The sequence below is a fragment of the Conger conger genome, chromosome 1 (assembly GCF_963514075.1).
Source record: "Conger conger chromosome 1, fConCon1.1, whole genome shotgun sequence".
Lineage (NCBI taxonomy): Eukaryota > Metazoa > Chordata > Actinopteri > Anguilliformes > Congridae > Conger > Conger conger.
Window position 1 is genome coordinate 67,425,378 of NC_083760.1, and position 125,745 is coordinate 67,551,122.

Consider the following 125,745-nt stretch of genomic DNA (forward strand, 5'->3'; position numbering starts at 1 on the left):
ACAGCTTGTCCACTTATTGCACTTAGCCCTGGTTCTGTTCTATTTGTCTGATAAAGTGGCCAATACTTCCAGTTAAACTAGCACATATTCAAATAACTAACATTATAACCACAAGCACTTAAGCCATCACATACCATTAGGCAGAAATGCATTTGCTTCAATGAAGTATCCAGATAAACTGAGAGGTGCTGAGAGAAACCATCCTCTAGCCCGCCCAGGCATGTCTACACAGCCTCTCACAATGCAAACTCATTGCAGCCAGGGTACAATAGAGCTTTAACCTGCCCGATTTCATACAAAAAACAGACAAAATATTACCAAAGATCTCTCCACTATACCAGGCTGCCTCTGACATGCCAGCTTGGACAGGAAAGGGGTGGGGGTTGTTTGAGCTGTTTCACATTGTTCTTACTCTACCTTCTTTCTATTAAACCACAGACCATCAATTGAAGAAGATCCTGAGGAGTGGCTATAGGCAACAGTGCTGCTGACAATTTAGCCCAGCCATCTTTCACTCCACCCCAAATGGTCACATTTTCCACACAGCTGGATGTATTTTCTGAAAGCAGCCAAAGGGGAAGAAGTTTGTGTACCGGGATGAAGTTAGAAGAGAAAGGAAGAGCACACGCTGCTTACCAGAGAGGCAGTCTGTTTGTGTCTCTTTATTTTGAACCCAGAAGGCTTTAACTGCCAAGTAAGCTTTCAAATGCAGGTGATAAACGAAGGGTATCAGGCCTCTGGGAAACGACAGTGAGTGCAAGCCAAATCCAGCTGGCCAGCCAATCAGACGCCTTGATTTTAGACAAATACAGTTAGTGCACAGAATGACCCATAAGAGACGGCAGCACATGAGAAGACTTTCATGAAGCAAAACGAATTCAGCAAAAACGCAGCGTGAATTTGAACACACATGAATCAAATTAGAGGATAAGGGTTTGGAAGAAATTAAAGTTGGGACCTTGAGAGTGTTTGTTTCATGAAAGTCAATAAAATAAATAACATCTGCTCTGCAAGCAGCACACTTCACTGCCTCCTACTTCTTATCATTTACACTTAAATGGAAAAATGGATCATAGAAGTGTTGAAGGTTGCACTGATCAATACAAACCATAAATTGTTTCAGTACACAAAATAATTTCATGGACTATTATCTTCATATAATTACTATCTCCAAGTGAATACAAGCAAGCTTTATATTCTTGCTAAGGTATATGAACTTATTGTATTGTATTGCAGGCCCAATAGTTCATATAATACTCCAGTTTCACTATCAAGAGTATGGAAAACATGAAAGACAAGATACTCTCGGCAGACAGTATCCGGTCTGAAATGTACACCAGATACAGTATATTCAGACTGCTCCAGACAGCTTTTCACACCAACAGCTTTTCAAACCTTTACGAACTAAAGAAAGAAGGTTCAGACATGGACTGATGCAAGTGTTACAACCAGTTGGCACCATTATTGCATCACTTGTAACTGTAATATTTGGAAGTTTAAACTGAAATACATAAAACACTTTTCTTCATCAGTCTATTCAAATGCGTATATTTTCCAGAAGGATTGCTCTATACCAGGGGTCTCCAATCTTATCCTAAAAGGGCCGGCGTGGGTGCAGGTTTTTGTTTTAACCCAGCAGTAACACACCTGATTATACTAATGAACTAATCGTGGTCTTTAATCAAGACCTAGATGAGTAGAATCAGCTGTCTTAGTCCTGTGCTAAAACAACAACCTGCACACACACCGGCCCTTTCTGGATAAGATTGGAGACCCCTGCTCTATACCCTTGTGAGACAAAAATTTTCAGGCAAAGAAACACGTTTTACACCCATAAGAGCACTTTTCACTTCCATTTCAAAGTGGATATACAAAAACAAATGAATACAAAACTAGTTAATTTTTAATCAGACAAATGAATATTGAAGAATTATTAATATGAGTACAACCTGTACTTCAGGAGCAACAGCAAAGCACAAAATCATTAATGTGTTCACACAGTAAATATCCTGAGAATCCAAATGTGAAATCATACCACAGCACACATCTACATTCAACCCAAATTCAGATAATCACATTGTGTACTGAGGTTCTAGCTCCACTGTGCCATAGAATCCCAATAGCATTTTCACTTAAAGAAGGGCGACATGAGCATCTGTGCCAGTCTTAAGATTAGGCCTGCTTTATGAGGGAGCTTCACGTCTCCTGGGACCACCCCCCACCGTATTTGTCCTACCTCAGGAAGCCCTCTGATTTTCAGCGGAGATGCTGGACCACCTCATAGGCTCACAGTTGTCTCCATGACAACAGGTAATTTCAGACGTGTTCCGTTGTCTACTGCAGCAGTACTGCAGACTGAGCGGGAACACACAGGAGGTGTACAGTATGTGTGCAAGATGCTGAATAAAGTTACTATTTACATTATGCAGTTGGATAGGAAATGAGTATTTCAGAAAGACAAGCACAAAAAGAATACTGCTGTATTTGGTGAGGGTTAAATTATGTTCAGAATTGCCTGAATAAAAATCGACCAGTCTCTGTCTGACTCATAAAAATAAAATTATGTCTTGGAGCATGTGGGCCATTAGTGTCTTCATGCCTGCTGGCCTGACAGCCTTTAACCCATTAAATCAAAGCACAGACAGCACTGAAATGCATTATATTATTTATGTCCTTTGAAGTCACCGGTATGAAGGGCAACTTGCAGAGCTCCTATATTTACCTGTAGGCCATTTAGACCCTTGGGATATTTGACATTGCATAATGGCAGTGCCCACCAGGAAGCTTAGTTCTGTCACACAGCTGTTGTTACTGGGATGGGCAGAAGGGCAAGGCTACATTGTCATTGGTTCACAATCACCTGTCTCACAGCTGCTAAATGGAACAGATTGCTCTGTAATGTGACAGTGCAAAGAAAGAAAAGGAAATATTCACAGTACAGTAGAGACAAGATGCAATGTGGTGCAGTGCATACAGGCTCTAAGACAGGCACACTGCAGTACAGAGAGGTTGCAGATGTGATGCAGCACAGACAAGATGCAATTACGCTTTTATGCAAAACAGGCAGGATGCAGTACAGATGATTCCCTGAGCTACAATGCAGGTTTCTCACGTTGGTCCCCTGTATCTGACACAAATAGACCTTAGCACCACAAAACAACTGGCAACAGCTCAAATGGTTCCAGGGAGAATGAGATCCATGTTACACCTGGCTGCATGCTGCAGTGGGCTCCAGAATTATTGGCACCCCTGACAACGCACAAAAAATACTTTTAAAAAAATACTCTAAATAATCATTAAGATGAATGCCAACATGCGAAAAATACTCAGGCAATGAAAGCTAGACAGGCAGTTCTATAATGGGCATCTCAGGCAGTGGACCTCAATCCAATGGAAAGCCTGTGGGCTGAACAGAAGAGGGCACTTTATAAGCGGATCAAGGATCAGCACAGAAGAATGGAAAATCCTTAACCTTGTCAATCTTTACAAGAAACTACATGCGGTTATCCTTGCCAGAGGTGGATGCACAAAGTACTAAACCAGGGGTGTCAATAATTGCGGGACCTAGACTTTTGTGAATTATTTTTATTAAAGGAAGTACAGTATTTCTCACTTGCTGGCATTTTGAGTTTATCTCAATAATTATTATGATATTATTGTTTTGTTTTTTTAAGTATTTGTTTTAGCATTGCCAGTCAAGGGTGCCATTCTGGAGACCACTGTATATCTATCAGGAGGGAGGAGGATTACAAATAAGCCTATAATTAAAATAATTGTATTATTATAAATTATGATTATAATTATAATTATAATACCTTTATTCATTTAATTTTAGTCATTGCTACACTCATCGAACTGTGGCCTGGACGACATTTGCCCATGTATTTACCTCACTGATAAATGCAAATGACAAATGATAATGGACAAATGTTGATTGCATCGTGGCCTGTGTGAGAAAAAAACCCATCACATTTAATGCGAATGAATGAAATACCAATCTGCACTTCTGACGGCTGCAGGCTGTTTGCGCTGTCAAAATATGTATATTCCCAACGAGTAAAAAACATCAAAATCAAGACTATGCCTCTTAAGTTGTTTATTTTCTGTAGAACACTTTCAGCCAAACTGATGGTCCATTTTATTCTGAGAGGAAAAGCTTTACTATACCTTCTGCCACATCTAAATGGCAGCACAGCCAATGCAGCCCTAAGGTAGTCCAGCCAACTGAAATCACATTCGTGAAAAAACCTAGGATTTGCACAGGTGTTGCCTGTGATGAGAAGTTTACTGTTCCCCCACAGTTAAATCATGATTAACAGAACTAACATTTTAAAAAATGTATTCATGTCTTCAAGACGTCTTAACCTTATCATCAACATATAATCAATATGAGGAATATGAATATTGATTATGAGATATCAAATCAAAAAGCATTTAAACTTAACAAAGACAGAATTCACAGTGTTAAGAGCTGAATACATACTGAAGTCAATATAATCTTTGGAGTCAAATGTTATTTTCTGTTTATTGCTTCTTGCGTTCACATCATTATACCTGAATCAGATACCACACTGAGGGGAAGGAAACAACTATATTAACCCATTTATAAAAATCTGTTAATTTCAACAAAAGTCATGTTCGATGAATCAACACATTATGAAGCTTCAGTAAGATACAGTATGGTTAACCAAAATCTCTACAAGATTTTTTTGCACAAGCTCTGGCTGAAACACAGCAATCTCTCTCCATCGCATTGTTATGAATTGACAATGTGTGTTATCCTTAAAAGCACTTAATCATTCAGAATCTCCACTATCTTCCACAGTGTGACCACACAACCACTCACACAAAGTGAGTCTGAGTCCTGTTCACTCATACGAGCCTATTCTCACATACACCACAGTCACATTCTTCCACAAGTGTCTCTGACACTGCCACAGCAAACAGCAGGAACCTCAATAATTCCTCATTTTAAGATAATATATTTATAGGACACAACAATATAATGCTTGTTAATTTGCCAACTGTAACATTTAAAATTCATACAATGTATTAATTACATCTTAATTATTAATCCTTCACATATAATACAATGGTTCACCATCCAAAGTTCCACATCATTATTGATAATGCATCACAAATTTCATTCAGACAATTAATAATGACTTTACCATGGAAAAGGTAATATTGAATGATTACAATTAAGTATTCTGTCTACACTTAGCTCTAGTCATTTGACTCCAAAGTGACCTACAAAATACTAATTCACAGAAAGAAAGCATTCTTTTTATGTTTACTGACTTTCACATTGACAAACAAGCCATCATTTGGGACATGTCACTTTACAAAGACACTGATTGCACAGCTCACAGACTCATCAATCAAGGGCTTCTAACTATGTGTGGACAATTCCTGTCAACTTGTCACTTTCACTTCTCATTGTCTCAAAACTGCCTTACATCTACAAACCAAACCAAGTATACACAGCTGCACATGTAGTGTGATGACCATAGTGATATTTAAAAATATTTATATCCCATGAAGTAAATTCCTTACATTATTCTCTTAATAATGGACACAAATCAGTAACTTAATATACCCATCCACCATATACAGCACAGTAATATTCCATTTAATAAAGTCGATCTATGCTAGTCAATATGCACAGGGCCAATATCTGTGAGCAAGCAGGGTGACTTTAAGAATGATGGTTTTAGAGGGTTGTTGGGTAACTAGTTTTGATTATTGGCATCGAGACCCAGGCAAATCATTAGTAAATTATTTTAGCAAACTTAAGTGAAGTAGCCTGTCCCGTTAATCATGTGGAATGCTGCCTGTTCCAGCTCTATCACTGCCCCCCTCCCAAAGATCATGCTGAGAGGTTATTACTTTATGGCTTGGGAAGAAGAACACGCACCATCCAGCCCCAGCCCCCCTCAACCCTGCCGCCCAACATTCCACATGCTGAAAGGAACAAAGACCTTTCGATCTGCAGTGAAGACATCTATCTGAAATCACTGAAAATCTCAAAGTTGATACACAGAAGTTTGTTGAAATTTGCCATTTTAGAAGCAATTCCAACTTTGAGCTGAAACCAACGCGGTACAATTTGGCTTTGTTACATGCAACATATGTCTCTTGACGGTGCAGGTTACAGCTGACTGTATTTAACAATTATTTGTCTACAAGTATCACCTCTATTGTTATAAGCAGAAGGAAATTTAGAGGTTTACAATAACTGAGTTTGAGTGCCTCTTAGAATATTCATGTTTGGTCTCCTTATAAAGACACTAAAATCATTCATCTTTTGATGACATTATCGTACTGCTCAGTTCTGCTTCTAACAACATAAGGGAACTTTAATAACTATATTAACAGTTCCACTAAGACAGTTCCACCTCCCCCATACCTTCCCGAGTCCAGCTGTGCCCCACTGAGGGCAAGGCCCCCCCTTTTTCAATCACATAAAATGTTGACTTGGATGGCTTATTCAGACAGACACATTCAGACTCGGGGTTGATATCTGCTGTTGGTGTGCACAGAGGATTCGGTCTTACAGCTACACTGGAAATTTCTACATTTTCATCAGTGATTTCAGGAGGATTCAGCTGCCCTCGAGTCTTTGGACTTTCAGTTTTGTGGGACTTTTGGGAGACATAAGCTGAGGTTTGGTACTTTCTTACATTATTTTCTATTGTGACTGTACTTGTCTATGTCTGTTATTCTATGTTTAAGGTAGTTGACCATGTCTTTAGATTTAGACATTTTATGTTGTAATTTAATAAAATCTTAATCTTAATCTTGTGAGTTGTGCATTTTTATACACGTTGATCCAGCCTATCAATGAATTCAGCAATTTATTTGATAATTGATATCTTTTGGTAATAATTAAGAAATTAAATTGATAAAATGTATTTTACATGTTGGATAAGTGCAGGGTTTTAACAGTTGCACTTGAGTTCAATATCCAGAGTGCCGAACGTTAAACGAGGCTGTTAAAATTGCTGGATTCGGAAATTGACCATATTTCACCTTAAACTTCATTTCCCCGACAGGGCAGTGCTTAAGTAATTATACAGTCAATCAGAAGCCCAGGATCTGAATAAAAAAACATTTTCTGCCAAATTCCATCAGCATCATATTACAAGACAGGAATTCAAGACACTGCCATTCCATATGAATTCTACATGCATATCTGAACATTGCTAAACAATGAAATTGCTACTGTATGTTAACAAGGAAGATAATCGATCCTTTAATGAAATAATATTCCATCACACCTTCACCACAAATGCAGCTGATGCAGCGAGTATATAGAGAGCCAAGCAAAAATTGATAGGCTCTCCTATTTCTCTACATAGGTCTATGCTTCTACACACAATACCAAAGACACAAACCCACAAACCCACACACACAAGCAGTATGCACCGTTCCACACACTAATACACAGCAAAGTGTTCAGCATGAAACAAACCTAATAGAGCATATTTGATCCATCTTGAACTCATATGAAACCGAGGTCCTGACTCACTGTGGTCATTAAAGATCCCATGACACTCTTCGTAAGGGGAGGGAGTTCCCCAGTGTTTTGGCTAAAATCCCAACCCTGGCTCTTTCAACCTGTCAGTTAATCATGCCCTGATTTCATTGGCAAAAACATTGTTCTCTCCCTCACCACCTCGGCTGGTGTGTGGTGAGCGTTGTGGTGCAAAATGGCAAATATGCATCACCTAGGTGGGTGCTACACATTGGTGGTGTTTGAGGATGAATGTTTTTTGTTTCCGGCTGTTGCGCGTAAAAATCACCAGAGATCAGCAGTTTCTGAGATACTCAAACCACCAACAATCATTCCATGGTAAAAGTCACTCAGATCACACTTCTTCCCCATTCTGACATTTGGTCTGAATAATAGCTGAACCTCTTGACCAGATCTGCATGCTTTTATGCATTTAGTTGCTGCCACATGATTGGCTGATGAAATATTTGCATTAACAAGATGGTGTACAGGTCTACCTAATCAATTGCTCACTAACGTTATGTAACTAACACTGTACAAACTCATATGAACACTGTGAAGGTTACATAAGTAACATTGTACATTTTACTGTGTACAAACTGTGGTAAAACTAAAATTGGTATTACCCAGTCTGAAAAGACTGGGGCCTGCTGTACAGATGGTCCCTGAGACCACTGAACACAATGTTCACAGTTACATCCAGTCACATCAATTACTGTTTGCTTAAATGTAATGGCCATCACCGTTTTCTTTTTAGGATTGACTGTTAAATAAAATGAAAAAAAGGAAGCAGAATTATCTACAAATCAGACAGGTGGTGTGAAATGCTGAAAAATCACCATTGTCTTCTCTGTCCCTACTATTCCTGAAACTAATGACATCAGTTTCGACAAATGCAACAGTAAGCATGCATTTCTCTTCATTGCATCATAACATTATTTATAATATATTTATCTATTCACACATTATTCATTCATGCGTGATATACGTAAGGTCTCATTTAACTAGGTTCTGCCTTGTGACATTAATTCATATTCCCTTATTTTGAAATAAAAAATGTATCAACCAGAAATGCTGGGTACTCATCACTAAATGCTACAGTGCCATGAAAAAATATTTTCTTCCTTCCTAATTTCCTCTATTATTGCATATTTGATGAAAACAACCTTAAAATTAAGTGGTAGCACCACCTTTAGCATAATACCAACCTAATTTGATATCACCCATTCACATCACTGTGGAGGAATTTCAGCCCAATCTTCTTTGCAGTACTGCTTTAATTCACACAAATTGTTAGGTTTTCAAGCATGAACTGTTAATTTCACTTACTGCCACAGCGTCCATTGGGATCAAGTCCAGACTTTTACAAGGTCACTCTAAAACTTTAATTCTTTTTCTTTTCAGCCATCCAGATGTGGAATTGTGACGAACAAAGTGACGAACAACCACAAACTGAGCAGCCGACAAGTGATGCTGTCAATTTTATTTTATTTTATTTCAGTGTCTTTTAACTGTGTTCTGTGGTCTGGGGGTGGGGTATGTTATAACAGGGAAAACAATTTGATAATTTAATCAAAATAAAATAATAATAAATAATGGGAAGTCATCCAAATCATGATGCAACAAAGCATCCCCACACCATCATGTCACAAACATAACATAAAACAAACATATAATTTACGACTACAACAGCATTACAATGATACTAATATAATGATAATTAAAGGAATAAAGGTATTTGTTCATTATATCAACTGTTCCGCCCTTATAGTGTATAAAAATAGCTAGTTACCAATCAATGCAAGCTGAAATACGGCTAGACAAAGGAGAAGGTATTATGAATAAAAATATATTATGTTTCTATTCATTGTGACAAATGAAGGAGAGAACCACTATCATGAAGCAGTCACATGGCCGTCACGTGACTGCAGTGATGAATAGGTAAACCCAAAACATTCTGTACCCTGTCATCCAGAGCCCACAGAAAAGCATGTGCTCTTCTGATAGCCAAGTCGAACTCCTGCTGACAGCTGGCATGCGGGTGCAATAAGCAGCAGTTAACCTCTCTATTCCCAAAATGCAATATATCCATTTGGGGAAAAAATGCAATCAGCGTAATTTAAATCTCCCTCTGGCAGTCTGGTTATAGAAAAAATACCCTGTAGCATTACCAGCATAGCAAGAAAGATAATAAGGAATACACAATAAAGGTAGGCAGGTTTCTATAAAATCCAGTCATTTAATCATTGTAGGGAATGATCATCAAATTAAATAACTAGCCTAAGAAATAAAAACATTGAATTTAAAATGAATAAAAACATCAATGGCATAGTGGCAGTATTTCATAGGAAAAGTTCCATCATGTTGGATCTAGAGACAGCTGGGAGTTATAATTGTAGAGTGGAGTTATAAAACACGAAGTCAAATAACAAATTGTCCACCTGGAGTGCAGTACACAGAAGAGTCACCATGAACTGAATGGGATCAAATATGAGTATGTGTCAGTTCAGTACATTTATGTGGGTAGCCGTGAGACAATTACATTTACATTATGTTGAACTCCATTCAGTTCAGTCCATTGGCAAGTACTTAATCCCTATTATGTCTCCACTTAAAGCATTCTATCCTACGAATGAAGACAGAGCGACTGTCAACACATTTTTGTAATCGTGCAAGCTTACTCTGCCTGCATCTAAATATGATAATTGACTTATGTCGCTAGCTAAGACATGTTTTTCATCCATTCTCTCTTCATTTCCAAGTAAAAACAACAGGAGGCAACTCATTCATATTTCAGTAAAGGCTCTGTTATCAGAACAACATATTTCAACGTTATTATGAACGTCAGAAGACGGCACTGTAACAGCTCTCCTTGATAGGGGATGCAGAGATTGGTAGTGGGCTATGGGCACCGGAGCATCTTCGCTTTTAAGCGCTCTGCATTCTTGTGGAACTAGTCCAATCATATTTTATTTGACTGGCAATTATGTCATAAAATATTTATATCGCTATCTCAAAAATATTTTATGAATTCGAAGGATAGCTAGTTACTGACAATTAAACTTACAATAGCATGATTTTATTTTTTCCGTAGCCGAACTGAATAACATACAACATAACTTAATTGTTGTATCGATTACGTGGAGCCACAAACTTCAAAAAGTTGGAGGAAATCACAACTGATTTTCTCTTAACTGGTGGCTACGGCAGTAGCCTAATTACAACGCGACGATATGCGCCTATAACATTTTAACAAACCATAGTCTACATGAACAAAAACATCAATTCTAAACAATTAGCCTAACAATTAAACAAAAATACACCGAAAAAAATCAATAAAGAAACCGGTTAGGCTCTATATTCGGTACGTGCCTAATGTAATTGCTTATTTGGCTATTTATCATAGCATTACGTCGTTTCAGATGATTGAATAAGCATTGTTATTTTCAAGAATCATTGCAAACCTAAATTACAAGACGAAGTTGGGAGCATTTGTTAGATCCTGGCTATTTTAAAGAACATAACCGACACTTACTTCGAATAGGGACTGGAATTCCCACCATGCGTTACTTAGTTCAAAAGACGGTAATTTCTTTCCATTCCTGGCCCCTATAGCAGGCTAATGTTTAAAACATTACGTTTCCTCCTTCAAGTTGAACAAGTGATCGGTGTCCAGCACAGTCCAAGACGTAGAAGCTTCCAATATTACAGTCCGCAGGGAACCTATTGCTTTCTGTTGCAAGAACAGCAGCGGAATAAAGCAATGTGGTAGCTATAATGAAACAGAAGCACTGTTTCAAACCCGTTGGCTACACGCTTTCCAAACTTCTCCTATCGTGCTGTTATCATATTCTAGATAATCTAGGAGACAGGCGCGCAGTTGAAATATAGTTTACCATAGCACGCCTTTAACATCCGATGGGTGCCTGCTGCAAATGGTCCTGAAGCGAGGCGATATGCTCCAAACTGCAGGGCAGAACTCACCCAGGTGCTGATTGGGCGGGGTGAGATCAGTGGGAGGTGCTAGAGGAAGGGCTGAAAATAAGTTATTTTATGTCGTTCCTTTTTCACCTAACACGGAGTAAGGTAGGGTAAAACGCAGATTTTGTTTAAAACTTTTTATTTTTTCATCATCTCAAATTCAAATAATTGAATTATGAAAATGAACTACTTTCCCCACAAATTCCCTCAAAAACATTTAAAAATTAACCTTTAATTTACAGCTAAACACGAATACAGTGTTTATTATTTTTTCAGTGACAATAATTAGATCTACTCACATCAAAAAGTTTCCAGTGGATTACATCTCATAAATACGGTGAGTCAGAAATGCCAAGAATCAAAAGCACAGAGACATTCTCTGCAGGTGTTCAGATGTCATTTGTTTCAATGTATTAGTCAGGAAGAAAAAATAGGGGGGGGCTTTCTTACCCCATGTCTCCCTATAGACTATCCTTCCAGTGGAGCTCATAAAATTGTTTAAGACAGACACATTCAACAATTATCAAAGGTCACAATCGCTTTGGCACACTAGTCAGGTGTATTTAAATCGATGAATGGTTAATAATAAAAAAAGGCAGTTGAATACCTTCAACCTCCTCACCCACAGTCTGATCTCCCATCTACAGTATCCCACTGTCAAGGCAGAGCTGGTGTTCTCTGTTAATGATGCATCATATTGTGTTTTTTCTGAAATGTGTGTGTGTGTGTGTGTGTGTGTGTGTGTATGAGTGCATGTGCGTGTGTGTGTGCACGTGCGTGTGTGTAAGACTGCATAAAATTGTAAGTATGTGTGTGCAGGTCTGCCAGATCTTTCTCAAGCCTGTCTGTCTGTTTATTGTTTAGTGTCCTCCAAAAGCACTGGCTGCCCTGTAGTTACCCTCGACAAGCACTTTCTCCTGACCATCTGGTGTGCCCCTGGCTCCTGTCCGTATCTCATCACAGCCCAGGCTCACAGGAGCACCTCCTGATAACAGCACACAGTCAGAGCTCCCACCCCCAACCCCCCTCGCCAAACCAATCCTTCTGCTCACCGAGTCTACCTCACCCCTGCACTTGCCTGTTTATATTCTCATGAGATAAAGATGCGCTTATTGTTTTCCAAAAGTAAATAAACACAATGTAGCCAATGCTAAATCATATAATGGCTTATGCTGTCTGTTTTCTTGGAATTGTGTCTGCTTTGCCTGGCACAGACAGATCTGTATGCCTCATGCCTTTTGTACGTTTTTTTTTTTTGTACATGAACAGCACTGCTGCAGTGTTGCTGCCTGATAAGCACTTTGCTGCGAGTAAGCTCAGGTAACTGTACAGTCAAGCCCAAATAGAGATATTTATCAGCTTGCACTGTAGTTTCTCCCAAAGAGGCTTCACCCATTGTTAAAGCCCTGGTTATAATAATAATGTATCTGTAATAAAGTTATGTTCACTTTGAAGACAGACAAATTATTGTAATGAACCTGGTGTCTATTAGCAGCAAAATTGCTGAAAAATACATGCAAGCAAGAATTTTAATATGGAATTGAATTCACAACGTGCATATACCTGTATGCGATTAATGAAGCAGAGGGTAAGCGCTAAGCTGGGGGAAATTGGCACCCAGTGTGTTTTAAGTTTACCCTGTGTGAATAATTATCTATCATTTTTCTGTCTCATTTTGTATTAATCACAAAAAACTATGTTTGAAGAAAGAATTTTGCATTTGCTGAAAGCCATAAAAGACAGGAAATTAAATCAGCCCTAAAGCTAACATCAGCCTTCTCTCCATCTCTGACAACTGCTATAGCCATTTATAATGCCGACTGTATGTGCTCACCATTGGGAAGATTGTTTAAGATTAAAATCTCTCAAATAATTCACAGTCTTAGTGCACTAGTGTATAGTGTATTGACACTTTTTCATATTAAAGAGGCAATGTACTTATTTAGCACTTTACTAAAGCATTCTTTATTGCCAACATGTCCAATGTGTCCTATTTGGTACCATTTATCTTGTATCAGTCTTTCAACATAGCTTACCTACAAACCGTGTCGGTACGTAGCATACAATTTTGAAACTAGTGTGATTAATTGATAGATCCTGCGTTAACCTGTATATAATGATGTATGTAATATAAACAGTCCCTCTTGTATCTGTTGAATTTATCAAAATAATAATATGCTGCCATGTTAATAGTATGCAAATAATTGGGTATAAAGGGGGAAATCTTGTTCCGCACAAACTGAATATAAACTACAGGGCGACTGTAGCATGTTGTCAAAGATCTGTGCTGATGGAGAGCAGATTGATTGATGTTAGCATTAGGGCTGATCAATTTAATTTGCTGTCTTTTGAGACTTTCAACAAATGCAAACATTTCACAACATGGTCATTTTCTGTGATCAATTTCCCTAGTTTTTACACCGGGAGGTTCAATGAATACTTGATAGGTCCTTGTAAATTTGCATTAATAATAAAATCCTTGGTTGAGAACTTACATTAAAGTTCAAATTGAATAAAATGTACAGTCATGAAGCATACATATTTCTTAATTACCCACAGAATGAGTGGCCTTGTGTCGGGATCCATTGGATTTAAATAGAGTTATTTTTGTGCAAAAAAAGCAATGTTTTATGCTAATGTTTTAAGGGTATCCATAACACCGTGCTCACTTTAATATTTTACAGTAAAACAACATATTTTGGAGAGACACCCTGATGTCCAATAATATGCGAAAAACGAAACAGGAAAGGGAGTGAGAGAGAGAGTGATAGAATGAGAGAGAAAAAAAGAGAGAGTGTGAGAGAGAGAGAGAGAGAGAGAGAGAGAGAGAGAGAGAGAGAGAGAGAGAGAGAGAGAGAGAGAGAGAGAGAGAGAGAGAGAGAGAGAGAGGGAAACTACCGAGGTCACACTGACTGGCAGTCCCCATTCATCAAACCCACACTTCCCAAACCATTTACCAGCTGGGGTGGCTCCTCAGTTTAAACACCTGATATGAAACCATCCGTCTTCTGATAACTGGCCTGTGTCTGCAGATGGGGCCCCTGCACTGCATGTGTGCTTTCTTGGACTGCGCAGCCCGGTTGCACCCGTGATGGACAGGCTGGAGCCAGGCAGGCAGATATTCCACTGACAGGATCTTCCGCCTCTGCCAGACTACAGAGTAGGTGTGGACAAGGACAGAAAGAGAGAGTGAACCATGCATTGTGGAAATTAGAAGTGCACTGAGCTCATCCCTTTGCTTAAATACCAATGATGAAGCATATTAGGGGACACTCAGTTTGCTGTGTTTTTTGCCTCTGGAGAGAAATATTGTTAGATTGCAATCACTTGTAGCTATATTTGGAAAAGGAAGCTATGCATTTAAAATAAAACAAGAAATTTAGGCCTGCAGGTTTTCCTGGTGAATCATTCACTCTTATTATCCTTGTCATTCCTATTATGTGTAACATTTGACATACATCAGAAAAATAATACACTGAATTTGCAGTGCCAATCAGCTCTGTCTGGATGAGGCAGATGAGAGGGTGCATTTGTACACATACACACTCTCTTTCTTCATCGCACACAGAAATACATGCACACACAAAAACACTCCCTCACTCTGCTGCCAGCTCAGTAGAAGCAGTTAGAGTTAGAGTGGGTGGGCAAATATCACAGCAGTAATGTGAGGGGGAAAATTAGGTGCTGCGATAGATGTAATGAACTCATCCAGGTCATTCTGCTAAAAGCGATGCTTCACCAAAGGTCACGATGGCAGTGTTCCAGTCATCAGTGCTGTTTCTTGCACTGTTTATTAGGCAAGGGAGCACTTACAAACACTTCATAAAACTTACATGAGCTTGCAGGGAGAGCCAGCAACTGAGGCGCAGGACAAACAGCTGTCACATCTCCACAAAGGCTGCATGTGCTGTGTCTCTATTACATCAGTGGCATCGTGCAAAAACAGCCTTTATGACTGAACCAAAGCAAAACTGACCCCTCATTTGATTAGATTCACCCTAATGCATAGCTATTAATGCAGTCATCATGTTTAGCGTTATGCTATCTGTATTGCAGACACCTTGATAGAGGGTGATTTATACTGTGGAGCATTCATATTTTCCATTTGTCCAGACGTATATTTGCAAACAAGATTCAGTTTGTGCCATATAAAGGCTACAGTGCCAGGATTCATAGCTGCAACCTTTCGTCCATAGCCATTGTGACAGCATCATCACTCCAGCAGCTGTAGCATTGTCAATGCCAAGGGTGAGTAAAAGTCTTCAGTAAGACACAGTCGCCGTGACAACTCAAATGTGAAAAGACACATGGGAGCAAAGACTTCCCCGTGGATTCGATTAAAATCAACTCATTATCTTGAAGTGCTATTCAAACCAGAAAAAAGACCTTCCCACATTAATTTGACACCATAAATACATTTTTCATCTTGTTTATTTGTTGGGGATTATATTTATCACACAGACTAAAATGTTGGTGCATTGGAGCTAATTAACTAAATCAATTTAGTTTAGAGCAAAAACCAGCATATGCATAGGACCCTTTCTTTCACATGTAGCTATATAGGGTATCTACTGTATAATACATGATACATACTTGATTCATGTACAGGAGAAGCAAGGTGACATAGCAGAGACTGAAGATCACTTGGCCACATGAAATAACATTTTACGTATTCTTATTGTACATTTCACTTACTTTTTTAATACAAAGGGCTCATAAGAGTGTGCTGCATTGGATTCAACAAATAAACCTAACTTCAGACACAGTGTATATGGTGCTATAGGTGGGTTATGTTGGGCCAATGGGATTAACAAGAACACAGGATGACTGATAGCTGATGGGTAGACTGTATTTTTCCCCTAAACAATCCACTAAAATATGTTTCTGAAAGTTCTCAATTATGAATTTTAGGCGAGAAATAAGCTCCTCAGGTCCTAGTTTGAAAGTTTGATCGGAGGTGAGCTGCGCTGACATGCACTGCAAGGCTCTTGTCTACATGACTCATACAACAGGTTGGGACCACTCATGAGTCTTGTTCCTGAAGAGGACACTGGTGAATGTGCCAAGTTCTCTTAAATCACTCGATTTAAGAATATGTCTGTTTGTGCGAGTGGTGCTTGCACAATGGCCATTGTTCCAAGCCCAAAACTTGGCTGGAACATTGGTGCTGCTGAGTGTGCTTGTGTACTGTGCTTAATCACTTTACTAAATATGCTGTTTTCTGTTAAATTTCATGTAAGGATATTTGCAACATTTATTCAGCTGTAGAATTACAGTACATTGCAAGCATTTGCACAAAACTCAAAGATGTTTGGTATAAGCACTGTTCAACGGGAATTAACTGCCACTCAACATCGCACCGCTGAGGGAGCTTCTCACCAACCGAGGCAGTGAGCTTTATTACCGTTCCCAGAGACATTCCAAAAACGGCTTTCCTAAGAAATGGAAGGCCTTTCTGGACAAGAGCTGGGTCTTCTGCTGACAGAGCGGGTTTGTGGATGCCACCATATGGGCGAGGGAGCATGGCTCCACGCGGGCCCTTATGGGCTGCCTGTGTGGGCTTGAGCTGGCCAACGCTGCCTGTGCCATCCTCGCACAAACAGGTGCAGACTCCTCTTCCAGCCCGGGCAGATGGCGCCGCGTCTGGTGCCAGGGAAGCGGAGAATTGAAGGTTGAGCCCGCCAGGTTTGAAGCACTGCCAGTCCCGGCTGGTGCTGAAGGTTCAGTCCACCTGCCTCCCGGGCCTGGGGAGATCCGACTCCATCCAGCAGAATGAGCAACGGAATTCCAGGAGGAAATGGCTGTCATCTGTTCCCCACTTTTTAAAAATCCTAGAAGAAAATGTGCCAATAATAATGATAAAGAAATTACGTACATGAAAAATATGATTTACTGACACTCAATAAAAGTTTTTTTACAAATAAAAGATTCAGTCTACTGTGGCTGTGAAGTCTGGTATTACTTTGAGGTATATAAAAATATGTGAACAAGGCTCGATAAATTTGAAGATGAAGATACAACTCAAATGATCTCATATGTGTGCTATATGTGTGTACTGTTGCACTTTCTCACAAAATATTACATACATCTCAATTTCCAAACGGAACAGGTCAGTCAATATATCAGGTATTAAATAAATTAAATATGGAAAAAAAAAGATTCAAAATGCAACTTCAAATGTTAGAAGATCTGAGTTAGAAAAATAGCAGTCCACAGAAATTTGATTATAATACCAGTTATGTCAGAAGTTTTCAGGAGTTTATTCCATTTATCCGTCTTAGTTCCTTTTTGTGCATGCTCATCTTTTGGCTTGGCGCTGCTGAATAGCCTTATGGTTATGTGTGATGCCACTGTGATAAACTATCTGAGGGGACTGACACACAGTGTGTCCTAGCAGATGTACATCCCATGCGGTTCCCCCCTCCACACATTTTCTGTCTCATACTCATGTTCTCTCTCTCTCTCTCTCTCTCTCTCTCTCTCTCTCTCTCTTTCTCTCTCTCTCTCACTCAAGTAAAAGTGATTGAGTACTGAGTTCATGGAACTTAAAGCATGTACTGTTTGATGTTCTGACATATGCCCGTTGGATCAATGGAGAGAAGGAGGAATGGGGAAATGTTGCTCTTAATTGTTCTTGATATACTTCATGTTCTGAAAATCAGTAAGTAAAATATTTCAAAGATATCAACAATTTTACCCTAAAGTATCACTCTAGCTACACCAAGGGTGATACTTTAATGATATAAGATATAGGTATAAAAGATAATGATATAAACATGGACAATGAGAGTTATGCCAGTACTATTAGGTATAATAAATAAACAAATTGTTCTCCATGCACTTCATTAGCTCAACTACTTCATTTACATACGGTACTGTACATGGAGACTAATACATTTATACATTTTGTTTTTTTCATTTATTCAGACAAAACAGTACACATTCTTCTCAGAAGCTGGCAGTCAAAGATAAGTTGAAAGTTAAGAAAAGGAAATGCAGCACTTATCCATATGAATGTATTATTTTATTTCTTTGCTTTCACCATGCAGCCAGCCTGGATGAAGATTGTTGGTAGGAATATGTCTAAATATATTATTATGTAAAGAAAAAGAAAAAATCTATCTATAGTCAATACAGAAGAAAACACATGGGCTGTATCCATAGACCGTATAATACAATGCCAAATCTACCAGTCATGCAGCCCATCTGCCGCGGATATTTGGTTGAAAAATCCACCTTTGAGTTTTTCATTCATTCTGCCAAGCTCAGAAATAAAATGTAAGCATTAATTTGACAGATGTCCCACCATTTCTCCATAGCAGCACTCTTAGAAAGGTCAACCAAAAGTTAAGAAGTGACCTTGACAAGAAAAGAAACATTATGTATCCCTTTCTTTGGATATTGGAAGATGGAAGTACATGTCACAGACTTGGACAAAACATTACTATCACACTATTGCCCTTTTTTGTATTTTATACCTTGAAAAGCAAATCTCAGATAAGCACAACTTTTACAGAGACACATTTTGTTGTATTTGTTTTTAAGGTGGACTATGAATATGCAAACAATATTCTGAGAACATTGTGTGCCCAGATTTATTGAGCATGGCTCACCATTGATCAAAATTTCAAAGTGCACAAGAAGTGTCTGTGCTAATCTCCAAACAATGTACGCTTATGGTATTTACGTCTGCTATGGGAGAACTCTGATTTCCTGAAGCAGGCAATAGTGTGGAGCAGCCTTTTATGGAGGCAGAATCCGTCGTCTGAGACAGGGCAGAGCTGCAAAGCACAGGCTGTGCATGTAAAATTCAGCGGAAAATATGCAGCCTGCACAGCACCTTGAGAAGTAAAAAGCAGAAAGTTGGAGGTGGATGAAACGGGTCTAAAGCCAACAGCATGACTCATGGCATGTGTTTCTTTGATGGATGCTGAGGGGATGTAAAAGAAATGATGAAATCTGCAGGGATTTTATGTGAGGTGCAAAGCAGTGCTATAAAAGGTGTATGGCAGAACAAAGTGATGGAACGGAGAAGTGTGTCGGGATAAGAAGCTGTTTGCTTAAATTGGAAACTTTTGAAAGTTTGGCGGCGGTGTTCCAGGGAGAGGGAACTTAATCAATCCCCTCAGGGCACACTGCAGCAGTATCCCTGCACGAGGTATAGGCCTAGTAGTATCCAACTCTTTCTTTCACAGAAACTGAATGAATTGTAAACTACAAAATATTGTGAGGTATGGAAGCCATCTTGAAAGAATTATATCTGTTACTGCTACCATTGCTACTACTATAACTTCTGGTACCAAGAATAATCCCACTCTCACAAAGAGGCTGCACCCATTGTTGGTCTCTGGACAGTTGGTCCCATTTCAGCCAATGAGCTCTGCGACTCTGCCTTTCTTGTCTGGTTACTCAGTTTGGACGCATAGCCTCATCTTGTCAGTGTCTGGACGGTTGTGCCATATATTCTCTATTTTGTTGCAATGGACTGAATAGTGCCCCAAGGAAGGTTGTGACTGTCCTGATCTGCAGGTTTCAACCATATGACCTCATCATTTTCCGCAACCATGCAATGGGATTGTTGGATTCAAAATTAACACATGATATTGTGAAAATATTTTATATGATCTCTCACGAAAATGGAACAGACCTGCCTCAATTAACTCATTTCTAGTTTTTTATTATTTTTTATATAATTCTGAATACATCTAAAAAAAATAATTATTTTGACATAATATAAAGCTGGAAAAGATCCCATTTTAAATGTTTTATTTGATTTCACAACACAATAAAATAATCAATGGGGCATGAGAACCTTCTGTGGGCGCTATATGTTAAGGCAGTCACCAGGGGAGAATCAGCAGATGTCAGTGGGAGAAATAGATAATCCAGACTGACCCAAGGTCAGTTATAAATGACGCCCTGGATTACACAGACATTTCCTCACTCCTGCTCAACTGTCCCTGGGCATGTGGAGACGCACACGGCTGCACATTCCTTACATGTGTTTGTTACCATGGGAGCTGCAGCATGGCTGGGCTTCATCACAGCACGATGACAGAGGACCCAGGAGCCAGACTCAGGCCTCATGTTCTGATCTCTAAGTAGTAACTGGTTTGTGTCTAGCACTGGTGTTTAACCTTTCAGACAGTGAAATAGAAGAGACATTATAAAACTGTGTGTAGAGATTATTTGGAGGGTAGTGTACTTTGAATAGTGTACTGTTAGTTCTAGTTGAAAGTTACAATATTTTGCACAGCAATGGTTCTGTAAACCGTTTATTTGTGTACATGTACCCAGACATATCAACTCTTACCAGCTCACATTAATAAAAAATAATTGACATTAGCATCCTGCTTAATTGCATACAAATGCATTAAGTGCCATGGCATATGCGTTGCTTTGTGCATGAAATGCAAGAAAGCAAAGAACTATGTCATAAGAAAAGCAAATAACTATGCAAACAAATAAATTATACGACAGAACTTTATTATGACCAAAATGTGTTTTTGGAACAAAATCTTTCATATCTTCTAGTGCCTCTAGTGTAGAAAGTGTTACATGCTTGGCCAACTATTTAAGATTTGGATCATAACAAACAAGTAATGCTATAATTTGTGACAGACAAAAGAAAAATGTGTACTGAGCTGGTCCAGAATTTTTTAGCAACCATGTTTCTGCAGTACATCTGGTTCAGTTTTAATCCATTTCGAGCCATAGATAAAATTATATTTTGCTGCCTTTTTATTAGTAATTCTTGATGTATGGCATTCAAGTAAAAAAATAAAAAAATGATACTGATAATGGACAACATTTGCCATTTGTTTTCTGCTGGAACATTAAAACCTGGGGAAAGTGATGAGGACTAAAGCTGCACTCAGGATTCATTCTCTCCAAGCCTCCATCTCCTTTGGTAGTAATGATCCACAGAGCCATTTGCTTGTGTACCCATCACTGATCAGGTCATGCTCATCACTACTGTGATGAAAAATATAATATACTATAGTTGGGCATGATCCACAACAAACAAAGCACCAAAGAAGAGCTCTGTGTTATAATATGAAATTGATATTAATGTATTTAGGTGATTTCATGGATCATGCTTTGTCATATACAGGCTTTAGCTACTATTGATGGCCATATTCATCCACATTAATAACATTAACCATTGTTACCCTTGTTATCTGAAGCGTAAAAATTTACACAACTATGTTTAACAGCAGAAGAAAACCCTAAATGATCTTTTTTCAACTAGAAATTTCATGACAAAGTTTGTGATTATTGGCAGGTTGTTTCTTCATGCAACATAGATTCAAAAAATAGAAATTCAATTAAAAAATCTTCGGACAAGGGGAGTATACATAATGTTAAAACTACACAAGGGTTAAGACGTATTGACAGCTCATCACAGTTCTCAGTCTGCTAGTAATTTGCAGTACAGTGCTCTACTAGCAGACAGTCAAGGTGAAGCAGTCAAGATGATCAGCTGTTAAGACAGCTGATCACCTTGACTGTTATGTGAACACTGCGGAGCCAATTTGCAAACCACTGGTGTGCCAACAGCTGTTACCCATGTCAACCTGATAGGTGTTTGCTTACTTGGAATGAATTTAGGGGGTGGGGTGAAATTTCTGCTGTTAAAGTTATCTTTGTTTGTTCAGTTTAATAGACTTTACAGAGACTATACAATAGGCATTGATGTTTTTCAATTGGTGTGTTGAATTGTCTTTATTCAGGTCTGAGAGGCTGGCAACAAAGACAGAGGGGAAACAAGTTGCAGGTTGTATATCAAATTACAGTCTGCCAGAGAAAGGGAGAGAAACTAATCTTTTTTATCATTACTTTGGAAGATGGCCTGAATTGGGCTTGTCACAGATGTTTCAACAGAAGGTGTTTACATGCTGTTCCTTAATACACCACCATAGGGGACACAGTGTGACCATCACAATCACCAATAAGTAACTCTCACAGTGTGCGCACAACCATGCCAAATATGGCATCTGTTTTTGGAGCTTATACCCTGTGGATTGAAATGTACTGTACCTTCATTCTGCTTTGCTGTCTGCCTTAAAAGTCCTTTAGAAAATGTGTTAGGGTGTGGTAGAAAAACACCAAGTGTACTTGTGTCCGGTCACATGGAGAAGTGCAACAAAATAATTTAATCACACTATCTTGGCAAACACTACATATGAACTTCTAAGCAACATCTGATGGGTTGTACTTTTTTGAAAATTCCATAAATACAGAGGCAGCTGTGAAATAATCTGTCTCTACAATTTTCCACCGGCAGCCCCTGAAGACATACTAGTCTGTAATAATGCTCTTCCATCACTGTCCACTTGTGTAGGTGCACGGCCAAAATATTTCAATGGGAAAAGGTTCAGTATTCTGTATGATCAATTGTATGATAATATGATATTGTGTTCTCCATAATGTTTAGCATAAAGACTATTTTGGCTCTGAATCAAATAATTCCCAAGTTAAAATGTAAAGTTTTATATTTTTGTTTCACCACGTATAAATGAAAGCAGTTTTAATACATAGCCCCTATATCTGCAGGTAATTTAGACTCCAGTTAGTCTAACCTGCATGCCTGCATGGGACTGTGGAAGGAAATCAGAGTTCCCGCAGGAAACCCAAATGAACAGTGGCGAGAATATACAAACTCCACACAGAACAGTCCAGCTCGGCATTGGATTGAGGGACCTTCCTGCTGTGAGGCGACAGCTGTCCTCTGCACCACTGGATCGCACCAGCGGAAAGCCCCAGTGCTCACCAGTTCTCCCCAGTATTTTGTTCCAGTCAACTTTATTTGCTAATTAGAACAATTCGTCAGCCAGGAGGTAGAACTAATTAGTAAGATCAGTGTTTCACAATTGAAACACATGACAGAACTTTTACTTTCTCAACCCTGGGGCCTGTATCATGAAGAAAGATTAGTGAGTTGGCTGGATAACTGAGTAAAACCCGAAACCCTCCCAAATCTGGAACATGGATGCTTATCCAGCTAACTCAGTCATCCTGCTTTGTAATACAGGTTGCAGGACTTTCCACCTCTGCTTACCATGTCACCAGGTGTGGCTCAAGTGCATGCTAACCTGGTCATAACGCTAGAGTTTAAAAGGGGAATAACTATGGCTAATAAAACATATAACATATAATACAAAAATCAATTAAAAACACAATTAAAATCCAAGTGAACGCAACCTAACATCTTTTTCAACCAATAGACTTGACTGAAACAACATTTCATTTGCGGGGAAGTAGGCCTAAATCTTTAAACAATTAAATAACTGAAATAATCATGAAAATTATTTAGACTGTCATATTTCTCAGAGAAGAGATTGTATCATACACGGATAGGCTTAGTGAAAGCAATTGCCTACTGTTTTCGCAAACCATGATTTCATATTTAGTGTCAGTGTGTATTTCCAGGCAAAGCATTTAGCTGGAGATACCAAATATTCTGTGTGAATCTGCATTTTAAGAGCCATTTTTTGAAGCGCTTTAGAATTATAGCCCCATAGCTACGACAGCTGAATTACATTTAGCTAAATCTAAGATTCTATTTCAAAAGACAGTCGGGGGTGCCCTTCAGTCTTGAAAGACATCGGACAGTGCATGAAAATATAATGAAAAAACAATAGATTGTTTTATATAGTTTAAATGCTAAACATTTTTACATTCAAAATTATTCATTTCTACATTTGTGAACAAAGCTTCTCTTTCCTTGTCCATAACAACTTATTTGTTTTGCCTTTTTCAATTCTGTGCTAATTCATACAGAAACAATCAGTCATGATAATTCAAGCAATGTATTCCTGTTTCAAATTCTATTTGAAAAATGTCATTAATTCCATATATCAAGTTCGGAGTCGCCATCTGTTTGCGCTGCGCCGTTGCGCCTTCCTCCATCTGCCCAGCTTTTCCTCCGGCGCCCCGCTCGCACCGACTCATATGACTGGGAAGTTCAGCACGCGCTTTTCATTTGTCACTCATAATCAAGCCAGCTGTACAGTCCCGGTCTCTCGCGACGCACGTTGCCGCTCATTTTCAATATCCGGACCTCTACATCGCTCTCTGCTGCCATCTTTGCCACCGAACTTTTCCACCCCCAGCTTCCCCCCCTCTTGTAACCGGAGGAAGCAGATTGCAAACTCCGTGCAGTGAGACGTGTCCCCGCCACTGTTAAATTAGCCGCAGCTGTGCCTTCATGAATATGAATACATTTACACGTCCACGATATTATTAGATACTGAGGTGTGGAGCAGGGAACGCTGTTCCACCTGGAAAAGAGAAAAAACAGGTAGATGATTGTGCCACAATGTGCCCCCAGCCTTCTGTCTCTTTGCATATATTATGCATATTGCATAGATTAAATGTAGAAAAACAGAAATCTGAACAGCACCTATACACACCAGCAATGTTTTGTTTTTATTTATAGTGAGATATGGAGTGCACTTATGTGATTTTTTGTGATTACATTACTGTGACAAAAGTCAGAGTGTGTACAGTGTAGGCCTATGTCAATATGTCTTTCAGACAGAAATGATTTATTTGCCGAGGCACTCTGCCATGTAGGCTTATGGAAGGAGCAGTATCCAACATGTTTAATGTAGTGTAGGTTAAACATATGCTGCTACATTACATTTTCACAGACAGTTGCCACACTGCTGCATTGTGTTATTCATAAAGGATTTAAAATGAGGCATTGCTGCAAATGTTTGACCTCATTTGGAGAAATATCATTTTTACCTTTGTCAGATGTTTGCTTGTTTTTACTCTGCACATCCTTAAATTACCATGGAATTTGAACTCTAATTTTCTGTGTGATCCATTAACATGTTGTTACTGTTCAGATATTTACCTGTATTTTATGGTGATACATAAATTAACTTAATGTGTGTATTTTAGTGGCACCTGTTATCGGTAGTGCTTGCAATTTGCAAACTAATACATTTGTTTGTTGGATATCTTTGTTTCTCTTTTACAATCTGTGGAAAGTTTATTGGTTAAAATCGCCACCATGACAATTAATTGAGGGCAATACTGCTCAATTGCTCACTGGCCTGGTAAAGACACAAATACTTGTGTGAGTAATATATTGTACTATGCACAGCCTTTTTCATAACTGATAGCTAAATGTTTTAGGAATGATTGTATACCTATCATAATACAGCTTTGAGGACCCTGTCAGTTTTCAAAAAATGTATTTAATTTCAGTCCAGGTCACTATTTAACAGTCCAGAAGTATAGATAATGTGATATTTACACCTAAGAGATCAGTTGTATTATTTGCCCTTATGAGTAATTAACCCTTTCCACTTTGCTCCCCTAGAGTGCAATTTCCACCTTTTTTGTACTAGTCCTATAAAAGTGTCACTATCTCAAAAGGGATTTACTGCACACACACGGTTGAAAACTTAAATGAAAGAAGAGGCTTGTTCCATTCAAAATTATGTTAACCAGAGCCTTGTTAACCCCTTTGGCCAGTACAATTACAGGCAAGTCCAAATCCTGTAATTGTCTATTATCGCCTCATACGACGTGGATGTGGGGTTGGATTTTAGGAGGCAAACAAACATAAAACTATTTTCAAAAGTTCAATATCAGAATACAGACTGAAAGCAATATGTTGTCTACTGTACCACTTTAACCCATGCACATGCAAAAAGAAACTGTCCTCTGATATTGATATATCCTACAGGCATATATGTGCAACAGCTGGATAAATACCCCAAGGATAAAAACATAGTACATTTAATTTAATTCAATAATACATTAAATTCTATCCTTTTGAAAGGCTTGAAGTGAGAGGCAACTGATGCGCTCTAAATCCATGGGTGTCAGCCTATAGATGCTTGGTATCCAGATCCGACAAAGCATAATTGTATAATTGCCCATGACATGACTTGGGGAAGGAGGTGTTGGGAATGTCCTTGTGTCACTGCACAAGAGGAGCTCTTCGGCTTGATTAGGCTCCTACAGGCTACCTGCCAGGTGTGCACACATTAAACTGATCAAGTGAGGGCAGAGCTGGTGGACTGCAGAGTGAAAAGAACCAGTGGCTGGCAGAACATTCTTCAAAAGAAAATGTGTGTACTCCTATATTTTCCTGAATCGATAAAGGTCATTGCAGCAAAGCAGTGGCCTAACAAATAGTGTTGTGAATTCCAATGTGCAATAAAAGCAGGTTAAAAAACTGGATGGATTTTATATTTGCGTGTATATTGTTTAAAGTTTGACATAATAATACATTAGTTTACACTGTTGTTTAATTCAAAGGGTGTATCCCTGTTGCCGTTTCCTGCACAAAAAATGTAATCTGACTTTACAGGACAGAAAGAATAATAATGCCAAACAAGTGATTCCATGGCAACTGGCTCATCAGCAGTTATCTGTGTATTTATGATGTTTAAAATACTAGCCCAGTCACAAAAAGCCATAAGAAATGTGGGAGGTTTAGCACTTTAGCGGCGATGTGGGAGTTGTATGGTAATAATGCCATTATGCTCCAGTGTCACTCCTGGGAAGGTAGAGTATGGAATATCTTGATGTAACTGGGATCCCAGAGGAGAAAGCTGATCCAGGGTCAGCTTTCATCTGAAAGTGCCATTAACTAAATTGGTACATTGGTGTAATGGAATGTGCCAGGAACAGCTGAGCAGTTTTGAGATGTAAGGGGTTGTGATTAAACTTCAGAGAAGAAATTAACATTTTTCAAAAATAGAGGGAGGAGGAGAGAGAGATGATGGCAATGGTGCTAATAGTGAACAAAGGATATGGAAAAAGTCCTTGTTTTCTGTTGGTTGCATTTGTTCTTATTCTCATTGCCAGTATTATCTCAGTGACTTGTTGCTTCCCTTAATGGCAGCCTATACAAAATACTGCAAAACCAAATTAATATGCTTAATGTGAGCTGAATTAGTATGAGAATACGAGGATCAGTCCCATCATTTCCCATCCCAGTGTTATTGCCCTTTCTGCACACATTAACGCTATGCTTTAACACACAATATTATTCTATTCATGTTTTTAAATACTAAACACAAATTCTCTTGATGTGGAATTATATTGCACTTCATTGATTTCTTTCTTATTCTATATCAAATGTCTAACCCACCTTTTTGTGCTATTTTAATGCACTGTAGAATCAAATGTCAAACCCACCTTTTTTGGATAGACAATAAAGAATATCTTTGAGACCACCAAATTATGCACCAAAAAAAGATTTGTCTCCTGGATTTTTACAGCAGATAATTTGGACATCCTATTTAGATACAAGTGGAGTCAGGGACCAAGAACAGACAGGTGCATGGTGATAAAAAAGAAATTGAACTCTCAATTTTAACATCTGTGTCACTTAATGTTGCTGTTTACCAAATAGCGGAAAATAGCTCACAATAGCTGTACGAGCTGGGACTGGGCCAAACAGTAGAACAGACGGGGTTTCTGGGGAGAGTCGCAATGCTGGTCCCCATGAGAATGAGCCACAGCTGAATCTGAGTGAATATTTTCTCTCTCCTGCCTGTATTACCAGTGCTGGCATGCTTCCTTTTTGTTGAAGTCCATATGTTGTACAGCTGGTGTGTGTGTGTGTGTGTGTGTGTTTGTGTGTGTGTGTGTGTGTTGTGTATCAGATGCAACGTACTACTGTGCAAAGATCCAGGTAATGCAAATGTGTGTTTGTGTCTACCTGACTCTATCTGTATACCTAACATCTGTAATTATTATACTGAATCAGTGATTATTGATTATAGTTTTTTAAATGGCGTTAGAGTACACACACATCCATTTTAGCATATAATTTGGCTATTTCAGTTTAATCTGTTTTGTAAATATCACAATAGGCCACTCCTATTTTGTGATGTCAAACCAAAGTAATGTTTGGTTTCTCCAGACATGTGTTTGGCATCTCTCCTTAAGTACCTGTGACTCACAAATGGGACACAGAAGTGTTTCTGAATGTAAAAATCAATACACAGTAATGCTATATTGTTAAAGTGTATTGCATTATGCGTAGCATTCATTTAATTACCAGTGAGTACTCAGTCTAATGCATTGGCCACACTGATTTTCCAGTCTCTGTTTGTGTCAATTATAATAGTATTAGTATGTGCCTTTAGGAGCACACACATTAATATTTGATAGCGTTTGCACCATTAGAAGCATTGAGGAAGAATATAGAGCTATTGAATTACATTTTAACGTGCTAGAGGAGTAATGGGTTATTGGTAACAAACAGGATATTTAAAATGAAAGTGGATTCCATGGATAATAAAAGCACAGAATAAGGCATAAGGAACAAAAATTCACGATAAAGAATATCTTAATGATTTTTTTTTAATAGGGTATAATATTCAGAAATATTGCCTGCTTGCATGAATAAGTGATCAATTTTCTTGGCTTCTTAGCACAAACATCTAGATGCATATATCTCTTTTTCCCATTTAAGCAGACAAAACAGCAGTAGCAACTGAACCTCTTACGAAATGGTTAAAGTAAATTGGGGCAGAGCCTAGATAGTGGAATGGAATCTTAGGAAAGGAACATTGTAGACTATCAGATTTCATTTTCACAGGAAATTGTAGGCAGTGCTGTTATGTTTACTTGACAGTGAAGAGGTGGGCAGTGTATTTCTTTCTAAGTCTTTTTAGTATGTGCAGGGGTGTGTGTACAGTATATGCATGTATGCACAGGAATGTGTAAAGAGTATGTCTTTACTCTGTCCTGTGTTCTGTTGTCAAACAGCGCCACAAATACAACTCTGATTTGGGCCTGAGCCAACCAGCCTCTGCCATAGTCTCATACACAGCCCACGACAGTTCTTATGATTCTGAAGAGTAGCAGGGTCGATTAATTATGCAGACAGATGAAACATGCCTGATGGTTAGTCTACTCGGCTTGCACAGAGCCATACACACACAGTGTCCCCATGAGATGCACTATGGCTGTTTATGCAGCATTTCCATCAGTAAAATGGTTGGGGTTAATTTCCCTGCGCTGGAAATGCAATTGGCTAATGAGGACTCGCTGTAATGGTATTAAAATGAGCACAATGGGGAAATTGTTTCTCAAATGTCAAAGTTAGTGGTTTATAGTCGGGCAGTCAAGAGGAGGGGGGTGAACACGCATACACTTACATGTTATGACCACGTCTGATCTTTGTTTTGTTTTATTTTCAATGTGTTGCAGACTTTTTATATCCATGCTAATGCACGTATTTATTATATATATATTCCCTCTTTCCGAAGCTATCACGATGCACACTGCACGGCAGCGTAAATGTGCACATTATTGTTGGTTCACTTTGTTTTTTTGTTTGCAAATCCATACACCGATTAATATTTCTCATCAGGAGATTGGACATATTGTTCAGATGTATTCACTGGAATCCCGTGTACTGGTCTGAGAACAATGGTGCAATACTTCCAGCAGAACATTATGATAAGCCAGGGTATGGTAGATAGAGCAAGTACAAAATCAAACCAGTTATCCAATATCCACAGGACATAGCGCAGGGAAACAGGTAGAGTAGAGAGGGAGACTAATTCACCAGCGCTGCAGAGAGGTCAAGGTGGGCAGCTGCACCCAAACTGGGAGCTCATTATCAAAGCCAGCCGCTGGCTAAGAGAGGCTCTGGTGGCACACGGGGCAGATGCAGGACGAGTCACACGGATCGGAGCGCCCCGAGTCCCAGCTGTCGCGCGCTGTGGCGTGGCGAGGAAAGAGGAGCGACACGGCTCAGTCAGACACCCGCACCCCACGCCGAGGAGAACACGCCAGAGCCTTTACTCAAAACCAGGAGGAACACAAGATCTCTTTCTCTTTTCTTATATTCTTTTCTAATATTTAAGCAACCATGTTGGACATTATTCATCAGAACTGTAAGGGAAATAATTACAGAAAAATAGAGCCCCATTGTGCAGACAGTCATATTGTTTAACAGAGGCTTATCATAACATGCAGAGAATAGTGGGGATCATGCTTTGCTTGAAGGTGAAAAAGAGTTTGTCCTGATGGTTTCCCTTGAAAGCTATTGATTAAACCATTGTTAGATCTTTTCTATGAAATGTTTTCTATGCATCATACATACTGTTTAAAATATACTTCATGTAATATAATGCCATATTTTTCAGCCCCATTCAAATCTGTCATGCCAGATTGGATTGAGATTTAATGATTTGCATTGTATAAGGTACAACTGATTGCAGATTGTAGGGTTTTGCCAGCCATGCTGTTTCAAGCACCTGAATTTAACAAATAGAATATTGTACTCATTGATTATATATCCATAGATACTACCTACTCGTCATTTGTATTGACTTTGAAAATTGGATTTGAACTGCTATACACCCACTAAGTGTCTAATATGTATCTTGGTAAGGGATTGGCCATTTGGCATAATCACCTACCCACCAGCCAAATGTTAATTCTAACATGCTCTAGATTGTTGTGTCAAGCGTTTTTTTATCAATATTTCTGGAATATGGAAATTAGATACAATTACAATTATACAGATACAGATACAATTGCTAATTATAAATCAACAGATATAAGCCCACATATGTGACATATACCTATTTCTCTATTTTATCATCAATTGCCGGGCTGCAAACATTTCATATGTGTTAAATTGAAAATATGAATAATTTTATTTTTTATTAATATATTTTTAATTTTAGAATCGAAAGGTATTCAACTGAACACTGGCATAAGTACAATTGTTGTATTAGATTCAAAGACATAATCCTACCTGCTCCAAACCAATCTAGTGTAAGACCCTTGGCAAATAATGCAGCGAAATTTGTAGGTCCAAATTACACTGAATAATCGCATACTATATATGCCCAGCAGAAAGTATACTAAAGTAATGAACAAGAAGCGAATAGGAGAGATACCATGAGACCATTTTTCAGACTGAATAGTTAAATAGTTAAGGTAGTTATCTCAAAAGTAAAGATCATGCAACATCACAGGGTATACGTCCCAAAAACTCAAATGAGGAAGAGAGGGATTTCTTTGTTTTCTATGCTGCATCCCAAATGATGGAACCACTTGCCTGTGTATATTTGGGACAAACAAAGCAGCTCAAAGTTCTATTTCAAGACACATTTTTAAAGAACTTGTAATTCTCCTCATTTTATTCTGCTATTCTGCCCCCCCCATCTATTCTTTCTTTGTATTTTGTGCAGTGATTGCCTTCAATTTGTGATATTGTATCTTTTCACTGAAAAGCACTTTGCCTATCGTTGTGTGAAAGCAGTGGAAGTAAAAAAAGGAGCAGTCCTAGGTCTGCGTGTAAAAGTATGAACTTAAGGTGCAGCAGGCACACTGACAACAGTGTGGACAGACATAGAATGTGACCACAAAAAAAGCTGAACTTCAAATTCACCACATTCAAGCACATTTATATTGTGGAGTACAGATGCAAATCCAGAAAAAAAATGTATGTCCCAAACGTCAAGGGGCTCACTATATATAGTGCAAGCAGAGCTTTATCCAGAAGGCGTTACAGAGACTGCAGAAGTTACACCCTACCCACAAGGGTAGCTCATAAAGATACACTCGCCCCTCGGTGCTGTGCAGCCTCACACTCATTTGGTTAATTTCATTGTTACAGCACAAGCGAACATGGAGGGCTAAATTATTCACACTTCCTCATCCCTGATGGGTATAATGTCTTACCGTCCTGGTCCGCTGAAATCCCCCTCCCGTAGTGCAGTCACCTGTATAGAGATAACCTTTACAGAACTAATTTCAATAACATTGAATATAGAAGAGGCGGGGTTCATATTTAATAAAATGGACAGAAGAGTAAAATAGCTTACTCCATTAGTGTGCAGCACATGTTCATTTACAGTACAGCTATGCATATCATTTGAATTATTTCTCCGAAGAGCCTCTAAATTGACATTTTCACAGGTTGAAAGCAGGTTCTGTTACTGTGACAAAATGTTGATTTAAAAACAACAACAACAGCAACAACATGATTACATTTTTGGCAGGGACGGTGCTGTTGACTGGGGCCTTGGCACAATTCCAGCACCACTGTACCAAATTTGCAAGTGTGTGTGTGTGTGTGTGAGAGAGAGAGAGAGAGAGAGAGAGAGAGAGAGAGAGAGAGAGAGAGAGAGAGAGAGAAAGAGAGAGACCAGCAGCTAGAGGTAGAACACACCCTGCCATTATGACAGGCATGCCTTCTTATTCCAAGGTCTCATTGTTCTCAGCTGTATGAACAGGTGAGAAACTGAATAGGTCACACCAGCTCAATGAGACAGCTCAGTGAGACATACAGTTCTTTCTATTCACCCTACTTTGGTAACAAATTAGAACAAATGAGGTGATCTTTAAGTCCACTTGCAAATTAAAGAGCAGAACAAAAAGCATTCAGCGTGTGTCTTATGTGCTGTGTGATCAGACAGATAGAAGTGAAGCTAGGTGTATATACTGGGCTCACAACAGGAACATCAAGTTCACTGTAGGCTACAAGAGAAACCATAAGATTTAAATATATTCTCACCATCCCTGCCACATATGTATCAGTCGTTTTTATGAAGTCTGGCTGAGTGAGTTATAAAGCTTACGAACAATCATTCAATATAAATCAATAGCCCATGCAATTGGAGAGTTTCACTGCTTCAAAATGCCACTGAGATACGATTTACTGTAATTACCTGCATGTGGTGCAGTACTGTTTTTAGTCAATACGCTGCTGTTGTTTTTAGCAATCACAGTTAGAAACCTCAAGAACATTGACTGTCAGACTGATGCACACATAGGTTCTTCCATTTGAAAAAAAAAGAACAAAGAACGTCTTTCAATGTAGATACGTCTGATTGCACCTCAAAAGAGCTATCTCTTCACCTGCAAATGGCCATCTATTTTTACTGATCCCTTTCATTTCCATTTAATTCTCTTTAAATGGCTTACTTACCTTTGAATAAGGGGACAAAGAGATGCATTTAATCTCCACTTCAGTGAATATGTTCAATAATTACTCTACCTCAGATAGAATGGCAGTGATAATGACTTTTGCCAAGATGTACACAATTGGAAAGGTGTTATTTCTGTAATCAGGTCCCAATTTAACTGGAAATAGAACTTTCCTTTGAAATAAAGGATGCTACACTGACACATCAGTGTACTGACAGTATAGTGTACTAGAAACAACACAACACATGTAGGCAGCAGCCATGCCAACATATTGTCCTGTTTCACTGTACAGTGTTATGAGGAAATACGCTGAGGTGAGGGAGATAGCCTTTTGAGGCTGTTAATAATTTCTAAAATTGCAGAGTGAGAAGTTTCTGGAAAGCAGTGGCCCCTATTTAAAATCAATGCTGGGTAATGTGGTCATGCTGACAGATAAATGCCAACACTCTCCAGGCCACTTGTCAAATTCTTAATACAGTACCAAGACTGAACACAGTGCTGACTGTTGCCATCTGTTACCAACTGAGGGGCCAGGGGAATTTCACAGGATGGGAGAATAATGTCAGTCTCATCTGTCACAGAATGCCAGGGAAAAATGTAAATTAAATCTACTCAAAATGAATGGAGCAAACCTGTGTGTCGGATGAGTGTGTCACATAATTTCACTGAATTATTGTGCCATTGCATAATAATCAATAAAATTGTCAAATGACGATTCTGACACACGCAGCAGAAAAGCAATAAGGCAATAAGCCAAAACATTGTTTTGAAGTCTGATTAAAACACACAGCAGAGCTTTGGGAACATATAAATTCTACAGTAATTTATTATTTATCGCTGGCCTAATAGGAAGCGAAAGGATAATGAACCTACTACTGTTCATATTACTATACCAAATGTAGTTTCTGTAACAGCATATCATTCTACAGGTGCCTCAGGCAATGCATGGACTATTGAGTGGCTCACCACTGGTTGCTCATTTTAAAATCTCACTGCGTTGCTGTATTTGCATCAAGACACAACAGTAACTAATTGATGTAATTTGTTTATAATATGCCCATTGAGGTATAATGGCTCACTTACTTTGCTGGGGATACAGATATTGAAAAATCTTTTGTTGATTTTGATTATGGAACTTTGTCATTCTGTCTGTGCCGAAATGTACATTATTTAGCAATGCATTTTTGTGTGAAAGAAGATTAAGTTTGATGCATTAACTGGATTAAAATATTTTTATTGTATGTCTAGAATAATACATCATAAATCTGTAGCATTGACCACAGAAAAGTATTTTAAGGAATGTAATGTGGATTGCTTGTTTAGAATAGTTCTTTTTTCAATAACACTTCACTTTGATTCTTCGCCATAAGGCTGACATAACTCAGTCCTACACATGACATAACAGCTGTCATAATATGACATCAATACGGCATCAGATTCTTTTGACAGTAACATCTGATAAGAAGTATGACAGTATTATATCATTTGACATCAACAGACATCATCTGTTATACCATCTTGTGACAGCTGTTATGTCTTGTATGAGAGTGTTATGTCAGTCTTATGGCAAGGGATTCAAGTAAAGTATTACCATTTTTCTATAAATAAAAAAAAGAATATACTGAAACTGACTATACTGAAACAAATATTTCACTGCCTGTAGGTTATGAATAGAACTAGTTAAATCCAAACTAAATTGAAAAACTTTTGAAAAGGTATTGTTTATAAGCAGTAAAGATTATATTAAATATTCTTAGCACTTAGGTGCCACAGCATAAGCACCCAATTTGAATAATATGACTCCAGAAAGATACATTATTGTTTGCATGCTGAATGTAGAACCATAATACACTTTCAATGACATTCTCCAATCTTTCTCTTCCATAGAAGGTAGTGAAACAGTGATTAATGGTGAGACCATTAGTATCTCTGTACTCAAGATAATATGCAAGTGTTGTACACACATTAAGGTTCCTAACAATTCACTGAAATGGTGGATCAAATATTTTATTTCCCAAGGGATAGTAATTGCTGTTTGAAGAATAGCTTTGTCAAGATTTTAATTCCCTTTGAACAGACAGATGTGAAGAATTACACAGAATATAAATGTATTTGTTTATAAGGACATGACGTCTGTGACCATTGTATCTTGCTTGCTTGGTTGTATTAACTGCTTTCAGTTTCTAGTTATATTTTCATTAATATGCAATAAAAAGTATACAGTACTTTTACTTTTTCTTGTCATTATTTGAAAATAAAAATAAAATCATTACTGCAATAATGAATTTCATAAAATGAAAAAGCATTAGCTGCCTAATAGAATACGATGTCTCATTTAAATATCCTTTCATCGATTACTGAAATATACTTGCACTCTTGACTGCTTTCTTCTTACCTCATCAATCAGACTTATGTAAATGAGGCTTTAATACAGTTAGGATGAGTCATGTGGGAGAGGGAAATTACATTCTTGTTTACTTTAATGGAAAAACGTTTTCAGTGCCGTTAGCAAGAGACGGATCATAATCAGGCTGAGCTTTCATGTGAAAATGGATTTGGTTGTTGTTCTGCAAAAGAAAAAAACGTTTTTAAGTCATTGAAAAGCCAGCAAATTCAGTGTTCAGGATGATCATGAAAATATAAAAATGGTGAAGCCAGAGTATATTTGGAAAAAATGGATGCTTTTGAGAAAACCTGTAATAGAGAGAAAATGTAATAAATTATCAGTTCATTCAATGTAATTTGATAATGGTAATGAGTCAAATATTTTTACTGTATCAATGTCCCCAGAAGACACTCTACAAAGATCTATGTGAAGAGAAATGAAAATGTGTCTGTTTGTGATGGCAGCAGAATGCTGAATACGAGTTCTGCTGGAGTATATGTGACCTTCCTGGTGCTGAACGCACACACATGCAGTGTGCGGCATGGATAGGATGACATTTTGGTTATTTTGAGCCTCTTTGTGAAAGGCTCTAAATGAGCCTTTTTTAGTGAGTCTGGCAGTGGTTGAGTGGAAGCTGTGACACCATGTAGGAGTAATATACTGCAGTGGGAGAGAAACGTATGTGTTTAGAAAGCCTTTTAGCATGTGAGTGGCTTCTAACAAGGTCACATTCAGCCTGTATGTCCGTAAGTATCGTCCATCTAAACATAATTCTGAAAACCCATTGGAATAAGGATAAGTGGTCAAGACGCTGACCATAAATGCAGGTTAGGCCATACAGTTGCAGAAGCAATACTCATGTCATCTACACTCAGTGATCACTTCATTGGGTATTTATTAACTTTTTTTTTTTTACTTATTGGTCTTTGGCTGCTGTAGCCTATCCACTTAAGAGGTTTGATGCATTGTGTCTGGCCCTTCTCAACTGACCTCTCTCATTAACAAGGCATTGTTTCCCGCAGAACTGCTGCTCACTGGATGTTTTTTGTTTTTCACACCATTCTCTGCAAACTCTAGAGACTGTTGTAAGTGAAAATCCCAGGAGATCAGCAGTTTCTGAATTATTCAAACCACTCCACTGGCTCCAACAATCATTCCACAGTCACAGTTCTTCCCCATTCTGACATTTGGTCTGAAAATAGCTGAACCTCTTGTTTTTAAGCATTTAGTTGCTGCCACATGATTGGCTGATTAAATACTTGCATTAACAAGCTGGTGTACAGGTCTACCTAATAAAGTTCTCAGTTAGTATATATCATTAGCATATGGCATGGGATTTGACTGTGGTGTTCTCCTTGTGTGGGTGCAGGTGGTATTGGTGAGAGTCCAGTTAATAATTCCAAATTTGGGAACAGGAGAAAAGGGGAAATTGTGAGGAAAAAGGAATTTGCAGCATTAATGTTAACTGTGATCTCAGCCCCTCTGTTCTATCCTGCAAACACCCATGGAATAACCAAGCCAAGCTGAGATTTTAATCACAGGCTTAACATGTTAATGCAGATTTTTTATTTAACAAATGCACACACACACACACTCACATGCATACATGTACTATTTAAGCACCGACACAATGATGAAATCTTATCCATATGTATTTCGTATCTTTATGAACCAATCCATACTATGTTACAAAAAGGCCTTATGTGTGCAGGTAGACTTCATTTCAGGCAATTCAAAGGGCTGATATTGACTATCCATCAGACTGCCTGGTTTGATTTACATGGCTATTAGAGTGACCATTGACCTCATCACTCAATAAACCCTTCACGTTATGAATGAGAGCCAGGATTAAAGTCATTCTGCAGTGATTTATGTGTCTATGACAGCATACATAGCTGCTGCATCTTTCTCCTTTCCCTCTCTCTCTCATTAAAGACTATTGTTCTGCTACGGTACATGTTCAGCCATCTCTTTGATCATATGCTTGCACCCCTGGCCTCAAGACAAATACCCAGTACATTCCTTCCTTGTCTACAGAGGCTGGCAGTTTCAGGACATGGTGGAAAGGGAACATGACTTTCAGCTTGAAGGTCTGTAACCACAATCACAAGTGCAGTACTCCTGTCATACTCTTGTGGATGATACAAAACTCTATTTACTTCAGTGAAATATTCATTGATGTGAGAAATCTGTAAGTCACCATGAATAAGGGCTTTTGTGAATAATAATGTGGGTGTTTTCTGCTCCAGTGTTACATAAGACCTGTGAAATCCATACGTCTGCCTGGCTTTACGTCGGATCCACTATTTAAATGCAATACCTCATGGACATGTGAGGCAGAGCTTGGCATGTTCATGACTACTAAAAACAATGATGTCACTCCCTTGGGCCCCAATAATATCTTGATTATTCTCCCATGTGTAGGTCTCTGGTGAAGTGAGGTAATTGCATCTCGTGTTAGGGAATAGTTGCTATGATATTTACGAGGGAGCAGATTCACTCAGACCAAGCTGGTTTTAAGGGTCACAATACAGCTATGTGGAAGTGGAGCAGAATGGAGGTTGACAACCTTATTTATTTTAATCAATGCATAGTTATTATAATCTATATTAATTTACCTTCATCAGGATAGTCCATACAGCTCTTTGACATACTCCCAGGGAAAATTACACCTCTAATATAGCAGGTATGAAAGCAGAAAGGAATCTGTGTCTGCCGTGTGGGAGATACTGTATCATTATTGCTGATTTGGATTCATCTGCATTTCAGCTATGCTGAATCTAGGAGAATAAAAGCCTCATCTTTGTGCAGAGGACATCTCTAGAGCTCTGTCATAGGTTCTACATGGGGAGGCAGGCTCATTTGATGGAAGTTGCAACATGGTGACATGATTTTATATTTTTCTGTGGCCCACCCACACCCCGCCTCTAGCCACCTCACATAATTGAGAAATCTTCCAATGAAAGTCCTTCAGAGAGAAGGCCAGGACACACTGACCTGCTCTTTGGAGCGCCGTCGACTCATCAGAGTGAAGATGGGGCAGGGGCAGGACCCCATCACACTCTTAAAGAGTTCTGAGACCCTTATTGATTCATGCTACTTCAAGCTGAAGTTGAAGTTCAAAGCAATCTCTTTTCTTTTCACCTTGACCCTATGCTGTCTATTACTGTGCCTCAGTGGCCATAGAAATATCAATGTGCAACTCCCTATAAGCTTTTTTGCTTGCCATGTCTAGCGGAGAAACACAAAGAAGTGACCTTGATAATGTTCCATTTAACATGTTATTTATTTCAAGTTCTTAGACTGCATTTCAATGATCCCTCATGCCCTCTGTTCAAGACTAGAGCTGCGGCCCTCTTAGCATGTTGGCCTTTTTGTGGGTTCTATTTCTCGTTATACAAAGTACTCATTCCTCAGGATATGGCAAAAGAATTAGAGCAACAGTTAAAAGAGCTCTTAAAGTGAATTATACTGCACATTGGAGGGCAATACAGCTCTGTCAGTGATTATTAAATCTTTTTGTCTTCAAATAACTCTGCATAGTGCAGTCTTTATATTTCAGATAAATGTTCTGCATTAACTTTTGCATTAGTTTTTGCAGATGAGGGATCTTTTCATCTTGGATGAATCAGAATAATTGGCGATCAAGCATCCAGCCAACTAATAATTGGTGAACACACAAATAGATGAAAAACCTGGTATTACTGGTCTATATGATGAGCACAGACTCTTTTCCAGGGAGACAGACTGAGCTTTCAGTTGACACATTATCTATTAATGCAACTGGACATTTACTGAATAAATTATGGTTGAGTACATTGCTCAAGAGTATAATGCCCCATCTGGGAATCAAACCATAAACTTAAAGTTAAAAGCTCAGTTCTTTAGAAATTACAACACAGTTACAGCTTTGTTTGTTTGTTTTTTCCAGCGTACATGTCAAATGCTTCTGATGCTGTTCGGGAAAATAGATGTTATAGGGAAGAAAAGGAGTTCTACAGTATTCACACAAAGGCAGTCATCACATTTGTTAATTTAGAAGAAATCCTAGTTCCTTATAATATTTTAGTGTAGAACTAAAATATTAACATACACTCACCAAGCACTTTATTAGGAACATTTTTACTTTATTACACCTACTTATTCATGCAATTATCTGGTCAGCCAATCATGTGGCAGCAGTGCAATGTATACAATCATGTATTAACAAGTCAGGAGCTTCAGTTAATGTTCATATCAACCATTAGAATGGGGAATGAATGTGATCTAAGTGACTTTGACTGTGGAATGATTGTTGGTGGCAGACAGGGTGGTTTGAGTATCTCAGAAATCTTTCCTGGGATTTTCATGCACATTAGTCTCTAGAGTTTGCAAAGAATGGTGCAAAAAACAAAAAGAAAATAAAGTGAGCAGCAGTTCTGCAGACAGAAATGTCATCTCAATGAGAAAGGTCAGAAGAGAATGGCCGGACTGGTCAAAGCTGACAGGAAGGTGACAGTAACGCAAATAACCATACGTTACAACAGTGGTATGCAGGAGAGCATCTCTGAACACACAACGCATCATAACTCTAAGTGGCTAGTGGATAGGCTACAGCAGTAAAAGTCTAAAAATTAAGTCTAATAAATACCTAATAAAGTGCTCAGTAAGTGTATATTAACAAATAGAATATTCTGTTGGTCTAAATGTTTAACAGTATACAATCATTTTGAAATGCTAACATTCCAAGAAAATGCTAAATTGATTTCAATCTCCATTAGATATAACAAAAAGTAGCCTGCTGAATGATAATACCAAACTGATAAGTTCTGTTTTGTAGATGCAAGGTAGCTAGAATGTTTGCAAAGGAAGAAAAATGTAATTTTCACTTTGATTGTTTTGCCTACTAATGCTGCTAGGCACTTTCCATTATCAGCTATAACTGCTAATTGAGATGTGCATATAATGGTTTTGTGGCAGTTTTTTTGTTGGACAATGAATAAGCCTGGCTTTAATATTGTATAAATCCCACACCACCTGAAGGCTATTTCTTCAACTACAGCATGCTCAGTGCATTTGTAATGTACACATTCCTAAATAAATACATGCTAAATAAATACTGGGTCTGTGTCAAAAGTCAGACAGATGTTTGTTTGTTTTTTGTTTTTGAAAATGTGTTATAAAACTGCAATACATTTCTAAATACACATCAGTATTGCTTTGTAGTTGCAGATTACAGGAGAAACAAATTGTATTGAAATGTAAATGATAATGCAATGAAGTCATAGGTACACACACAGACACTGACTGAAGATATTCATTCTAATCTGGAACCACCACCTCAAATTGGTCTATTTGAATGACATGTTTTCGACATAAAAAACTGAAAATGGACAGAAAGAAAATCAGTGCTTGCTCAGTATCAAGCAGAGTCATTTGTCACCAAAGTGCATGCTTCAACTGTGAAAACATGCAGTACAAGAAATGGTCTTGCAGGGCACGTTGCAGTTAAGAAGCTAGATATCTAGAGAGGTGAAAATCTAGGTTGAGAGACATTTTCACATAAACAGACCAGGATAACCCCAATATAGTATACTGTATGTCCTAGTCAGCTAGAGATCTTTCACTTTTCAAGCAAATGTAACCTGGTTTTCATCTGAACATTCACTGGAGGGAAAGGCAACAAGCAGAAGAGGTTGCAAAATGAGAAAGATCATATAGCATAGAATGACAATCAGTGGCAGAGAATCAATCTTATGGATAGATTTGAAAATCCATTTTTGGTTTACAAGGACTCCAATATATCAGAAGAAGAGTTGGCAAGAAATACATGATGCTTGTCTGCAGCCATCTGTGAAACACAGGGGCAGGTCTCAAATGGCCTGTGGGTGCCTTTAAGCCAATGGTGTTAGGAATCTAGTCCAATTCAGCAGAATTTTGAATGCTGAGAAATATAAGCAGATGTTGATTCATCATGCTGTACCTTTGGGAAAGTGACTGATTGAGAAAAAAATTTTTTTTAGCACGATAACAACCCCAACATTCTGCCAACACAATTAAGACGTACTTGTAGCAGAAGCCTGGATGGAAAACTCACAGATTTCCCATCTCAGAGCCCCAACCGCATAATAGAAACTATATGGCGGCCTGTAGCGTAGTGGTTAAGGTACATGACTGGGACACGCAAGCTTGAGCAAGGCCCTTAACCCTGCATTGCTCCAGGGGAGGATTGTCTCCTGTTTAGTCTAATCAACTGTATGTCACTCTGGATAAGAGCGTCTGCCATGTGCCATTAATGTAATGTAATGTAAATGTATGGGATTACTTGAGCATAGAAAATTACAAAGAGTTAAATGAAGATGCCACAAGCATCAAGAGTTATGGCAAGTCCTGTGAGTTGAAAAAATTACACAACGGTCTACCAAAGTGATTTGTTTTCAATACAAATGAATAGTGCTTCTCACAAAGGGCATTGCCTCAAAGCAGCTTTACAGAGGTCTGGGCCTAAACCCCCCAAGAGAATGCTAAGGATGACACTGGCAAACCTCCAGGCTGGTGATAGGAAGAAACCTTGAGCAGAACCTAAGTCAAAGGCGGGGCTGCTGGCTGGAATTGATAAGTTTCTGTTCCAGCTCATGGTGTTAATGGTGTATATAGGGCAATGTGTGCCCTACAGTTCTTATACAATAGCTAAACTTACTGAATAAAAATGTTTACATTACATACGATTTAGCTGATACTTTTATGCAAAGTGACATACAGTTCATTAGACAAAACAGGAGACAACCCTCCCTGAAGCAATGTGGGGTTAAGGGCTTATTGTGGCTACAGCATGGATCAAACCATCAAGAATATTCACTTCATTAGGAACACCTACTTATTCATGCAATTATCTAATTAGCCGATCATGTGGTAGCACTGCAATGAATGAAATGATGCAGATATGGGTTAGAAGCTTCAGTTAATGTTCATATCAACCATCAGAATGGGGAAAACATGGGATCTAAGTGACTTAGACAGTGAACTAATTGTTGGTGCCAGAGAGGGTGGTTTGAGTATCTCAAAAACTTCTAATCTCTTGGGATTCTCACGCACAACAGTCTCTCGACAAAAAAACATCCACTGAGCAGTAGCTCTGTGGGCAGAAATGGGTTGTTAATGAGAGAGGTCAGAGTAGAAGGGCCAGACTGGTCACAGCTGACAGGAAGGTGACAGTAATGCAAATAACCACACATTACAACAGTGGTATGCAGAAGAGCATGTCTGAACACACAACGCGTCAAAGTTCTAAGTGGATCGGCTAAAGCAGCAGAAGACATAAGTCTAAAAAATAAGTCTAATAAAAACCTAATAAAGTGCTCACTGAGTGTATATTGCAGCTTACTGTACATTGTACCTGTATTGCTTTCAAAAATGTGTTCCCTTTAAAAAAAAAACCTATTCATCAAAGTCTTGCAGTTCAAGTAAGCATTTCAAAGAAGATATTGATCCGAAATGTCTGAAATGTCTCTGCATCACTTTGAAGTGAGATATGGCTCCAGGTGCTTTACTTTCAGAAGAGCAGTGCTAAGCAAACCAATAAGAAAGAAATGTGTTACACAGACATATCTCAGCATGAAGCTCTGTTCAGATCTGGGCCCAATATTTAAAAGCTTTTAATCAAGGTTTTGTCCTGATTTTTCAAAGATTTTTCAGATAGGATCATTCTGATTCAGATACCACAAGGTCAGGATTACAGAATCTAGATTTACAGTCTTTGCATATGTCTCTATATCTTGGTCAAAGTAATGCAACATTTCATTAAGACAAACATGCGATTGAACATATTGGAAAATGCGATTCAGTTTACAAATTCGTCATATTCATCTGCATTAGTACAAAATACATTGGTCAAAGTCATCCTAAAAATACATAGACCAAAGTCTTCAAAATTGGTCTTAAAAACTAATAAAAAATAACTTCCAAACACAACTGTTTTGAGAGCATAATGTTTTTACTGATCAATCAACCTAGTTAAAAAAATAGTTTACTTCAGTGCTTCTCATTGACTGTCCAATTGGTCCAACTGGTCCATCTGGATTCTGGCACAGATTATTTTTCAGCAAACCATTAGGCAATTATTTTGGAATAGATAAAAATATTTTTTTTTCTCATAACATCCCAAAGCATTGCAGTTTTCTTTAAACAACTTTTAGCTTTGTGGGGTTTTTTACATTTTTATTGTCCATTTAGAATGGATATTGTTTTGGAAGGATTTGCTTGAATGAATGTGCAGTCACTGGATAACAATTTATTAAAGATCTTTACATCACAGCTCTACATCAACCTTGAATCCATTCTGAATCCACCCTTTCAGTGGGATCAGGATTACCCAGATTTTCACAATCAAACCTCTCCTTAAAATTTTCAAATACCAAACCAACATTTGATCTAGATATTAGGTAGGATTGTATTACAAAATCATTATCCCAATTTTTACAATCAATTTTGAGATTTAGTCTTACATCCAATTATTGAAATCCTATATAAAAAAAGTTATTAAATATAGTCAGGTTTTCAATGGAACAGGAGGGAAACATGGGACATCAAATAACACCTGATGCAGAGCAATTCAAATAATTCCTGCACTCTTTTACTGTCATACCAGCACTTAATTAACATGACTCTGCCTGATAAAAATGGGAGTTTTAAAAATCCAGGTTTAACTGGACATTACCAAAAGAAAGCAACAAGAAGAAGAGGACCACTCATCTGGTCAACCCAGAGCTTATTTTTCCTTTCAGCTCTCAGGCCTACTCCAGGTTTTACATTCATTTTTGTGATTCATTGGAATTTAAATTACTCACACAGTGTGTAAGTAATGTGAAAACAAAGCATTTGAATATATCTTATACTCAAGGTTAAGGGCAAAGCACAATAGCTGTTAGATGTAATTGGCTCTGTTCACTCAGTCCTTTTTCCAGCATCATACCAATTTGCTCTTGTTCTAGTGCATCACATCAAAGGCCAAGGACATCAAATTGTCATAGAAGCCTTCGGAGCCACTAGCATTACTGGAGACAGGGAATAAATCAATTAAAATGCCTTCAGCAAAATGGCAGGGGGTTTTACCCCACTCAAAAGCCTGAGAAGAGATATGGGTGCTACCTGCTGTCAGATGAGTCTCTGGAGGGCCAATTAAGTTATGGTGAGGTATTGAAGTGATACTTCATGTTAGGAAGCAGTCTTGTTCTGTGTATTGTAACCTTTTCAGAAGGTTTCAGTATATTAGCAGTGAAACCTGCAACAGCTGTTAATTTCTCTCCACTTGCAACCAGCGGTGGCGGGTGGCCATTTACCATGGTGAGGCACCGTACATACATGTGCATGTGCACACATGCAGGCACACACAGCTCTATCATTACAAAGGAAAGACAAAGAAATCCAAATGTTAAAATAAACGTTTTTGTATGGCTAGCCTGAGCGAGATGACGGACAGCCCTGACTTTGCCGAGAGGACAAGCTTTTCGATTTTGACGAAGAACTACAACCTTGTTTTGAACTACAACCAAGTTTTTAACTGGAATTTACAAAGGAAGAATTGCATGAAGGAGAGAGAGACAGCGGAGGAACACAGACAACCGAACACAACCAACTTGCAGCAATAGGAGGATTAATTGGAAGAAGTATCCACAACCAAGATACAAGCTAACAAGCTGTATCAAAATCTTGGTTGTGGATACTTCTTCCAATTAATTATTGTATTGCTGCAGAAGAAGTTGGTAAGTACTGCAGGATGTAGCAAGGGTTCAAAGTTATTATTGGCAAACTCTGTTTATAAATTTCTCATTAATATGCAAATGCTTGGAAGTAAAACCTTTAATTATTTCAGACCTCATTGGGGGTCTTATTAGGATTATAATAATGACAGAATCACCAAATTAATGTGCTTTTTATGTCAGGATAATGTATTTAGCCATAGGGTAAACACTGAAAACAGACAAACATGTAACCATTAACAAGCAATTGTTGTGAAACTGTTGTCAACTGTTGTGAAAGACCTTTTAAAACATGCAAGTGATAAATGAATTAGCAAAATAAATGTGTGCAAAAGAAAACATTCAGGTCAAATACAGAATAGTCTTTCAAAGTTACGATGATCACTGGACTGCTGTGATAAAGTGATGTGTATATCAGCTCTTCACATATAATGCATCTTCAAAACATTTGGGATAGCTTTTGTTTTATCAGCTAGACCCAGCCTTTGCTTCTTACTCTCAAGCCTCCATTGGATAATCTTTTTGCAGCCCCTTGAGATGGTACATTTAAGTGCTACTCTTGTGTTCCCCCTGGTGGAATCTGAACACCTGCAGTTTCAGTTTAAAATGTTGTAGCTACTGCAAATGCTACATTGAATATACTGTGCAATTACTGAGCTTCAAACAAATAAAAACAAACCCCTTTAAATATATTAAAATATGCATCTCAGCTCACATGCTTATTTAACAAGGATGTCCCCTGAGGTGAAATCTCTTTTAGAGGGCTGACTAGCCTAGATAACAAAAGCAATAACAAAATAGAACACATAAAAATTCATGAGTGGGATTTAGTCCAGCCATCAATCATTGCACATAACAGTGGACAGAGGAAACTGCACAAATGTAGAGTGAGGCTTCCTATACATATATTTATAATATGCTGTGATGGTGAGATAAGAATATCCAGATTTTATTTCTCCAATGTTAAAGGCCAGATAAATTGATATTGATATAAATTGATAGAATATGATATTCACATGGTTAAACTGATAATAACTATCAAAACTCATATTATAAATAATAAAATTAGTATTATATACATTTTCATACATGTATCTGTATAAAGTTCGGCATTGTGGGCATTCCACAAAGAAAAGAAATTGAATGTCATAGAGGCAATCTATGTTCTTTACTATATTCTAATGTGAAAATAGTTTTTGCAACTAAAAAGTACATAAATCCATGCGCAAGTATTTGGACATTCAAGGTGTAAAAGGAATCTCTACATGCCTCAGCAGTGTCTCTAGCACACTCAACCTGCTCCAGTTTGCTTATCGTTCCAACAAATCCCCAAAGGATGTCACCAATGCAAACTGTTCTTCTTCCCCATCGGTATAAAAATAACACATTACAATGCTGTTCCCTGGCTTTAGCTTGCCATTCAATGCAGTCATCCTCTGCAATTTCTTTCACAAAACTTACTACACTACTGTGGCAGCTGGGCCCAGTTTGCGGGAAGTAAGCAGGGCAAAATGAAGACTTAACCAGTAGGCACGCACCTGGATTATCTGTCCGTGAATGGGATTTTGGTTGATTTTGGATGATTTTGTTCTAGTTTTTTTCCCTCTCACACATGTAAAAAACCCTGGTGGTGTAACCGGACTTTCCGCATCTCCGTGTGTCCTGCTCTTCTGTCCTTCCAGGGGTGTCACATGGCATGTGACAACAACATTTCAGGAAGCATCCCTATGTGGCCTTTAAAGGGAAGCAAATGCAAATGCAGCTTGCTGATTCTGCTTGTTCAGGGGCTCCTCTTGATGTTACTATGGGGAATGTGCTTCCCCTGAAGGTGCACAGTAACGGCCCTCACAAGGCTGCATAGACTGCGGGAGAAAATGCTAAATAAGACCTTGTTCTTACTATTTTATAAGCGTTAACATCATTATGAAACCATATGTTTGGCAATCATGAAGGTTGTGGGTGTGTTACTTATGTGAGCTGAGAATGAAAGATGAAAAACATTGGCAAGACCCAATTATGAAATGGCAGCATGCCCAGTAAAAGACCCCCCACACCCACCTTCCCACATACCTCAAAAATGGAAAGTTGAAATGATGTTGCCTTTCCTGTGTATGTAATATAATTCACAATCATTTCATTGAGAGTGCATAATTACCCAATTTAAAGAGAATTAATACAAAGCTAATTAGCTCATCTCTGTGACAAGAGATTCCCAGTTCTAGAAAATATTGTCAACAATTCATGTTAATTGCCCATACAGTAGACATTTCATTGCAAATCAGTAATCAGACCATTTTAAAAGCTTGGTTCAAAATGTTTTTGGAGTGCACTTGCAGCGCACCCCTGCATGTAATCACATTCATATCATGTTGTGTTGAGCTGTGACATTGCATTAGTGCAAATGATTTACCTGGCTGACAAGTGCAAGAGCCCTGCCACCACTGAAAGGAGAAGGTTTGTCTTATGGACATGCTATGATATATTATACTTTGGAAATAGGAGCAATGTTTTGGGGGTGGTCATAGTGAAGGACCTAAGAAACATCAGTGTTTTAAGGTTGATGATTGTATTACACTTGGTGAATAGCAGAAAGTTGCAGATAGCCTTTCTGTTCCTTCCTGAATTACAGAGAAGAGTTCATGTCAACTTTACTCTACACTGGATATATCCTGGTATACATTTGCATGCCTTTGCTGCCACAATAACAAAACATGTGTAGTTGCGGACAACATGAAAAAATATTTTAACAGCGTATCTAGTTAAGCAATTGTTATTTTGGACATTTGGCAGCAGAGGAGGTACAGGACTATACAGTCACCTGAACAAAACTGAATGAAATTTGACACCAATGCCATCCACATGAGGTCAGAGTTAATTTACAGGAAGCAAATCCCCACCAGACCTTAATACTGATTACTTTTTTTTTTTTTATCAGTTGTGCTATCACATCCCACAAAATGAGACAAATGTGTTTAGAATGCATACAACAGAAAATTTGCTATTTCATTTTATGGCACTAAATTCACTGATAAAGTTGAAAAAATGGCAGAGCAGAATGAATATACCTAAGTAGGTAGATGGATAGAGAGGGAGAGAAGGAGAGATGGAGAGAGAACAAGACGGAGAGATGGAGAGAGGGAGAGAAGGAGAGAGAGTGAGAGGGAGATAAGTAAAGAGCGAGGCTATACAGAAATGAAAGCAGAGACCCATCTGCCATTCTGTAATGACTGTGCTATTTGGAGACAGAAAGGTTCATCTACAGCAGCTGGTAACTCTCCCAGTGACCTTTTAGTATTTCTCCTCTCACACATCTGACAGATGCGCCACCTAAATAATTTTCCAAAAGGTGCAGAATAAATAACCAATCATGAACCAGAATCCAAATCTCTCACCCTCCCCCCCACCACCCCCTGACCTCTCTCTCACAGACATACACACGTACACTTCAGCAAATGGTGAACGGTGAACAAGGAAAAGAGAACGCTAAGGATAAAATTTGTTTTATTATCATTTTTCTGTATTTTACTGTGTTGAATTCCCACCGCAGATGTGTTATTGCACAGGGACGGGGTGAAGGGAGTGTCACTGTAATGTGTCTGCCCTCGTAGCACTGCTATTAGGCAGCTGGGGGTCTCAGGTGTTGTGCCACGATGCCCAATCAATTCGCTCTCACTCGCGGCACACAGGTGGGGATGCTGAAGGCTGAGTGAGAGCTAATTGGCTCACTGAGCTACAGGGGGCATTGAGAAGGTGACTGCATCTCAGACCTGAGCTGATGCAGTTTAATGCCTTTCTAAATAGTTTTCACATAGGGAAGCAGGTGCTGCTTTCATGGTAGTAAATCGAGGTCGCAGTGTGTTTCACTCTAAGACAATGGCAAGGGAAGGGGGGGTGGGGGGTCAGAGTAGAAGTACCTGTTCAGCCTAGGTGTAAGTCATGGTTGCACTAGTCCGGAGATCACCGAGAGGCTTGTGTTATAGTAATAGTGTATCATTCATTGTGATACTGGATGTCATTATTGAAAATACTCCTGTAAAGTGCTGCCTTTCAAAATACAGGACAGGACAGTTGTTTCAGGAGACGACTGATGTCTTCATACAATCTGAAAAAAAGTATGAGGGGGGATTTCTCGGTCAGTCTGAAAAATAGACTGATACCCATTTCAATTCTTTCATTTTGAGTGTGCAAAAAATATAATGCATTTACTTTCCTCGTGGGGCAGAGGATTTTGAGTTAAAATTGAGAGAAAAACCTTGCCCAAATGGCTATTCTCCAGTCTGCATTCGTCTGTGCTAGGCTGTCATTAGTCAGTTATGTAGACACCTAATACTTTTTTTTGCATTTTACAATGATGCTATATATACAGTGGCTTCAGAAAGGATTCAGACCCCTTCTCTTTTTTTGCAGTGTTGTACATTTAATTTAAATTTAAATTGCCATTTTTGGCCATCTTTCTAGACTCAATAACCCATAATGACAAAGTGAATACATGTTTGTAGAAATGTTTGCAAATGTATTACTGCTTTTATTTATACAGTATATTGGTTCTTTTTTTTTTTTTTTAATTACAAAGAATTTAACCACAAAATTCTTCCAAGACCGCGTCCCGTTGAAAGATGGTTGTGCTGGGTTGTGATGTGATTCTGACCACTTTCAGAAATTGTCAGAGCATACTAAATGTGCAATTCACCAGACAGCATATCCATGAACTACATGTGTATCTCCAGCACGGCTTCAAGTGATGATGAATGTCTCCAAGGTGGTAGTCTCTGAAGATTGCAGCATTTGAGCTAGTAACACAACCATTCAAATACAGGTCATATAATTTACATAATTTACTGTTGTGCATTACCTTCCCTGTGGTTCAAATTATGGACATATAATGTAAAAGAGACAAGCAACTGGGCGGGATTGATGGGACAGGAGAGTAAAAGATGAGCAGGCAGCCATGCTAAAAACTGGTATGACCCCTAGCATTTTGAGGCCCAAAGCAATGCACATCTGATAACCCTGTATCACCACTGCAGGGATTCTGTGCCTGTCTCCTGAAAGCTCTCCCACTTTGTCCTACAGGATCCGTTCCTCAGGAACCCGTGTGGCCTTTCCCCAGCAGAATGCTTTCCACACATCAGCTACAATAGGGGAGCAAGGATTTCATTTTTTATTTCATGAGAGGGTAATGAGATGTGCAGATTACCAGGATTACCATAATAAAACACAGGGTTCATCACAACTCACAAGCACCAAGAGATTGTTAATAAGAACTGAGCCAGGCCATCAATGTAACTTTTAATCCAAAAAGATGAAGGAACTAGTGCCACCTAATGGTAAGAAACAATGTATAAGTAATTTCTCTATACATTGCAATCTCCCAACTCAATCACAACTTTAACACCCAAGGAAAGCTAAAAGATTGGTTCTTTATTAGCTCTAACATGGCAGAAATGTATGATTAACTAGTGCAATACTAACAGGATGAAAATTGTGACATGGCTGCTCAAAGTGGCTAGCATGTATACAAATTTTTATTAGATTCTGACTGCTTCTAGTGTGCACAGTTTAACCTACCTACTTTAGCTGTGGATGAGCAATATGTCTAGCAAGCCAGTGACATTACTGTAGGAAAGTGGCCAATACCCAGGAGCAAGACAGCTGACCAATAGTAACTATTCTTGCTAAACCATATTTAGGTCTAAGGAAGCTGTACAATACTCGACCATACTGCCTGCTTTTGTAGAAAACAGTATTATTCTGAAGTAGTGACTTACTGAAGGCCTCCTGTTGTTGGCCCATATTAATTAAAGGTTTCTATGCAACCATGTCTAATACCTAATGTATTCTCAGGCTTGTACATAATAATGACAATCCTCCATAACAAAAATGCTTTCCCATATTTCCTGAAGACCTAAGCATCAAATATGTATGCACATTAGAATATACAGTGGCTTCAGAAAGTATTCAGACCCCTTCGCTTTTTGCACACATTGTCTTGCAGATATAATTTCCGATGCCCATCAATCTACACTCAATAACCCAAAACGGCAAAGTGAAAACATGTTTCTATACATTCATGCAAATGTATTAAATCAAAAATTTAAATATCTTAATTTACATAAGTATTAAGACCCTTTGCTGAGGCACTCCCTAAATTGGGGTCAGGTGCATCCTGTTTGCCTTAATTATCCCCGAGATGTGTCTAGAACATGATTGGCAAATTGAATAGATTGGAGATGGTTTAGAAAGGCACACACCTACTGTATATATAAGGTCCCACTACTCACACTGCATTTCAGGACAAAAACCAAGCCAAGAAGTCCAAAGAACTCTCTGTAGACTTGTGGCGAGGCATAGATCAGGGCAAGGGTATAAAACCATTTCTGAAGCTTTGAGCACAAATATTGAACACAGTGGCCTCAATAATTGTGAAATGGAAGAAGATTGTACCCACCAGGATTCTTCCTAGAGTTGGCTGTCTGGTCTAACTGATTAACTAGGCTAAGAAGGGCCTGAAAAGAACCCAACGGTCACTCTAAGAGATCTGTAAGTCCTCTACAGAGTTAGGGCAACCGGTTGGAAGGACGACCATCGCAGCAGCACGCCATCAATCAGGAGTTTATGGTCGAGTGACTAGACGGAAGGCACTTGAGTAAAAGGCCGACTAGGCGTTTGCCAAACAGCATTTAAAGGACACTGGGGGCATGATGAAAAAGATTATCTGAGGAGACAAAAATATTTCTTATTGGGCAAAACTCCAAGCACTATGTCTGGCAAACAGCAGGCACTCACCTGGCTAATATAGAGAGACTCTTGGAAGAAAACCTGTTCCAGAACGCATACACCAGACCGTGGTGACGGTTCACCATTCAGCACACCAACGGCCAGAAGAATACAGCCAAGGCAATGCTGGAGTGGCTTCAGGACAAACCCCATAGGAGAGACCTGAAGGTGGCAGTTCACTGATGCTTTCCCAAATCCCAAGTTTGAGAGGATCTGCCAGGAAGAATGGGACACACTGCCGTGTACAAAGCTTGTAGAGACTTACCAGAGACTTGAAGCTGTAGTTGCTGCTAAAGGGGCTAAATACTTTACATTTTTAATTAATTTACCAAACTTTCTTAAAACATGTCTTCACTTTATCATTATGGGTTATTGAGTATAGATTGATGGGCAAAATTGGCAGTTTTATGCATTTAAAATTTGACCTACAACACAAAGTGTACAAAAAGGTTTCTGAATATATTCTGAAGCCACTGTACATATGAAGGATATTGATGTGTTTACATCTGTTGCATATTAATATTCATGCTTTACTCATGATCAAATTAATTTAATTAGGTTGTGGGGTTGTGGATGATTCAGGAGAACTGCAGATTTCCTTTGCAGATCAGATTCCCTGTGCATTCCCTGATCAAATGCATACTTTGGAAATGGGCACATTACTGTGTTTAGTCAAAGTATTGTGATGCACAGTGGTATCGTTATAGAGTAAAGCCAGCACGGTACATCAGTGCGAGAAGAAGGTGGCTGTTGGTAAATATGTTGGTGGGCTAACAGATGGAACTCTTACCACTGTATGAAATCAAAGGTCATTAGACAGGCTGTGCTTCTCCCATGATAAATGAGGCTTGGGTGAATGTGGGTACATAAATCAAATCATCACTAGTCTTTCTGCCCTTGTCTTAAAAAAAATGTGTCCTTCAAATAATTTTAAGAGAATACATATAATTTGAGAGTGCATCAAATTAAGGCAGGAAGCCAGTGATATTTTTTTAAATGGCATTTTAAATCAATGGTTTTCAATATTTTCTGATCTGCCCAGATCCAGTTTCAAAGGCATCCAGGGGACCGCCAATGTCTAATCAACTAAGTCACTTCAGGAAAAAAAAGCGTAAGCTAAATAACAATTATTACTAATTATCGTCACCAGCCATTCTGGCACTTTTTCATTTTTAGGTTACCAGACAAGACGGACAACATCCTTTGACTACAAAGCATCCTTCATATTTTCACCATCCATTAGTTCCTCGATTCCGGATATAGTGAATGCAATCAGGTTCTTCACAGCTCACAGGTCTTGAAATGGTGAACGGGTGTACGTTGCCATTGAATTTTGTCAGTGAGTTATTTAGAATAGCACCACCTGCTGGCAAATAATGGAGGTTTTCCGATTTCTCTGCTTCAAAAAGAACACCAAATGCTATGCTCAAACGGAGACCATAGACGGAGACCTGAAGTGCAGATTTAAATCTAAATTTACATTTAAATCCCACATATTGACATGGCAAATATATGGCATAATTTATCCATTTCCTATTGTGAAAAAAACAAAAAAATAAAAAAAACATGAAAATGGCCCATTTCTCATATTATAGTGCCAATTCTTCGTATCTTTCAGTTGAACAGGACAGGGGGAGAGCCTGCACTATAAAGGAAGCATAACATACCGAGGGTTTCTTTGCATTAGCTGTCTTGACAAAACATTAGAGGATATCACAAAGATGGTTATCAACTTGCCAACTGAACATGGGCATTGTTATTCAAGCTCTGGGCATGTTCCCATAAAAGTGATGGCAGCAGCAACAATGAGCCACATGGAAGATCCATCTTGCTAACCCCATAATTTCGCATTGTAGCACATCGCGCCCAGGTTATAACACAGCTAATCAATAAACCATGAGCACAAGTGCCTCTTTAGACAATGCAGATTTAGATTCCAAAATGAAAGTGGTCATTTTTTAAAACGCCTGCTTTTTGGCCTCACAAATTTATGACCGACATGACATCCATTCCAATACATTCAGACCATTATGTATCTTCTAAATGCACTGAATCCAATAAATATTTTCCAATAGATGAAATATGCCAAAAATATATTTCCTTATAATGCAAAGCAGACCATCACCTTTTCCTGTGCAGATTGCTGCAGATAGCTCTCGCCTCCCTGCAACAGCCTGGGCATCACCCCACACAGACAGGACCCTTCTCCTTAATGGCCCCCCAATGGTGGAACAACCCCCCTTCCAGCATAACATGAAGACCCATCTGTTCAGGAATGCCTCCCAAAATTTTGAAATGTATGTCGCATTCTTTGTGTGTAAACTAAGTCGCTCTGGATAACACGAGTCAAATAAAAACTGAAATGCCAATGTATACGTGCATGAAAGTTCATTACACAGAAAAGCAGCTTCATGTGTGGTGTCAGCCTGTTGCCTAGTGGCTAAGATGCATGACTGGCACCTGGAAGGTTAGTGCTTGAAGTGGTGTAGCCACGATAAGATCCATGCAGTTGTTGGGCTCTTGAGCAAGGCCCTTAAAGCCACATTGCTCCAGTGGGGATTGTCCCCTGCTTAGACTAATCAACTGTAAGTTGCTTTGGATAAAAGCGTTAGAAATAACTCATGTAATGTGTCCCATTCAGATACTTGCGGTTACTCGCAACATTCTATCGTTTACATTAGTTGTATAATGCATTGTATTTTTCAAAAATCCTACATTTTCAAACAAGGAAAATGCAGCCCAGCAAGCTCAATGTAAACCTTTCCCAGACTTCTCCAAGGCTCAAAAATCTACACACTAGATCACTAAAACTATTAAAAGTTGTTTTCAGAAGACTCATCTTGGGCCCAAAATTAAAAATATATTATCAAAAAGAGGCTATTTTTAAAAATGGAACGTTATTAAAGAACATGTCTGGAGATACTAAGCCAGCCAACACTCTTGCAGAAATACTCAAGATGCATGCATCTTATCTGGAGCCAAAGACCATTTCAGAGTTCAGTGGGTAAGCAGTTTAAAGTGGTGCTTTTTTTTTTTTCCATGCAGTCCTGAATCAGCATTAGAATACTTTCACAAATGCACATGGGCTTAACAGAACCTTTCAAAAATAATTTTGTCAAATAAGATGAATGGCTCTGCTGCAACAAATACCTTTCACACATGCATGTTCTGACCTTGTGGTTCAAGTAACAACTCTTGCCATTCTCATTATTCTATACTTAGAAAGTCATTTTGGTACACTGGACACACCATTTCTCCTTGGGAAGTAGTGGAAACTATTGGACTGCACAAAAGGTATTAGTAGAATAGTGCTGTTAAATCTGTGTTGTTTATTATGGAGAGCACACTCCTTGCCCAGACATTAACATTTGGAGCTCTGCAACTATTTATTTTCAGTAGCTACATATTTTAGTTAGAAAGGTCATGTTCAGGCAAACCCTGGCACTTCTAGCATATCGGCACAGTCCATTCAAATATGTGAAGCAATCAAATATAAATCTGAGCTTGAAAATTCAAATAATAGACTCTAGCCTAAAGAATGCCTTGGTTTATAGAATTAAAGTAAAATAATCAAATTCTCACACACGCATCAGGGTAACCCAGAAGGATTTTGTTCCGCAAGCAAATACATCTTTATACATTTATATAAAATGCAGATGAAATTAAACTAAAACTGCACTGATGAAATTCAAATAAAAATGTTAATAAATGAGCTTATGAAACCCAATTCATATTCAATCTTTCAAAAGATAATTACCGAAATTGAAGGCATTTCTGACAGTAAGCCCATGAATTTAACAATATGATTAGCTAAGAATTATTCTTGTACATATTGCAAACAAAAAAATAATAATTGTAACCGTCTTTGTGTTTAGCTTAACAGCATATGCCAGAAGTAGTTTTTATACCTTATGGACAGCTTCTGCTCCTTCCTGCTCTTCGGACATGTTCAGAACCACGTGAAGAAGGAGAAAACAAACAAGTAACCACACACAATCTTTTTCTCAAAAACTTGGGTTACGAGCAAAAAAAGTAATTATACAGCATACTTCACTAGCCAGATGCATTTCAATTTAAAGAAAAAGCAATTTAATTCTTTTGGTCCCGATTGGTCTTCCGCTCAGGTCCTGAATGGCCGTCTGTGCCTCCTGGCGCGACTCAAAGACCACAGACGCGCATCCTTTAGGAGCCCCGTTCCTGTCGTACTGCAGCGAGACGGAGCCTGGAATCACACTGTACCCATAGCAGAAGTCATAGATCTCCTCAATGGTGATATTCAACGGAAGATTCATCAGCTTCAGACAAGCAGGACCGTCAAATTGGTTACCAAGTCCTCTTTGCGCAGATCCACTCTCTCTATCAACAAATGCATCGCGGGCATCCTTGCGTGAATCAAACCTGCTGCTAGATCCATGAGAGCGGACAGGCAGGTTGATTAGGGGCACATGGACATCACTGGGGATTTCAATGTCTGGATATTCTCCATCAAGTGGAAAGTTGGACACCCGGCGTCTGGCAGAATAGCCTTCTGGGCCCCTCATCCTCAGTGGAAGATCCGGACTCTTCCTAGGATGTTCCTTGACACCAAACTCCTGCATTTGCATCCTTGAGATGCATTTCAACATCACCTCAGACCCAAGGAACCTCTGCCCATGCAGAGACTCCGCCCTCAGTGCCTCCTCCTCGGAATTAAAAGTCACCAAAGCCTCACCAAGCCCAGCCCCCTTCTCGTCACAAAGTAGATGAACCATCTCTTCCGGTATCCCAAAACCCTGGAAGAAGTCCATGATCTCAATCTTCCGTACATCAAAAGGCAGGTTACGGACATAGACGCAGATCCTTTCCGACTCATACTTTGGCCTCTGTGAGCGTTGAGACCTGTCCTGTGATGTGCTGGGCTTTTCCGCCTTCTGTTCTGGGGCCTCCAGCATCGCCACCATTTTTTCCTTGGAAATTGGAGACACGTAGATTGTTCGGTTGGAAAGGGTTGCTTTGTGGCGGGTCAAGCCAGCACAATAGTCTTTCAGACTCCTGAACAGCACAAAAGCGGCCCTTGTCCTTCTACCATTTTTGTCATGCAGATGAAGAATTTGATCTTCCTTCAGTTCCACTGGACGGAAGAAACCTTTTAGGTCTCGCTTCTCTACCGAGTAGGAGAGGTTTTCCATCAAAATACAGTATTCATCAGAAGGAGAAGACGACCGTGACCTATACCCCACTGGTGAAATTGACCTTGTGCGCTGTCGATGGTACCTCTTTTCCACATTAGGTGGCGGCGACTCCCGGAGAAACTCATGAGTGTTGTCCACATAAGGTCCAACGCTGCCCCCAGCTTCAATCCACTGCTTCTCCGAGCACGAGTTGATTTCTATAAACCGATTTCCAATGTACTGCCGGTCCCGCTTCAGGCCCTCGTAAGCATCACGCGTCGTGCCAAATTTCACGATACCCATCCCGTTCTGCTGGCCATGCCGATTCTTCATGAGAATGATGCCCTTGACAAGCAAACCTTGGAAAAAAGCTCTCACATCTTCCCTGGTTATGGAAAATGGCAATCCTTGCAAGTGCAGGTAGAAACCATCATTTCCAACTGCCAGAACTTTTCTTGTTTGATGAACAGGCATATCCTCCCTAAAAGCTGGGCCCGAGATGCCATCCATTTCCAAACGGTCAATTCTTCGTACTTCAACCGATAGGTTCTCCGCAAAAAGTGAGGGGATGTTTGATTCTGCTCTTCTGAACCCATCATTGTACACCCTACTTTTGCTCATTTCTGTTCTCTTCGTATTTTCCTCAAGGACATTTTGCATCTCAGCTTTGCTACTCAGCAAAAGGTTAACTGGGGAGCCTTTGATGCATCCTCCAGAACGTGTCATTGCCCGCCTTGCATGGTCATCTGAGGCAAAGATGATGAAAGCCTCCTCAAGTGGACCACCGATAATGTGCACCCCACCATCTGGGATTTTTAGGCCAGTGAAGAAATTGCGAATATCCTCAGAACCTGCGTTCGTTTTGAGTCCCTGTAAACGGATCACCACCGCCATGCTGAAGCACAAATAACAGCACCTGCAGATGAGAGGGCACACAGAAGAGTGTTATTGCAGAAGCAGCCTGGGCCCATCAATCCAGAAATTCCTTTCACTGATAGCTGCTGAACCAGACTACAGCCGAATGATAACAAAAGGGCACAAAAGGCATCAAGCTGTTGAAGTCCACTGAAGTCCACCAACAGTCCTGAGTGCACCAAACAAGGAGAGTGGGAATAAGACCATGGAAGGTTTGGGTCAAATGACTTGTCTGATGTTCAGAAGTGAACATTCTCAAAGTTTTTCAAAAAGAAACTAATCGCCACCCTCTCTCTCTCTCAACCAGAGCAGATTTCCATACAAGCAGAACCTTGCTTCAAGCCTGCTTTAAAATAGACCTCTCCACACACACCAACTCATTTGAAATCATGGTTCAATTAATCTAAGTTAAAAGATAGTAACATGCTTGCATTCAACTTGACATACAAGCATAAATGATGCCGAGTTCACATTTAAATTCTCTTAGATCTGCTTCCCCCAAAAATGCAATCTGTACTGTATTATATGCTGTATGTTAATAAATCCACAATATGCATGCTTTTATCAATGTCCTTTCACAAGTACAGTTTAATATAAGGCAGTACTGTTTATAAGGACATTGTCCAGACATGTGCAAAAAAAACATACCCCATTGTATGTCCACATGCACTGTCCAGTGAAAGCAGTAGCTATTGTTAAATACATATTGTAGAAATCCTTGAAAATCCACAATTTCACATTTAAAACCACAACAGAAGTTCTCCAGGCTCACAAATTATCCATGGAAAGGCTGAAACATTTCCAGTTCTAGTCAAATACAAGGCATAAACAACCATTACCAAATGACCTGTATGACAAGTAGAAACCGGGAGGCGCCATATTAACCACTCCAGACAGAACGGTATATTCTTGCGTTTCCCATAGCATGTTTAAAGACCTCAATGGCTTTACTTTCAAACCAGAACGGCCTAACCTTACGTTACATTCAGTCTCAAGTGGCAAATTGTGAGTACATGCAGTTCATATAACGCGAGTCAATGCGTCCCATTCCATTCCATTCCAGCAAGTCCGGCCTCACCCCTTTCCAAAAAGAAAAAAGAAAAAGAAGAATCCGGTCCACATTTCCAACGCAAAAGCACAGAAACAATTTAGTTGAATATGTAGTTTCAATGATCGCTTATCAATCCGACGGTTGGGAAGAGTTTCGGATGATTAATGGTTTAACCCAGCTCCAGAGGTTTACCACACTTCCAGTCCTTTGACGTTAATACCGTATAACCCAGAACAGACCATGTACGATGAACCACCATAACATTACCCAGGGAGTTTCTCTTTCATATGCTGTCAATTATTTGATCAGCAATATTCGTCGAACGAAGTACAGTCAAAACATTTTGACTATTTGATCCCGACTGCAGCTTGCTCTTTTTTCCACAAGGAAGAGATTAAGGAAACACGGAATTCACCACAAGCATACATCTTCCCCAGTTCAAGAATAGCAGGCAGCATCCATTAAACAAAGCTATCTTGAGACCCTTTCGGTTGCATTATCTGTAACGTCGCGCAGCTCAAATTACAAGAAATACTCAAACACGTAGCTAACGAACAAAGTAAAGCCAACTAACAGCTAACGTTATCGCATAACGTTGCTTCATATCACAAACACTGCTTAAACAGTGGTTTGTGAAGTAGCTTGTTATAAATCAGATAGCTAACTAATAGCTAGCGAGCAAGGTAATGTTAGCCTGTTGTGGCTAGCACTACATGCAGGCCAACCTAAGTTAGTCAAATGTTGAAGAAAATTAAGTTAGCAACGCTTGCAAACCACTGGCACTCATTTCCGAGAAACCGTACACGCGTAGCTTATTCAGTTTTACAAAACAGAGCTTCCACATCAAACTAACGCCATCGCGTGAACCTCGTTAAAATCGCTCAATCGGCATTCAAATTGCAAAGAAGAATCGCTCTGTCCATTTTAGACCGGATATCTAGCTAATGACATTTCTTGTCGGTTAGTTTGCTAACGTCAGCATTCTGTTCGACATTTGCGACTCAATAGGCCTACCGCAGAACTTACGCAGGTCACGCAGGGTCCTGTGTAAATCAAAACGTACAAAAAATCGGCCTTTTATGCTGAAACCTAGATAATGAAATCGGTAGAGAAAAGTGCGACGACGTTATCTAACATCCACTTTCTCCTAGACCAAGTATTCGCTTCTGCGCATGACTGGATGGCTACGTCGACGTGTGACGAGAACGGAAACAGAAAACAGAAATGGCTATATGTCGGCGTTGCCAGATGTACAATAATGATCGTATTGATTACGATTTCACCCTTTGTACCATCAATAATTGTAAATCTACGATAATTTTGACAACTCATAGTTTTTTTTTCTTCCATAATAGTGAAATGGGACGGAGCTGATTTGGATCAAGACTGATTATTTATGTTACGTCATCTATGTCAATAATGTATTTGGGGAAACTGACCCTGGATCTGCCATAAATGATCGAATCACATCCCGTGAGACTCCCTGGAACTTGTAAAATGTCAACATTATCTCTGTCTAACATAAAACAAGAGGAATCCTGGACTATGCATACTTTTCCAGGTTATTTTAAAACAGTATTAACCATATAAACGTAGTATTTATTTGTATATAAATAATAGATAGTAATAATCACCATAATAATTTCACTATCAAACACTAACTCATTGATTAATGTACATCATATTCTGGGATTGTTTTAAATAATTTATTTGTCATAAAAAAAGCACATCCCATTATCACAATGAACTGTAAACTGTAATGCAGTTACACCATAAGTGTAGCCACAACCACATCTCCAATGCACAGCACTGATCTGTGAGCCAGCTGGACTAGCTGTGATTTACATTAACCAATCCTGCCTCAGTCCATCTGACTCTTGTACTCTTGCACGACTGTTCTAAGAGAATCCAAAGCCTGATGAAAGTCTTGGGTCTCCAGACCGTGGCGCTGGTACCAGTGCAGATAGGCCCGGGCTTGGATCATGTCCCCTGCGCGCCGTGAGACATGACACAGAAGGTCAGATGCACTGCTGTGATTGGAGCACACAGTGAGGCATTGAGAGGATGGGAAGCCGCCTAGCTGGACACAGGTGTCTGAAATGAAAAGGACACACACACGGACAGTACATCTGTAAAAGCCATGCAATATATGGAAATGTGAAAGTGGTTTTATTTTTTATATTAATAAGTTTCAACATTTTTAATTGTTCAGTGTTAGACATGGAGCGTGGGGCATGTTATATTTCTGAAACCCAAAGTACTACCATTTTGTGGCTCATCTTAGTTTTTGGATCTCAGGATTAATCATCTCATTAACTTCATACAGCAAAAGTATCATGAGCAAATATTTTTCTATAGTTGCAGATTATAGGTTTTGGCAAAATATAGACCTGTTACTGAAATATTTGGTTCAAAACACTGTAGCAAAGATACGCAAGATACGTCTAGCAACAAAACCCTTTTTCCCCTTAGTATTTTATCTCGTCATCTGTGTTTGTAGGGCACCTTTGGAGAAGAGATTGATCTCAATGGGCCTCATAAAATAATGGAAAAAAAATGAAACAAATGAAAATAAAAATGAGGGGCTATGTTCACCCGTCCAGTGGTCAATGGGGAAAGGGTTCCAGGAGACACAGCGGTGGCCTCGTCTCAGCCGCTGCAGGGCAGTGGGTGTGAGGAAGGAGTCCTGGATGCCACGGGCCACTGCCAACACTGCCCGGCTACTGTGCTGAAGGAAATAATGTCAAAGATCAAAAAATCAATGGATGTCTGTGAGATAATTGTTACATTCCCTTATGTTAGAGTCTCTGCATGCCATATGACTGATTGACAATTATCTGCAGCTGGTTTCACCTGGCTAAATGAATAAAGCTGGAAGCCTCTGCCATGTTTGAGAGACACTTATAGAAAATGCTTTATTTTAGAGATGCCTTTTCCAAGACCTTATAGGTTATAGGTTTTATGGCATGTTTAGTTTTTTTCCCATGATTAGCTTGTTTCTTTGTAAGGTAGCTGATGGCCAGATGGTTCTCTTTTTGCTTGAGCACCTTTATAGAGAGTTTAGGTCAGAGTAGGGAAGTGTACTTGCGGAAGATTCACTCTTTTTTCTTTTCTCGCAAGCTGGGGATAGATTGTTTTTGTGCGTTAGGTTAGGAATAGTTTAGCTGGCCTTTGTTTTATGCCTGGCAAACTTTATCATTTCCTTTTTAAAAATTCTTTTCAAATGTTCCTTTATATCGTGACCGTTTAGGTGAGTTTCCCCATGTGGGATAGGTTGGGCGTAACATAATAAAATGGGGAGTGGAATGCAGAGAGTGAGGGTGGCAATAATTATCTTTTTTTTTTTTGCCATATCAAAATATTAAAATATTATAAAAGTTTACTCGCATTTCTGTTTTGCCCAATGCAAGTGTTTTATGGCAACCTTGATGTGAAGGTTTCTGTTGACATTTTTATAGACTGAATTGTATTGCAGTTGAAGATGCATGAAATGGAACATGGTGGTAATAACAATTTTTTGTGGTTAAGGCTGGTTGAAGGATACAGGTTTCCCTTCTGGAGAGAGATGAGGCAGGCCCTTAAGGCTGGAGCTGGCCAGCCTCTCCCAGTGCATCCTCTCCCTAGAGATGGAGAAGGAGATCATCAGACAGCCTTATCTGATCAGAATAATGGTCAGAGAGATTATTCTGGGAACATCTTTCAGCATACTTGCTCTCATTTTACTCTAGTTGTGTAAAAGCAGCCCAATATTGTTTTATGATAAAATTCAAGAATTTCTGAAACTGCATGAAGTTATCAGTTATCAGTAATTCAGTATTGTACCTTGAACACGCCTGAGTGGTGTGCAGCAGTTTGGCTGCAGGCAGAGGGCAGACCTCACCAGCTCCCAAGGTTCCATTCCCAAACTTCGACCACTGCAGTAACATATATCATGTATTTCCACTGCTCAGTCATTACAGGACACGCCTAACCTCAATCACGCCAACTGCCCCATACCTAACTTTCCCCTATTGATCCATAGCATTTTCTTTTCAAGCTAGTTCTGAAACAATCTGTACATATATACATATTGTATGTATACTGTGAGGTACTTACTAAAATGTTTTATGTTAATATGTATCAAACAGCAGCACCACCTCCATGATAAACAGTGGTATTGTAACTAATTGCTTATTTGCTGAAGAGGAAGAGTTTTTTTTGTGCACACGATTGCATAATCCATTTTGTAACCCAATAAAGATCCACACATTTTCCACTACCACCTTAAACAATTTTAGGAGTTTATCTTGCCATTTCTCCACGCTGAGGAATGAGTTTCAGCTTTAGCAGACCACAGGTACCCAATTGACCAGCAGGGGTCACTAGAGAGCAGAAAGAGTATCCCGGGGCAACAACGCCACCAATTATGTGTAAAGCCTGATTTGTACCGTGTCAAATCTACGCTGTAGGCTATGCAGAGGCTACGATGCGTAGTTACATTTCTGGGGAAGTGTGCATCAGGCTACGCTGTAGGCTATGGCATAGGGAACACCGTAGCCTCTGCGTAGATTTGACGCAGAAGTATAAATCAGGCTTAACCCTGCAATGGGTACCACAGTCAGCAATGGCATGGTTGGAGTTTTGGGCCATGGGGCCCATCCATGCACTAAAACAGTGCCAGTCCAGTTTTTCCAAATTAACTTAAAGATATAGTTACCAAACTTTACTTGATGTTTCTTAACCAAAATAGCTGGGGAATTACAGAGGGTTTTTTTTAAAATATATTGTGTCTATTTCATAGGGTATTAAAATAAAAATAACTAATCTTTTTAAAATGATTCATCAATCAAACAAAAATTTGAAAACCCCTCTGCAATTCCCCAGTTAGTGAGCCATTAATCATATTGAAATAGAAAAATTTACTGACTTATTCCACTCAGATAAAGTCTAATGAACTAATATATGAGTATATGTGTGGTTTAATTATTCATGAGATAATTTGCATATGTTCTCAAAAAATAAAGAAAATACATAATACAAACATTTTTTGCATTTATGTCAGCATTCAAAATATAAAATGTCATTTTGATTGGGGGAAAGGATTTTTTCCTCCTATTCACCTGTGGTACCTCCCCTTAATAGCATAACCCATCCAATGGCCCTGGGGAAGGAATTCAAGCATGGATTTACGCTTTGCTTGTAGTCCCCTTTCAGGCAGATATAAAACAGTGGAAAAGCAAAACGCACAGTCCTGAAAAGCAGTAACAGGTTCTGAAAAAAAAGTCACTGAAAAAAAATGTCCATCCCATATTTGCAAGCTCGCACCATTACCATCTACTAACCAATGCAAGCCATACTACTCAATTGCAACTTTCAAAACTATGTAACAGTACCTGGAAGTGGTGAGGCTATGTACAGGAAGCAGAAGGCCAGCAAGACAGTTGGCTATATGTGCGTTTATATCTGAGAAGGAGTTTCCAGGATAAGAGGGGACAGATGGGCCCTTGGGAGCCCCTCGCTGGGCCTCTACCACAGCAAGAGCCTGGTCGTTGTAAAATAGGAGCAAACCATCAACAGACCTGTAGGGGCATGCAGGGAGCAAAGAGCTGGATTGACTCATAATACTCAGTCATATGTAGATGTACAATTCATGTAGATAAAGTCCATGAAGGCAAGGAAGCATCACATATATGCAAGGGCATAAATTAATTAATTTCTTTGTCAATTAGTATCACATAGCAAGGAATTCTGGGAATGAGTACAGTATAAATACAGCTAAAGAATGCTTCAATTCATAGCATGATTTTCTGTCTTCCCAAATGAGCAAAATATATATATATTTTAAATAAATATTGACTTTGAAAAATTCATCTCAGTTATCCCATATGACATCTATGACTGATGCCATCATATGATTCTAAATTGAAATATTTTAATGACATTTGCTGAAAATAACATTTTAGAAATAAAATATAATTTTAATAAAAACATTTTTTTAAACTGGAATCCCTTAAGCACTCTACACATACAATATATTGGAGCAGGACTTGAGGAATGTCTGTACTTAGCATGCAATTTTAGTTGGAGTACGCAAATATGCATTTTGAATATAGCAAATGCTTCTAAATGGCAAGTACATTCAACTTAGAACTTTCCCTGGGTTTTATTTCCTCATAGACCACTCACAGGCACTTTTTAAAGAATGGCAAACAAATCTAGAAATATGGGCTATTATGTCTAAATGGAGAGACATGTGAAGAGAAAACCTTTGCAGGGAGGCCAGACTCAGTAGGGTGTTGTAGTGCTGTAGGGGACTCTCTCCACTCTGGTATGGTGCCACAGACACAGACAGGATGTGACCCGCAGGAAACTCTTCCCGGATCTCCTCGCACAGTCTAGCACCCAGCCCTGCCATAACGATGAGAAACTTCATCAACACTCGCTGGCCTATAAAGTCTTGGTCATCAATGACAGCATCTCTCCTCCAACCCAGTATATTACTGAATCTGGAATACATCTGCACACTATTGATAATAAAACAGCAACAAGCAATTCCACAGTTCTATTCATCCACATGACAAAAGATAATTATCCCATTCTATGTGATCCTGCTCACCTGACCCAGTACCCCCACTCAGGCTATGGAGCAGTATTGTCCCACAATAACAGTCTCTTCTTTCCGCCTCCCTCCGCACTGCATTCATTGTCTGTTGGAGAATCCCATTCTCCCCCTCACCCTGCTGTCCATGGTATCCTGCCAGAAGGACTTTGCCAGCTCAGATATCACAGTATCCCAAATAAGTAGTAGTCACAGGTATGCAAACAACAAAGTTTTCTGTTCCTTAGACACAGGTATTAGACATAGTGCCCTCCATAATGTTTGGGACAAAGAATCATCATTTATTTATTTGCGTCTGTACGCCACAATTTGAGATTTGGAATAGAAAACATTCACATGAGGTTTAAGTGCACATTGTCAGATTTTAATATGCATTATGGTTTCACCACATAGAAATTACAGCAGTGTTTATACATAGTCCCCACAATTCACGGCACCATAACGTTTGGGACAGCAATGTTACGTCAATGAAAATAGTCATGTTTAGTATTTTGTTGCATATCCTTTGCAGGCACATGCATTTGACATCACCAGTTGCTGGGTGTCTTCTCTCATGGTTAGCTGGCAGGTCTATAATTGCAGCCATCTTCAGCTCTGCTTGTTTTGGGGGCTAGTCCCCTTAAGTTCTCTTCAGCATATGAAATGCAGACTCAATAGGGTTCAAGTCAATTGACCATTTTTTTAGCTTTAGCAGTATATTTGGGATCATTGACTTGTTGTCGAATGAACTGCCAGTGAATGAGTTTTGAGGCATTTGCTCGAATTTGAGCAGATGATTTTAACTACATGTTAATTGTGTGATCAAAAATTGTGGCAAACCAAGACATAATGGGTCTTTGTCCCGAACATTATGGAGGGCTCTGTACATTTGCGCGGAAGGTTGTTCAGTCCTGATCCATGTATGACCAGAAGGGGAACCTGGTATTCTGCTCTACCTTTCAAAATACATCAAGACATTAAGCCCAGCACCAGTATATTAAAGGAGCTTAAGAAATGGTTGATGGTTCTTTCTCACTGTACAAAATGGCAAGATTTACCCAATTGATCAGATGGGTCAGTCTATCATACATAGAAGACTACACCAGCAGAACTACAGAGGGCACACTAAAGGTGCAAACCACTGATAAGCCTGAAGAACAGAAAAGCAAGATTTTCTAAAAAGCACCTAAAGGAGTTCTAGAAGTATTGTGGACCGATGAAACAAACAGTAAAATACACATGAAGGGCTGTTCTAAACAAAGAGACAACAGTCATCGTAAGTGGCTTTTATCCAAAGGGACTTTTGGATAGTTGGACAGTTGATAAGACTAAGCAGGAGACAATCCTCCCCTGGAGCAATGCAGGGTTAAGGGCCTTGCTCAAGGGCCCAACGGCTGTGCAGAATTAATTATGGCTACACTGGGGATCAAACCACCAACCTTGCAGGTCCCAGTCATATACCTTAACCACTATGTTACAGGCAGCCCTGATGTGTTAAACTCCTTGGAACATAGCACCTTTGGTATCAGACCACCCAATATTTAAGTGAGCAGAAGTAACACTTAATTTTTGGTAGCATATGCCTTGCTTGAAATAACTGCATTAAGCCTGCGACCCATTGACATCACCAAACTGTTGCATTATTCTTTTGAGATGTCCTCTTCAGGATATGAAATGCATGCACAATTGGGTTAAGGTCTGGTGATTGACTTGGCTAGTCTAAAACCTTCCACTTTTTTCACAGTCCTTTGTTGTGTTGACAGTGTGTTTTGGGTCATTGTCTTGATGCATGAAGAAGGCTAATTGGACTAAGTTGGCAGACCAAATGTTTTGTAGACTTCTGAAATCATCCTGTTGCTACCATCATGAGTTACATCATCAATAAAGATTAGTGAGCCCACTGCAGAAGCAGCCATGAAAGCCCAATCCATGACACTTCCTCCACCTTGCTTCACAGATGAGGTCATATATTTCGGATCATGAGCAGATACCTTCTTTCTCCACACTTTGGTAGAGGTTAATCTTGGTCTTATCAGTCCATATAACTTTTGTGGATCATCTCTTTGCCTTCTGATTCTTACTACTGATGAGTGGTTTGCATCTTGTGGTATAGCCTCTATATTGCTGCTCCCTAAGTCTACTTCGAACGACTAAGATAACTTCACCCCTGACCTCTAGAGATTGTTGGTGATGTCACTGACTGATGTTTTGGGTTTTTTCTTCACAGCTCTTACAACTGCTGTTGTTTTCCTAGGTCGACCTGTTCTCCTGGCCTGTATCAACATGATTCTATGCACTGCACTGCTGCCACACAATTGGCTGATTAGATAATCGCATCAAGAAGTAGGTCCAATTGAGATTTGGGGAATTTGGAGGCCTCCGCGAAATACCACATCAAGGGGTGTTCCTGGTCCGCAATAAGATTTAGGTAGGTGGCACGTGACAAATTGAAGTCAAAACGAATGCCCAGACCCAGGGTTTCCCAGCAGAGCATCCCATAGTGCATCTTGATGCCATCTCATTATTAGCTAGAGGCTAGAGAGGCCTGCAGGTCTTTGAATATCCTTTGGGGATCATTTGTGACTTCTGGATGTTTTGTCATTGCACCCTTGGAAACATTTTTGACAGTCCGGCCACTCCTGATAAGATTTACCACTCTTCCAAGTGTTCTCCATTTGGAGATAATGGCTCTCACTCTGGTTTGATGGAGTTTCAGAGCCTTAGAAATGGCTTTTTAACCCTTTTTAAATAAATCCGAATTATATTTCAATAATTTTATTTTTTTCATTTCTTATGGAATTTACTTTGATCATGGTATACCAAAACTAGGAATTTGTCTGAACTAAAGCAGTTTTGTGAAGTGGGCTAAAATTCCTCCCCAGTGATATGAAAGATTGAAATTATAGGAAGTGTTCAATTGTAGTTATTGCTGCTAAAGTTTGTTCAGCCGGTTATTACGATTAATTACTTTTTCACAGGGATGATATGGGTGTTTGATAACTTTTTTCATTAAATTAATTAAATAGTAATCTTAAAAAATGTGTTTCGTGTTCAGCCGGGCTCGCTTTGTCTCATATTACATTTTGTCTAAAGATCTGAAATCATTCAGTGTGACAAATATGCAAAAATTGAGGAAATCGTGAAGGGGAAAATACTTTTTCAAGGCACGTTATATTCGTATATATATATATATATATATATATATATATATATATATATGCTAAAATATTTCAGTTAAATTGTCATCAGAAGAAAAAAATATATATCCTTGACTGGTCATTGTAATCTTAAGGCTTTGATACAACAAAGCATGAGGTCCAAATCCAAGAGAGCTATAATTTATCCTTAAGTCTATTAAAGTGTCAAAGAAGGATATGAAAAGTGTTGATTGTAGGTGTGAATAAAATTATTATTATGGACTTTTAAAACATGCCAATAGCTGTATAATAATAATAATAATAATTCATTCATTCATTATCCTAACCCGCTTATCCTGAACAGGGTCGCAGGGGGGCTGGAGCCTATCCCAGCATACATTGGGCGAAAGGCAGGAATACACCCTGGACAGGTCGCCAGTCCATCGCAGGGCACACACACCATTCACACACTCATACCTGCAATTTAGACTCTCCAATTAGCCTAACCTGCATGTCTTTGGACTGTGGGAGGAAACCGGAGTATAATAATAATAATAATAATAATAATAATAATAATAATAATAATCCCTTTCTGAGGACTATTATAAAAATGCCATCCCTGTTCTTACCATATGCCCAGTTGCATCCCCTTCCTCCTTTGCCTGCAATGATACTGGACTCATGCAGTTTCCTAAAATCACAAAGTGACACTATGCAATAACAATAACAATAACGTGCTAGTTGAATCACATTTATAAGCCGTTAACCATAATGAGAGCTCTCACTTGTTTCTCACCAGAGACCGAGCACCCCCCAAAACCTTAGGCTCGCTGTCCACAAACACTGCTCCCAGCTTCCCGTCTCTGGCGTAGAACGGGTTCCTTGAAAACAAATTTAATTTGAAAACAAAGACTTGATTTAACTGTGCATTAGTCTGTACACATTTCAAGCTTGCATACAGTTCTCTCACCCATCATTTTCTCTGCCCTGGCCTGATGTCTGCATAAGCAACCTCCACCACTCCAAACCCAGTTGGTTCCCACACTGCCCAACCTGCAGCAGCACGGCAGACATTGTGTATATATGGCTACAGCAACAACATCGACCTGTTGAGCAGATTAATGTAATGATCAACCGCTGAAAGATGGAAGGATTAAAATGAATTGCGATGTCAGCATTTCTTAATGAATGTAAACACTGGTACTGCTGGTCTGTAGTGTAACAAATATCAAGCTATGTCTATCGTTCATTAGCTAACTTTTAAAGTACTAATACTTTGAACATTAGTTGGGTAGCTGTATCCCGCTTCTCGTCTGAAATTTTGCGATTAGTTTGTTGTAGCTACTTCGCTACTTTCAATATTTTGGCTAAGCACCACTTCAGTTGAAATTGCACAAGGGCAACAAGTGCCCATTTGTTTTTCCTGGTAACCAACAACGCTTTCCTAACAAGCAGCTAACGGTTGACGTTATATGGTAACTGTTACCCCAAAAGCAAACCACACATTGTGATTTTCCTCTAATCTCAAATTACGAGCAGTTAGCTAGCATTATCAACTCACGGAGTAGAATCGACACATTTAGCATGCTAACCTGGTAATGTTAGCCTAACTAGACTAGCTGAGTTAGCTAGCTAACGTAACTTAGCTTAATACTTGCGCTGCTAGTGTAATGTTAGAATAAATGACAACCGCATAGTCGTGTTTTTCTATTGTATTCGATTTGTAATGGCAAATAATAATTTCAAAAAATACAACAAAATTATACATAAGTAAAACTACCAGTTTATCTATCTTATACGACGAGGCCCGATCATGATGATGATGTAATAACTCGACCAGGAAAGACTACCTGGCTAGCTGGCTAACGTTAGCTAATAGCTAGCTCCCGACTCGTCATGGCATGAGGTCGAGACGAGAGGAGGAGTCGCCGCGGGTAAATTGTATTCGACTGGATCATTTGTAGCTAACGTAGCTACCTATCTGATGTTAAAGAAAAAAGGTCAGTAAAATCATTAGTAGAAATATAATTTTTTTGGTTTATTATTCAGTTACTTATATTTAATTTCGCATGATTGCATTAGTTCAACTGATCTAAGACTAGTTTTAAAAATTAAAAATAAAAAAAACCTGGTTGTCCGGCTAGCCTTGCTAGCTGACTAGCTACATTTTTCGAGAACACCCGGTTTGGATTTGGACGTCGGCATTGGCCATTGCTGGATGTTTTTGAGACAAGCAAAGGGGCTGTTTGTAGTCGGCGGAGAAGATGGGGGACTTTTATGACCCAGAACACCCGACTGAGTGAGTATTTGACATGGTATTCATGTTAAAGTATACCTATAGATATCGATGTAAAGTATAACAATCGTCATCCTTAATGTTATGATTTGTCTTTCTAACGTAAAATCACACAGTCTCTTGATATTAGTGTGCTGCAACTGTGCATGAGTTTACCGCATGTCTTCAAGTAATGGAGCCCGTAACATTTGTTATTTAAATGCATGAGCTAACGTTAACATTAATAGTCTAGATCGCAGGTACCATTTAAACAAAAGTGACAGTAGTACCTAAGGGTCATGGTGAGTATTTAAAGCGCTTCGAAATGTGTTCACACAACAAGGTGTCATCACTCTTTCAAGAAGCCCGAATAGGAAACTCAAATGAAACCTACAAAACCGTAGTATTTCACACTGCAGTTTTTGCTGCCTTGTAAATGGGATTAAAATCAACATGAGTTAGTGCTGTATTAGTTTTGGCGGGCTGTAAGATTTGGAAAGTAGATTAGAGAAGGTAGTAGTTACGCACCAACAACAGGCCTCTTTTGTAGGCCTAGCATCCACGATGTAAATTAGCTTCGATAACCCAATACCCTCAAATGACGTGTTAGGGGAGCAGAGACAAGCTCGTGTTTCAGCGCAGCACAGCATCTCCATATTGCTGTACAAGTTAGCTTGACGTTTTCGTAGTTAAACCGTCATCAAATCTTTATTAGTGAACCAAGAAACGGTACAACACGACTTGTTACCAAGCTTGCTGCAATAATGAATAAAGCTAGCTTACGTTATAACTGCCTGGCTCACTAATCAGGCAGGTAATGTTAACGTTCGTTTATTGCTTACAAAACACATCACGAACGTCTTCTAAACTACCGAAGTGCATAGTTGGGTAACTTGTTTGTTAGTTTCTGATACCACTGGTGTTTTTCACCACAGTAAAGTTGAGGCTTAACGCTGAAATGTTCGCTGGCTGGTAGATACTTTGATATTATAGCTAGCCAGGTAGCTGGCTATCTCTTGGCTAGTAGTAGCTAGCTAGCTAGCTATGCCTGTCCAGAGCAATGGCTGGCTGCTTGCAGCCACATTGAAACAATAGAGGTAACTGAACAAGTAATTTTTGATGTGACTGCTATAGAATGCAGCAACCACTTTTAATGTATACTTTGTTCCAGCCAAAGTAATTGTCATTAAGTTAAATGGTGGATTAACATAATTTTCAAAAACATGGTTTTGTTGAATATCCAGTTAGGCAGCTATGTTTTCTTCATCATCGGTGGGGTACACAAACAGCCATTAAACGGCCTGTGTTACACATGACACTGCTCACCATGGCAGAAAAGAACAACACTGGACACGACATTGGCAATCGTGAACCACCCATATTAAATACTATTTTAAAACTCTAATTTTAAATTGTATTCACTTTATAACCTCTCGTAAAACATTTTTTTAAGTCATGTGACCTATTAAACTCGTTTGGCATTTCATTAGATGGCATTTCATTAGACTAAAACGATTTCATTCATGAATAACCAAAAAAGTTATGTTTGTGTCTCTCACTTTCCGACAACATTCAAAGTATTGCCCCATTTCCCGCTACATGCAGGGTTTTTGTCTGTGTAGTCGGGGTGCGGGGGTTTGGTTCCACCTTGTTTAGTTGGTCTTCGACATTTTATTCTGATAAAAACCGCGCGGATTAAATTAAATGTAGTTTTTCAGAATATTTCTGGAGACTCAAATAAACTAGCTAAACTAAAACTGATAAACTGTCCAACTAGTAACATCAAGCTGTCGCTTTACATTGGCGTACACAACTCACTAGGACAACAAGCACAACTCGTGTTATAGTTTATGCTGATATAGTGGTTGTTTTCGTATGTTTAACCTCTCATTTAAGTATCGCCCCTTTTCTTGACAGAAGCTTAAAAATGACATACCGAAAATAAAATGGTTACTATTCTTGAATGCTTTTGACGACAGGAATCCTTGTCTCTTCTGAAGGTAACCCTTTGGGGTTTGTTTCCAAGAGTCAGAATTACTCAAAATATTACTGAAACAAAGTTTCAGAAGCTCAAACACAGTGAAAGTTGAACTTTTTTTTTCCTCACTGAAAAGATTTTCAGTTTTTTTACTGGATACAGATTATTGTCGCTGTGGCTGGTGCACTTAGAAACACAATGGCGCAAAGTCACAACACTGGACAAATCCCTTTTCGAATTTGAGGACAATATCACCGAAATTAATTCTACATTGTTTTTTCAACTCCATGTCTCGGCAGTTTTCCAAAAAGGACATTTGGAGACTCCAAAAGGACACATGGAAACTAAATTATATTATTTATCCTGAAAAGAAAAGTGTTTGCACTTCCCATCCGCCTGTCACCCTACCTCTCTGTCCCAAACTCTCTTTTCTTGCAGCTATCCTCAGACAGCAACAGGTTGAGAAGATCATAAAATAAGTACAATAATACCGTCTTGTATTCTCATGTATTCATTGAGGTCCATTGATTTAAGTTTTTGTCAAATACCTTACCTCCATCAACAAGTTGAACACATTCCATAATTTCACCTGATTTTATTCAAAAGCAGGCTGGCTCCTTATTTATAAGCATACTGAATCATAATATAATATTTTGAGAATGTATTTAGATGCTCACCAATATAACATGTGGTCACTTCACTGAAAATGCCCTCTTGTGTTGTCATCGGTGTTTTCCCTGTCATTGGAACTTATCCAAGGGAAGTTCTCCATTGAGATGTGGGCATTGCAAAATACTATATTATAAAATAAATGTCCAGAACAGTTTTTGCTGAAGCACAACAGACTCCGCGTGTGTATTGAAAATGCTACAGTTTCGTTACTCGGGTAAAAAATGCTGTGTTTTATGCAAGCCTAACTAACTAATTATACACAGTTTGAAACGTAATGTCATTAGCTAAAATGCTTCAATAATATGCCCGTAGTCAGGTCTTTGATGAGCTGAAGTGATACCTAATTTGCTTACACAGAGATGGTTGTATTTTGGCTCATAGTGTTCGAGAGAGCCTATATATAATATAGATAATAAGAATTTCTATGTACAAATAGAAGTATTCTAACGGTGAAATGGACAATAATGATAATTCCTCCTGAGAAATTCCAAGTAATCAATGCACACCCCCCCCCCCCCCCCCCCCCACAACAGAAATGTCAGATACACAACAGAATGTCTAATGTATGTAGGCTAACAGACTGCACATTTCCAGTTGCATGTGGTTTATTGCAGCTTATTGATAGTATGGGGCAACAGTGCTGCCTGAATGGTAAACAAGACATTTTCAGGTTTGACTTTCAGGTGTGGCATGCATCCTTAAGCAAGGTATTTAACCCGAATAGCTGTAAAATCTAGCGGCATCAAGTGTAGAAAAGTAACCTATGCTCTCTCATATGCGCAAGTATGCATGTCATGCAGTTAGGGTCTGAATAATTATATATTTTTGTGACCAACTATCTGATTAACAGACATTTGTTTTGACAGACAAGTTTTTAATGATTCCAAGCGCTTTGGATTAAATTGCCTACATGAATGCATATTTCAGGCTCTGGAATTAGGTGCTTCATAGAAAGTCTGCACTCTTTGTAGCACAAGGCTGTGTTAAACCTTTGGTAATAAAAAAAACTATTATTACCAAAGCTATTGGTAATGTTAAATCAATTGGCTGATTGTTTTGTGTACTTTGAGAAGTAGGTAGGGTACTGTGTAGCCTAAATAATCAATATAGTGTATTCATGAAAATGTTTGATGCATTTCCCATTTAACACAAGTGAGAAAAGTAGCCTATTTTTTCTTTTTTTATGTGCTATTGTTGGTGGGTATTACAAGGTTTGAGTTTGCTATTTTAGTATTATAACTGTACACTTGATCAGTTTCTTGAGTGACACTTTCCTACACTTGCAGCATTAGCATACACCATTACTCTTACTCAAAGAACCAGGCTGGTTAAGCCCATGATCAGTGTTAGTTGTACTTCAGGGTTGCCACATTGTGTTTGCCAGGTAAAACATCTGTTAGTGTTTTTACTGAGTAAAACCTGTCTCCTCAAGCAATTACTGAAAATAAAATTGTTGTCTTACAGAACTTTAAATGGCAGTGTCTTCTTCTGAACTGAATTAGATTGTTTAAATCACCACCATTGATTTAAAACAAAAATCATAGTAACCAGTATCCAGAGTCACTACTTCTGTTATTATTCTAGAACTTGCACCTAAAGATTTTCCAATACATTTTCGTGCAGTTAGTACTGCAGGTTTCTCCGTCCAAAAAGCTTCAAGAGGCTCTGAAGAAATCACCAAGGAGGCCAAGCCGAGCTAATGGCAATACATATCAATACCAACTGCGGTCAAAAACGTACTTAATAATTTTTGCTATACATGTTTATCACTCAGCAGTGTGTATGGTTGCTCCTTGCCAGTGGTAAAAGTATATCTTGTTCCCAGAATAAGTAAACGTTGTGATTTCTTGGGGGAGGGGGCGGAGTGCATTGCTGTTAACCACAGCAGTTTTTCTTTAATCCTGTCAGGTGTGTCATCACCTTGGGGAGCACACTGCTCTGAGCTGGTTTGTTCCAGGCCAGCAGCACCACCCGGCTGCTTACAACAGCCCTTCCCCTAAATGGATGCGCTTGTGGAGACAGAGATCAGGTACTATGCTTCTCACATACCCACTTTGTCTCGCACTAACACACATCAAAGTTCGCCCTTACCAACACCAACGAACACCGTGGAACGTACGCACACCCGCATCCATACTCTTGACTGTTATAGTCTAGGGGATAGTGTTGCAGTTTCCCATAGGGTCTATACATATTTGCAAACTATGTATGAGATTAGCTCATTGGTACATTCTATTCAGACTGGTGATGGCAAGGTGGGGGATTTATTTCTACCTACCTAAACTGAGTGTTATACCCTGCCTTACCAATGGGGTGCTTTTGGTCAGTAGCACGCCTCAGACTGCATGCTTGATCTGCTGGAGAAGGGGTGACCACAGGGTATTGTTTTCCACTCCCAGAGGGCAGTAATGAGTGGTGTTATGCCACTCTGTGTTGGACACTGGAATGTTGAGCCAGTCTGCAGTGGAATTCTAATCCCAGTGCTCCAGTTCCGGAAAAGTAGTAGTAATGCTACTTAGAGGGGCTCCAGTTTTGCTGTACTCTCCAATGCTATCAATAGTTTAGGGCTTGCAGTTGTGCTGTTTTGCGGTGGTTGTTCAGACCCCATTCTGTCAATGGGTTGCAATCCGCTGTTTTAGCTATAAGGATTTTCTTATTCTGTTGCATTGTGCTACCTAAGAGATTCTCATAGAGATGCAACTCATGATTTTCTACGATTATTTGAATTTATGAATGGCTTGTTGTACTTTTAAGCATCTCTGATAAAATGTATGCTCTACCAGGCTACTATGAATAGAGATTACTACTATTTTTGAAAGTTTCAAACTGCATTTGTTATTGCAGCTTATAATCACCTCGTGCACCAGACCATGTAGCACTATCCAAGTATACTAGGTCTCTGGACGCTTGTTTTTCATTTCTCTCATTGAACTCTGTTTTCAGTGGAAATATTTGATCAGGATTTGAGCAGAAGTGGATTTTTTATGGGGTTGAGCCTTTCTCGTTAGCTTCTTTCATCCACAAAAACGTCTTGACATTTCTGCCAACACTTATAGCTTTTACTCACACAAGGGAATATCCGTTTACTTGATAGCATCCACACATGACAGTGCCAGTTCTCTAAGAACAGGTGCTGTCAAACCCTTGAAAAGAGCTAATGATGAGTCGAGCATAGATTTATGCCGTCTGGATTAGGTATGATTTTGTCCAATTTGGTTTACTAGCCATCTCATGGAAGCTAGCAAAAGGTTGCCATCCTACATAATGTGTACATATACCTGCAGGAACTTCAAAATGTGCACCGTGTGTGTAGCTAGTTTGTAAGTTGTCATTAATTTGGTGTATGTGCTCCATTTGCAGTCTTATTTTGGCAAAACTAAACTAAAGTTGGTTCTTTAAAAAATTAACATTTCGTGCAGTTGGTCTGACTGTTAGATGGTCTTAAGCTTCTGACTGAATGGACATGGACAAGGAATTGAGTTTCTGTTGCGATGTTGATTATATATTGGGCTCTGCTTTGAATGATTGCTTATCTGGGCCTCTGAAAGGAAAGTTTTGGAACTTTCACCCTTGAAGCAACTGCTACTCCCCTGGAACATTGTCATTATTTGTATGCATCCCTGCAGCATTTTCACATCTGAAGCTCTGCAACATGCTGTGAAATGTGCAAGGAATGTTTAGACAACCACAGGGGGAATTTCTTAAACATATTTTCAATAAGAATTGTACATATTTAAAAACAATTGCCCTAATCGGCAAGTCTTAATTGCTGTCTTTAAGCGGTGACTAATTTAAAGATGCTGAGCATTTGTCCACAAGTGTCTTCCTGTTACTGTATCACATTGCAGTGGTGCAATGTTTCAGGGTTCACAATTTAATGAATATATTGGTGAATTTTGAGGTTCTATTTTAAGCAATACTTTCAAACTGTGCAGTGGTTTCATTTAGTCAATTAATTATGAAATGGAATGGCAGGAATAAATTGTGCAGGTGTAGTGGTTAGTGGTTAATTTGGAATGTAACAAATGTATATAAGCATGAGTTTATATTGTCTACTAACATAAAGTAGTAGGTGCTATTTATTTTAAATTTCTTTCCTTGATGGCCACATTTTGGTTTGACGAATGCTAAGATTTAAAGACGTGACTGTTTAGCCTATGGACACAAATTGTGTGACCTTGACTGATCTGCTATGCTGAAGGACAACCAGTCCATACAACTGCATGTGTTTTTCCGCCAAAAAATATTGTTTTTCAAACTCAGGATGAAGTCCTGAACCCTCGTAAAATATCTGCGCTGCATTTATGAAGGACTATAAACTCTATAAATATATACTATAAATGCCAACCTTGAGCATCCTAATCGCTGTTGCCCCCTGTTCGTTTCCACCCGTTTCTTTGTGCAGTCAGCCTGTTCCTGTGGGCTGTGAGATACTCCAGAGAGACTGCCAGCTACTTCTGCTTCTGTGTTGTCTGCATGGATTGTATGGTTTCTCTCCTGAATTTTGAGTTTGGGGAATGCGCAGGACAAATGAGAAATCTTGTCCACTGTGATTGCCTCCTGGCAAAACCTGCAGATACTGTGGTGGAGGGAGGCCGGGTGACTTTCTTCTGAACCCTGCAAGAAACTCGGTTTTCTCCGTGTCAGTTCTTCCCCTGCTCCATTGCTTTCTGCATGCAGTAAAGGAGTTTAACTCCTCCCTCTTCCCCTTTGCTGTCATTGTGGAAGAGTACAGAAATGAAGGTCATAGGAGGGAAGAAAAAAAAAACCCGTCAATCCCCAGGGTGCAAGCATTGTTGCCTAGCAGCCTCACTGAGCTACCACAGCCTCAGTATTGTTTCTTCAGTGTGGCCAGTCCCTAGAAGCCAGCTGGTGCCATTAGCCATTGCCTAGAAAGGCCATTTGGGGGGCGAGAGATTCTTAACAAAACACTGGGAATGGCGTATATTCACTCGTATTATTAAATATTAATAAAAGCTACATTTTAAGTGAAAGTTAGCATTTGCCGAAAGCCTCAAAAGACAGGAAATTAAATTTATCTGCTCTAATGGTAACATCAGCCTGCTCTCCATCAAGGTGTGTCATCAGAGATCTTTGACAACTGCTACAGCCCTGCATATGTCTGCTGTACTTCAAACGGGTACTGGACTAAGGAGTTTTGTATGCAGAATCTTCAATTTAATTTGGTCTAATTTGGACTTTTTGACATTTTCTGTCCAAATTCTGAGCATTCAACCCGAAAAGCCATTTATTTCCATTTTGCATCGGAGTCATTAGATGCAACATTGACACAGTATTTTTTAATTTTTTATTTTTTATTTATTTTTACCAAATTTACTTAAACTAAACAAAATGTACATTTAGCTTGGGACTATTTTCCAGTATTTTGGTTCCTTGCATTGATATGCATTCGTTGCGGTTGTGAATAGGCAAGCCAAGGGAAGCCTGTAGCCAGGAATCACAGGCCGTTTGGGGCAGTAGCCACGACCTGTGTTTCTGTTGGTTGTGTAACAACAATTTTTACCTTTCTTTTCTGTGAACTCTCTGAGGAAAAATGAAGTGCTCTGTACCCGGTTGTGGAAACGTACCACAGGATTAACTAACTAGCCAAAATTCCACTTTTCCCACACTGATCAAGTACTATCCAGTCATAGTACTTGACCAGAGTCAAGCTAATATTAGACAAAATTATCTTAAGCCCAGTTTGGACAGGTTTACTTTCACTAACGATGTCTGCGCTGTAATTTGCCTACTACGTAGGGATGTCTGCCGTTTCATGTACCGGTTTGGATGGGATTAGAATCCCTGTAGTTTCTCCCCAATATTACAGAGGTGGGAAGGAGTGAGTCTCTGGATGTATGCATCACGCAGTCGTGCTAACTCTTGTGTAAAGATGACTGTTCGTACAGTGGCCAATCAGAGTAGTTTGCATGCTTGTGCTTTCTTGATAGATTTCATTTTCAAATGACGATAGGATCCTATCAGGCATTATAACTGGTAGCGTTTAATGCTATCCATGCCAGTGAAGCTGGTAAAAGATAGTTTGAGAACTTCCATAAGGTGATGCATGAAAAAGTGTTGTCATAACCATCTTGTTTGAACTGGTCCACACTGGTCTGTAGCAAAACCCTTTTTAAAGTGTGGACTTGGGTTATAGATTTAATTTTTCACATGTTTTTGAGGCTGCTCACTGAAAAAAGGCAACTGTATTGGGGCATCTTTAATTCGGTGATTATTCAGAGCAGCGCGGCGTTAAAGGTCCCACACTGTGCGCACTTCCACTGTTTTATTTTAGGTCTTGATGTCTATAAGAAGACATTTGTGTGGTTTTAATTACCAAAAAAGATCTATCCAGTTTCACATGCCCATTCTCCAGTGCCTCTAATGAATTTGACCAAGAACTGGCTGTTTTAGTGACTGTGTCTTTAAGGCTCATTAATATCAATTAACCTCAGTTCTGATCGGCTGGCTAGCTTTGCAATGAACTGAATGCCATCTGTGCCAAGCACTAGGATTTCTTCTGGCTACAAGGTGGGCTGTGCTGAAGTTGGACATATGCAAATGAGTGTACAGTTGTGACAGGAAGCATGCAATGGAAGTCCAAACGGCTTGTTTAAATTCAGTTTCTTAATGAAGATTGTGTGTCTTTTTTTGGGGGATTGTGCATTTTGATACATTCAGTGTTTCTACTGCACCTACAACTCCTTTCTAATCCACATAGCACACAGTATGGGACCTTTAATAAATCACTAGCCGTTGTGGTCACTTACACATTAATGCACTGCATTTTCAGAGACATCGGTACAGAATTGGGTGCTGTTTAGACCGACAGACTTTTGTGAATGGTTTAAAATAATTTTGTTTGTACACTGCACTCATACAGGTGTTTGAAAGATTATTTTTTGCAAGCTTGATCAGGAAAAAAAACATTGTCAGTACAGCATGCTAATGGAAGTTTTATGTGTGGGAAATGGGTCAACAGTTTGGGAAATTAATTCATTGTGTTAACATTATTGTTCCACTTTTTTGGGGTTCATAAAGCCATATGTCCCCCACAACTAAATTGTTTCTCTCAATTGTCCATGAAGTGTGCATAAGAGCTCATAGCTGCTGTGTACACTGCAGTACCAGTTTCTTATGTGTATGTTATTTTCTTTTTTCATGGATCTGCTTGGGTCACCACAGAGAAGAGGGAGCTGATGCGGTGGTAAGTTCTGCTTATTCTCACTTTAGGTTCATACAGACCTCTCCATTGAATGGAACCCCTCAATGTGTGGCAAATGTGATGTGAAAGTATAATTACAGTAATTATGTAATGGTTATGGGATTTATGTAATCTGTCATACTCAAAACATTTACATGAGTTGAAAAAGGGTTGATAAACAACAGTATATTAGAGTAAAACATGTCACATCTAATTGTAAAATGCTTTTATTGTTGCTTTCTCTTGCATTGAACGTGGCACTTGCCAAGTAAAGGAGGACTTGCTGTTTGGTATACTTTATTTATTTTATTATTTATTTATTTATTTTTTGCTGCCCTCTGCAGGCTAAGAATGACAGCCTTTCCAAGTCCACCCTACTGAAAGGCCTCTCACCCAAAAATGTTGGGTCTAGCCGCCTCCTGCCAAGAGGCACCAGGTCTAAGGTGAATCTAGAAGAGCAAGGCAGGCAGAAGGTTTCTTTCAGTTTCAGCCAGATAAAGAAACCTTTACAAAACTTGTTTCTGGCCCCCCCCAGCCCTGAAAAATCACTAGGTGATCTCCAGCTCCCTGCCACTCATCCTGCCGCGTCACCCCCCCAAGATAGAGTAGGGTTGCAAGCTATCTGTAAGAATGAACAAACCGAGCCGCTGCCTCCTCCTATTGTCATAGAACCCCTGGCACCCCCGCCTACAGTCCCCTCTCCCCCAAAAGCCAAGCTTGATCCTGGGATAATGCACTTCAAGAAGCAGATCCTCAGTGTCTCTGCCAGTCTGGAGCAGGTGACTCAGAAGGAGCCCTTAGGTTGTGACTTAATAAAGGAGCCTCCTTCCTCAGAGCAGGAGGCTGTGTTCAAGCCTGCAGCCAAACCTGAAGCAGAGAACCCACCACCCCAAGCTCACTACAACACTGTTATTGACCATGCCCCTGAGGAACCATCCATGGGGGAAATGGCTATGGAGAATCTAGAACCCTGTAAAGGCCCTGTTGATACTTCCCATATTGGGAAAGAGGACAAGGACCGAAGTGGAGCAACAGAGTATGCAGAAAATGTAGAGCACAGGAAGATCCAGTCCCAGTCAGACAGCACACTTCCTGGCTCAGAGTCCGACGCTGACTCTGTGCGGACGTCTTCCAGCCAGAAGTCGGGTGACCTCAAGAGCACAGCGAAGGTTGATGTTTCAGGCAAGGAGGTTAAGAGCAACTCCTCTGGTTCGAGAGGGGAGGATATAGAAAAGACTTTGTCTAATGCAAGGACAGAAAAGGATGAAAAGTTAGCTGGCCATTCAAAGTCTGATCGTGAGTCAAGACAAGCATCCTCACGGTCCTCCCGTTCAGACAAAGATAGAAGAAAAACAAAGAGCCGCTCAAGGTCCCGTTCCCGTTCTAGAGGCACTAGAACAAGTTCCTCCTACTCCAGAGCTGAGAGGTCCTCAAGGAGCGAGAAACTATCAAGATCAGACCGGTCCCACTACCGGGACTCTGAGCGTAGGTCACACAGGAATTCTCCACATCGTGAACAGAGATCATCTCGCTCTCGAACTGAACATCGATCTCGTGATAGCTCAGACTCTGAGGATGACCACCGTAGGACTCGTAACAGAGTCAGTGACTCCAACCGGTCGTCTACCCGTTCTAGTTCTTACAGAGACTCTAAATCATCATCTTCTTGCACAAAATCTGACAAGGACTCCAAATCTTTGGAGTCCTCTCGTTCCTCTGAGTCTGAGAAAAGGACACAGTCACACTCAAGGTCTGAGAGATATTCTAGGCGGACCATGGACTCTGAGCAAGCTAAAAAGAGCTCTCCAGAAGCAGAACCAGATTACAAGAAGTCCAGCATGACCTCCTCCAAACATGAGAGTTGCCACAAATCTTCTTCCAAACCTAATACCAGTCCCCAGAGTTCAGAAAAAATGGCTCAGAAAAGCACCTCCTGTAGTTCTGACTCTGAGGAGGAGGGGAAGTGTCACTTGAAGGACATGGCTCAGTTTTCCTCTTCCTCTTTGTCAGAAGTGCAAGGAGCCACAACATCTGAAAAAACAGACCTCTCAAGTTCACTGCAAATGTCACCTAAGCCCTTGTTTAAGCTCAAAGGAGTTGACAGACAATCACAGGACATGTTGACCAGTCCAGAAAAAAAGTTGAATTCTGACAGCCATCACAAAAATGAGGAAACCGTGGATTCTCAGCAAGCTGATTGTTGCCCATTTGAAGAAAGAGACCATAAAGAAGGTGGCCAAGCTGATACTATATCCAGCATTTTAGGAATTCAACCCCTTACTGTGCCTCAGCTTTGCTCTTCCGATGGCTTGGTGCCTCAGGGCACTGAACAAACGGACTCTTGCAACACGCTTGCTTGCTGTAGGGCCAAGCAGGCATCCACCTATAGTCTGCGCTCCAAGTCCAAATCTCAAAATCTGGAATCTTTACCCCCGCAAGCACACACCTTGCCCGATTCAAGTCCAACACCAGTGTGCCAGCCTAGTCCAAGCCAAGGTAGTGATCTCCTTGATGAATGCATCAATTTGCCTGATAAACACTCTGAGACAGTCAGGGACCTGCAAAAGACAGGAGAGGGTTACCCATTGAGCAAAACTCTCTCCAATGATGGAGAGACACAAGTCACCCATTGTCAGCCTAATATTATGTCCAGTTTATTAGGGTTCAATCATCAAATTCATCCTAATGACCACAGTTTTTGTGGCCCTTTAAATGACAATGTTACATGTGTGGCTACATCAGAAGGCTCAGATGGAACAGAACTTCAGTTAGTCCACAGTAGAGCAGAAACCAAATCAATGAGCTGTAAGATGAGTGATGGCCTTGAAGTTGCAAATTGTTTCTCTGCAAACAAGCAGTTGGTCCCCATATTGAGTAACATCTTGCATGATGGTACCTTCATGAAAACAAGTGTCCCAGAGATTTCAGAAGGTGCTCATCATGCTCAGCCTGAAATCGCTAAAGACTCCACAGAGAACAAGAGAAACGTGGAAAAGGCCTCCTCTAATTGCTCTGGTAAAGATTCTCTGTTCTGCACTGACAAAATTGTGATATTAGAACAGAATCTCCCTCAAGTAGGACAGAGTCTAACAGAATCAAAGCCAGCGGCAGTGGTTTCTGTTGAAGAACTCCCCGGTGGCGATCTCTTGCAGAAGAACACTAAAACTGTAGAACTTTTGCTTGCTAGTCAGTGTGAAACTAGCCTAGAGGTCGCAGAGCAGTTGAACAAACCTGAACATCAGAAGTCTGAGCTATTAAAAAACAAAAAAATGAATGTGAAAAAATCACGCTGGGACATAGTTGGTGAGGACAACTCTGACCATGAGAACTCTCCGAAAATACCTTTCAATGAGACTAAGTCTCCTGTGAAAAAAATCATTTCTGTTAAGAGTATAGACTTATCAAAAGAATCTGGTTTGGAGGACACAATCTTAAAGAAAGAATCCAGTTTTAGGCATGAGGAGAGTTCCCTGTCAGCACAAATTCATTTAAACATGGTGCCAAAATTGTCTAAAAGGCTTGTTGTCGTTGTAAAAAAGGAAGACCTGGGAATGCAAGTGGATGGCTCTCTGAGTTTTCAGGAGAAAATCAAACTGCAAGAGCAGGTGGGTCCATCAAAAACATTACCTCAGCCTCAGTTATGTGACACTAGCCTTGAGGCAGAGGATGTTAAACCCTGTGTTGGTCAGAACCTTAATGCCCCTCCAAAATCTAGCCACTCCTCATTTGTAGACAATAAGAATCAAGAGAGGATGAGGGAAGACTGTGGCCAGCAACAGCAGGATGGCCTTTTGAGGAACAAGTTTGGTAGGAGTAGCAACGTGTCCTTTGAGCGGGATGTGGAAGGCAACAGTGAAGAGAGTGACACAGAAGACTCAGAGTCTGACTCTGATGACTGCAGCATTCCCAAGAACCGTTTGCACTCTATTGTTGTTGTGCCAAAGAATTCCTCCCTTACTCTGGAGAGCAGAGCTGGGCCTACTTCATCCCCTGTCCACAGTGACAGCCCTGGGCAAGCACCCGTGGAGTGGCAGGATCGCAGCTGGATGGAACCCAGCAGCCAAGGGTCTGACCGGGACGAAGGCGTCAGCAGAGGGGTCTCTGGGAAAGCATGTTCCACTCTGCTATCTGTGGGCAGTCAGCATAGCCTTGAGGCTTCTGCAAATGTAAAACCTCCCATCTTTGCCTCCCAAAGTGTGGCTTATTTGTCCCAAAGCAATATGGTTGACAGCACCAGCCAAGTGGAGGCTGCCCGCAGTGCTCAGCAGCGCATGGAACAAATCCCCAGCACCAATATGAAACCAAAGACCCTGGGAGCGATGAGCCATGCTGGTAACTTTCTCCACCTTGAGGATTCCTGGAGGGAGCCTGACACTGGATACCCTCAGCATTATGATGGTCCAGACAGCTGGCATGGGCGTAAGAGGATGTACCATTACCAACAGGCGGACTTCTCTGGCTCTGATGACTTTGACAGCAAAGATGGATATAACCTGGGATGGGACTTTACACAACCAGAACAGCCAAGCAGTACCTACCAGCAACCAGACAGCAGCTATGGCATCCAGCCCCAAAAGCCTTCCCAGTTCACCAACTCTGCCGTCGGACAGGTGTGTGGTCAGGGTAGCAGTTTCTGGAGCACACACAACGTGTCTGAAAGCTGCAGACCGGTCTACCTCCCTGTGCCTTCACACTATTGTGAGCCCGTTAGCCAGGTCCAGCCTGACTCTCTGACTAACGATTATGATGATGAGAGCCGGAGGAGGATGATGCCTCACAACGCAACAACCACATTGTCCTGTGACCTCCCTCCAGCCTCCTCATCTTCCTCTTTTTTGCAAGCCCATGAGATTAGCAGCAATTGTAGGGGTCTTGTGAGTGCCACCCCTGAGAGTACGGCCATTCCTGACACCCCCAAATGTGAGGATGGTCAAAGGCCTCACCGGGGTAGGGGCCCACCGAAAAAGCGACGACAAGAGCTGGAGTCTGACTCTGAGAATGAGGCTGACGCGGGGCTTCCCATTAAGAGAGAGCGGATTTCTGAAGATACTACAGAGACCCCAACCCAAGCTGCTGTGGCTGCGCGGCCCTTGCTTAGTCTGCGGAATTTCCAGGACTCTATTGCCTGGAAGGAGCTGGCTAAGGCCAAAAAGATGCCTCCTTACTTTGACCTGATAGAAGAGAACTTGTATCTGACAGAACGGTAAGTGAGCAGTATATACATTTTTTCCAGTATTGCCAGCTTTGGCCATTTCTTTGTGACATTTGTGTTCAGATAATATCCATCCTTAGGCAATTGAAATGCATTTATATAATGGCTAAGAATCGAGGTTTAAACTTTTCTGTAACTTTTCCCAGGGAATTGTGTACAAGTGTGAATTTTTGAGATGAGCATTTCTATTTTGTTTCCTCATGTCCGAGCAGGAAAAAGAGCAAGTCCCATCGAGACATCAAACGAATGCAGTGCGAGTGCTCAGTGTTGTCACGGGAGGAACGATCCCGTGGAGCCACAGCTTGTGGGGAAGACTGCCTCAACCGCCTGCTGATGATTGAGTGGTGAGTCCCATACCTACAAATGTAACCATGCTTCTGATGCTTGCAGGGTATTTTAATCACTTTTGTTCACATCATTTTTGTTGGAAGAAAAACTTTAGCTGGAATGTGACTGGCTGATCAGTGAATTAATTTCAACCTTGTCTTATTTTGCCTGATTTTCTTGTCATCCATGATTTCCAATATTCAAATTTCTGCTTCCCTCTCTAATTCCCATCTCTGTTGGCAGCTCGTCGCGTTGCCTGAATAGTGTTTACTGTTCCAACCGACGCTTTCAGATGAAGCAGCATGCAGACTTTGAGGTCATCTTGACAGAAAGCAAGGGCTGGGGCCTGAGGGCCGCTAAGGACCTGGTATCGTGAGTATCACTGCTGCTGTACTGAAAGGAAGATGTGGAGTGGGGTTTGGGGCTGAGCGGAAGCGATGTGGTTTAGAATCTGGAGATGCTACTTTTGATAAAGAACATCAAAAGTAAAACCACATCACTCACAATCAAGAGGCTTTGTTATCGTTTTACGCTATATTGCATATCTATTGTAATTCTCTCATTAAGGTTTGTGGATAAAATATATTCTTGTATTTATGTTCTAAAGTCTTTGCCAGTCTTTATCTGGGGTATGAATAATGTTGGAAAACACTGAAAATATAAATGCTCATAGTTTCTTGCATACAATTTTCAGACATTGTGTGAGAGCATACGTAATACTGCGTGAACATAATGTTCATGGGCGAATGTAAATCATCACAGAGGAGTGAGACCTGTTGCTCCAGCTGCTGCTGCAGTCTGACGAGCCTTCCTATGTTTGCCTGATGTTTAGGAACACCTTTGTGTTGGAGTATTGTGGGGAGGTTTTGGATCACAAGGAGTTCAAGGCCCGTGTGAAAGAGTACGCCCGCAGCAAGAACATCCACTACTACTTCATGGCTCTTAAGAACAATGAGGTGAGCAGAGAAATGGTTCTGCCATCGTTCAACTGAGTGGCGCGTTCAAATGTAGTACTGGTCGTAGTGTATTCAATGCAGTCGTTAATTATTTGGACAGTGGTACAACTTCTGCTCTTTTGGCTCTGCAGCTCTGGCGCATTGGATTTGACACTAATCAATGCATACAAGGTCAAAGAGCAGACGGTCACCTTTAATTTGAGTGTATTTACATCCTTATCTGGTGATTTGTGTAGGAATTAGGAATTTCATCCCTTTTTATGCATCGTCCCCCCATTTTTATGGACGAAAAGTAATTGGACAGTTGGCTTCTCAGATGTTTCTGAGCCACGTGTATTCAATCTCTTCCTTAATGCAGGTATATGAAAGCTTTCAGTATCTAGTCTTGATTCTAGGCTTTTGTTTGCCTTTGGAGTTATTGGTGTTTGTCATCATGAGGACCAAAGTTGTGCTATATATTTGTGTCTGTCTCCTTAGATCATTGATGCCACGCTGAAGGGGAACTGTTCTCGTTTCATGAACCACAGCTGTGAACCCAACTGTGAGACCCAGAAGGTGTGTATGGGGCAGGAAGCCTCCCGCACCCACGGAACGGTCATAACACAACAGAAATCATGACAAGGCATAAAATGCCGGGATCATCAGAATAGCTCATTTTTTAAACTGGATTTAAATAATGCTTGCATCACCAGTGGCAGATATGGTGGCCTACATTTTGAACACTTGGCCTTGCTTTTTCTTTGTCTAGTGGACCGTAAACGGTCAGCTTCGAGTTGGCTTCTTCACCACCAAGCCTGTGACGGCTGGCACTGAACTCACATTCGACTACCAGTTCCAGAGATATGGGTACGTTGTGCATGTACACTGTTCAGTCTAATGCCTGTATTTTACATTACTGTATATTTGCCTTGAAAATGAAGCATGAATTGGGGGAAAAAAATAGAAGCTTGAATATTTTTGCCGCCAATTTCTGTAGCATTTCCACAGTGGGTTTTTTTAATTCTTTTTTTTAATGGTGGTGTAGGGATATGAAAAGGGTGATAGGGGGTTCGCATCATTATCCACATTTGGTCACCTCTCTGCCCTTACAGGAAAGAGGCTCAGAAGTGCCTCTGCGGAGCACCGAGCTGCCGGGGCTTCTTGGGTGGGGAGAACCGGGTCAGTGTCCGGGCTGCAGGCGGAAAGATGAAGAAAGAGCGCACGCGGAAGAAGGACACCGTGAGCGCGCTCACTACGGTGAGGATGGGTTCCATGGGAGGGTTCTGTGCATCTTGTGTCGTTGTGTGCTTTTGGCTGCGTGTGATCTGTTGCTCCGTCCGGTGCACAACTATCTACACATTTATATATAGATTCGTTTCTCTGCTCAAAATACAAACTTAACGTTTTCTAAAATTGGTATTAAGTGTCTTGTTACCTCCTTGTACATAGTCACAAATTGTCACCTTTCTAAGGGTTCTGTACCAACCGAACAGCATCAATCTCAGGCATATATAGTCCATGTTTTTTCTCTGGACATTTTGTGGAAAAGTAATTTCACAGCAGTTTCATGCCCTGTGACCCTGCACAAACCACGTCTACTACACTTTCATCCCCTGCTGCATTTTCCTCAGCTTGCCGATCTCGTCTTCTCTCCAGCAAGCCAACGTCCTGTTTCGTCATTGGCTACACACCAGTATATCTTCCATATTACCTTTATAACATGCCTAACATGCCTAATTTTTATATTTGCATTTCATAACTTTAAGAGATTGTCATTGTCACACTCTGATGAATGCTATTTGAACTTGGCCAGTCCAGTTATGTAATGATTGATTGATCCATTTTACTTGCTCAGAATGAATATCAGGCTTGTTTAGGGTAAGACGGTCTGTATTATCCAGAGTGATGGGGAGGAAGTGTCTCCTGGTTGAATTGGGTCAGCTCTTGGTAAGCTTCAGGCTAATTGCGCTGAGACTGCCAGCAGTCCCAGTGTAATTCCACAAATAACTCTGAAAATTCACATGTAATTGTTCTGAGAAAATGTTTTCAACTTGCCTATGCACAGTGTGTTTGGTTCCACCTTGATTAACTGAGAAGATTCATTTCATACAATGAATGTAGGGGTGGTTCATGAAAATGAGTTGGGGCCAGTTGTGTGCCCCATGCCACACACTCACTACTCACTATCTCCCCCTGCAGGTGGATGAGGAGCTGGAGGCATTGCTAGAGAATGGCGAGGGTCTGTCCGATGAGAAGCAAGTGGTCTCGCTCTGTCGGCTTATGGTTCGAGTAGAAACCATGGAACAGAAACTTACCTGCCTGAAGCTCATCCAGGTGAGTTTCGCTGTGCTCAGGGTGATCGGATCTGTTCTGAAAGGTTATGCATGTGCATTGGAAAAGAGGTATAATGGGTTAGTGTTAACAGCAGCACATGCACTGAGGCAGTCATCTAACTATTTTTCGCTCTGCACTACTAGAAAGATGGCACTTCAAAGGATATGCTGTATAGGATGTATATATCTTTCTGGTGACTGGCAACTTGTGGGTGCTTTGAGTGTTTCAATGCAGTAGTATTTATTAAGAGGGATGGATGAGGTGGAATGAATCCCACTACTACAGACCTGCCCAATTATCAGGAACTCAGAGATCTCCCTCTGGGGCTTTAGCACCCAGACATACCTTTACCATCTGAGCCACGGGGGTGGTAGGGCACATGACTGGAGTGTAATTATTTTCTCCAAATGTAGCACCTTTTTTTAATCATGGAAAACGACACAACCATGCACTTGAAAGGGTTGTGAAATTGTAATAGAGGCGCACATAAAATGAATGAAGCTAATTAGAGCGGATCGCTCAGATTCTCAGCAGATCACAGAGACAAAATGAGAACACGCTCTTACCCTAATTAACATAGCATGAATGATTGGCCCCTTGTTGTTTTGGTACTCCGATCAGTAAAGTGTGATGCAACACGTCCTTACATGCACATGAAATGTTCAATATTAATACTGGGCACTGAAAATGAATTCCTTGGAAAACGGCTGTCACTCAGACTGTTGTGGTGGCAACAGCTGCCTGTGCAGCTGCGACTCCATTATGACTGCTACGCACAGCTGACGGTGGAGGACAGCCGCCCCTCACTGTTCTTTCCTTTGGACACGAGGCGTGCCGCACACGTTCTTGCATGTGTGACTTTGCGGTGTCCCTGAACAGAATACCCAGAACCCCGCGTGCCTAAAGCAGTTCCTGGATCACCACGGACTCTCGCTGCTGTGGATCTTCATGGTGGAGCTGTCGGAGGCCAAAGGCAACAACATCAAGCTGCAGCTGGAGGTGAGGAGGCGGGACCAGAAAACAAACGAGTGTTGCACCCCCTTTCCCCTCAGACACAAACCAGCCCTTATCATGGAGCTTACAGTGCACCGATTATGCTCCTACACTGCCCTGTTGCCCGTACAATGCATGCTACTGTATGACCACACTGGCATATTTATAGCATTCAATTATTTTCATATCCAGTGATGACTCGGTGAGCTTGGCAATGAGTTTTTTTTAAATCAATTATTAATCAAGCAGTTGGAAAAATGTTATTACTCCTTCAGTCAAAATACCATCACAAGAAGTTGGAATCTGAGACCTGTGTCTTTATGACACAGAAATATTTGCCTTTATTTATATTGGCTGTATAATTATTAACACTACCTTTCAATAGTCCAGTATGGGCTCAATTAAGGGTGGTGTGTTACTGCCTTCTTCCTGGACTCATTTGCAACTGATGCACACATGCGCATTATATGACTTGGAATTGGTCAATAGTGATGTTGTGGACATGGCTAATGAATTTTCAAAAGAAATATTCCACATATCAGTCATCTCATTAAAGCTCCTTCAAAGTGAAGAAGGTGTGTAATGTAAAGCGAAGTCATGCGCAGTGCTCATTCACTTTGGGGAAATGATTAGGATCTTTTATTGTAGCAATACATCACCTTGTTAAAATTCTAGTTTTTTGATTGAGTTGATTGTAGTGGTAGTTAAATGTTTTACATCGACCGAAAGTGTGTTGTGGCACTTGCTGAGTGATTTCTGTGGAGATATGCCCGGTCACATGCAGGCCTGTTTGTGTGTGCACAGATTATGAGGAGCCTGGCGGTTCTCCCCATCTCCACCAAGAACATGCTGGAGGAGAGCCGGGTGCTGCAGTTCATCCAGCGCTGGGCCCAAAACCAGGCCCTGCCCCCGGCCGCCGAGCAGGACGGGTACTCCAGCGAGAACACCTCCCGGGCCCAGACCCCGCTCAACACCCCGGACGGGCCGCCTGTGAAGCCCCAGGAGCTGGACGGAGACACGCCCAAACGCGCCGTGTACCGCCGCCTGAAGATCATCAGCGAGAACAGCCTGGACAGCGCCCTCTCGGACGCCAGCAAGGCCTCCGACGGCAAGGAGGACGAGGAGGAAGAGGAGGAGGAGGAGGAGGAGGATGACTCCTCGCAGGCCGAGCCCGCTGAGAGCAGCCGGGTGGGGCAGGACGCTGCGAGGGAGGAGCCTTCGGCCGCGGTGCTGGAGACGCAGGAACCGTCAGAGCCCACAGAGGGCGCCGCTGAGACCGCCGCTGAGACCAAGCCCGAGGGTGAGGAGCCTGCGGAGATGGAAACAGAGGGGGAGCAGGAGAGGACTGCGGGCCAGGAGGTTGAGGTACAACAGAGCCAGCCTGTGAATGAGGTAGATCAGGAGGTGGAGATAGAGGGGGTGCAGAAGGAGAGCCTGGAGGAGGCGAGTGAGCCCCTGGCTGTGACCTCGGAGACCGAAAGGGATTCGGAAGGGCAGGCGTCTCAAACAGAAGAGCCCAGCCAGGCCGCCCCTGCAGAGGAACTTCCTGTGTTGGAGGAGACCAAGGTGGAAGAGGTCCCAGCGGTAGAGGAAGCAGTGGACTGTTCTGCGGCTGTGGAGCTGGGCGTGGTGGAGACGGGGACTGCAGGGGAGGGTGTGGCTGCAGAGGAGGCAGTATCTGCAGCACCTCCAGAGGAGGGTTTAGCTCCAGCAGAGTGTTTAGCTCCAGCAGAGGGTTTAGCTCCAGCAGAAGGTTTAGCTCCAGCAGAGGGTTTAGCTCCAGCAGAGGGTTTAGTTCCAGCAGAGGGTGGGCCTCCAGCAGAGGGTGGGCCTCCAGCAGAGGGTTTAGCTCCAGCAGAGGGTGGGCCTCCAGCAGAGGGTGGGCCTCCAGCAGAGGGTGGGCCTCCAGCAGAGGGTGGGCCTCCAGCAGAGGGTGGGCCTCCAGCGGAGGCCACGTGCGTGCAGGATCCACCTGCACCAGGGGAGACCGCAGCGTGCGAGTCTGCCGCAGAGACCACCGATTTGGGGACCACTGTTGCCACTGCTGATGCCGTTGCCGTGGAGACGCCATCGCAGGACGAGGAGGAGGGCGTGTCGGACGTGGAAAGCGAGCGGAGCCAGGAGCCGCCGCTCAGGCCTGTGGATGTGTCCGACATGGCTGCACGACTGCTGGACAACTGGAAGGACCTGAAGGTAGGGCTGCTCCCAGCGTACTTGGAGAAGAGTGCGGGTCTAGTACTGGGGAGAGTCTTGTGAGAATCATGAGTGTGGAGGTTAACATTTCTTTTACGTTGCAGGAGGTGTACAGGATCCCCAAGAAGAGCCAGGTGGAGAAGGAGCCCAGCGGTAGGACTCTCCCATTGCTGTTTCCCTGTGACGCCAGCTCCAAAAAGTTGCACCATAGCACCTCTTGGATTTTCTTCTTTTTCTTTGTGTTGGCAGATACTGATGAGATGTAGAACACCTGAAAATTTGAGCTTTGTACTAAATTTTGTTTTGCCGGTAGAGCCATTCAAAGTTGCGCTGAAGAATGCGTTGCGGCACAAAATCTTATCACGACACCCAGCAAACTTTAAATGGTTCTACCAGCAAAACAAAATTAGTATGAAGCTCATATTCTCTGAAATTTTGTGTCATCATTGTCTACCGAAACACAGATGGGGGGGGGGGGAAGGTGAAGAAATCCAGGAGGTGCTATAGTGCAACCTCCTGGAGTTGGCTTGGAATGGCCCAGCTGCAGCATGTGTATGCTCAGGCGGTCTCCTTATCCAGTGTGATGTCTTCTGAAATGTCCTGTTATTATGTACTTTGCAGAAATACCTTAGTGGTTGAGTCCTGTAGGCACCTCTCCTCAATAGCACCCTGTCTGTGTCCATGCAGAACGCAGCCGTGACAGAGACTCTTACCTCTCCTCTCGCACGCCCTCGGGCAGTCGAGAGCGGGAGAGGGAGAGGGAGAGGGAGAGGGAGCGGGAGAGAGACAGGGACCGGGATCGGGACCGGGACCGTGACCGTGACAGGGATCGAGACCGCGACAAAGACCGGGACCGGGACCGGGACCGTGAGAGGGAGAGAGACCGGGACCGGGACCGTGACTCGGAGAGGACGCCCCGCAGCACGGAGCGCCGCCGTCGCAGAGCGTCCCTCTCGCCCCCGCTGTCGGCCTACGACCGGAGCAGCCGCCGCGGCGATGACCGGTGAGACAGAGCCTGCTCAGCGCTGTTCGGTTCCACTGCTGCTCAGCGCTGTTCGGTTCCACTGCTGCTCAGCGCTGTTCGGTTCCACTGCTGCTCAGCGCTGTTCGGTTCCACTGCTGCTCGGCGCTGTTCGGTTCCACTGCTGCTCGGCGCTGTTCGGTTTCACTGAGGTCATCACATGAAATCCCTTCATTCAGTTCCTTTTCTTTAACTTTGAGTACGATACAAACAGCAATAAATTGGCAATAAAGCATCCATAAAATAAAACTAACATGCAGAGGCGGAAAGTTTAGGTTCAAAAAGTAAAAGTCCTCCCCAGTATGTTCTTCCAATCCCCTGGATTTGCTAATTAGCAACATTCTTCTGCCAGGAGGTAGAATTAATTGGCAGTTCATGGGTGACGAAATGCATGGCAGGACCCCTACTGTCTGACCCTTGGACTTTCCACCTCTGCTAACGAGTGCAGTTTTGGTGAGAGATCTCACCTCTACCCCCCGCCAGGCTGACACCCCCCTTCCCCTCTTAGGTACGACCACCCCAACAGCAGCAAGAAGAAGGGCCGCACGAAGGAGCGCAACAAGCTGACGACGGAGGAGCGCAGGAAGCTGTTTGAGCAGGAGGTGGCTCAGCGGGAGGCGCAGAAGCAGCAGCAGCTGCAGACGCTGGCCTTCGACGCACTGGCCTACTCCTCCAGCCCCCACGGCTTCCTGGCCTACCCGCAGGGCTACCCCATGCAGGCCTACGTGGACCCCACCAACCCCAACGCCGGCAAGGTCCTGCTGCCCACCCCGGCCGTGGAGCCCCTGTGCGCCGGGGCCCCCGCCCTGCCCTACGAGCAGACCCCCCCGCCCCAGCCCCTGCTCCCCGAGCTCGGCCTGGCCTCCCCCTCGCCCACCTCGCAGGCCCCGCCCGTCTCCGCCCTCCAGCACATGGCCACGGCCCTGGAGCTCCCCCAGGGGGGCACGCCCCAGTACGCGCCGCCCGGCGTGCCGCCCCAGGACCCCTCTGTGGCCGTCCTCTCCATGCCAGCTCAGGCGGCCAGCGCGCAGGTGCAGGGGCAGCAGAGCTACGCCCCCCTGTGGGACCCCGCGATACAGCAGGCCCTCACGGTGCAGGCCGCCCCCGCCCAGCAGTACCCTCCTGCCCCCGCAGGCCAGCCGCAGGCCGCCATCTACTACCAGGGCCAGCCCTGCCAGGCAGTGTACAGCATCCCCGCCGCCTACCCGCAGGCTAACGCCCCCGTCATACAGGTCAGCCCCTGCTCTGCCATGCCACTGATCTCTGCTGGCCGAATGCTTCATCTTCTCTATGTTCATCATCCATTCGGATCAGTACATCATCCATTCGGATCAGTTAACAAACATTTTGGAGTAGTCTTTATCACTATTTGTAAATGTCTGAATTTCTGTCTTCAAATAAGTAGTGCTTTATATATTGCTTGCTTGATGGATAAAGCTGGCTGCAGTTATTTAAATACTTTATCTTGTTAAGCCATAGAGGTATTTGAATGTCAAATTATTCAAATGGTATATCCATAGCTACGGGCAGTTTCTGATTGCGGCATTGCAGTTCAGCAGACTTAAGACATTTGACAATAATAATGGCCAGTGTATTGTTTAGACTGCCAGTGCACATTGTTCGTTTAAGGGTCAGTACACGTGTGATTTGTGATATAGTTGTGTGTGGATGGGTACAGTGTATGATTGACAGCATCTGCTTTAGTAGGAAGTCCAGAAGCTCCTATTAATGTTAAAAAAGAATTGGCATTTAAATGCTCTCGTATTAGTTATCGTTAATTTAATTGTGTGGTAAAAATAACCCATGCCTTGATAATGCATTGATGCTTGTTTTTAATGAGGACTAGTGATCTCAGTGCTGTGAAAAGAGGGTGTGCATGGAGTGTGTGATCAAGGTCGTGTTTAAAAGCGGAGTCTCACTGGCGCCCTCTGCTGTTCCGCTGCAGGCCTACACGGAGCCTGCAGCGGGGTACCTGCAGGGGCAGCAGGTTTACTCCGGCCACCAGCAGGGGGTGGTGTTGCAGCAAGCAGGCACAGTCACCACTATTGTCACAGCTCAAGCTGTTCCGCAGGTACAGTGCTTTCACGCTACCATCGACTGCCACACGGGGGCGCTCGAGTGCTCTAACCCCCGGGAGCTTGTCGCCTCTCAGACCCTGTCAGTGTTTCAGCGGACTTGAGCTCTTCATCTGGTTCTGTATTAAGCTGCTTGACTCTTTGTTGCTTTTCTTGGGTCATTACTTTGATCAGATTTACTGCCTACCAATAGCTGCTCCCAATAGCTTCCAACAGTCTGTTCTGCCTCACAGATCCGTTAATCAAGGGTCTGTGCATTTATGGTAGTCCTCATTCCTCCCTTCTCCCCCCTTATGGTCAGGATCGGCTGACGTATTATCTTGTCAGTGTCCTGTGTGCTCGTTCCCTGAGGGTACAGTGATTTACAAGAAACCCATTCCAAGCTCCGCCTTTCCTTACTTTCATTCACGCCCCATTCGGTATTTTAATTGCCAATATGTTTCTTCTGGCAGTTAGTTTCCCATGTCAACAATTTCAAATATAAACGCATTTACCACTGCATTCCTCTCTCTGTTTATCCACAGGAGATGATGGTCCCCAACAACCTGATGGACCTGCCCCCTCCCTCACCCCCCAAAGCAAAGACCATTGTCTTGCCGCCCAGCTGGAAAGTAGCGCGGGACCCGGAGGGCAAGATCTACTACTACCATGTGATCACCAGGTAGTCCTTTGTGCACAGATACACAGGGCAGTGTGGGGATCTCGTGCACATATACACAGGGCAGAGTGGGGGTCTCGTGCACAGATACACAGGGCAGTGTGGGGGTCTCATGTGCACAGATGCACAGGGCAGTGTGGGGGTCTCATGTGCACAGATATACAGGGCAGAGTGGGGGTCTCGTGTGCACAGATACACAGGGAAGTGTGGGGGTCTCATGAGCACAGATACACAGGGCAGTGTGGGGGTCTCATGAGCACAGATACACAGGGCAGTGTGGGGGTCTCATGTGCACAGATACACAGGGCAGTGTGGGGGTCTCGTGCACAGATACACAGGGCAGTGTGGGGGTCTCGTGCACAGATACACAGGGCAGTGTGGGGGTCTCGTGCACAGATACACAGGGCAGTAAGGCCTGGCTTCTCACCCCGTGCTGATGGGTGAGTAGAGGCATGAATTGTAAAGTGCTTTGTTGCTGGGAAAAGTGCTGTCTATTTGCAATTTTAGTGTGCAAATGGCCAAAACCATTTAAAATGCAGCAGGATAATTGACTTGTATGGTTTCCTGTCTCCACTCTCCAGGCAAACACAGTGGGACCCTCCATGCTGGGAGGGGGGCAGTGACAATGCCAGCGTAGATCACGAGGCTGAGATGGACCTCGGGACGCCAACCTACGACGAAAACCCCTCCAAGGTAACCACCGACCCCATGAACAGCCCCTGGTTGGTGCTGGCACCTGTGGTCATTCAGTTAATTCACAGAACAAGCTCAACATCTTCCCAAAATGCTGTCTTTAATGCCCCCTTTGAGGAACATCTGTAATTATGGGACTTGGAAGTTGTGGTATTTAGTATCTTGTGTTTTAAGATTTCTTTCTTTCTGGTATGGACAGGGTGAGGATATAATTTCTGTCTCTGCCAAATAAGGCAGTGCTTCCCTTTGACGCCATCTTGGATGTGTCGTGATATTTGGATGTGTTTGATGAAGACGTTAAGCGTTTGACATTGGTGAATAGTTGGCCTGTTGAACTGTCAGCAGCTGTGAAACCCAACCTGCCCCACCCTATTGGGCTTGGCATGGTGCTTGGGTCAGAGGTCAAAGGGTGTACATGCTCAGTGGGACACTGTGTCAGAGGTCAGTCTGCCAACATGGCTGTTTATAAATGACTGCGTTGCAAAGTTGCACATCCAGCAAACATACTTTCCCTATTTTGGAAATTTGCAAAAGTTATCATTCCTGGGAAGTAGCGTTGGCTATCAGTATGCTTTTTTTGTTTTGTTTGTTTTTTTACTAAATACTGTCTTACGGAAAACAATTCAGTCAGTTCTATCAAAATCATTACCCAACCCTTCACTAGCTGTTTGTCTTGTAAGTAGAGAATCGCTTCTCTACTGCATCTCCCAGCAGGCTTCAGCTATAACTGACCTCCCACCACAACATGGCCGTAATGCCATGAGAGCTGAAAGCATCGATTATCTCAGCTATTCTGTTATCTAGATGATTTCCCTCAGAGCCCCACTTTTTAAATTCTCTCCAGCATCATGTAGACTGTTCTCTGAGGTGCAGGGTGTGCACGTATCAGTTTCCCCCAGCTGCATTATTACCCTGCCCTGGGGGCATTTGTCACCGTGGAGCAGGCAGGAACGAGGAACATGTGTCCGGGCCCAGGATGGCTCCAGCAGCTGTGCTCTGGAACGAGAGCTCAGAGGAATGGGATCAGTGGCATTACTGCAACCAACATTTTCCTTGTAGTTCCCACGCGGGCCCCTTCTGCTGCGCCGCATAAAGGCTCTGCACAAACGTGTGAGGAACATGGGAGATGCCCTGGATACCAGCGACAAGTCCTCCATCAGACCGCCAGTCTCTGTCGCTGGGAGCCACAGCTCCGTCATACTGGATCACTGTTTCCATGCTCTATTTCCGGTCACTGTCATCTGTCACTCCAAAAACAGCTTGTCCTGCATAGGCTTATAGTTCCCTTTCTGAGAGTTGGTTATTGGTGCTAGCTTTCCTTCAGAATTTAGCTTGGCTTTGAGAGGAATGCAGAAAAAGAGAATAATGGCATGGGTGCAGAAAAGGACTGTTTACAGATCCTCATCGTTCTGATCAGGGGCTTCACAGATTGCATCTCATCAAGTTGTATTTGGCATCTTGAGTCAGTGAACTTTGGAGACATTTTTTACATTTATTTTTTTGTCCAAAAGCACACTTGTGAGAATTGACAAAATGCGAGCCATACGAGAAGCTTTCCCACCATTGGACTGAGCACATTCTGGTTCTGCTCGCTTCTCTCTGGGGTGGAACTACAACCACAGGCTTCAGGCCAGTTCCAGTGGTACTTGCTAACTGGAACTGGGATGTGTGGAGTTGCCCTTCAGATTAAGTTTGATTATCTCTTTAAACATGGGAGACATGGGAATCTAATTTGCAGCTAGAGAACATTCTGCTCTTGGGATACTTAAGGAACAATTTATCTATTTTTTAAATTTAGCTCATTACTTAGCTCAGATGCAGGTTTTTTTTGTTTTTTTTTACCCTATGAAGACTTAAAATAGCCACTGTACATTTGAGTGTTACTTCCTGTAAATGGTGCCTTGTCTTTCAGTTCAGACAGAACAGCAAAAGTGCTCGTGCCAGGTGTGAGTCACTGCTTTGGCAAATGTTTTCTAACACTGGCAGAGTGAACTGTCTAGTAACTGGCTATTTTTGGACTCTAGCAAGCTGCGAGCGCATATTTTATCTGGATAATCTTGGTGTAGATCAAAGACAAGTTCTTAATACTATTAGCAGCTAAGAGTCGAAAACCCATCAAAGAACGATTTAATTTTCCACCTTCTGTACCATGGTCTTATGTAACCATGCAAAATCGGATGCGTCTCAATCTGCCGTGATTGGCTGGGTCTGAATTCTGTCCTGTCTTGGCACAGATGCAATTCTGTCTGACTCGATATTCAGTCAAAAGACCAACAGGGCTCAAGACACGGCCCTAACCGCTATAACATCATTATTTATCTGAGAGAAAAGGAATGCGTTTACCCCCTATTTTAAAGCTGCATTTACTCTAATTTAGACAAGAGACAAATCACTCCTTAATTCAAGATTCACTTCAGGCTGATTATTCCCTCTCATTTAGCAAACGTGCCCTCCTCCCCCCGACGTGATGATTTAGCAGCCTGTGGTTTCAGCGGAATGTTATTTGTTTCTTGACTTTGGACTGAATGGGATGTCATCCTTTAGGCAGGGATAGCTGCTGCTAAGCTATCGCTGCATGCAGACCACTGTGACACTGCAGGAGCTCCTGCTAAGGGCTTGCCAAAGACGCATTGCTGAAGTAATTACTTTCAGCTGTGCGTTTCATCTTAAGTTTAAAAACAAAAAAGAAAAAGTCAAGGGGACTGACAGTGAAAATGTACCCATCAGGCCCCAGTGCTGATTGTGTGCCTCTGAGCACTAAATTAAAGGGCAGTGTTGTCATTAAAGTCCTGTTGTGTCTGAGTGATCTGTCGATAGCATTCGGAGGCGGGAGGGGGGTGAGATTGGTAAATGGTGGAAAACGCTGGACATGCCCACATTCCTGCACTGAGGCCACACTGTACCCATCTCTCTGCTCAGAGCCACACTGTACCCATCTCTCTGCTCAGAGCCACACTGTACCCATCTCTCTGCTCAGAGCCACACTGTACCCATCTCTCTGCTCAGAGCCACACTGTACCCATCTCTCTGCTCAGAGCCACACTGTACCCATCTCTCTGCTCAGAGCCACTCTGTACCCATCTCTCTGCTCATAGCCACTCTGTACCCATCTCTCTGCTCAGAGCCACTCTGTACTCATCTCTCTGCTCAGAGCCACACTGTACCCATCTCTCTGCTCAGACAGCTGACAGACCCCAGGCGAGCGGGGGTGGGGGGGCTCCCCCTGTCCCAGGCCCAGCGTTTGTTTTCACTTCCCGCATTTCTCTCTGTTCTTTGATGATAATGAAAGCCAGTCTTGGAAACGGCATTCATTTATTTGTGGCTTTCGTACTTGAGAATGTGTCTGGGCCGAGCCTTTGTCTTCGGGACTCATGCGCAGAGCTGTATGCTCTTGAGGGCTTGGGGCTGAGAGAAAAAGGGGCCTCCTGTTTTCGGGGTAGTGGCGTGGCCGTGGCCTGGCCCTAAGGGTGTGGCTGGATGGACTCTGGCTCTACATGGGGTCCTCCCAGGTTACATTGTCCCTGAAGAAGGACGCTGTTGTCGGCCTTCTGCCCGCTCTGTGCTGCCCACTCTTATAGGACTGAGGAGTGAGAAACCAGTGAGTCTGAGTATGGCGGCCAAATGATCTCTGGTCATGTGCATTTCTCCCTGCTATGAAATGTCCTGTTACGATTTATTTCTGTGCCACTGCTTAACCCTGTAATGTCTGCTTTCCAGTGGAAAATGTCTTACGATTCCTCCATGCCTTTGCGTGCATCTAAACTGTGACTGACCGTCTCTGTTTTGTTCCTTCAGTTCTCCACTAAGACTGCAGAAGCTGACACCTCCAGCGAGCTGGCCAAGAAGAGCAAGGAGGTCTTCCGTAAAGAGGTGAGGTCTGCTCTTTCCACCAATCTCTGTGCAGATGAGGTCTGCTCTTTCCACCAATCTCTGCTGCACAGAACTCAGATAGTGCTTATGAATTCCCTAGGACATGTTCTTGTAAGCTCAGTTTCAATATTCTAAGGCCAATAACCGTGAATTGATTGTTTTTAGTCTACCATTTAAATTTCCAATGCTAGATACATGGGATTTGACCTAGAAATATGAATATCCTAGAGAGTCATGCAGGATGAAGCTTTTGTTACATTACATTTGACATTTAATCCAAAGTCATTTACAAGTGCATAAGTTCCTGAACAGGTGAAAAGCATCAAAATCGTATATGGCAAAACATTTTGGGCATACAAGAGTCAGTCAGTGAGAGGAGAATGTCGGAAAGGAATTGGCGGGGATGTAGAGAAGCTATGGTTAAGCTTCTGGTGGTGGGAGGTCATCCATGCCGAGATGTCAGCCAAGCAGGTAGAGATTTGCATGGTGACCTCAGTATGAGGAAGGGAGAAAATGTTGGTTGTCATCGGCATAGGAGTCGTAAGAAAAGCCATCGGAAGAGATAACGGAACCAAGAGACGTGGTATACAGAGAGAAGAGGAGGGGTCCAAGAATTGAGCCCTGCGGGATACCAAGGATGACAAGAAGATTAGAGCTCCGTGAGGATGAGATCAGGAGACCTGTGCCACCTCCTCTGGCCGTGGGTCAGGGTGTGTGGGGGAAAAAGAAGAGGCAGAGGAAAGGCTGCAAAGGGTGGTTGCATTCCAAGTTTTTGTCAGAGCAAGGGATCGCGGTTGAGATGGGAGGCATCGCCAGATATGAAGTCTGCTTTCTGGGTAGCCGACTGGCAGTTCAAGAGGCCATCAGCCACACAGAGATCAATGCCAGCAGGTCTGGGTTGGATAACAGGAATGGGGAAAAGGCACATGGAGATGAAAGTAGTGTAAATGGCTGTACAAGAAAAGGAATCCTACACAGTGTAGTGAGGGCGGCAGACGGCAAGAAGAATAACCACAGGCTTCAGCTCTCTGTGGTGTCCGTTGTATACCTCCATGGTCGCTGTCCTCTGACCTTGCATGTCCTCTCTACTACTCTCTACCCCCAGATGTCTCAGTTCATTGTGCAGTGCCTGAACCCATACCGGAAACCGGACTGCAAGCTGGGCCGCATTGGCAACACCGAGGACTTCAAACACCTGGCCAGAAAGGTGAGGACGGGTGTAGTGCCGCCTGCTGGCCAGCAGGGGGTGTGTGGCTTGACCTCACTGCACATTACTTGTTGATTGCTGTCCTGGCTGTTTTCAGAGACTCATCTTTTTGAATCTGGTATCATCTTTGCATGTGTTCTGCTGCTCCCAAAACAAGACAGCTCCCAAAACTGGACGAAATGCATAATACTAGCCAGTTAGAGACTCCTGAAATATCTTTTCCTCAAATTAATTCTGTTACTGATTATGTACAACTGATATGATTAAGGTAGCTAATACATATTTCACACACACACTCGCATACACACCCACACCATGGGTAAATAATGTCGTCTTTGTCATCTCGTACAACCGTCATATATAATTCTTGGATATTAATACCTTTCTTCTGCCAGTGTGTGGGTACCTCAGGTGTGGTGGGGAGGTGGGGTTGTTGGGTACAGCGTGTCCCCTTTGTCCTCAACCCTTGTCTCTGTAGCATTTATGAGCTCACCCTATATTTATTTATTTTTCCTTTTGCAACAGACGGAACACATTGTACTTCAAGAGGAAAGTCTTCAGTAGTTTCTTTTTTCTTCCTCTCGCTCTTTTTCTTTCTTTCTTTGTGCTGGTTTGGATTATGGTCTCGAAGCTGAACAGTACGGCCAGCGTGTCTTCAAACGGCTGCCTTCTCATCTGTTTTCTGCTTGATAGTGAGCCTGTGAGCCATCAGTCCAGGCCGAGGTGCTTTATTTTTTGTGCCGCTTGGACACATTCGAGAGCACAACAAAATACCCCAGAGAGCCGTGGTGTAGAAAAACCCTGTTTAGTGCCTGTGTTTGTGGGGAATTTAGACAGCCTACTTCTAACATTTACCCAACTCTGTTTTGCTGAGGTAGTTCAGGTTACAATCCTAACCATTTGGCTACCACAATGAGCCAGCCCAGTCCTCTCCTCTGGGACTGCAGTGCCAGTCATCCAGGTCGAGCAGGGATCCTTGAATCCAAATCCGGCCCTGGTTTTCGATCCTCCCATGTAATTAACTGATCACGCAGTGCTACCGGTTGGTCAAGACTGGCTTCACACCTGAGGTAACGGTAAAGGGAGGGTGTAAAACCTGCAGTTATCTGTCTTTGAGGATCATCCTTTGAGGAACAGGGAGGTAGAGGGTTGATTTGAGTTTCCTTTCTGTTGAGCGACTCTGACCTATGATGTGTTCCTTCCAGCTGACTCACGGCGTGATGAACAAAGAGCTGAAGTCCTGCAAGAACCCGGAGGACCTGGAGTGCAACGAGAACGTCAAGCACAAGACCAAGGAGTACATCAAGAAGTACATGCAGAAGTTTGGTGCGGTGTACAGACCCAAGGAGGACATGGAGATGGACTGACCCTCTACTAGCCCGCACGAACGTCCCGCGGGAGACACTCATACACACAGACTTTGCCTTCACTCGGTCACGTGACGTCAGCTCACCTGTTCGCAGGGTCGGGCCGTTGCCATGGCAGCAGCTGCTTGGAGTGTGAGCTCTGCAAGGGTAGGGGAGGGTGGGGGGGGATGGGATTGATGTAAACATGCTCTAATTTTGTACTTGATAATAACCATGTCCTAACTGCTGCTTTTTAAAGCTTTGTCTGTCCGCCGGTTTTATTGGGACGTTTTGTCGAGGCAGACGATCGCGGGCGAGCAGCTGGCCCTCGGGTGTTCTCGCAGACCGAGGAAGACTATGATGAAGTTCTACCCTGGGCACTGACGGGGTTTCTCTCCTCCCGATCATGTGCCGCTCCGATATCAGTTGTCCCAAGCAATGGTTGAAGACGTCTTTGACCATGAAGACCGTTGCTGTCCTGTCTCAGATTAATGAAATCCAGTACACGTGTAGCTCATCAATGCTTTTTTATTTTTTATTTTATTTTTTATTTTTTTTGGGTCTTGTCTTGAACGCAGCAAGAGTTGTTCGTCAGCAAAGGCTGGTTGAATAAATAGAAGAAAAAAAGAAAAAAAAAACCTTGGATCTACACAACAACAACAAAAAAAAAAAAAAAGGAACATAAAAGTAATGGTCCCTATTCCTTTGCTCTGTTGAGTCCTATGCGTTTCCCTACCCCTGCCATTGACTTTGTGTTTCTGGTGCTAACCGTGAGCTGGGCAGGAGGTGGGGCCTTGCCTTCAAACCACGAAAGAGTGGGAAGTTTAGTCTCTCTGCGTGAAAACATGGCCGCCGGCCAAAATGTGCAGCAGGATCTCTGTGAAATTCCCTGCCTTTTCCGGGACACCTTCCAACCCCCCCTCTCCCTACCCCTGAAATGGGGGAGGGGGGATTCACACTGGATGGGGAAGTCGATGAGCTTTCATCTTTGTTAATGTTTTCATCTCCACGTGTCTGCCGACAGTTTTCCTTCATTGCTCCGAATGTGGTGTGTGGGGAAAGAAAGAACATTGGAACTGTCAGCATATTATGAGGAGACGTCCAGTCGGTGTCATTTTTATGTCTTTTATTAAATTGAATGAAGTGAGCAGGTTAGGTAGTCAGTGGCATACTCAGTTGGCTTTGTGTCACCTCTTAATTCTCAACCCCCGACAGCCCCGGCCATTTCCTGACCCCCCTCCCTGAGGAATTGGATGTAGCATTGTGGTTTTAACTGTCCATAGCTTGCTCATGTTACATGATTCTTTTGTTTTCCGTCTCATTATTTGGACGAACGCAGCTGTGCCATCCTATAGGCATGTCATGGCTTGCTAGTTTGTCTCTGAGGTTTTGTCATGTCATCTGATTTGCAGGGTTAATGTTACTGTCTACAAGGCTCAGGCCTTGAGCGTCACCCTCCCACTTCACACCTCTCTCCTGTCAAAACTGCATTAAACCACACTCAAGTAAACATGTATTATATTGCTTTATATGTGAATATATTGAGAAATAGTTTTTGAGAATGTTTAAATAAGCAGACTTTGTAAATGGACTGTTGGTTCATGATTTGAAGTGTAAATATGTGTAATTAAACCAAACCAGGAAAATGACTTTTGTGGAGGGGTGCAGGGTAATGAGTTGTACTGAGCCCTTAGTCCCAGTACAGTATACCCCTATTCCAGTACAGTACACCCCCCATCCTAGTACTGTATACCCCTTATTCCAGTGCAGTACACTCTCATCCTAGTACAGTACATCTCCTATTCCAGTACAGTACAACATCTATCCCAGTTCAGTATACCACCTATCCCAGTACATTACACCACCACCCCCCAGTGCCAGTACAGTACACCTTCTGTTCCAGTACAGTACACCACCCATCCCAGTACAGTACATTTATTCCAGTACAGTACCCCCCCCCCCCCCCCCTCCCCTTTACTCCCAGTACACACTCAGTTCCAGTGCAGTACACTGTTCTAGTTCCTTGTTTGTGACCTGTCCTTGGAATTCACTGATGATCATTTTTTCTTTTTTTGACTTGATTTTCATAGGGTGGGGGGTTGTCTTTTCAGTTGTTTTCTTTTGGAGAGAGATTTTCTATGTAGAAAAAGAGCCTCGCCCTGCACTTCCCTGTAAGTACTGTGCAAGCACATTGTCATACTGAGTGTAAAAACATTTTAAAAAGAAAATAAACTTTTTTGTAAAAATGAGTACTGACCTTGATTGTCATTCTGCTAGCAAAGGGGAAGGATATGGGTTAACCACTGGCATGCTCCAGTGTCTGTCAGCCAAGGGTCGGTGTGCCGGTGGCTGATAAAATGCCTTGTCACTTCTTGACTTCCAGGTAATTTGTCTCTTATCTTGTCTGCCAACTGTTGGCTAGTTGATTAATAAACATGGAAATTATCACCGTGATGTTCATATGGGCACTAGCCTCTTTCTAGTATTTTCTTGTTTATGTTGAAAATGGGCATGCAGTTCCATAAGATTGCAGCAACCCCCATTTGAGTGTGTCTACGAGTGCGCAAGAGAGCCCGCGTGAACATGTATACATACATTTACTTTGTCAAGTTGAATAATCGCGAAGCTTACTTCTTGTGTTCCGTGTAAACTGGGTTCTTCACTCTGTATTGGCGTTGTGCGCAGGGTGTAACGTGTGTCATGTGAGCAGCGGTACGCATGCCCGTTTCCCGTGTGGGGGGAGCTGCTGGCCTTGCTGCGACGCGTGACGATGGGGACCCAGGCCCTGCCCTCCGTCGCCTCCTGCACGCGCATTCCGGCCCAGACCGCAGTTAAGCGGTCCCGTCTGGAGCGCGTGATGGCATGCAGCGCTGCCCCGGGCCCAGCATGCGGCCTGCTCCCACTTAGGAGCGCAAAAAAAACCATTAACAACACATTTCCTCTGGGGAGGCAAGACAAAGAGAACTTCAGAATGTGTTACAAAGTGAAAACTATCCCCTCAAATCCGTGTAGCGGTTCTTGGGAAGTACTGTTCGTCCCATGGAGGAGGGCGTGCGTCTCATTTTTCCTTTTAAACGGCTGTCCTAAAATGTTCTGTGAAGTAGTTTCCCTTGTGCCTTAGTTGGGACACCCTTCCGGGCTAGAAAGTCAAACTTTGCTCTATTTGAGAGCAGATTAATCTGGGAATGTGGAGACTTCTATTAAGATCTCAAGTGTTCAGTTGCTTGGACCAATTAAAGTATCATTACTGCTTCAGATCTGAGGTTGTGTACTGCCTGCTGTCCCCAGAGTAGAGGGATTCTGGGAAGAGAGTTAATTACACCAGCAGGCTGCAGGGAACTGGTTTATGGAATGGCAGCTGTGACTGGTTATTGATAAGCTTTTTAGAGTTCATGCAGTGTAATTTTTGTCGCTTGTTGAAAGGGGGAGGTGGGTGGAGTAAGAAAGGACAGGAGAATTTGAGCTTTCCAGATGCTATCCAGAGACGTGAGGTTTTCGCCCCCTCTGACACACTGAATACCAGATGTCACTGTAACCATGGGTCGGTTTGTCCTTCTCTGAAATCACTCTGGTTTCCTGTGTCTGGGATCCGCACACATTACAATCTGTGCCACAGATTGACAATGGCAGTTGGAAGATTAAGAGTTTCAGTGCAGTGACACTAGTCACTGTTTCTAATGCCGAAGATATTCTCGGATCTTTTGTAGAGCCAAGGCCAGCTCACTGAGGAGTTGAGTCTCCTGTATTAGTGCGCTTGTATCGCATTTCTTCTGAATTCAGGAAATTATAAAAGTTGTCTACCTAATTGAGTCACGAAACCCCTACATTTCAGATTAAGTTCTAAACTGCAGCAGAGATGACCATCATCACTCATGTGCTACATAGATCAGCAGGTGCATGCCACTGTTCTGGAGCACTTCCTGAAGCAATTCCAGGGTTTAACGGTTACTTCCAACAAAGCGTCCCACCAGAATAAAACAATTAAAGATGGAATCTATAAAATTGCCTTCCTTTGAGAAATGTTTACTGTAATGCCATTTTTCTATCGTCCAGCTCGAATGAGGCCAGGAAAATCCCAGCGGAGAGCAATCAAAGGCTATGGCTTTCCCTGAGACATGCCTCCACGTTGCTCACACTTGCCTTTGGTTTAGTGTGATGAGTGATGGCACCCGGCTCCTTTCTCCCTTACCGTGTGCACTTTTGACCTATATCCCTTTTCAATCTAATAGTTTAGGATTTGTGGATGCTTTCACAACCAGTCCAAAAAAACCCAAAATGTTTGGGTAGGATCAGATCCAGCCAGCTTGTCAGAGCATGCAACTCGCTCAGTGAGTAGTAATGACAACAGTAAAACACACACACATTCTTCAAAATTCATTTATTACACGAAATAAAATATAACAAAAGATCTATTAACATACAAAGACATTTAGGAACAAGGACTACAATGGTATAGTGATAGATAATAAGATGTGTTACAGACAGGGTACTATCTTTTGTGCAACTGGTTTTTAGCCTGTAATTCTGTTGAAATCTTTTTTGCATCTCCTTAGCTGCTCTATTTGACCAAATGGGGAAATAAGCACAAAACGGTGTATGATTAAGAGGTTATTAATTCCATGGGGACCAATAATAATGTGTTTGGTGCAGTCCCAACAATTTTAAGTAAATTGATTAGAACCTGCAGTTATTGAACGTGGAGCAGTATCTACTTGGTCCACTGTATACAGATGTATGTATCTAATGGAGTCAATTCATAACTGAAGATTCAAGATGCTCTTGCTAACAATACACTGAACTTTGTTCACTAATGTTAATATTTTTCATATTCAACTCATGATAAAAAACTTTTCAGTCTAATGTGTAATATTTTGAAACATCAGAAATAATTGATATTTCAGGGGGCAATAGGACAAAGATTAGTTTGTCATTCTTCAGTTGTATTCCAGAACAATCTAGAATTTGTAACATTTAATTTACAACGCCTCTGGCAATATTTTCCACATTAACTTTTATAATGGTGTTAATTGGAAGGTTTTTTCCAGTAGCCACCAGTTGGAAAATCACACTGTGCTGGTAAACATTAACAAATGATTGACATTGTGCTTAGTAAAGTATGATGAATAAATATTTTTATAGCCATGAGCACAACTCCATGAACAGACATGCAATTGCTCATAATTAGTTACCATTACATGACTAACTGAAATGGTTCAGGTACTGCAAAGCGATGGCTGTTGATGACTGCTCAACAGGCAGCTTCATGTAGACAGCCACGTCTGTTCACTGCAGGCCGGCTACAGGCTATAAACCTGGGTGCTGGAAACAAAGGGCCATTCTTATGGATGAAAACCTGGTGTCTCTAAACCTGTGGTGTACTGCACACAAGAGCACCAATCAGATTATATTTGTACTGTCTCCCAAGGACTGCAGATACAGGGACAAGTAAAGACTAGTTCTAATAATCTGGCTATAATTAATGTGATTGTAAAGAGCAACATTATTAGCAGGCCAGATTGTATGAATGTATGATGTAGAAAGTGGAAGCACACAGATCAGCCTTATGACTTGACCCAACACAGGTGACAAGCCTGCAGAGATGAATGCTGAAGACTTGAAATGGTCATTGGATCATTATAGCTTTTGGGTCCAGGAGCTGTTTGTGGATGCAGGATCATTTGCCTTGAGTAGATAAAGTCATAAGGAAGCCGTGAAGGAGGATTCGCTGGTTTATCTCAGACCAAGGGGATTCCTCCAACCAATCAGGGCCTCTGATTGAATGGCATGCCCGAGCTGCTACATTGTCTTCTGAAGAGTGATAATGCTGTGGTGAATGGACCCATGGTCAATGGCTGCTTATTAATGTCAGGCTTAGTTTCTAAAAGTCTCAGTGGGGCAGTCAAGTTCCCCTCCCCCACACCGTTGTGGCCAGGCTCTTAGGCTCATAGTCTGTCTGGGGACGGTGGTAGTGGGGGTCTCCGCCTCTCAGACCACAGAGCTGCCCTGGGAGGGAGAGACCAGCAGGCTGGCCACGTCCGCCCGCTCGATCCGGTTCAGGGCGGAGCAGAGCGCGCCCAGCGTGGAGCCTTCCTGCACCGCCCAGTGGGACAGCAGGGTGTGCACGGGGTCCTCGCCCCTGCCGAACACGTCCACCCGCTCCTGCTCGTACCCCAGCTGGGCGGCCAGGTGCCTCCAGCCCCGGCCCTCGCCCTCCTTCAGCAGGCTCTCCACCTCCTCCTGTCTGTGGGCCGGCAAGCTCCCGTAGAGCCGATTGTCCAGCTTGCTGTCCCGCTTGCTACCTGTAGGGGGAGACTGCGTGGGTCAATCCTCCATGTTTGCATCAATAAAATAAGTGGACTGGCTGTGCTATCACTCGTGTGTATTATTGGTGTTGCGGTTGCCGTGTGCTGACAGAGCTTGCAGGCACGTGTTAACATACATTACAGGCGAGGTTGGAAGAAAAAATGTAGCTGTGGAATGTGTGATATCAGACAGATGGAGCTACCTTTGCTGGGCTGGTTGTCTCCGAGGCTGTGGGAGTCCAGGAACACCCCACTGTCACTGTGCAGTTTCTCACCCTCGGAGGGCACGCCCAGCTCCCCCGCCCGCGCCTTTCCCAAAGCCTGCTTCTGCTTACAGGACGTCCAGCTGGGAGACAGAGCACGGCAAATATTAGGGAGAGGCAGCAACTTGACCCGGCTCATGTGCGTTTAATCCACTGACTGAGCCACAGGGAATAGCCAGTTGCACGCACTCACCACTTGTAGGCGACGTAGAACAGAAGTCCCAGCACCACGGCGGCTAGCACGGAAACGTAGACCGGGATGATGTTGTTGCCTTCCTTCTCCTCGGGGGGGAATTTCGGGGCACCGGGGACTGGGCTAGGCTCTTCACCGTCAGGTTCGGCAGGACGGGACAGGATGTGCAGCTTTCTCTCTGTATGGAGGGGGAGGCACGAGGTGAGGACTGCTGTTACCACAGCAATAGTGGCAGATCAGGGGTGCGTGGGTCTTAAGAACTTAAAGCACTGCATTGTCTCTGCACTGTGAGTCACAGAGACTGACTGGGGGGTTTCAAATCCATATAAACCTGCAGCTGTAATGAGAACGTGTGGGGAGAACCTGGCATGTTGTACTTTGACAAGAAACTTGACTGATACTGTGTGCCCTGATACATCCAGCATTAAAACAATAATATTCTGGGGGGTTGGGGAAGTACATTCCAAACATTTCTTTTCAGCTCCTTGATTAGATACCAAAAGGATGGTAACACTAACAAACTACACATACACGCATCCTTGAACATCACACAAACTTTAAGTGTAGTGGAAAAAATAGGGAAATGTCTTGATTTGAGTACGTTTTAATGAAGATAGAAGGCTCTGGTGTAACTTGAGAAATATCTATGGACCTAGGTTTAACACACAGAGGCAGGGCCGAAGAAAAAAGTACAAGAAATAACTATCACTTCCTATGTAATACATGCCAGCAGCACCACAAGATTACAGCTAAGAAACACACACACACACACACACACCAAAGGAGGAAGTGGAGTGAGCTCAGAGGAGCATGTGGGCCAGAGCTTGGGAACAAGCAGGCGAGCGCAGACTCCCTGTGGCTCTGAAATGGATCCTGCCCCCAGACAGGCCTGCTGCAGGCGGGTTATTCTCAGATCAAACGCTCGCAGGGGCTGAGGTCAGAGGTCGCAGCCCCCACCCTGCACATGTGCAGATTAGCCGACTCCCTGGGAGCGAGCGCTGACCTCTGGAACACGGTCGGCCGCCCGCAGGGGTTTCCCAGCCGAACCCCTCCCTTTAGACCCGGCCGGGCCAACAGAGTTTACACAAAGACTCAGGTAGCTCCAGCCCCTGGTGCGTGCTTACCCATGCAGAGCGTGTTGGAGTTGTGCTGGCAGGCGCGGATCTCCACCTCGTTCTCCTGGCAGGTGGAGCAGCGTTGGCAGGGCCTGGTGGACCGGCGCTCCTCAGAGTAGGTGCCCGGGCCGCAGCGCTGGCACAGGGTGTTCCCGTGAGGGCCGCAGGGGCGCGCCACGCCCTGGCCCTGCCCGCAGGAGGAGCAGGCGGCACACAGGCCCACCGTGCCGTTCTCCTCCCGCCACAGGTAGTAGCCCTCGCCGCACTCGCACTGCGTGTCCTGGGACGCGCTGCAGGCGGCCGTTTGGGGAATGCCGAAGGGACAGCGCGCGCAGGGCCGGCACGGGGAGAGGCCTTCGGATGCGGAAAAGGTCAGGCCTGAAACACGGAGGAGCAGGGGTCAGGGGTCAGAGAGGAGCAGCTGACTCCGCAGGGACTCTCAGTTCCTTCAATCCTTTTCCAGTACAACTGCACCCTCCTACATGTGGTATGTGCAGAGTAAGCCACCCATGTACCTGAGAACAGCACAGAGCTGCTGCCATCTATTATTTGCAGGCACATTCATTGTACATCGCTCCGGATAAGAGTGTCTGCTAAATGCCTGTAATGTAATGTAATGTAATGTAAAGTACTTATCTTCAAATCTAACATGAAACAAATGAACAGAAAATAGTTCATAAAACAAAGAAGTTGTATCATTCAGATTCATTTATGTCATTTAGATGAGTGTAATCTATCGATCAGTGGATCATAGCATTTATTTCCCCTCTTTACTCACCACTCTGACAAGGCTGGCACTGAGTGTTTTCCTTCCCACACCCCGCTGCCACACCATGCCCTGCTGGGCACAGCTTACAGCACTCCCCCGAGTCTGTGAAACGGCCACTGGCACAGGTATCTCCCAGCGCCACCTGCAAAACACACACACACACACACCCGGTCAGACACTTCCTGTCTGAAAGAAGGCTGAAGCCACCAGTATATCCCAGCATGTGCACCTGTGTCTGAGGTTTTTCACACAGGAAAAGTATCAGGACTTAGACAGTTATGTCATTGTAATGTAATAGCCTCTGCATTGCTGCAGCTACATCACCCTTGACCCTATCTCTGGATTAGAGCTCTCTCTGTGCGCAGCAAAAAATACATTTCACAGATTTTACCATGACACAGAAGTGTGAGTATTATAACTACTACAGCATGACCTCACAGATCTCTGTACAGCACAAACCTTTCTACTCACAAGTGAATCCTGGACATGGGGTATAATCGACAAAATTATAAGATATTTAGGACAACAATGGCAAAAAGCTGTAATTTCTATAATTTACAGCACACCAGTGTTTATACTTTGTGGTCAATTACGCTTTTCCGTGTATGTAATGCTGGGAAGTTATTTGACAAAAGTTGTATTGTGCATTCTGTATGGATTCAACAATAGAGATGTTAAACAAACTATTGAAAAAAAAAAAGCTACATGACATCGTGTGGCTAGCTCCTTAGCTCTTTTAACTAATACTATAGTTACTAGACATTGTTTTAGACAGAGATAAACAGTCTATTACATTATTAACTAAAAAAAACAGGAAATACCAAGTCAATTTTACAATAAGCCTATGGTTTACTAAAATATATGTATATTTATTTTACATTATAGGTTCTGAGCCACTTCACATGGTGACTTCCGAATGTTGAAGATTGTCAATACATTATTTGTGTAATAAAATAAAGCCACAATTAATGTCGTATGTGCCTATATTAGACTCCTTTGAAGACTGAAAAGAGTAAAAATAAGTCAAAATAAATTACTTTTAAATAAGGAAGGCAGTTCTTTTTTTCTTTTAAAAAGAGTTGAAAGGACTTCCTCTCACATCCTCCACCTCCCATCTGTGTGTATGTGTGTGTGTGTGTGTGTGTGCGTGTGTGTGTATTTGTGCCTGTGTGGTAGTGTGAGTGTATGTGTGTGTGTATGTATGTATATGTGTATGTATCTGTGTGGTAGTGTGTATGTGTGTGTGTGTGTGTATGTCTGTGTGGTAGTGTGTATGTCTGTGTGTGTGTGTGTGTGTGTGTGTGGTAGTGTGTATGTATGTGTATGTATGTGTGTGTGTGTATATGTGTATGTGTCTGTGTGGTAGTGTGTATGTATGTGTATATGTGTGTGGTAGTGTGTATGTATGTGTGTGTGTGTGTGTGTGTGTGTGTGTCTGTGTGGTAGTGTGTATGTATGTGTATGTGTGTGTATGTACGTATGTGTATGTGTGTGTGTGGTAGTGTGTATGTATGTGTGTGTGTGTGTGTGTGTGGTAGTGTGTACGTATGTGTATGTGTGTGTATGTATGTATGTGTATGTGTGTGTGTGTGTGTGTGTGGTAGTGTGTATGTATGTGTGTGTGTGTGTGTGTGTGTGTGGGTCTCTGGAGCACAGGAGGGACTGTGACTGTTGTGCCTGGGGGGGGGGTGTCAGTTCTCTGGCACGGCTCAGCATGTGAGCGTCTGTTTGGGTGAAGGGAGGCTTTGATGTGCCCTAAACCCTGCAGGTGTGTGCCTGTGGAGGTCAGCTCAGCTACATCCCCTCCTCCCCGACACGTCCTCCCTCCTTCTACAGCACCTCCACAGTGGCATCTTAAACATGCACATATTCATAAAGACTTCCCCACTACCCCTGGGGCAGACCTGACAAGAGCAAACAGATGTTTAACAACAAACCTCCATAAAACAGGAAAGTAACAGCAGAACTCTCTCTCTCTCTCTGTCTCTCTCTCCCTCCCTCCCTCCCTCCCTCCAAACCTCAGGACCAGCGTGTGTAAACCTGCAGAGCTACCACTTTCATCTAACACAGACAAACATCAAACATGTACACACAATGACTGTGTAGATACAAGCAGATACAAGTAGACAGACACACATTTTTGTGTTCAGCTTTATCTCAAATTGGTCAAATGACAATAAAACACAGAGGGGAATAGTAAACTGAGACTGGAGATTGTTTTAGCAAAACCTCAGCTGCCCCAGTAAATGTCCACACTCCATGTACCCTGTTCGGTCTTACACAGTCCAATTTACAACCTTTTCCTGATAGAACCTTTACAAGATGCTGTGATTAATCAACCAATATAATCATTCAACGTTGTAATTTTCCAAATATAATATGCTGTTTATCTGGCTACATTGTATGGTTTGGGAATTATACCTACATCCTGAGGGATTCCATATTTCAAACTCACCCCAACTCTCTACTGAACCAGATAAAGCTAAGGATGAGGATGCAGAGTTGTAACTAATTGCAATTGCCATGACTCTTGCCTTTTTTAGAGTACTATTAACTTGCTACATGTCTTTAGCAACACTTTATTCACCTCAGCATGTTTTGTTTAAAACAAGGAGGAATATTTACTTTGATGCCATAAAGCATAATGAAAAATATTTTTATAATATCATGTCCTTGCACTGTTAGGCACTGGGATTAATTTTTTATTGGGAATAAAACATAGTACACATTCAATGCCTTTTAACCTGGGTCTGAACTCTAAACTCTGCAGTCATTTCACCCCGATCTGATGTGGTTATGAATCTGCACAAAACCAAAAGTTCAGAAAGATCCATTTGACCCAAAACGTCCCATTATAAAAGTCTGTCGGAGGCCAGAGTTGACAAATCTGCATGACATGTGGGAGCCCACAGCCAGCCTGGTCCGTCTCGACTCACATTTGACCCCACCCCCGAATATAAATATTTGGTGCTGGTGTTATTTGAAAGCCTGTCTGGTGCTTTTTCATCATGTACAAAGCAGGAGGTTGGCAGCGGCTGTTCTGAGCCAGACAGGCCTCTCTGCTGCCAACACCCTTCATCACTCTCCCTTACAGTCCTCGAGTGCACAGCAATCTGCTGCAACAACACTTCTCACACTGTGAGATGCTCTGTTTCAATTCGAGCCCTCGATTGTTGAATTATGAATGAACGTGTTTTCTGTACTTCTGTCAGGAAGAGGTTAGAGAGACACCGGCACCAGTCAGGGAGGCAGGACTGCTGTTGGGATGGCACAGAGCAGAACATTTCAGGTGTGTGACCCAGACCACAGCACTGAAACACAGCACGCTCTTTCAGAGCGTGTATCAGCCTGTGTAAGGATAGGCTCTGAATGGCTCATCTGAATAATGAACCCTTTGCTGAATAAAAGACAGAATCGTGTGTAGGCAAAGCTAGCTTCATTAATAGCTATTGTGCCCGGACAACCTCCTGGCTGATCTCAGGCTCAGTTCTTCGTACTCCTGAAACAATTATTTTGAGTCACTGGCTCCTACTGCTGTAACATAAAAGGCAGGATGTTGGGAAGGCCACTATAAAGACCTTTTTTCATTTTAATACGCAAGTGGAGTGACCAGACAGACTCCTTTAACAGAGGAGGCCACTTCTTCAAATGAGGTCTGTGTCATCAAACAGGACACCATGTTACCACAATGAACAACAAAGATTTGGATGCAATTATTTCAGTCTATAAAAAATTTTTTTTTGGAGATATCCAATAATCACAACGTAAACATATAATATCCATTAAAGTGGAACCTGAAATTAATTCTAATTCACCTCCAATAACTTCAATTTATTAAATGCAAAATGCATTGAAATAAAACAAAAAAAACTTGCTGCTTACAAACTAAGAGGTAATCCTGGAATGACTTCCCTGCCGAGAGCTTCAAGTGAATTGCATGTAGCCACTGAATAAATACTGGTGCATAAATATCACTGCTTTGTTATTCATTGACAAGCTGACAAAAGGCACACTTTAAAGGGCAGAAACTTTCATGGTTTTGTTACGGTATGCCTCTCACTGATTGGTCTCCTTGGCTCTTGGGCTGTGAGCCTTGGTCTGTAAACCAGGAGCAGATGTTGGCTGATTATAAGATCTTGTATCCAAAACTGAGCGCGAATACACACACACACACACACACACACACACAGCCCACACCTCCTCCTGAACCCTGAAACACATAACAGAGATTTTATCTGTCTCTTCAAAAGAAAAGGGAGAACCCGGGGCTGCAGTTGCTCTCCACTTAGTTAAGGAGCTGCCATCAGCGCTGGTTCCCCGGTGAGAGACCACCATGGAGCAGGGGTTGAAGGGGATGCAGGGGGCTGGAGACCCGAGGCCCACGGCTGTCACGCTCACTCACAGCCAGCGCTGAGCACTCGGTTTCACCGCCACCATTACCGGCCACAGCCGCCTGGGAGGGGTTTTTTTTAAGTAAAATCGCATTTTATATGATGAATCACCCTGACCGGGGCAGACAGAAGTTTGGGCTCCTCTGCGGTAAATCTAGCCTGTGTGCGGAGCAGATGAAAGAGAGGAGGCCCCAGGGGCGCAAGGCCTCGCTCAGCCCTGACACTGACCCCTGCACTTCACACCCTGGTGCCACCGACACCTACATCACACCCACGAGGGTCCAGGAGCCACGGCCAGCTAGGGGGACAGCTGGCCATCTTCCGCAATTACTTCAGTTCCCAGTAGCTATGCATAGTAAATAACAAGGCCTACATTTGTTCTTGTTAATGCTGGGATTTTTTTCTAATTCTTTTTGTGATAATCCTCATGCAAATGTTGAGATCCCACTTATAAATAACCAAATGGCAACTGGCGAATTCTAAACTGCTGGATATTTAGCTTGTATCATTAACTAATACTGGGGAAACAATAAATAAATACATAAAATAAAATAAAGGCATAAGCCTATGCAATTTATGCAGATACCCAAAAGTAGGTGCCCTCTAGGTCAGAAGTTCAAGAGGAAACCAACTCCCTGCTGAACCAGACCTGCACTGACATGTACATTCAAATGTGATCACATGATAACCCCTTTTTCCTCCACAGACCAAAAGAAGTAGATGATAATTGCAATGGTCTGGATATGCTGAGTCTCGCAATACTGTCACATTTAGTAAAAATTTAGAGGAGATCAAGACAAAAGGTAAAATGAAGTTAATTTAGAACGAATAAACGGAACAGTAGCATTTAGCTGTATAGATTCTAAAGCATATAATTTCCAGCCGCAAATGAACAGCAAGTTAACCAAGATATGTGACACTGACACGCTGGTTCCAACCACTCTGGAATGAATGTCGTAAAAAAGGGCAACTTTCTCTTCTGACTGCATAACTGGCTTGTTAAATTATGCCCAAGGAACACATACCAAATATCTTCAGTATATTGCAAACGTGTATTGTGTGGTCTTTGAATTAACAGATATCTTTGAAAACCCCACAAGAAACAATTTCATAACATACCATTTGCTTTTCCCCACTCTTAAGTAGTGCCAATGTTCTTTGCTCTTTACTTAATGGATTTAATTTGGGTGAAAAAAGCCCGTGGTCTTTTCGTCTTGTTTATGTTCAGTAAATATCTTGAGAAGTTGGCTTGTTTTACTGTAACACTACGCGCATAGCTTTTAAATAACAGAGCTGGAATAGAGGAGCGTGACAAGACAGGAGTTAAGACGATCTCAGCGTCTGTCTGGGCCTGCGAGAGACGACTGAAAATGACTAAACATCAAGACTTATTTTTTATTATACTGCATGCCCACGAGTGGCCCCATTTCATAGTCACCCAAACGATACATGTATTTCTACATTTTAGGTAGGAGTGAGACACTATATTCCGTTTGCAAAAATGTAAAATTCGTGATTTGAATATAGCCTACAGCACTAAAATAACAAATGCTATTAAATCCCAACCCACGAACAAATACAGGAGTCTGTGAAACAGCTCCACATGACTGATGTTGCTAGGCGCTTTGATTCTGTGGCCACTTCCACGGACACGGGAGGTGATGGATAACTTACGCGAGAGGAAAATGCGCATTTCAATGACATGTATTAAAGTAACAAAATTCTCGCAATTACAATGACGCTACGCAGTCCTGACAACCGCGTTTAAAATGTTTTAATACTTGTGCTACTGACAATGAAAAGTCATGCAACTACCAAATTATGTTTTAATTTAGAATGTTTCTTTTATTGAACAAACAATGCATTTAAATCTCATTTTAATTATTTGTTTTTGAGCGCGGGTAGGCTAATTGAGAGGCAATGTGACGTTTTATGTGAAATTAAATTGGGAAATAGTGAACGCAATGAGGTGGGACCTTTAGAACGTAGCTACTTGGATCGTAATTTATCTTTTAAAATAAAGTAAAAATGTACAACCGGGTGATGCATCACAAATAAAATGTTCCGTTTTGTATGGCCTAACCAGTAAATGTTCAACTCTTAGAAGATGAAACGACTAAAGTACGAGGGTATACAGCGCACAAACATGCCAGTTGTTGCCAGATAGTGGCTCAATATATCAGCATCACGGCGCACACGGCACAGATATCTTACCTTTAGGAGTGCGATGAGAGCCCAAACTCGCAGCGTAATCTTCTTCCAATGCATCTCGAAGGTAAAAATGTCCTGGGCACAACAGAACTCCTTTGAAAACGAGAAGGTTCAACTCGGAATCCAACCACTCTTTCTACGAAGAGACTTAAGTTTTGCCTCTGGACACCGCACAATGACGCGCCCCGCTGTTAAGAGGAGTTTTTGCAGTTTATGCGCAACGGGTTAAAGGCGAGTGCATTTTTAAAATTTCAGACAAATATCCACAGTTGTTTACGTAGCCTATGTGTCGAACCAACCAGTTAAACTTGTGTTCCAGCGACTGGGGGGTCACTTCTCAGCGAGTCAGTTTATCTGGCGGTAGAGGAAACCGTTTTTTTTTTTCTGTAGACAGATAGCCTACAAGTTCAGGACTGAAAATACCTTCATTCACTTTAAATCAAAACGGTACAGAGGTTGAATCTTAAACCCAAAGCATTTTCCAGGGTTTTGGGCTACAGTAGGCTTCTCTTCAACCTATAGCTCCATTGATACAAATTCCGACAGCGCAGCAGTGATGGTTGAGAACTAATGAATGCCTCTTCAAAGTCATCCAAACCTCCTTCTCCCCAGATAATCACCCCCACGTGTCCCCTTACGAGCCTTTTGATTGGCTGAGCCGTGTGGATAATAAACACATTGAAGTGATATTCCGATATAGCGGCGACAGGATACACTGCACTGCAATAAAGTAAGAATAAAGGCGCCGGAAAAAGTCTCATCGGCTTTAAGAACTGTGCATGTGAATAAAGACCTGCGCTTTGATGCAGATTGCGCTTCCTTTCCCTACCCTGCTTTTACTGCTCACTAGTGAAAATGCTCATTGAAATGTATGGGGACTGGGGACATGTATATAAGACTACGGTCTTCCAGAGGCAAATAATAAATACAACTACTACTACTACTACTACTACTACTACTACTACTACTACTATTATTATTATTATTATTATTATTATTATTATTATTATTATTATTATTATTATTATTATTATTATTATTGTATAAAGTAGTATAGTATAATGAATATAAGTCATAATAATATTGGTAATAATATGAATTGTCGTTATAATAATATTAGTAGAAATAGTGCTAGTGGTGATTTTTATAGCATGTGGACAAAATAATGCATGCATATGTGCTTCAGTGTGTGTATTACATACAGTATACACATAACAAGTATAAAGAATCACATATTATTTTCTTGAATGCAGTATTTACAGAAAAAAATATTAAAGCAATGAATCGGTGCTTTTCTGAAAATCAGGGGACTGAAACAAAAATATTATGGAGCACACCATTGCTGTCAACTTGTAACAGAGATTTTAAAAAGAGATTTTAAAAAGTAAAAACACTTTTCACAAAACAAAGATACAGGTTTTCTACATGCCATATACACTCAGTGACCACTTTATTAAGTAGGCCTGTACAACAGCTTGTTAATGCATTCACCGTGGAATGATTGTTCGTGGCAGACAGGGTAGTTTGAGTATCTCAGAAACTGCTGATCTCCTGGGATTTTCATGCATAGCAGTCTCTAGAACTTGCATAGAATGGTGCGAAAAACTAAAAACATCCAGTGAGCAGAATGAGAGAAATCAGAGGAGAAGGGCTAGACTGGTTGAAGCTGACAGGACGATGACAGTAACACGAATAACCACACATTACATACAGTGGTATGCAGAAGAGCATCTCTGAACACACAACACAACACAACGTTAAAAACCTCTAAGTGGATAGGCTACAGCAGCAGAAGACTTAATAATAAATAAGTCTAATACATTTACTGTTCTTACACAGCCAAAATATCCATGATTTTCTTCCTTGTAACTATGCAGGGGATCTTTCCATAATACTATATAATCATCAGCAATTGTTATGAAAATGCATAATAATGTCATTAATACAAGCATTGTAGATCTGTATAGCTTTGAACAAATAGCTGCAAGGGTTAGAAACTTTGGATCATCTTAGTTTCTCACTGAAACAAGCAATGCTAGAAACATGGTAACTCCAAAAACCTCATCAATGTCTGTTCTGAACCTGCATACCTTCAATATCAAAAAATGGTCAGATTACCATCAAGCTGTGTGGCATTACTAGTTAAGTGTTGCTTAATAGTGTTATGGGTTACAATGCTGTTATTTTGTGTGCATGTACTTGATCTACATGTGATATGAAGCAGGCTTTCAAGCAGAGCTCCTCACAACACTTTAAATCATACACTGCATACATTTCATCCCATGTACTGTAAACAGATGGCAGAATTGGCCTAAACTGTACTCATGGAAACAACAGCTGTATCCCAGCTGGGATTCAAACATACCACCCTGTGGTTTGAGCTTGAGGGCTCTAAGCACGACATCACATGTTGCCATCTCAACCAACACTGCAGTTTATTAAACTTGTATCATTGCGCTGCATTACCTGTCAAGTATCAACGGACGGGACGACAGCATCTGAAACAAATGTTTTGTAAACATCTTTTGCTTTTGAATATATTAAGAATTAATTTAAAAAGATTAATAAAATAAAAAACACAGGCTGGTGGAAAAGCCAGAAAAGGGGAGCATTAAGAAAAATATGGATTATTATCTTCAGTTGGGTGGCTAAGTTACATGTCATTAGGTTAGGGGGATTGAATAGCAGGTATCAGTCAGATACTGTTTACAGATTAATTAATTCTTAATTCAAGTTGCAACAGTCATGCAACTATTTGTGTGTGTGTGTGTGTGTGTGTGTGTGTGTGAGAGAGAGAAGGATTTTGATGCTATACAGCTCTCTGTGTGTCAACCTATATTTGTCTGTATGTATCAGTGGGTAACTGGTTTTAACAGTTAAATAGCTGAACTGAACTGAATGTCATTGAAATCAATTGGCAACTTTCAAGCCATTTAATGCTGTAATTTACATGCAAATAAATGAAGAAGGAGGCAAGATTAGAAATCAATTCCTGCAAGTGACAAACTATACTAGGTGAAAGATGTCCACCCATTTAATGCTATTTAATCCTGTTCAAAACAAGATCATATCTACAAACAATTGAGACTGATATTATCTGCATTTCTTATCAACTGTAAATCAAAATGTGACTGAGGGGTTATCCTGATAAATTAGTCATCACCAGTAACAAACTATCATCCATTCATCCATTCATCCAGGTTTAAAAGGTCTAAAGCATGTAAATACTTGAAAGGAAATTTGTAATATGTGTTTCCAATGTAGTTATTTGTTTAGGGGACAGGGCTTGTAATCTCAATGTGATATAATGCCAAAGTCGTGCACCGCTGTTGCATCAATGGAATTTATTTAACTAGAATCCAATATTTTGGAAAAAAATTTAATAATAATTTAATAATTTAATCTATAAATCAGTTTGCATAAGAGGGTCTCCTTAGGTGAGGCCATTAGTGAAAAGTCTTCTATTTTGCATTGTTTTGTAATTTAATACAAACTTTTTCATTACTTCTTTGTTTATATTATCAGTATGACAATTTGAGTGAAAAAATGAATCTCTTAAATCTCAGAATCTCTTAATATTTGGTATGTCAACTTTTTGTTTTAATGCCAACACACACTCAAGCTGTCTTGGACTCCACAAACTTGTGCAAAACCTGATGATCCATGTTATCTCAGCATTATTTGAAAGTGTTCCAAAGAGCATCTTGCGATGTTACTGAATATTTGGCTTTTGTCAGTCTTCAAGTGTCCCTATAAATGTTCAATGGTTGAGGTTAGGTGATTGTGGATTGTGCAGCACTCCTTGCTCTTCTTTGGTCTTCAAGTAGTTCTTGCAAAGCCTTGAAGTAACTTAAATTTGTATTACATTTTTCAAAATCCTAAAATGGTCTGTTTATTTTCAGGATTACATTGAAAAAATCCCATATTTTCAACATGGTATCAGACCACTGTAAGTAATAACCATCTCGCATCTCTCTTTCTGCCAGTGAAATAAGCATTTCTCAATTTGCCATGTCTGCAAGCCCACTAGGTCAGAATACGGCTGCTCTAATCTAAGTGTACTACATGGTGTGTGCGGCTCAGAATACGGCTGCTCTAATCTAAGTGTACTGCATGGTGTGTGCGTTAGAGGTGGGAGCCTGCAGGCCAGGGAAGGGGAGGAGCTGCCCTTTATGGCAGTGTCTGTTGGTTGATTGTTTTACACAGGCATTACTCCAGCAGTTCAGCTCACCATGTCATTATAGCGGCCTGTTGGCTCCGCCTTCCTTCCTGCGCCTGGCTTTATTCCCTCCTCCCAGAGGAATTTAGGGGTGCTATCCACTGTTGGAGGAGGGTGGCAGGGCTATCTCACTGTCTCACCCCCCCTGTAAAACCGTCGTTATCTCTCAGCGTCTCCCCATTCTTAACTACTGGTGCCTCCTGGGTGCTGTGTGCGACTAAAGTGAATGCAGTGATGTACATCAACAAAGCCGGACTGTGCCTGTGCCAAATCTGTGATGCCACAAAACTGCATATGAGACCGTGAGGAAGGATTTCCGCTGGTGAGGTGTCCCTCCCTCACTGTGCCTCGTTACCTTGACATTTAGTGAGCGCCTGTGATCTGCCTGCAGATGCTACGCCGGACTGGCGGTGGCTCATCGCTCAGCCGCCGGACTGCAGAGTGAAAAGAAGTGGCATCTGGCTGCATGTGCATTGTTAAACACCAGTGTGTTACTTTGCAGTGGAAGGGGTCTACAACACTTGGGCAGTCCTCAGCTGAAAATTAGATAAAAAGTTAGGATGTCAATCAGAGTGAAAGTGAGCAGAACCAGGACCAGCCCTGGCAAAAATAAATGTAAAGGATTTCAGAATCTAACCTATATCTTATCCTGTGACCACATTGGCATGGGGAAACTGGCACAGCTGTGGTGAGCTTTGAAGTGGCCAGTCTCTGATGATGACACATGGTGCTGTTGAGTGGGAAGCAGCCGTATGTGTCCTTCAGGAACAGCCAAACATCCATTTCGCTTGGCACTGTTCTGTAATGCCCACTGCCTCTTCCTTTTAGTTTGAACTTTTTTGTTTTTTCCCCCGCACATTGATAACATATGGCCCCCTCCCTCTTTCCACATACCCACCCACACACAAACACACACACACACACACATGCACACACACACACACACGCACGCTCACACACCCATACACACACACACCCATACACATACACACACACACACACACACACACCCATACACACATGCATACATGCATGCACACACACACACACACACCCACATGCACGCACACATATACACGCACGCACACACACACACACATGCACACACATCCACACACCCACACACACATACACACAAGCACACACACACACACACATACACACACACACACACACACTGTGCACACTCTATAATGTTCATCCTGTACAGCTGCAGACCAGCTGTGTATTCCTCCCATATTCTCAGCAGACCCCGCCTCCTGATCTTGGCTCCACAGATTCTCTGCCCTGCTGTTCGCTTGCAGCTGAGCCGGCTGCTAAGCAACAAATATGATCTTCTGGACAGAGGCACACTGAAGGGTGAAGACCAAGGCCACGCTTTGCTTTCATTGTCACAGGAATCCCCTATTTAAGGAACTGCTAAAGGGGTCATTGGGACCTGACTGGTGAATTTACTCAGGCAACGGAAAGAGAGCAGGAAATCATGGGAACAGTTTTGCCGGTTTCTATGAATACTTGACATCCATGTGGTAGTAGGAAATATGAGGTAAACATAAGGGATGATTGACATACTGTTTATTGAGATACTGAAGAAAGTATTGGGATTAACAGTAATGATGAAAGATGCATCCATAGACTCATCTAAATATGTATCTACAGCGGGTTAATGTCGTTCTCATGCAGATTCACTGGAATGACTGGAAGGTAGCATGTCTTCCCCAAATTATACAAAACAGAGCATTTCAAGAAAGTGTGGTGTTATTTAGCAAAATAGAAAAGTCCCAGATCCCCATTTCATTTGCACCAAACAGCTCACACATGGAGTGCAGATTGCAAGGATAATGGTGTGGCTTCGCATCTGGAATATATTCTTATCCATCCACATTCCATGTTTCAGTCGGAATATACTCTACTCCACATGAAAAAAAGGAATTCAGATTTATAGAATCCATTCTCAATAGCAGAAAAGCTTTTGCTGCAAAATATGCGCAGACAACACAACTGCCTTAAGTGAGGATTATATTGTTCTCAAAACTGATGGAAAACGGTTTAAAGTGGTCGTATTGCCGGGGCACTGCATGACAGTTCTATGCCGTTTCACCACTTTCAGATTATCAGATTATGGTTAT

General features: G+C 41.6%; 3 protein-coding genes and 1 pseudogene across 5 annotated transcripts; 1 reads left to right on the forward strand and 3 right to left on the reverse strand.

Annotated features, from left to right (window-relative positions):
• Positions 1-55,210: 55,210 nt before the first annotated feature.
• rbm12bb (RNA binding motif protein 12Bb) lies at positions 55,211-60,608 on the reverse strand. Its single transcript, XM_061247014.1, has 2 exons — positions 60,473-60,608; positions 55,211-58,396 (listed from the first exon to the last, which is right to left on the reverse strand). Exon 2 carries the CDS (start codon positions 58,372-58,374, stop codon positions 56,404-56,406), a length of 1,971 nt encoding a protein of 656 aa, XP_061102998.1. The 5' UTR covers positions 58,375-58,396; positions 60,473-60,608; the 3' UTR covers positions 55,211-56,403.
• Positions 60,609-61,138: 530 nt separating this feature from the next.
• LOC133109213 (tubulin delta chain-like) lies at positions 61,139-72,098 on the reverse strand (annotated as a pseudogene).
• Positions 71,006-106,402, forward strand: setd2 (SET domain containing 2, histone lysine methyltransferase). 3 transcript variants are annotated; one of them, XM_061218525.1, is made up of 23 exons: positions 71,094-71,160; positions 71,305-71,459; positions 75,994-76,114; positions 81,271-81,292; positions 81,634-86,492; positions 86,714-86,845; positions 87,072-87,200; positions 87,661-87,784; positions 88,262-88,339; positions 88,533-88,630; positions 88,876-89,020; positions 89,963-90,097; positions 90,977-91,096; positions 91,895-93,283; positions 93,388-93,436; positions 93,971-94,286; positions 94,813-95,536; positions 96,250-96,375; positions 96,904-97,040; positions 97,619-97,730; positions 101,526-101,600; positions 102,706-102,807; positions 104,013-106,402. In XM_061218525.1, the coding sequence occupies exons 3-23, from the start codon at positions 76,086-76,088 to the stop codon at positions 104,172-104,174; spliced, it is 9,063 nt and encodes a 3,020-aa protein (XP_061074509.1). In that variant the 5' UTR covers positions 71,094-71,160; positions 71,305-71,459; positions 75,994-76,085; the 3' UTR covers positions 104,175-106,402. The 3 variants fall into 3 exon arrangements, with proteins under 3 accessions (XP_061074518.1, XP_061074509.1, XP_061074502.1); XM_061218534.1 differs by lacking the exon at positions 71,305-71,459 and having other exon boundaries at positions 71,006-71,160; XM_061218518.1 differs by having other exon boundaries at positions 71,110-71,459.
• Positions 106,403-108,516: 2,114 nt separating this feature from the next.
• nradd (neurotrophin receptor associated death domain) lies at positions 108,517-119,940 on the reverse strand. The gene is made up of 6 exons (XM_061263349.1): positions 119,401-119,940; positions 112,805-112,937; positions 112,036-112,404; positions 110,912-111,089; positions 110,659-110,801; positions 108,517-110,452 (listed from the first exon to the last, which is right to left on the reverse strand). Exons 1-6 carry the CDS (start codon positions 119,452-119,454, stop codon positions 110,139-110,141), a joined length of 1,191 nt encoding a protein of 396 aa, XP_061119333.1. The 5' UTR covers positions 119,455-119,940; the 3' UTR covers positions 108,517-110,138.
• Between the last annotated feature and the right edge of the window lie 5,805 nt (positions 119,941-125,745).

What these genes read in the sequence shown, in the direction of transcription:
- nradd (XM_061263349.1), bottom strand. Translation starts at nt 119,454, where the DNA reads ATGCATTGGAAGAAGATTACGCTGCGAGTTTGGGCTCTCATCGCACTC. An exon ending in CTCCAACACGCTCTGCATGG is followed by an intron (nt 111,090 to 112,035) that starts GTAAGCACGCAC and finishes CCCTCCATACAG; the next exon opens with AGAGAAAGCTGCACATCCTG. An exon ending in AGACAACCAGCCCAGCAAAG is followed by an intron (nt 110,453 to 110,658) that starts GTAGCTCCATCT and finishes CTCCCCCTACAG; the next exon opens with GTAGCAAGCGGGACAGCAAG.
- rbm12bb (XM_061247014.1), bottom strand. Translation starts at nt 58,374, where the DNA reads ATGGCGGTGGTGATCCGTTTACAGGGACTCAAAACGAACGCAGGTTCT.
- setd2 (XM_061218534.1), top strand. Translation starts at nt 76,086, where the DNA reads ATGGATGCGCTTGTGGAGACAGAGATCAG. An exon ending in GCCGCTAAGGACCTGGTATC is followed by an intron (nt 87,201 to 87,660) that starts GTGAGTATCACT and finishes CCTGATGTTTAG; the next exon opens with GAACACCTTTGTGTTGGAGT. An exon ending in CTAACGCCCCCGTCATACAG is followed by an intron (nt 95,537 to 96,249) that starts GTCAGCCCCTGC and finishes GTTCCGCTGCAG; the next exon opens with GCCTACACGGAGCCTGCAGC.